Here is a 144,179-nt window from a genome sequence, read left to right as displayed (position 1 = left end):
ATACTGCAGCCTTCCTCTCTTTCTCTCCTTCTAATCCTTGAATGGCTCTGTGTTCACCTGTTTGAAATGGATCTTCAGAGTGTAGCTACAGGTTTGAATAATCTCGCCACGAAGGTACAAAATTTGCAAGATTTTGTTGTTCATGCACCTATGTCTGAACCTAGAATTCCTTTGCCTGAATTTTTTTCAGGGAATAGATCTTGCTTTCAAAATTTTAAAAAAAATTGCAAATTGTTTTTGTCCCTGAAGTCTCGCTCTGCCGGAGATCCTGCACAGCAGGTCAGGATTGTAATTTCCTTGCTCCGGGGCGACCCTCAAGATTGGGCTTTTGCATTGACACCAGGGGATCCTGCGTTGCTCAATGTGGATGCGTTTTTTCTGGCCTTGGGGTTGCTTTATGAGGAACCTCATTTAGAGCTTCAGGCGGAAAAAGCTTTGATGTCCCTATCTCAGGGGCAAGATGAAGCTGAAATATACTGCCAAAAATTCCGTAAATGGTCTGTGCTTACTCAGTGGAATGAGTGCGCCCTGGCGGCGATTTTCAGAGAAGGTCTCTCTGATGCCATTAAGGATGTTATGGTGGGGTTCCCTGTGCCTGCGGGTCTGAATGAGTCCATGACAATGGCTATTCAGATCGATAGGCGTCTGCGGGAGCGCAAACCTGTGCACCATTTGGCGGTGTCTACTGAGAAGACGCCAGAAAATATGCAATGTGATAGAATTCTGTCCAGAAGCGAGCGGCAGAATTTTAGACGAAAAAATGGGTTGTGCTTCTATTGTGGTGATTCAACTCATGTTATATCAGCATGCTCTAAGCGTACTAAGAAGCTTGACAAGTCTGTTTCAATTAGCACTTTACAGTCTAAGTTTATTCTATCTGTGACCCTGATTTGTTCTTTATCATCTATTACCGCGGACGCCTATGTCGACTCTGGCGCCGCTTTGAGTCTTATGGATTGGTCCTTTGCCAAACGCTGTGGGTATGATTTGGAGCCTTTGGAAGCTCCTATACCTCTGAAGGGGATTGACTCCACCCCATTGGCTAGTAATAAACCACAATACTGGACACAAGTAACTATGCGTATTAATCCGGATCACCAGGAGATTATTCGCTTTCTGGTGCTGTATAATCTACATGATGTTTTGGTGCTGGGATTGCCATGGCTGCAATCTCATAACCCAGTCCTCGACTGGAGAGCTATGTCTGTGTTAAGCTGGGGATGTAAAGGAACTCATGGGGACGTACCTTTGGTTTCCATTTCATCATCTATTCCCTCTGAGATTCCTGAATTCTTGTCTGACTATCGTGACGTTTTTGAAGAACCCAAGCTTGGTTCACTACCTCCGCACCGGGAGTGCGATTGTGCCATAGATTTGATCCCGGGTAGTAAATACCCTAAGGGTCGTTTATTTAATCTGTCTGTGCCTGAACACGCTGCTATGCGAGAATATATAAAGGAGTCCTTGGAAAAGGGACATATTCGTCCTTCGTCATCTCCCTTAGGAGCCGGTTTTTTCTTTGTGTCTAAGAAAGATGGCTCTTTGAGGCCGTGTATTGATTATCGGCTTTTGAATAAAATCACGGTTAAATATCAATATCCGTTACCACTGCTGACTGATTTGTTTGCTCGTATAAAGGGGGCCAAGTGGTTCTCTAAGATTGATCTCCGTGGGGCGTATAATTTGGTGCGAATCAAGCAGGGGGATGAGTGGAAAACCGCATTTAATACGCCCGAGGGCCACTTTGAGTATTTGGTGATGCCTTTTGGTCTTTCAAATGCCCCTTCAGTCTTCCAGTCCTTTATGCATGACATTTTCCGCGATTATTTGGATAAATTTATGATTGTGTATCTGGATGATATTCTGATTTTTTCGGATGACTGGGACTCTCATGTCCAGCAGGTCAGGAGGGTTTTTCAGGTTTTGCGGTCTAATTCCTTGTGTGTGAAGGGTTCTAAGTGCGTTTTTGGGGTTCAAAAGATTTCCTTCTTGGGATACATTTTTTCCCCCTCTTCCATCGAGATGGATCCTGTCAAGGTTCAGGCTATTTGTGATTGGACGCAACCCTCTTCTCTTAAGAGTCTTCAGAAATTTTTGGGCTTTGCTAACTTTTATCGTCGATTTATTGCTGGTTTTTCTGATGTTGTTAAACCATTGAGTGATTTGACTAAGAAGGGTGCTGATGTTGCTGATTGGTCCCCTGATGCTGTGGAGGCCTTTCGGGAGCTTAAGCACCGCTTTTCTTCCGCCCCTGTGTTGCGTCAGCCTGATGTTGCTCTTCCTTTTCAGGTTGAGGTCGACGCTTCTGAAATCGGAGCTGGGGCGGTGTTGTCGCAGAGAAGTTCCGACTGCCCCGTGATGAGACCTTGTGCTTTTTTTTCCCGTAAATTTTCGCCCGCCGAGCGGAATTATGATATTGGGAATCGGGAGCTTTTGGCCATGAAGTGGGCTTTTGAGGAGTGGCGTCACTGGCTTGAGGGGGCCAGACATCAGGTGGTGGTATTGACTGACCACAAAAATTTAATTTACCTTGAGTCTGCCAGGCGCCTGAATCCTAGACAGGCGCGCTGGTCGTTGTTTTTCTCTCGGTTTAATTTTGTGGTGTCATACCTACCGGGTTCTAAGAATGTTAAGGCGGATGCCCTTTCTAGGAGTTTTGAGCCTGACTCCCCTGGTAATTCTGAGCCCACAGGTATCCTTAAGGATGGAGTGATATTGTCTGCCGTTTCTCCAGACCTGCGGCGGGCCTTGCAGGAGTTTCAGGCGGATAGACCGGATCGTTGCCCACCTGGTAGACTGTTTGTTCCTGATGATTGGACCAGTAGAGTCATCTCTGAGGTTCATTCTTCTGCGTTGGCAGGTCATCCTGGAATCTTTGGTACCAGGGATTTGGTGGCAAGGTCCTTCTGGTGGCCTTCCCTGTCACGAGATGTGCGAGGCTTTGTGCAGTCTTGTGACGTTTGTGCTCGGGCCAAGCCTTGTTGTTCTCGGGCTAGTGGATTGTTGGTTCCCTTGCCTAAGTTGCCTTCTTCTTCCGAGTTGGTTCCTCTGTTTTTTCAAAATGTTGTTCGTTTGCATGGTATTCCGGAGAATATCGTTTCTGACAGAGGGACCCAATTCGTGTCTAGATTTTGGCGGGCATTCTGTGCTAGGATGGGCATAGATTTGTCTTTTTCGTCTGCTTTCCATCCTCAGACTAATGGCCAGACCGAGCGGACTAATCAGACCTTGGAGACATATTTGAGGTGTTTTGTGTCTGCGGATCAGGATGATTGGGTTGCTTTTTTGCCATTGGCGGAGTTCGCCCTCAATAATCGGGCCAGCTCTGCCACCTTGGTGTCCCCGTTTTTCTGTAATTCGGGGTTTCATCCTCGATTTTCCTCCGGTCAGGTGGAATCTTCGGATTGTCCTGGAGTGGATGCTGTGGTGGAGAGGTTGCATCAGATTTGGGGGCAGGTAGTGGACAATTTGAAGTTGTCCCAGGAGAAGACTCAGCTTTTTGCCAACCGCCGTCGTCGTGTTGGTCCTCGGCTTTGTGTTGGGGACTTGGTGTGGTTGTCTTCTCGTTTTGTCCCTATGAGGGTTTCTTCTCCTAAGTTTAAGCCTCGGTTCATCGGCCCGTACAAGATATTGGAGATTCTTAACCCTGTGTCCTTCCGTTTGGACCTCCCTGCATCTTTTTCTATTCATAATGTTTTTCATCGGTCATTATTGCGCAGGTATGAGGTACCGGTTGTGCCTTCCGTTGAGCCTCCTGCTCCGGTGTTGGTTGAGGGTGAGTTGGAGTACGTTGTGGAAAAGATCTTAGACTCCCGTGTTTCCAGACGGAAACTCCAGTATCTGGTCAAATGGAAGGGATACGGTCAGGAGGATAATTCTTGGGTGACTGCCTCTGATGTTCATGCCTCCGATCTTGTCCGTGCCTTTCATAGGGCTCATCCTGATCGCCCTGGTGGTTCTGGTGAGGGTTCGGTGCCCCCTCCTTGAGGGGGGGGTACTGTTGTGAAATTGGATTCTGGGCTCCCCCGGTGGCCACTGGTGGAATTGAACTTGTGTGCATCATCCTCTCTGTTCACCTGTTCCCATCAGGATGTGGGAGTCTCTATATAACCTTGCTCCTCTGTCAGTTTCATGCCGGTCAACAATGTAATCAGAAGCCTTTCTTTGCATGTTCCTGCTACTAGACAACTCCCAGCTAAGTTGGACTTTCGTCCTTGTTTGTTTTTGCATTTTGTTCCAGTTCACAGCTGCTGTTTCGTTACTGTGTCTGGAAAGCTCTTGTGATCTGAAATTGCCACTCTGGTGTTATGAGTTAATACTAGAGTCTTAAAGTAATTTCTGGATGGTGTTTTGATAGGGTTTTCAGCTGACCATGAAAGTGCCCTTTCTGTCTTCCTGCTATCTAGTAAGCGGACCTCGATTTTGCTAAACCTATTTTCATACTTCGTTTGTCATTTCATCTAAAATCACCGCCAATATATGTGGGGGCCTCTGTCTGCCTTTTGGGGAAATCTCTCTAGAGGTGAGCCAGGACTGTATTTTCCTCTGCTAGGATTAGTTAGTCCTCCGGCTGGCGCTGGGCGTCTAGGGATAAAACGTAGGCACGCTACCCGGCCACTGTTAATTGTGCGGCAGGTTTAGTTCATGGTCAGTTTAGATTCCATCTTCCAAGAGCTAGTTCTTATATATGCTGGGCTATGTTCTCTCGCCATTGAGAATCATGACATATGTCACAGTACAGGGTAATACATAAAGTGATGTCACTGTATAGGGATAATACACACAGTGATGTCACAGTGCAGGGTAATGCACACAGTGATGTCACAGTACAGGGATAATGCACACAGTGATGTCACAGCACAGGGATAATACACACAGTGATGTCACAGTACAGGGTAATGCACACAGTGATGTCACAGTACAGGGATAATGCACACAGTGATGTCACAGCACAGGGATAATACACACAGTGATGTCACAGTACAGGGATAAAACACACAGTAATGTCACAGTACAGGGATAATACACACAGAGATGTCACAGTACAGGGTAATTCACACAGTGATGTCACAGTACAGGGATAATGCAAACAGTGATGTCACAGTATAGGGTAATGCACACAGTGATGTCACAGTACAGGGTAATTCACACAGTGATGTCACAGCACAGAGTAATGCACACAGTGATGTCACAGTACAGGGTAATACATACAGTGATGTCACAGTATAGGCAGGGCCGTATTTAGAGTTTCTGCTGCCCTAGGCACTTTTAGTACTGCCTCCCCCTTTGGTGAGTATGACACTATCGGCAGTGACTTTGGCAAGAATCGCTGATGTGAAAGTCGCCTTTTGCAGCAGATCCGGCAGTTTTTCTGCATGTGCCGCGTAACAGATCTCTTACGGCAACACTGCGTTCGGCCTCATTCATTCCCTATGGGATTTGCGGCACTTGCAGTGATCTGGCAAATACCATACCTCCCAACTTTTGAAGAAGGAAAGGAGGTATAAAGTTTGCAGCGCGGTAAATTTTAGGCCACGCCTCTGACCACACCCATTTCACAACTAGTCACACCCATATCCACGTCCCAACCACAGCCATTTAGCACTGCTGATCACACTGTTTTATATACAATAATTATAAACTAAAAAATATGGCCACAGTGCTCCATACTGTATAATGGCCACATATGATGCTCAATACTGTATAATGGCCACACATGATGCTTCATACTGTATAATGGCCACACATGATGCTCAGTACTGTATAACGGCCACCACACATGATGCTCCATACTGTATAATGGCCACACAGTTCTCCATACTGTATAATGGCCACACATGATACTCAATACTGTATAATGGCCACACATGGTGCTCCATACTGTATAATGGCAACACATGATGCTTCATACTGTATAATGGCCACACATGATGCTCAATACTGTATAATGGCCACACATGATGCTCCATAGTGTATAATGGCCACACATGATGCTCCATCTAATATATAATTGCCTAGAATACTACTTCCTGCAATTTGTGCCAACTTCCGTGGCTTTGTCCGGAGCTAATGTCCGGAGATAATGTCCGGAGCTAATGTCCGGAGCTAATGTCCGGAGCTAATGTCCGGAGATAAGTGACGTCACCAGTGTCCTACACCCAGGCAGAGCACAGGGGCCCCAGGCAGCATATGGGGCCCCAGGCAGAGCACAATGGCCCCAGGCAGAGCACAGGGGCCCCAGGCAGCATATGGGGCCCCAGGCAGAGCACAGTGGTCCCAGGCAGAGCACAGGGGCCCCAGGCAGCCTATGGGGCCCCAGGCAGAGCACAGTGGCCCCAGGCAGAGCACAGGGGCCCCAGGCAGCATATGGGGCCCCAGGCAGATCACAGGGGCCCCAGGCAGCATATGGGGCCCCAGGCAGAGCCCAGTGGCCCCAGGCAGAGCACAGGGGCCCCAGGCAGAACATGGGGCCCCAGGCAGAGCACAGGGGCCCCAGGCAGAGCACAGGGGCCCCAGGCAGCATATGGGGCCCAAGGAAGAGCACAGGGGACCCAGGCAGAGCACAGGGGCCCCAGGCAGCATATGGGGCCCCAGGCAGAGCACAGGGGCCCCAGGCAGCATATGGGGCCCCAGGCAGAGCACAGTGGCCCCAGGCAGAGCACAGGGGCCCCAGGCAGAACATGGGGCCCCAGGCAGAGCACAGGGGCCCCAGGCAGAGCACAGGGGCCCCAGGCAGCATATGGGGCCCCAGGCAGAGCACAGGGGCCCCAGGCAGCATATGGGGCCCCAGGCAGAGCACAGTGGCCCCAGGCAGCATATGGGGCCCCAGGCAGAGCACAGTGGCCCCAGGCAGAGCACAGGGGCCCCAGGCAGCATATGGGGCCCCAGGCAGAGCACAGTGGTCCCAGGCAGAGCACAGGGGCCCCAGGCAGCTTATGGGGCCCCAGGCAGAGCACAGTGGCCCCAGGCAGAACATGGGGCCCCAGGCAGAGCACAGTGGCCCCAGGCAGAGCACAGGGGGCCCAGGCAGAACATGGGGCCCCAGGCAGAGCACAGGGGCCCCAGGCAGAGCACAGGGGCCCCAGGCAGCATATGGGGCCCCAGGCAGAGCACAGGCCGAGGGTCCCCGCCCACCAAATCGGAGGCCGAGGGTCCCCGCCCACCAAATCGGAGGCCGAGGGTCCCTGCCCACCAAATTGGAGGCCGAGGGGCCCCACCAACCAAATCGGAGGCCGAGGAGCCCCGCCCACCAAATCGAAGGTCGAGGGGCCCCGCCCACGAAAGCGGAGGCCGAGGGTCCCCGCACACCAAATCGGAGGCTGAGGGTCCCCGCCCACCAAAGCGGAGGCCGAGGGGCCCCGACCACCACATCGGAGGCCGAGGGGCCCCGCCCACCAAATCAGAGGCCGAGGGTCCCCGCCCACCAAATCGGAGGACGAGGGTCCCCGCCCACCAAATCGGAGGCCGAGGGGCCCCGCCAACCAAATCGGAGGCCGAGAGGCTTCGCCAACCAAATCGGAGGCCGAGCGGCCCCGCCCACCAAATCGAAGGCCGAGCAGCCCCGCCCACCAAAGCGGAGGCCGAGGGGCCTGGCCCCGCCCACCAAAGCGGAGGCCAAGGGGCCCCGCCCACCACATCGGAGGCCGAGGGGCCCCGCCCACCAAATCAGAGGCCGAGGGTCCCCGCCCACCAAATCGGAGGCCGAGGGTCCCGGCCCACCAAATCGGAGGCCGAGGGTCCCCGCCCACCAAATTGGAGGCCGAGGGTCCCCGCCCACCAAATCGGAGGCCGAGGGGCCCCGCCAACCAAATCGGAGGCCGAGAGGCTTCGCCAACCAAATCGGAGGCCGAGCGGCCCCGCCCACCAAATCGAAGGCCGAGCGGCCCCGCCCACCATAGCGGAGGCCGAGGGGCCTGGCCCCGCCCACCAAAGCGGAGGCCGAGGGGCCCCGCCCACCACATCGGAGGCCGAGGGGCCCCGCCCACCAAATCAGAGGCCGAGGGTCCCCGCCCACCAAATCAGAGGCCGAGGGTCCCCGCCCACCAAATCGGAGGCCGAGGGTCCCCGCCCACCAAATCGGAAGCCGAGGGTCCCCGCCCACCAAATCGGAGGCCGAGGGTCCCCGCCCACCAAATTGGAGGCGAGGGTCCCCGCCCACCAAATCGGAGGCCGAGGAGCCCCGCCCACCAAATCGAAGGTCGAGGGGCCCCGCCCACGAAAGCGGAGGCCGAGGGTCCCCGCACACCAAATCAGAGGCAGAGGGACCCCGCCCACCAAATCGGAGGCCGAGGGGCCCCGCCCACCAAAGCGGAGGCCGAGGGTCCCCGACCACCAAATCGGAGGCCGAGGGTCCCTGCCCACCAAATCGGAGGCCGAGGGTCCCCGCCCACCAAAGCGGTGGCCGAGGGGCCCCGACCACCACATCGGAGGCCGAGGGGCTTCGCCAACCAAATCGATTTGGTGGGCGGGGACCCCACGAAAGCGGAGGCCGAGGGTCCCCGCACACCAAATCGGAGGCAGAGGGACCCCGCCCACCAAATCGGAGGCCGAGGGGCCCCGCCCACCAAAGCGGAGGCCGAGGGTCCCCGACCACCAAATCGGAGGCCGAGGGTCCCCGACCACCAAATCGGAGGCCGAGGGTCCCCGCCCACCAAATCGGAGGCCGAGGATCCCCGCCCACCAAATCGGAGGCCGAGGGGCCCCGCCCACCAAATCGGAGGCCGAGGGTCCCCGCCCACCAAATCGGAGGCCGAGAGTCCCCGCCCACCAAATCGGAGGCCGAGGGTCCCCGCCCACCAAATCAGAGGCCGAGGGTCCCCGCCCACCAAATCGGAGGCCGAGGGTCCCCGCCCACCAAATTGGAGGCCGAGGGTCCCCGCCCACCAAATCGGAGGCCGAGGGTCCCCGCCCACCAAATCGGAGGCCGAGGGGCCCCACCAACCAAATCGGAGGCCGAGGGGCCCCGCCCACCAAATCGGAGGCCGAGGATCCCCGCCCACCAAATCGGAGGCCGAGGGGCCCCGCCCACCAAATCGGAGGCCGAGGGTCCCCGCCCACCAAATCGGAGGCCGAGGGGCCCCGCCCACCAAATCGGAGGCCGAGGGTCCCCGCCCACCAAATCGGAGGCCGAGAGTCCCCGCCCACCAAATCGGAAGATAAGGGGCCCCGCCAACCAAATCGGAGGCCGAGGGGCCCCGCCAACCAAATCGGAGGCCGAGGAGCCCTGCCCAACAAATCGAAGGCCGAGCGGCCCCGCCCACCAAAGCGGAGGCCGAGGGGCCCGGCCCCGCCCACCAAAGCGGAGGCCGAGGGGCCCCGACTGCCAAATCGGAGGCCGAGGGGCCCCGCCCACCAAATCGGAAGCCGAGGGTCCCCGCCCACCAAATCGGAGGCCGAGGGTCCCCGCCCACCAAATTGGAGGCGAGGGTCCCCGCCCACCAAATCGGAGGCCGAGGAGCCCCGCCCACCAAATCGAAGGTCGAGGGGCCCCGCCCACGAAAGCGGAGGCCGAGGGTCCCCGCACACCAAATCAGAGGCAGAGGGACCCCGCCCACCAAATCGGAGGCCGAGGGGCCCCGCCCACCAAAGCGGAGGCCGAGGGTCCCCGACCACCAAATCGGAGGCCGAGGGTCCCTGCCCACCAAATCGGAGGCCGAGGGTCCCCGCCCACCAAAGCGGTGGCCGAGGGGCCCCGACCACCACATCGGAGGCCGAGGGGCTTCGCCAACCAAATCGATTTGGTGGGCGGGGACCCCACGAAAGCGGAGGCCGAGGGTCCCCGCACACCAAATCGGAGGCAGAGGGACCCCGCCCACCAAATCGGAGGCCGAGGGGCCCCGCCCACCAAAGCGGAGGCCGAGGGTCCCCGACCACCAAATCGGAGGCCGAGGGTCCCTGCCCACCAAATCGGAGGCCGAGGGTCCCCGCCCACCAAATCGGAGGCCGAGGGGCCCCGCCAACCAAATCGGAGGCCGAGGGGCTTCTCCAACCAAATCGGAGGCCGAGCGGCCCCGCCCACCAAATTGAAGGCCGAGCGGCCCCGCCCACCAAAGCGGAGGCCGAGGGGCCTGGCCCCGCCCACCAAAGCGGAGGCCGAGGGGCCCCGCCCACCACATCGGAGGCCGAGGGGCCCCGCCCACCAAATCAGAGGCCGAGGGTCCCCGCCCACCAAATCGGAGGCCGAGGGTCCCCGCCCACCAAATCGGAGGCCGAGGGGCCCCGCCCACCAAATTGGAGGCCGAGGGTCCCCGCCCACCAAATCGGAGGCCGAGGGTCCCCGCCCACCAAATCGGAGGCTGAGGGGCCCCACCAACCAAATCGGAGGCCGAGGGGCCCCGCCCACCAAATCGGAGGCCGAGGGTCCCCGCCCACCAAATCGGAGGCCGAGGGTCCCCGCCAACCAAATCGGAGGCCGAGGGGCCCCGCCCACCAAATCGGAGGCCGAGGGTCCCCGCCCACCAAATCGGAGGCCGAGAGTCCCCGCCCACCAAATTGGAAGATAAGGGGCCCCGCCAACCAAATCGGAGGCCGAGGGGCCCCGCCAACCAAATCGGAGGCCGAGGAGCCCCGCCCAACAAATCGAAGGCCGAGCGGCCCCGCCCACCAAAGCGGAGGCCGAAGGGCCCGGCCCCGCCCACCAAAGCGGAGGCCGAGGGGCCCCGACCACCACATTGGAGGCCGAGGGGCCCCGCCCACCAAATCGGAGGCCGAGGGGCCCCGCCCACCAAATCGGAGGCCGAGGGTCCCCGCCCACCAAATCGGAGGCCGAGGGTCCCCGCCCACCAAATTGGAGGCCGAGGGTCCCCGCCCACCAAATCGGAGGCCGAGGGGCCCCGCCTACCAAATCGGAGGCCGAGGGTCCCCGCCCACCAAATCGGAGGCCGAGGGGCCCCGCCCACCAAATCGGAGGCCGGGGCTCCCCACCCACCAAATTGGAGGCCGAGGGGCCCCGCCCACCACATCGGAGGCCGAGGGTCCCCGCCCACCAAATCGGAGGCCGAGGGTCCCCGCCCACCAAATCGGAGGCCGAGGGTCCCCGCCCACCAAATCGGAGGCCGAGGGTCCACACCAACCAAATCGGAGGCCAAGGGGCCCCGCCCACCAAATCGAAGGCCGAGGGGCCCCGCCCACCAAATCGAAGGCCGAGGGGCCCCGCCCACCAAAGCGGAGGCCGAGGGTCCCCGCACACCAAATCGGAGGCAGAGGGACCCCGACCACCAAAGCGGAGGCCGAGGGTCCCCGACCACCAAATCGGAGGCCGAGGGTCCCTGCCCACCAAATCGGAGGCCGAGGGTCCCCGCCCAAAAAATCAGAGGCCAAGGGTCCCCGCCCACCAAATCGGAGGCCGAGAGTCCCTGCCCACCAAATCGGAGGCCGAGGGGCCCCGCCAACCAAATCGGAGGCCGAGGGGCCCTGCCAACCAAATCGGAGGCCGAGGAGCCCCGCCCACCAAATCGAAGGCCGAGCGGCCCCGCCCACCAAAGCGGAGGCCGAGGGGCCCGGCCCCGCCCACCAAAGCGGAGGCCGAGGGGCCCCGCCCACCACATCGGAGGCTGAGGGGCCCCGCCCACCAAATCGGAGGCCGAGGGTCCCCACACACCAAATCGAAGTCCGAGGGTCCCCGCCCACCAAATCGGAGGCCGAGGGTCCCCGCCCACCAAATTGGAGGCCGAGGGGCCCCACCAACCAAATCGGAGGCCGAGGAGCCCCGCCCACCAAATCGAAGGTCGAGGGGCCCCGCCCACGAAAGCGGAGGCCGAGGGTCCCCGCACACCAAATCGGAGGCAGAGGGACCCCGCCCACCAAATCGGAGGCCGAGGGGCCCCGCCCACCAAAGCGGAGGCCAAGGGTCCCCGACCACCAAAGCGGAGGCAGAGGGACCCCGCCCACCAAATAGGAGGCCGTGGGGCCCCGCCAACCAAATCGGAGGCCGAGGGTCCCCGCCCACCAAATTATTCTTACATTTGAATAAATAAAGTATATATGGATTCTAGACTCCCGATTCTTTAGAATCGGCCTGCCATCTAGTAATGTATAATGGCCACACAGTGCTCCATACTGTATATTGGCCACACATAGTGCTCCATACTGTATAACGGCCACACACAGTTCTCCATACTGTATAATGATCCCACATGATGCTCAATACTGTATAATGGCCACACATGATGCTCCATACTGTATAGCGGCCACACATGATGCTCCATACTGTATAATGGCCATTGGCCACACATGATGCTCCATACTGTATAATGGCCACACATGATGCTCCATACTGTATAATGGCCATTGGCCACACATGATGCTCCATACTGTATAATGGCCACACAGTTCTCCATACTGTATAATGATCCCACATGATGCTCAATACTGTATAATGACCCCCCCTCCTGTATGCATGGCTCATATTCCCCCCCCTGTATGCATGGCTAATATTCCCCCCCTGTATGCATGGCTCATATTCCCTCCCTGAATGCATGGCTCATATTTTCCCCCCCCTGTATGCATGGCTCATATTCCCCCTCCTGTATGCATGGCTCATATTCCCCCTCCTGTATGCATGGCTCATATTCCCCCTCCTGTATGCATGGCTCATATTCCCCCTCCTGTATGCATGGCTCATATTTCCCCTCAGTGATGTCACAGTACAGGGTAATGCACACAGCGATGTCACAGTACAGGGATAATACACACAGTGATGTCACAGTACAGGGATAATACACAGTGATGTCACAATAGAGGGATAATACACAGTGATGTCACAGTACAGGGATAATACACACAGTGATGTCACAGTATAGGGTAATGCACACAGTGATGTCACAGTACAGGGATAATGCACACAGAGATTTCACAGTACAGGGTAATGTACACAGTGATGTCACAGTACAGGGTAATACATACAGTGATGTCACTGTATAGGCAGGGCCGTATTTAGGGTTTCTGCTGCCCTAGGCACTTTTAGTACTGCCTCCCCCTTTGGTGAGAATGACACTATCGGCAGTGACTTTGGCAAGAACCGCTGATGTGAAAGTCGCCTTTTGCAGCAGATCCGGCAGTTTTTCTGCATGTGCCGCGTAACGGATCTCTTACGGCAACACTGCGTTCGGCCTTATTCATTCCCTATGGAATTTGCGGCACTTGCCATGATCTGGCAAATGCGGTACCATACCTCCCAAATTTTGAAGAAAGGAAGGAGGTATAAAGTTTGTGGCGCAGCAAATTTTAGGCCACGCCTCTGACCACACCCGTTTCACAACTAGTCACACCCATATCCACGTCCCAACCACAGCCATTTAGCACTGCTGATCACACTGTTTTATATACAATAATTCTAAATGAAAAAATATGGCCACAGTGCTCCATACTGTATAATGGCCACACATGATGCTCAATACTGTATAATGGCCACACATGATGCTTCATACTGTATAATGGCCACACATGATGCTCAATACTGTATAACGGCCACCACACATGATGCTCCATACTGTATAATGGCCACACAGTTCTCCATACAGTATAATGGCCACACATGATGCTCAATACTGTATAATGGTCACACATGATGCTCCATAGTGTATAATGGCCACACATGATGCTCCATAATGTATAATGGCCACACAGTGCTCCATACTGCATATTGGCCACACATAGTGCTCCATACTGTATAATGGCCACACATAGTGCTCCATACTGTATAACGGCCACACACAGCTCTCCATACTGTATAATGATCCCACATGATGCTCAATACTGTATAATGGCCACACATGATGCTCCATACTGTATAACGGCCACACATGATGCTCCATACTGTATAATGGCCATTGGCCACACATGATGCTCCATACTGTATAATGGCCACACATGATGCTCCATACTGTATAATGGCCATTGGCCACACATGATGCTCCATACTGTATTTTGGCCACACAGTTCTCCATACTGTATAATGATCCCACATGATGCTCAATACTGTATAATGATCCCCCCTCCTGTATGCATGGCTCATATTCCCCCCCCTCCTGTATGCATGGCTCATATTCCCCCCCCCCCCGTATGCATGGCTCATATTCCCCCTCCTGTATGCATGGCTAATATTCCCCCCCTGTATGCATGGCTCATATTCCCCCCCTGTATGCATGGCTCATATTCCCCCTCCTGTATGCATGGCTCATATTCCCCCTCCTGTATGCATGGCTCATATTCCCCCTCCTGTATGCATGGCTCATATTTCCCCTCCTGTATGCATGGCTCATATTCCCCCCCTGTATGCATGGCTCATATCCCCCCCCCCCGGTATGCATGGCTCATATTCACCCCCCCTCCTGTATGCATGGCTCATATTCATCCCACTGTATGCATGGCTGATATTCCCCCCCCCCCTGTATGCATGGCTCATATTTCCCCCCCCCTGTATGCATGGCTCATATTTCCCCTCCCTGCATGTATGGCTCATACTCACCCCCCCTCCTGTATGCATGGCTCCTATTCCCCCTCCTGAATGTATGGCTCATATTCCCCCCCCCTGTATGCATGGCTCATATTCCCCCCCCCGTATGCATGGCTTATATTCACCCCCCCTCCTGTATGCATGGCTCATATTCCCTCCCCCCATGCATGGCTCATATTCCCCCCTGTATGCATGGCTCATATCTCCACCCCACCCTCCACTCCCATCTTGAATGGCACGGCTTACCAACCTCCTTCATCCCCCTCCCCTGTCCCCCCGTCCCTCATACTCACCTGTCCCTCACCGCACGGCCGCAACGTCCCTCTGGCTCTGTCCCGCCTCTCGGCGCAGCACCTTCTTCCTGCGTAAGCGGTCATGTGATACCGCTCATTAAGGTCATGAATATGCGCATATTCATGACCTTAATGAGCGGTACCACTTGGCTGCTCATTCAGGAGCGCTGCAGAAGCCGAGACCAGGCATCGCTGGAGCAGGGTGATTATCGTCTTCAAGGAGGGTGGGTGGGAGGCGGGCGACCAGGGGGAGGGAGGTGGTTTGGGGTGCGGTGTCAGTCGGGAGTGACCCAGCTTTTATAAAAAAAATTTAAAAAACACAACAAACCTTGCTCAGGTGCCGCCCCCTGCATTGTCCCCGCCCTAGGCACGTGCCCTCACATGCCTAGTGGCAAATACGGCCTTGAGTATAGGGATAATACACACACTGATGTCACAGTGCAGGGAAATGCACACAGTGATGTCACAGTACAGGGTAGTACGCACAGTGATGTCACAGTACAGGGATAATGCACACAGTGGTGTCACAGTACAGGGTAATGCACACAGTGATGTCACAGTACAGGGTAATGCACACAGTGATGTAACAGTACAGGGATAATACACTCAGAGATGTCACAGTACACTGTAATGCACACAGTGATGTCACAGTACGGGGTAATACACACAGTGATGTCACAGTACAGGGATAATACACACAGTGATGTCACAGTACAGGGAAAATACACACAGTGATGTCACAGTACAGGGATAATACACACAGAGATCTCACAGTACAGGGCAATTAACACAGTGATGTCACAGTACAGGGATAATACACTCAGATATGTCACAGTACAGGGTAATGCACACAGTGATGTCACAGTACAGGGTAATACACACAGTGATGTCACAGTACAGGGATAATACACACAGTGATGTAACAGTACAGGGATAATACACACAGAGATGTGACAGGACAGGGTAATGCACACAGTGATGTCACAGGATAGGGATAATACACAGTGATGTCACAGTATAGGGATAATACACACAGTGATTTCACAGTACAGGGATAATACACACAGAGATGTCACAGTACACGGTGATGCTCACAGTGATGTCTCAGTACAGGGTAATACACACAGTGATGTCACAGTACAGGGATAACACACACAGTGATGTCACAGTACAGGGTAATGCACACAGTAATTTCACAGTACAGGGTAATGCACACAGTGATGTCACAGTACAGGGTAATACACACAGTGATGTCACAGTACAGGGAAAATACACACAGTGATGTCACAGTACAGGGATAACACACACAGTGATGTCACAGTACAGGGTAATGCACACAGTAATTTCACAGTACAGGGTAATGCACACAGTGATGTCACAGTACAGGGTAATACACACAGTGATGTCACAGTACAGGGAAAATACACACAGTGATGTCACAGTACAGGGATAATACACACATTGATGTTACAGTACAGGGATAATACACAAACTGATGTCACAGTACAGGGATAATACACACAGAGATGTCACAGTACAGGGTAATCACACAGTGATGTCACAGTACAGGGTAATACACACAGTGATGTCACAGTATAGGGATAATACACAGTTATGTCACAGTACAGAGATAATACACACAGTGATGTCACAGTACAGGGATAATACACACAGTAATTTCACAGTACAGGGATAATACACACAGATATGTCACAGTACAGGGTAATGCACACAGTGATGCCACAGTACAGGGTAATACACACAGTGATGTCACAGTACAGGGATAATACACACAGAGATGTAACAGTGCAGGGTAATGCACACAGTGATGTCACAGTACAGGCATAATACACACAGTGATGTCACTGTACAGGGATAATACACACAGTGATGTCACAGTACTGGGATAATACCCACAGTGATGTCAAAGTATAGGGATAATACACACAGTGATGTCACAGTACTGGGATAATACACACAGAGATCTCACAGTACAGGGATAATACACACAGTGATGTCACAGTACAGGGTAATACACACAGTGATGTCACAGTGCAGGGTAATATACACAGTGATGTCACAGTACAGGGATAATACACACAGTGATGTCACAGTACAGAGATAATACACACAGAGATGTCACAGTACAGGGTAATACACACAGTGATGTCACAGTACAGGGATAACACACACAGTGATGTCACAGTACAGGGTAATGCACACAGTGATTTCACAGTACAGGGTAATGCACACAGTGATGTCACAGCAGTACAGGGTAATACACACAGTGATGTCACAGTACAGGGATAATACACACAGTGATGTCACAGTACAGAGATAATACACACAGAGATGTCACAGTACAGGGATAATACTCAAAGTGATGTCACAGTACAGGGATAATACACACAGAGATGTCACAGTACAGGGTAATGCACACAGTGATGTCACAGTACAGGGTAATGCACACAGTGATGTTACAGTATAGGGATAATACACAGTTATGTCACAGTTTAGAGATAATACACACAGTGATGTCACAGTACAGGGATAACACACACAGTGATGTCACAGTACAGGGTAAAACACACAGAGATGTCACAGTACAGGGATAAAACACACAGCGATGTCACAGTACAGGGATAATTCACACAGTGATGTCACAGTATAGGGATTATACACACAGTGATGTCACAGTACAGGGATAATACACACAGTGATGTCACAGTACAGGGATAATACACACAGTGATGTCAGAGTACAGGGATAATACACAAGGTGATGTCACAGTACAGGGATAATGCACACAGTGATGTCACAGTATAGGGATAATACACACAGTGATGTCACAGTACAGGGATAATACACACAGAGATGTCACAGTACAGGGATAATACACACAGTCATGTCACAGTACAGGGATAATACACACAATGATGTCACAGTACAGGGATAATACACACAGTGATGTCACAGTACAGGGATAATACACACAGTGATGTCACAGTACAGGGATAATACACACAGAGATCTCACAGTACAGGGATAATACACACAGTGATGTCGCAGTACAGGGATAATACACACGGTGATGTCAGAGTACAGGGATAATACACACGGTGATGTCACAGTACAGGGATAATGCACACAGTGATGTCAAAGTATAGGGATAATACACACAGTGATGTCACAGTACTGGGATAATACACACAGAGATCTCACAGTACAGGGATAATACACACAGTGATGTCAGAGTACAGGGATAATACACACGGTGATGTCACAGTACAGGGATAATGCACACAGTGATGTCACAGTATAGGGATAATACACACAGTGATGTCACAGTACAGGGATAATACACACAGAGATGTCACAGTACAGGGATAATACACACAGTCATGTCACAGTACAGGGATAATACACACAATGATGTCACAGCACAGGAATAATACACGCAGTGATGTCACAGTACAGGGATAATACACACAGTGATGTCACAGTACAGGGATAATACACACAGTGATGTCAAAGTATAGGGATAATACACACAGTGATGTCACAGTACTGGGATAATACACACAGAGATCTCACAGTACAGGGATAATACACACAGTGATGTCAGAGTACAGGGATAATACACACGGTGATGTCACAGTACAGGGATAATGCACACAGTGATGTCACAGTATAGGGATAATACACACAGTGATGTCACAGTACAGGGATAATACACACAGAGATGTCACAGTACAGGGATAATACACACAGTCATGTCACAGTACAGGGATAATACACACAATGATGTCACAGCACAGGAATAATACACGCAGTGATGTCACAGTACAGGGATAATACACACAGTGATGTCACAGTACAGGGATAATACACACAGAGATGTCACAGTACAGGGATAATACACACAGTCATGTCACAGTACAGGGATAATACACACAATGATGTCACAGCACAGGAATAATACACGCAGTGATGTCACAGTACAGGGATAATACACACAGTGATGTCACAGTACAGGGATAATACACACAGTGATGTCAAAGTATAGGGATAATACACACAGTGATGTCACAGTACTGGGATAATACACACAGAGATCTCACAGTACAGGGATAATACACACAGTGATGTCAGAGTACAGGGATAATACACACGGTGATGTCACAGTACAGGGATAATGCACACAGTGATGTCACAGTATAGGGATAATACACACAGTGATGTCACAGTACAGGGATAATACACACAGAGATGTCACAGTACAGGGATAATACACACAGTCATGTCACAGTACAGGGATAATACACACAATGATGTCACAGCACAGGAATAATACACGCAGTGATGTCACAGTACAGGGATAATACACACAGTGATGTCAGAGTACAGGGATAATACACACGGTGATGTCACAGTACAGGGATAATGCACACAGTGATGTCACAGTATAGGGATAATACACACAGTGATGTCACAGTACAGGGATAATACACACAGAGATGTCACAGTACAGGGATAATACACACAGTCATGTCACAGTACAGGGATAATACACACAATGATGTCACAGCACAGGAATAATACACGCAGTGATGTCACAGTACAGGGATAATACACACAGTGATGTCACAGTACAGGGATAATACACACAGTGATGTCGCAGTACAGGGATAATACACACGGTGATGTCAGAGTACAGGGATAATACACACGGTGATGTCACAGTACAGGGATAATGCACACAGTGATGTCAAAGTATAGGGATAATACACACAGTGATGTCACAGTACTGGGATAATACACACAGAGATCTCACAGTACAGGGATAATACACACAGTGATGTCAGAGTACAGGGATAATACACACAGTGATGTCACAGTACAGGGATAATGCACACAGTGAGGTCACAGTACAGGGTAATGCACACAGTGATGTCACAGTACAGGGTAATGCACACAGTGATGTCACAGTACAGGGTAATGCACACAGTGATGTCATTCTGTGGTGCTTATTATGAATTGACCTGTCATTGTGTCGGCTTAGCTACATAAGATGGACTGAGACAATAATGGAAACTGAAGGTTTCTGGCCATATGAATGTTTTCAATGCTGCCACTTGGGGTCCCTGGTTGCCCCTCCTATAATACGGATGCACCATGCACTGGGGGCCACATACTCTGTGCAGTATTATACGGTGCCCATGCAGATAAATGCAGGTCCGTGTAATACCAGAACCCTTCCGGCGTGGGAGGCTTTGCAGTGGTTTTCTGCAGCGACGCTCATTGTATAAAGCTTCTTAACCAAACAGTCCAGCCGCGCTCCACAACAGAGGTGACATTTCTCCGTAATTACTGATTGTGGCATCAGAAAGAATGAAATCAATGACCTAATTATTGCATTGTGATTTCTGCTCTTACTTCCCGTGTTACCCCTGTAATTACCCGCTGACATGAGTGCGGGGCCTGCCGCTCGGCCGTACTGCACAACTTGGAGCCGGCTGCTAGTGCCCCCATTGTGCTATACAGTAACTGCATTTTCTCCGGCCTCCTTCCTACAGCAAAGGAAATCGGATTTTTCGTAGGATCGGAAATTGCATTTTGCTTTTCCCCATCCCTGCTGTGCATGAAGCAGCGCGTCTGCTCCGGAGCCCTCCCTTATGCTGCACTCGCTCCCCTCCCCGTCCATCCCCATCCCATCAGGGCTCTGGGATTCTCTTTCAGGAGATCTGCAAGTTCAGCATTTCCTTCCTAGTACTAAAGCTAGAGAACCACAATGAAGCCTGTGAGGCCATTAGAAAATAGAGAGGTCGATGGAAAAAATCCTGAAAATACAGGAGGAACTACAACTCCCATCATGGCCGACCACTGGACGTGACCATAGCACAATCCTATTACAGTCAGTGGCAGCTCATGGGTAAAAGGAGCCGCAGAGTCTCATAAATGGAGGCGCATTGACCTAACATAGATAGGATGTGGGTAGATGACTTTGGGTAATCACTCCCTAATTCCACAGAGTAAATACCACCATCATCTCTAATATCATCAGTGACGTGAACAGAAGAAAAAAATCCTCACTGCAGCTACTCAACCTCCAGAAGGGGGCCGGAGTAGGGCGCAGTTATATGGAGGCCCCCTATGACTGCTTTTGGCCGGGAGGTTTTTGAATGATGCTGCGGGGTTGTGATAGGTGGATGGTGGAGAGGGAGGAGCTTCAAGGAGGGAGGATTTGTGGGGAAAGTGCGGGAAAACCGCCATTCTTTTCTGCATGCCAGAGGAGCCAGACCTGCCCACCCTCCCCTTTGTTTTTTGTCTGAGGGGGTTTTTTTTACAGGGGGGCTGTCATGTGTTTATGTATGTATGTATATACATATTTTGTGTGAGTTTTGTAAAAAAAAAAAAAAAAGGGGGGATATGTGGATTAATGTATATTTTATAGTTATGATGGTAGAATGTTAGGTATAATTTTGCGGATCTTTAGTTGTTTTATTGTCACAGTGGCAGTGCGGTGGGGGGTGGGGGTTCTTGGAGTTGACGCTGATTGGTAAGGGGAAGGAATTGGAGCATAATTACTGGCAATTGAAAATGGTGTGGGGTTTGACCTGGCATTTTGGTATGGGCTCTGGACAGGGTTTTACCCTGGGAGCTGTTGGTGGTTTTTCTCTTCCCGGATCGGGAAGTACGGTGCCCTCGAGCTGGTGATGTACGGCTGAGGGTAACATGGTGGTTTATCATCATTTTTTGGGGGTTTTGCCAGATCTTTTAGCTCCAAGAACCCTCCCCTCGAATTTGTATACTGATTGTATTACTGTTTATGTTATTTTGTTAATAAAAGTTGGCCATTGTGGCCAAAATATCCAAATGATATAAATGGTTGTGTGTTTATTAATGGAAGGAGGGGGATGAGACGGTATGGCAGTGGTTTGGCGGTATTTAGGATTATGGCCGAAGATAAAACCGTACTCGGCGTACGCGGTCATGATCTACCCCAGATGTTACAGAGAGCACCAGCCCATCTACCTTCTGACACTACATGTAGACCAACCAGAAGATGGCACTGGTTGAGGACCATGAACCAGGACCATCAATACTAAGTACGAAGAGTCAATTGTTGCCCAGAGACCACTCAAATCTCAGGAAACCTCAGATGAACCACTTAGCTGGACTATGGGTCCAATGGTCTACTGGTCACCTGTCCATCCACCTTCTGAAACTATATGTAGACCAACCCGAATATGGCACTGGTGGAGGACCATGAGCCAGGACCACCACTACTAAGTACAAAGGGTCAATTGTGGCCCAGAGATCACCCAAATCTCAGGAAATCTCAGAGGAACCACCTAGCTTGACCATGGGTCCAATGGTCTACTGGACACCTGTTCATCCACCTGCTGACACTATATGTAGACCAACCAGAAGATGGCACTGATGGAGGACCATGAGCCAGAACCACTACTAATAAGTACAAAGGGTCAATTGTGGCCCAACAACCACCCAAGTCTCAGGAAATCTCAGATGAACCACTTAGCTGGACTATGAGTAGTACCAAGGGGGTCCAATGGTCTACTGGGAATGGGCACCTGTCCATCCACCTTCCATCAAAACATGTAGACCAACCAGAAGATGGCACTGGTGGAGGACCATGAGCCAGGACCATCACTACTAAGTACAAAGGGTCAATTGTGGCCCAGAGATGACCCAAATCTCAGGAAATCTCAGGTGCAACACTTAGCTGGATCATGAGTAGTACTAAGGGGATTCAATGGTCTACTGGGCAAGGGCACCTGTCCATCCACCTACCAACACTACATGTAGATGAACTGGAAGATGGCACTGTTGGAGGACCATGAGCCAGGACTATCACTATTAAGTCCAAAGGGCAAATTGTGGCCCAGAGACCACCCAAAACTCAGGAAATCTCAGATGAACCACTTAGATTGACAATGAGTAGTACCAAGGGGTTCCGATGGCCTACTGGTTACCAGTACATCCACCTTCCAAAACTACACGTATGCCAACCAGAAGATGGCACTGGTGGAGGACCATGAGCCAGGACCATCACTACTAAGTACAAAGGGTCAATTGTGGCCCAGGGATCACCAAAATCTCAGGTGCAAAACTTAGCTGGACAATGAGTAGTACTAAGGGGATTCAATGGTCTACTGGGCTTGGGCACCTGACCATCCGCCTTCTGACACTATATGTAGACCAACCAGAAGATGGTAATGTTGGAGGACCATGAGCCAGGACCATTACTACTAAGTACAAAGGGTCAATGGTGGCCCAGAGACCACCCAAATCTCAGGAAATCTCAGATGAACCACAGCTTGACAATGAGTAGTACCAAGGGGGTCCGATGGCCTACTGGGCACCAGTCCATCCACCTTCCCAAACTACATGTATGCCAACCAGAAGATGGCACTGGTGGAGGACCATGAGCCAGAACATCACTACTAAGTACAAAGGGTCAATTGTGGCCAAGAGACCACCCAACTCTCAGGAAATCTCAGATGAACCACTCAGCTGGACCACAAGTAGTACCAATGAGGTCCAATGGTCTACTGGGTACCAGTCCATCCATCTTCTGACACTATGTGCATCTCATCCAGAAGATGGCACTGGTGGAGGCCAAGTCAGGGGGCCAATGGTCTACTGGACATAAGGGCAGCTTGGATGTGTTCATGGTCCCATAGACCTGTAATTAGCAACACCAGTGGAAATTCACCTGTTTTGGAGGTAGAAGTGGTCCCTTTACCTCTTGGGTCCCTGTGTGGTTGCAGAGGTTGCATCAATGATGTGTCCATCCCTGAATAGATCCCTTTGCTCCAAAGGTTGAAGATCACCTTAAAATAAGCATCACTGAGAGTCCGAGCAATTCCAAACCTGCCAGTCACTGTCATATCTGACCTGCTTCTTTAATGGAGCAGAGGATATTAGTCTTTGCCAGCTCTCAGTTTACTTTTCTCTGGATTTCATCCAATCATCATAAAATACACAAAAACGCTCGCACGCGATGAGTAAGCGAAGATTGCGGAGCGCAACACTTCAGTCTGACTTCTTAGCAGGGCTCCTTATATAATATACCTCAAACAATGAAAAGTCTTCACATTCAATGCTACTCGCAGCTGAGATTCTGTTGCAATGTATAAATCAAGACAATCCTCTATGAGGAAAACACATAATTAGCATATCCTGAGAAATTTCTGTAATGTATCAGTCCAGACAAACCTCTGTGAGCAAAAAATATTGGCGGCACAAATCTCTCTCTATACTAATCGTTTGTTAAAATGTATCAATGTAGACAATCCTCTGTGAGCTAAATACAATGTATCGCTGTAGACAATCCTGTGAGCTAAATACAATGTATCACTGTAGACAATCCTCTGTAAGCTAAATACAATGTATCAATGTAGACAATCCTCTGTTAGCTAAATACAATGTATCGCTGTAGACAATTCAGTGAGCTAAATACAATGTATCACTGTAGACAATCCTCTGTAAGCTAAATACAATGTATCAATGTAGAAAATCCTCTGTAAGCTAAATACAATGTATCAATGTAGACAATCCTCTGTGAGCTAAATACAATGTATCACTGTAGGCAATCCTCTGTTATCTAAATACAATGTATCACTGTAGACAATCCTCTGTGATCTAAATACAATGTATCACTGTAGACAATCCTCTGTGAGCTAAATACAATGTATCACTGTAGACAATCCTCTGTGAGCTAAATACAATGTATCACTGTAGACAATCCTCTGTGAGCTAAATACAATGTATCACTGTAGACAATCCTCTGTGAGCTAAATACAATGTATCACTGTAGACAATCCTCTGTGATCTAAATACAATGTATCACTGTAGACAATCCTCTATGAGCAATATACAATGTATCACTGTAGACAATCCTCTGTGAGCTAAATACCATATATCACTGTAGACAATCCTCTGTGAGCTAAACACAATGTATCACTGTAGACAATCCTCTGTGAGCTAAATACAATGTATCACTGTAGACAATACTCTATGAGCAATATACAATGTATCACTGTAGACAATCCACTGTGAGCTAAATACAATATATCACTGTAGACAATCCTCTGTGAGCTAAATACAATGTATCACAGTAGACAATCCTCTGTGAGCTAAATACAATGTATCACTGTAGACAATCCTCTGTGAGCTAAATACAATGTATCACTGTAGACAATCCTCTATGAGCAAAATACAATGTATCACTGTAGAAAAACCTCTGTGAGCTAAATACAATGCATAAATGTGGACAATCTTCTATGAGCTAAATACAATGTATCACTGTAGACAATCCTCTGTGACCTAATACAATGTATCACTGTAGACAATCCTCTGTTATCTAAATACAATGTATCACTGTAGACAATCCTCTGTGAGCTAAATACAATGTATCAATGTAGAAAATCCTCTGTGAGCGAAATACAATGTATCACTGTAGACAATCCTCTGTGAGCTAAATACAATGCATAAATGTAGACAATCCTCTGTGAGCTAAATACAATGTATCAATGTAGAAAATCCTCTGTGAGCGAAATACAATGTATCACTGTAGACAATCCTCTGTGAGCTAAATACAATGCATAAATGTAGACAATCTTCTATGAGCTAAACACAATGTATCACTGTAGACAATCCTCTGTGAGCTAAATACAATGTATCACTGTAGACAATCCTCTGTGAGCTAAATACAATATATCACTGTAGACAATCCTCTATGAGCAAAATACAATGTATCAATGTAGACAATCCTCTATGAGCAAAATACAATGTATCACTGTAGAAAACCCACTGTGAGCTAAATACAATGTATCAATGTAGACAATCCACTGTGAGCGAAATACAATGTATCACTGTAGACAATCCTCTGTGAGCTAAATACAATGTATCACTGTAGACAATCCTCTGTTATCTAAATACAATGTATCACTGTAGACAATCCTCTGTTATCTAAATACAATGTATCACTGTAGACAATCCACTGTGAGCTAAATACAATGTATCACTGTAGACAATCCTCTGTGAGCTAAATACAATGTATCACTGTAGACAATCCTCTGTGAGCTAAATACAATGTATCACTGTAGAAAACCCTCTGTGAGCTAAATACAATGCATAAATGTAAACAATCTTGTATGAACTAAATACAATGTATCAATGTAGGCAATGCTCTGTGAGCTAAATACAATGTATCAACGTAGACAATCCTCTGTGACCTAATACAATGTATCCTGTAGACAATACTCTGTTATCTAAATACAATGTATCACTGTAGACAATCCACTGTGAGCTAAATACAATGTATCACTGTAGACAATCCTCTGTGAGCTAAATACAATGTATCACTGTAGACAATCCTCTGTGAGCTAAATACAATGTATCACTGTAGACAATCCTCTGTGAGCTAAATACAATGTATCACTGTAGACAATCCTCTATGAGCAAAATACAATGTATCACTGTAGAAAATCCTCTGTGAGCTAAATACAATGCATAAATGTAGACAATCTTCTATGAGCTAAATACAATGTATCAATGTAAGTAATGCTCTGTGAGCTAAATACAATGTATCAACGTAGACAATACTCTGTGCCCTAATACAATGTATCCCTGTAGACAATCCTCTGTGAGCTAAATGCAATGTATCACTGTAGACAATCCTCTGTGAGCTAAATACAATGTATCACTGTAGACAATCCACTGTGAGCTAAATACAATGTATCAATGTAGACAATCCTCTGTGAGCTAAATACAATGTATCACTGTAGACAATCCTCTGTGAGCTAAATACAATGTATCACTGTAGACAATCCTCTGAGAGCAAAATACAATGTATCAATATAGACAATCCTCTGTGGGCTAAATACAATGTATCAATATAGACAATCCTCTGTGGGCTAAATACAATGTATCAATGTAGACAATTCACTGTGAGCTAAATACAATGTATCAATGTAGACAATCCTCTGACAGTAAAATACAATGTATCAATGTAGACAATTCTCTGAGATCTAAACACAATGTATCGAGGTAGACAATCCTCTGCGAGATTAATACAATATATCAATGTGGACAATCATCTGTGAGCAAAATACAGTGTATCAATGTAGACAATCTTCTGTGAGCTAAATGCTATGTATCAATGTAGAAAATTCTCTGTGAGCTAAATACAATGATTCACTGTAGACAATCCTCTGTGAGCTAAATACAATGTAAAATGTAGCCAGTTCTCTGAGATCTAAACACAATGTATCAAGGTGGACAATCCTTTGTGAGCTAAATATAGTGTATCAAGGTAAATAATCATCTGAGATTAATACAATGTATCAATGTAGAAAATCCTCCGTGATTAAAATGCAATGTATCACTGCAGACAATCCTCTGTGAGCTAAATACAATGTATCAATGTAGACAATCCTCTATGAGTTAAACACTTCATCAGCACGTATCTCTCTCCTGACTATAAAGCTTGTTACAATGTATCAGTCTAGACACTCCTCAGTGAGCAAAATGCATCACAAGCCTCTATCCTTTCCAAATAGCTTTTTACAATGTATCAGTACAATCCTCTGTGAGATAAATATCCTGTAACAAAGTATCAGGGCAGAAGAGTGATTGAGTTTAGCTCAAAGAGGATTGTCTGCATTAATACATTGTAACAAGTTAGAGCATAGGAAATATACTTTATCCTGCTGTCTGCCACTGAATGGGGATCTTCTTGTTTATACAGAGGTGATGAAAAACTCAACCAGGTAACAGGGCAGGAGAGAGATTTTGTCTGATGTATTTATTTCATAGAGGATTGTCTAGACTGGATACAACTGTAACAAACCCTCAGCTTTTCTGCTTGCGTCCTCTTTATACACCCGAAACCCAAAAGGCCCCATTATAAGTCGTTTGGGGCATCATCTGTGAAGTGTCGCATCCACTGACAGTCTGCAGAGATAAATTAATAAATGATAGAATTAGACAGTTGTCAAAGTTACTGCAGAACACTGGCACGTCCTGGCTTTATGGTAAGCAGGACCCCCAATGATCCCTCCAAGTTCAATTACCTCATAAAATACATTGTGAGGTCATAAATATTAGCAGAAGGCGATGATGTCACTGCGCCACATTCCCCACAGCTATGTATAACATTATTTGCATTCTCCAATGCTGCAAAATGTCAGAGCGGTCACCGATCACAAGCCGCTCAGTGTATTATTATAACCTAATATTCCCCCCCCCCCCCACCCAACCACAACCCCCAGTCAGCAAAAACGAGTCCTCCAGATGGCCAGAAAGAAATAAAACCTTCCCCAACGTCCTATTACACAACCTAAAACCCGCACAAGCGTGTCCTATACACCGCACCCTGGCTCTTGTATACCCATGTGCAGGGAACTGTTACATTGTTTATTGTTTACTGTAAATATTGTTAAATTCATCATCAGTTTAATTGATTTAAAGGGGAACTCCACCAAAAGTTGTTTATTCGACCACGTCATAGAGATCTGTTGGAAAATTTGGAACCCAATGCAAAAACAATATATGGGTCCTTGCAGTCCAATAGCTTTATTAATAATAATAATAAAAATAATATTATTTATATAGCGCCAACATATTCCGCAGCACTTTACAAATTATAGAGGGGACTTGTACAGACAATAGACATTACAGCATAACAGAAATCACAGTTCAAAACAAATACCAGGAGGAATGAGGGCCCTGCTCGCAAGCTTACAAACTATGAGGAAATGGGGAGACACGAGAGGTGGATGGTAACAATTGCTTTAGTTATTTGGACCAGCCATAGTGTAAGGCTCGGGTGTTCATGTAAAGCTGCATGAACCAGTTAACAGCCTAAGTATGTAGCAGTACAGACACAGAGGGCTATTAACTGCATAAAGTGTATGAGAACATGATGCGAGGAACCTGATTATGTGTTGTTTTTTTTTCGCTTTTTTTTGAATGGGTCACACAGGGATAGTTAGGTTAATGCGTTGAGGCGGTAGGCCAGTCTGAACAAATGCGTTTTTAGGGCGCGCTTAAAACTGTGGGGATAGGGGATTAATCGTATTAACCTGGGTAGTGCGTTCCAAAGAATCGGCGCAGCACGTGTAAAGTCTTGGAGACGGGAGTGGGAGGTTCTGATTATTGAGGATGCTAACCTGAGGTCATTAGCGGAGCGGAGGGCACGGGTAGGTTGGTAGACTGAGACCAGAGAGGAGATGTAGGGTGGTGCTGAGCCATGGAGTGCTTTGTGGATGAGGGTAGTAGTTTTGGATTCTGGAGTGGATGGGTAGCCAGTGTAATGACTGGCACAAGGTAGAGGCATTGGTGTAACGGTTGGTGAGGAATACGATCCTGGCAGCAGCATTCAGGACAGATTGGAGCGGGGAGTTTGGTAAGAGGGAGGCCGATTAGTAGGGAGTTACAATAGTCCAGACGAGAATGAATAAGTGAAACAGTAAGAGTTTTTGCAGAGTCGAAAGTAAGAAAAGGGCGAATTCTAGAAATGTTTTTGAGATGCAGATAGGAAGAGCGAGCCAGTGATCGGATGTGGGGGGTGAATGAAAGCTCGGAATCAAGGATGACCCCAAGGCAGCGGGCATGTTGCTTTGGAGTAATGGTGGAACCGCACACGGAGATGGCAATGTCAGGCAAAGGTAGGATAATAGAGGGAGAGAACACGAGGAGTTCAGTTTTTGACAGGTTCAGTTTCAGATAGAGGTTTGAAGGTAGACGTGACCTTCTTACCTCTTGGGCCCCTGTGAGGTTGTACAGGTTGCACAGGTTGCACCAATGGTATGTCCAACCCTGGTGCTATGGGATAAAAGTAGAATTACCCTTTAAATAGAGAATTGACCAAAAGTAGAAGGAGGTCACCCACCTGCCGTGAGGCAAATAAGCATAGTCATCCAGTAGTCCATGGCTTGTCCTGGGTGTTCAGGAAGTCTTCTCCTTCTTAAGACGCGGTATATTCCTTCTCCCCTTCTCCGCTGTCTTCTTACATTTCCAGCCTCCTTATAACACTACTTTATAAGATTTCTCCTCCCGTCCTCACTTCTTTCACGCTTCTCTTCGTCTTGTTACTTTCCACCCTGTAAAGTCTCGGACTCCTCCGACCCCCCACTTCTCTGATTCCTTTTCTAGAAGATGACACTTGATCTCCCCCCAAGCTGATCATTCCAAGGGGGGCTAATTTTAGATTAGGATGGAGGCTGCAGCCAGTCCCGCCACCCCTGCCTGCAATGTTGGGAAGACGCCACCACCAGGCACTTCTTAAAGGGATGAGTACGTCTTGGAATCTGGAGACGTTTTCTTCAAGATTGAAGAATATCTGGAGAGAAGAAGACATTAGTTTTACTAAAATGTAACAGGAAGAAGAACAGCTGGCACTGAGACAACTTCTAATGCTCCACGTTCATGGCTGCGGATAATTATCCGGCTACGGAAATGACCTTCTGATTGGAGAAGATTCTGTCTGAATATGCTCAGAACTCATTTATCGATTTATCAAAATTATCTGAAATATACCTCCTGTCTCAGATGCTCATTTCCTCCATACTTTACACTGCAGCACTGCTTGTTCACAAGCTCAAGTGAAAATCAGCGCATGTACATCAGAGCGTCATTACAGCAAGTACATGATCAAGTATTTGCTATCACTAACACAAACACTTATTGAGTTCTAGATAGTCTAGAACACACCTTCTGTCTCATCTGCTCCCCATACTTTATCCAGCAGCATTGCTTGTTCACAAGCTCAAGTGAAAATCAGCGCATGTACATCAGAGCTTCATTACAGCAAGTACATGATCAAGTATTTGCTATCACTAACACAAATACTTATTGAGTTCTAGAAAGTCTAGAACTCATCTTCTGACTCATCTGCTCCCCATACTTTGCACTGCAGCACTGCTTGTACACAAGTTCAACTGAAAATCAGTGCATGTACATCAGACTTTCATTACAGCAAGAACATGATCAAGTATTTGCTGTCACTAACACAGGTACTTATGGAGTTCTAGGTAGTCTAGAACTCACCTTCTGTCTCATCTGCTGCCCATACTTTACACTGCAGCACTGCTTGTTCACTAGTTCAACTGAAAATCAGCGCATGTACATCAGAGTTTCATTACATCAAGTACATGATCCGGTAATTTCTATCACTAACACAAATACTTATTGAGTTCTATATAGTCTCGAACTCACCTTCTGTCTCATCTGCCCCCCCATACTTTATCCAGCAGCATTGCTTGTTCACAAGTTCAACTCAAAATCAGTGCATGTACATCAGCGTTTCATTACAGCAAGTACATGTTCAAGTATTTGCTATCAGTAACACAAATACTTATTGAGTTCTAGATAGTCTAGAACTCACTGTCTGTTTCATCTGCTCCCCATACTTTACACTGCAGCACTGCTTGTTCACAAGCTCAATTGAAAATTAGCGTATGTACATCAGAGTTTCATTACAGCAAGAACATGATCAAGTATTTGCTATCACTAACACAAATACTTATTGAGTTCTAGATAGTCTAGAACTCACCTTCTGTCTCATCTGCTCCCCATACTTTATCCAGCATCATTGCTCGCAGTGCATGTTGAGCAGAATTTTATTACATTAAGGATAAATTATGAATAAAATATCACGAGGTAACTACCATAGCTAAACCAAATGGCTCCGGAGTTTCCCTTTAAGCAATTTCATTAAAAGGGGTGTTGCCATCTTTTTAGTGGGGGTCTAATCTCTGGGACTTCTATGAAGGGGCTGTAGGCATATTTGCCAAATGTCCCAGGTCTTGCTCAGGTTCTTCCCCAAAACCATCACATCCTTTCTGGTAATGCCTCTGACCCCATTCTGAAAAACTGCATTTGGGTGGGTTTTACATAAAACGTGACCCCCTTTCTTGTTTGGTGTCCGTGGAAAACTGGGGACAGTTGGCAAGTTTGGCTGCAGATCTGGTGTAAGCACTGTGCCGACTGTGTGACAGAACATTTTACACGTCTAAAGTATTTATATACAGTATCTGTACAATATACTGAATGCATGCCTGCGGTGTTACTTCTGACCACTAGAGGCCACAGCAGGGCCAGGACAGGATGAGATTATTACAGGAAGGGGCCAGGACGGGGGAAGGACATTATTATAGGAAGTGGCTAGGACGGGGGACATTATAACAGGAAGAGGCCAGGATGGGGGGACATTATTACAGGAAGGAGCCGGGATGGGGGACATTATTACAGTGAAGGGGCATTATTACAGGAAGGTGCCAGGATGGGGGACATTATTACAGGAAGGGGCCAGGATGGGGCCATTATTACAGGAAGGGGCCAGATTGGGAGGACATTATTACAGGAAGGGGTTAGGACGGAGGGACATTATAACAGAAAGGGGCCAGGTTGAGCGGACATTATTACAGGAAGGGGCCAGGGGGACATTATTATAGCAAGTGGCTAGGACAGGGACATTATTACAGGGAGGGGCCAGGATGGGGGACATTATTATAGGAAGGGGCCAGGACAATGACATTATTACAGGAAGGTGCCAGGATGGGACCATTATTACAGGAAGGGGCCAGGTTTGGAGGACATTATTACAGGAAGGAGTCAGGATGGAGGGACATTATTACAGAAAGGGGCCAGGTTGGAAGGACATTTTTACAGGAAGGGGCCAGGACAGGAGGACATTATTACAGGAAGGGGCCAGCCAGGATGGAGGAACATTATTTCAGGAAAGGGCCAGGACAAGGGGACATTATTACAGGGAAGGACAAGGATGGGGGACATTATTACAGGAATGGATGAGGACGGGAGGACATTATTACAAGAAAGGGTCAGGACAGGGACATTGTTACAAGAAGGGGCAAGGATGGGGCCATTATTACAGGAAGGGGTTAGGACGGGCGACATTATTACCTGGAGGGTGAATATGCATGATTTTATAAGTTCCTATAAAGCTATAAGTGCCCATACATCTGACCCACATTCAGCAGAGGACCCAGGTCCAAATTTTGCCCCAGGACCCATCGGAGTCTAATTAAAGCACTGGTGCCCAATAACTTCATATAATGCCTTAGTGCATTCATCCTCTTTTTTCCTTTCGAGCATGACTTTCGCGCCCATCTGGTGCTGCCACTCAGTGCCTGGTGATGAGCATTTTGCTGTAGTAGCGCAGCACTTTCATTCATCCGCCCCCTTGCTTTGAGCTTTGCACACCAGGTCTGCTCACTATAACTGTAGTAAATGGAGGGATTCCTCGCTGCCGGGTTTTCTGCATTCACACTTCACGTCTGCCTACATAGAGTTCTCCTTGGAATCGGGGGGCACATAGCTGGCACTTAGGGGGCTCAATAAGTGCACTAGAAATAACATATAGGCTTATATGTATATAATGTATGTCACTCATGCTCCGTTCAGGGCATATATATATATGGGAATAAGCCTCAATGCAACAGTCAATTATTGCATCTCAAGGGGACCATCCCCCGGACAGGACCATCATCCTGGAAACACAAAATAATCTAGTGTTCAAAGGAGGTTGTTGTCATAAATGAATATATTTAAAAACAATTTAGCAAGTTATTCCTTATCACAATCCTTATCTATTTATTTTTTTTATTGAGATCTTGGTGTTATCACATTGAACACTGGGGCTTTTTAAACTCTAATTTCTTGTTTCAGGAAATGCACTCGCACATTAGCAGCAATAGATATCACATGCTATTGTATAGAAGCATCTAATGAGCATGTGCAAGGGAAATTGTGAATGAAGAAAAGCTGTGACATCACCTGTTGTGAATGCTGGATCCTGTGTTATCTACTGTATATAGAGGCGTTATCAGTCATTGTACAGGAGGAGGAGGCGAGCTGTGACATCACCTATTGTGAATGGTGGATCCTGTGTTATCTACTGTATATAGAGGTGTTATCAGTCATTGTACAGGAGGAAGAGGTGAGCTGTGACATCATCTATTGTGAATGGTGGATCCTGTGTTATCTGCTGTATATAAAGGTGTTATCAGTCATTGTACAGGAGGAGGAGGAGGTGAGCTGTGATATCACCTATTGTAAATGGTGGATCCTGTGTTATCTACTGTATATAGAGGTGTTATCAGTCATTGTACAGGAGGAGGAGGTGAGCTGTGACATCACCTATTATGAATGGTGGATCCTGTGTTATCTACTGTATATAGAGGTGTTATCAGTCATTGTACAGGAGGAGGCGGTGAGCTGTGACATCACTTATTGTGAATGGTGGATCCTGTGTTATCTACTGTGTATAGAGGTGTTATCAGTCATTGTACAGGAGGAGGAGGTGAGCTGTGACATCACCTATTGTGAATGGTGGATCCTGTGTTATCTACTGTATATAGAGATGTTATCAGTCATTGTACAGGAGGAGGAGGTGAGCTGTGACATCACCTATTGTGAATGGTGGACCCTGTGTTATCTGCTGTATATAGAGATGTTATCAGTCATTGTACAGGAAGAGGAGGTGAGCTGTGACATCACCTATTGTGAATGACATCATGTGATTAAGCAGTGATGAACTGAATCCTGTGCAGCATGTCCTCCATGGCTGCCCTACCAGTAAGGTTGTCCTCCCATGGGGCATTGGGATATAACCTCCAGCAGGGTCCGCATGTTCCTCCATCTTTCGCCCCTCCTCACTCTATAACTATGACCCTGTAGAGATCTCCTTTAATCACCAGAGCAATTGGATCACCCTTCCCTTCCTGGCACCCTCTCCCTCCGTTGATCTCCGTTCTTCGTCTTCCTCTTTCTGACTCCCTCCCGGGGGACGGTTCATGTAATTATGACACAATCCTTAATCATCTTTCCCATAATGAAGCTGAATATTAATTAATTGCCATTTTCTGTATCACTCTCTCCTGACATTTCCCTGGATTTGTAGTGATCTCTTCTCCATCTGTAATTTGCTTTTATTTAGTGTTTGGTTTTTTTGAGTCACGTTTTGTCTTTTACTCCAATCACATCCAGAGCTGCATTCAGAACTCTTCAGGTTGCTCTTTCAATAGGATTGCCTACATCATGTTGTCTGCTCCAGTTGCATCCAGAGCTGCATTCAATATACTGCAGCTCAAATGCATTGCTTCCCTATTTGCAACAGACATTGAATGTGCAGGGATAGCGAAGGACATATAATTATAGAAACCAATGGATAAAGTTTTTTACTCACTGATCCACCCTTCAGTTTAATATGGCTGTGGTTTCCACTATGTGACTCTCCGGTTGTCAAGCTCACAGCATGCATAGGAATTGTATTTTCCATCCACGGGATACAGAACATCACTGTTTAGTTCTCACTAACCCACATTCCTATACTTTTAGTCACTGATTCAACTTTCCAGCCTGTACAGTATGAGCTGCTTCCTTATTTATATTTTACACACTGACAGTATTGATTGGCTGAGCATCTCATATAAAGTGACATCACCACTCTGGGCAGAGTGATGTCACTAATCATAACCCATCGGCATTAGACCTCATTATACTGCCCCGACACTCACCCCAGGTCCCAGGAAAGATTTAATGGTACTGATTAAGTCTTACTCCAATCAACATTACGTAACAAAGCAAAACACTAATGAGTATGTTCCAAAAGTAAAATAGAAAAATATAACATACAATAAAATCTTACTCACTGATCCACTTTCCAACCAGTATAGTTTATCCATCAACTTCAACAGGAAGCTGATGGAAACCAATGCACAATCTGCACCAAAACTTGGAAAACATTCATGTACACTTGATACGACTGCTGTCCTAACTGCCGGTAGCTGGTGCTATAATACATCTTACTCACTGATGCACCTTTTTCCAGTATAGTTTTTCCACCAGTCTCTGACTACAGATATGAAAAGAAGCTTATGGACCCAAAATGCTACTGAAACATTCATGTACTACCGGTAAGATTGATGTCACCCAGATAACAATCGCTAGTGACTAAAGTACATCTTGTTCACTGATCCACCTTCCCCCAGTATATTTAATCTATCAATTCCTGACTATAGACATGAGAGAAAGAATTTGGACTACAATGCAAATTCTGCACCTTAAAACCATCCCATACTATCGATAGGACTAATGTCTAGCATCAAAAGTACATCTTACCCACTGATCCACTTTACACTCAGTACAGTTTATCTGTCCTGACTAAAGTCGTGACAAAAACCTTTTGGACCAGAATGCAAATTCCGCACCCTGAAATGTTCTCGTAATATCAATAGCACTGGTGTCTCCCAGATATTCATCAAAAGTAGATCTTACTCACTGATCCACTTTCCAACCAATATTTATATGAGACATGAGAGAAAGCTTTTGGACTGCAATGCAAATTCTGCACCCTGAAACACTCACGATAGCACTAATGTCTCCCAAACACCCATAGCTGGAATCAAAAATAAACCTTACCCACTGATCCACTTTCTACCCAATACAATATATCCATCAGTCTCAAACTGGAAACATAACAAGAAGCTTTTGTACCAGAGCTCCAATTATTATATATTATAGATAGTACTGGTGTCCTATTTGGACTGCAGGACATGGGCACATTTACGTCCATGACTGGTATCGGCACCGGCAAATCTTGGCAGAAGCGAGTGCCCACTGGGCGTCCATGTGATATGCTGGGGTACACAGGGCACCCACTCCAATTAAGGGTGTAGCTTGCGCTCAGTTCTCACCCCTTTGTAATGGTGCAATCTACACCAATGTCCTAAACTCCTCAGCGCCCCCTGTAATACGTATGTGCGGTGCACAGTTCCTGGACTCCCATCATCTCCATTACCCCATGATCTGTAGTCCACCCTGAAAATGTACCCAAATCGGCACACTAGGGGAATACAGTGCGACTCCATGGAGCCCCGCTTGTCCTGGCTGTGCCGCTGCTCTACTGCGCCGAGGCCCGGGGTTGTTTTTCTACAGATTGAGTCTGGACAATAATAGATATCGAACACAAAGCAAATCTAATAATTGTGCTCTGTCACGTCTGAGGGCAGATCCGATGGCTAAAACTAAAAAGACAGGTCAGCCGCAGGGTTTGACGGACAATCAGTGCTGCACAGCACCACCGACAAGCCTTTAAAGGGACATTATCACTAAAGTGTATCCATTCACTGTGCAAACCATTGCTTTCTGTTATCAGCCATCTCAGCAGCCTTGTTTAATAAACCCTAGAAAGTTCCAGAGGTAAAGCAGTATGGGGGTGTGGAGGTGGCAGCTGTACTTGAGCCCTGATTCTTAATAGGGCCTAAAGGTCTCCCAATAGTCCTCCGTACAGTATAATGCACTCTCTATAGGCCTCCATATAGTTTAATACACCCCATAGTCCTCCATACAGTATGGAGTATATACTATATACAGTGTATACTATATAGAGGACTGTGGGGAGTGTATCATATTAAATGCACTCCCCATACTTCTTCATATAGTATAATGCATTCCCCATATTTCTCCATGAATCCATATAGTATAATGAAGCCCGTTGTCCTCCATACAGTATAATTCACTCCTCATAGTCCTCTATATAGTATAATGCACTCCCCATAGTCCTCCATACAGTATAATGCACTCCCCACAGTCCTCCATACAGTATAATGCACTCCCCATAGTCCTCCATATAGTATAATGCATTCCACATAGTCCTCCATATAGTATAATGCACCCCCATGGTCCTTCATATAGTATAATGCACTTACTATAGTCTTACATATAGTATAATACACCCCCATAGTCCTATATATAGTATAATGCACTCTCCATAGTCCTCCATATAGTATAATGCACTCACTATAATCTTACATATAGTATAATGCACCCCTATAGTCCTATATATAGTATAATGCACTCTCCATAGTCCTCCATATAGTATAATGCACACACTATAGTCTGACATATAGTATAATGCACTCACCATATTCATCCATATAGTATAATGCACTCCCCATAGTCCACTATATAGTATAATGCGCTCGCCATAGTCCTCCACACGTTATAATGCACTCATAGTCCTGTGTATAGTAATGTATAATGCCATGGCACAGATTTTGCAATGAGGCCCATGAGCTCTAAGTTACATCATGCTTCCATCTACCCAGCAACCAAAGACGTCTTCCAAGGACTAAACAACAGGAAGTTGTTGATGCAGCAGCTAAATGCTTCCTCCATAAGCTGTAGTCTGAAATCCCTTCTCTTCCACTTTCTCCTGCTGTTTGGAATACCATCGCCTCTTATCTTAGGCCCTGAGTGGATGTGATAATAAGTATCATCGTCTACACCCATGTACATAATATTCTGTATAGTAATGCCATCCCTCCATAAGTGTTACCTATGTATCATCACTATTATATTCTGCATCATTACTAGCAGTCAGTATGTGGTTAGTATTCTACAGTATGTATCATTAGTATTACACTGTGTATAATTATACGATTTATCATGACTTCTATACACTGCGTGGTTACATCATGTATTGTTATTAGTATATAATATGCCATTATATTATTATTCTGTAACACTTATTATACTGTATATAATTATGTATAATTACTATTACCCTATGTGATTATATTATTATCTATCATTGTTAATAAACTGTGATTATATTACTTCTCTTTATTAGTATGGAATATGTGATCATATTGTTATTATTTTATTATCATTCTGAATGTTCTTGTAATAAGTAACACTTATACTGTATATAATTATTATTATTATTACTATGTGATTATATCATTACTCTGTATGTATCATTATTATACAGTGTGTGATTATTATTACTATGTAATGTGTATCACTATTATTAAGTAGCATTATACAGTTTATTACTCTGTATATCAGTGTATTACATATCATGACTGCTATACGCTGTGGTTGCATACAATATTTTTTACTTTGTATCATTGTATTGTATCATTACTATTATGTATTGTTATACAGTATTTGTTACTTTGTATCACTGTATTATATCATTACTACTATGTATTGTTATACAGTATTTGTTACTTTGTATTATTGTATTACATCATTACTATTATGTCGTTATACAGTATTTGTTACTTTGTATCACTACATTATATATCATTACTATTACGTATTGTTATACAGTATTTGTTACTTTGTATCATTGTATATCAGTACTATTATGTATTGTTATACAGTATTGGTTACTTTGTATCACTGTATTACATATCATTACTATTATGTATTGTTATACAGTATTGGTTACTTTGTATCACTGTATATCATTACTATTATGTATTGTTATACAGTATTGGTTACTTTGTATCACTGTATATCAGTACTATTATGTATTGTTATACAGTATTTTTTACTTTATATCACTGTATATCAGTACTATTATGTATTGTTATACAGTATTGGTTACTTTGTATCACTGTATATCAGTACTATTATGTATTGTTATACAGTATTGGTTACTTTGTATCACTGTATATCAGTACTATTATGTATTGTTATACAGTATTGGTTACTTTGTATCACTGTATATCATTACTATTATGTACTGTTATACAGTATTGGTTACTTTGTATCACTGTATATCATTACTATTATGTACTGTTATACAGTATTGGTTACTTTGTATCACTGTATATCAGTACTATTATGTATTGTTATACAGTATTGGTTACTTTATATCACTGTATATCATTACTATTATGTATTGTTATACAGTATTGGTTACTTTGTATCACTGTATATCATTACTATTATGTACTGTTATACAGTATTGGTTACTTTGTATCACTGTATATCAGTACTATTATGTATTGTTATACAGTATTGGTTACTTTATATCACTGTATATCATTACTATTATGTATTGTTATACAGTATTGGTTACTTTGTATCACTGTATATCATTACTATTATGTATTGTTATACAGTATTGGTTACTTTGTATCACTGTATATCATTACTATTATGTATTGTTATACAGTATTGGTTACTTTGTATCACTATATTATATATCATTACTATTATGTATTGTTATACAGTACTGGTTACTTTGTATCACTGTATATCAGTACTATTATGCACTGTGGTTACATTATGTATTGTTATACAATGATACAAAGTAATAAATCCTGTACAGTAATGATATATAATACAATGTCTTATTACAAATCATTGCTACATAATTATAATAATTTTATTTCCATAGCGCCAACATATTCCGCAGCCCTTCACAGTTCAGTGTGTGTGACCCCTCCCGTGACGTGGGCAGCGGTGAGACCCCCGATACACTTGCAGTCCCTCCTCGGAGTTGGGTTTGGTGCAGACACTGCAGATAGTTGTGTGCACACCGCAGTGCAGCCACGACACCCGGACCCGGTGCCCACGTCAAGCCCCGTTCCGTGACCTTGTCGCTCCCTGACCTGTGACCTCCCCACAGGAGCCTTGCCCCTCCGCCCCGCCATGACTTCCCCGGTCCTCACATCTGGCCATTGTGGCCTGTGTCTGCCCATCCCCGGTGCATGCTGCAGGGTGGCCATTGCATGTGATACTTGCCTGCTGCTCTGCTCCGTGGCCGGCCTCTGTGGGCTGCTGATGGAGTGCTGGCGGCCGGTCCCAGGTGCAGACGGTTTGCAGCCAGGTAACCGTCTCCCGGTAAGGGATTTCCTATAATTGCCGTAATGTTGTCCAAGCAACGCAATGCGGAGTAATTCCTCGCTGTTTCCCTGGGAGACAAGTCTAGTATGTGTCTCCCTCCCTATATGTATCCCCCCCTAGCTGTCCTGTCCTCTTCCTCCCATCCCCCACCCGCCAGTCTTGCATCTTCTCCCACCCTGCACTGTCTTCTCCTTTTTCCTCCGCCTGTCACTTTCTCTCTCTTCTTGCTGCCTCTGTCATATCTCCCATTCTCTGCCTCCTCCCTCCTCTTCCTCTTACTCTCACTGCTGCATTGATGAGGGAGACTGATTGAGAGAGAGGACTAGTGGAGACCTCACATTGGGGGCTGGCTTGGGGGTTGGAGCCTGTGCACATTAGTATGCAGGGCAGGTGCTGTCCATGGTGCTGATGATCATTCTGCAGCCAGAAATGTGCAGGGAAATGGGGACAAACTTGGGCTGATGGGGGCGCTGGCGTCCCTGCTGCCCGGATCATGGGGGTTGTAGTATAGCGCCACTATACAATGCAGTGATCCGCGCTGTGTCAGTCTTCACTGCACTGCTATTCTTTATATAGAGCATAGTGAGGGCTATCTGCACGGATTACTATATATTTAATACATATTATTAACTCGCTACAATGTAGCAAACCGCATAGAACCCAGGTGCCAGCGATGTGATCCTCTCCCCATAGATGTCGTCAGCACCGGATCCATATGTCACCAGTGTGCGCGTGCAGTGCAGCGTGAAATCAACGGCCGCAGCTTTAATTCGGGCGAGCATAGCTATAGAGGGTAACTGAATCTAGGGGCAGTGACAAACATAACAGCTTCACTTCTGGTCGCCACATATTTATATTGAGCCTGAAGATTTGTGTTTATGAAGAAAAACCCATTAAAAGATTGTTTTTTTTATTTTTACATAAAATTCTGTGCAGATTAATTTCTGGTTATATTGTGAAAGCTCTTGGATAGATATATAGATATATTTTTTTAATTTATTTATTTATGTATTTATTTATTTACTATTTCTGATTCAGAGCGTCAAATTCTACACATAGATTGAAAAGCTGCAAATGGCCACCACTAGATGGAGCTAAGGAGCCTACTGCATACAGTTTGTAAATTGAACCTAATACTAAATCTGCCTTTGGTAAGCTCCCCCTAGTGGCGACTGCATGTTACTTTTAAATTGATGTCTATGTAGTGGATTTGGAGCTTTGTATGTGTACTAAATAAAAAGTAACAATTCTTTGAAGCCCCAGTGTGTAATGTAATGTATGTACACAGTGACTGCACCAGCAGAATAGTGAGCGCAGCTCTGGGGTATAATACAGGATGTAACTCAGGATCAGTAATGTATGTACACAGTTACTGCACCAGCAGAATAGTGAGTGCAGCTCTGGAGTATAATACAGGAGGTAACTCAGGATCAGTATTGTATGTACACAGTTACTGCACCAGCAGAATAGTGAGTGCAGCTCTGGAGTATAATACAGGAGGTAACTCAGGATCAGTAATGTATGTACACAGTGACTGCACCAGCAGAATAGTGAGTGCAGCTCTGGAGTATAATACAGGATGTAACTCAGGATCAGTAATGTAATGTATGTACACAGTGACTGCACCAGCAGAATAGTGAGCGCAGCTCTGGGGTATAATACAGGAGGTAACTCAGGATCAGTAATGTGATGTATGTACACAGTGACTGCACCAGCAGAATAGTGAGTGCAGCTCTGGAGTATAATACAGGATGTAACTCAGGATCAGTGATGTAATGTATGTACACAGTGACTGCACCAGCAGAATAGTGAGTGCAGCTCTGGAGTATAATACAGGATGTAACTCAGGATCAGTAATGTAATGTATGTACACAGTGACTCCACCAGCAGAATAGTGAGTGCAGCTCTGGAGTGTAATACAGCATGTAACTCAGGATCAGTTATGTAATGTATGTACACAGTGACTACACCAGCAGAATAGTGAGTGCAGCTCTGGAGTGTAATACAGCATGTAACTCAGGATCAGTTATGTAATAAATGTACACAGTGACTGCACCAGCAGAATAGTGAGTGCAGCTCTGGAGTATAATACAGGATGTATCTCAGGATCAGTAATGTAATGTATGTACACAGTGACTGCACCAGCAGAATAGTGAGTGCAGCTCTGGAGTATAATACAGGAGGTAACTCAGGATCAGTAATGTAATGTATGTACACAGTGACTGCACCAGCAGAATAGTGAGTGCAGCTCCTGAGTGTAATACAGCATGTAACTCAGGATCAGTTATGTAATGTATGTACACAGTGACTGCACCAGCAGAATAGTGAGTGCAGCTCTGGAGTGTAATACAGCATGTAACTCAGGATCAGTAATGTAATGTATGTACACAGTGACTGTACCAGCAGAATAGTGAGTGCAGCTCTGGAGTATAATACAGGATGTATCTCAGGATCAGTAATGTAATGTACACTCACTGGCCACTTTATTAGGTACACCTGTCCAACTTCTTGTTAACACTTAATTTCTAATCAGCCAATCACACGGCGGCAACTCAGTGCATTTAGGCATGTAGACATGGTCAAGACAATCTCCTGCAGTTCAAACCGAGCATCAGTATGGGGAAGAAAGGTGATTTGAGTGCCTTTGAACGTGGCATGGTTGTTGGTGCCAGAAGGGCTGGTCTGAGTATTTCAGAAACTGCTGATCTACTGGGATTTTCACGCACAACCATCTCTAGGGTTTACAGAGAATGGTCCGAAAAAGAAAAAAAATCCAGTGAGCGGCAGTTCTGTGGGCGGAAATGCCTTGTTGATGCCAGAGGTCAGAGGAGAATGGGCAGACTGGTTCGAGCTGATAGAAAGGCAACAGTGACTCAAATCGCCACCTGTTACAACCAAGGTAGGCCTAAGAGCATCTCTGAACGCACAGTGCGTCGAACTTTGAGGCAGATGGGCTACAGCAGCAGAAGACCACACCGGGTACCACTCCTTTCAGCTAAGAACAGGAAACTGAGGCTACAATTTGTACAAGCTCATCGAAATTGGACAGTAGAAGATTGGAAAAACGTTGCTTGGTCTGATGAGTCTCGATTTCTGCTGCGACATTCGGATGGTAGGGTCAGAATTTGGCGTAAACAACATGAAAGCATGGATCCATCCTGCCTTGTATGGAGCATCTTTGGGATGTGCAGCCGACAAATCTGCGGCAACTGTGTGATGCCATCATGTCAATATGGACCAAAATCTCTGAGGAATGCTTCCAGCACCTTGTTGAATCTATGCCACGAAGAATTGAGGCAGTTCTGAAGGCAAAAGGGGGTCCAACCCGTTACTAGCATGGTGTACCTAATAAAGTGGCCGGTGAGTGTATGTACACAGTGACTGCACCAGCAGAATAGTGAGTGCAGCTCTGGGGTATAATACAGGAGGTAACTCAGGATCAGTAATGTATGTTCACAGTGACTGCACCAGCAGACTAGTGAGTGCAGCTCCTGAGTGTAATACAGCATGTAACTCAGGATCAGTAATGTAATGTATGTACACAGTGACTGTACCAGCAGAATAGTGAGTGCAGCTTTGGAGTATAATACAGGATGTAACTCAGGATCAGTAATGTAATGTATGTTCACAGTGACTGCACCAGCAGAATAGTGAGTGCAGCTCCTGAGTGTAATAGAGCATGTAACTCAGGATCAGTAATGTAATGTATGTACACAGTGACTGCACCAGCAGAATAGTGAGTGCAGCTTTGGAGTATAATACAGGATGTAACTCAGGATCAGTAATGTAATGTATGTTCACAGTGACTGCACCAGCAGACTAGTGAGTGCAGCTCCTGAGTGTAATACAGCATGTAACTCAGGATCAGTAATGTAATGTATGTACACAGTGACTGCACCAGCAGAATTGTGAGTGCAGCTATGGAGTATAATAAAGATTGTAAGGCTATGTGCACACGTATTCTTGTCCACTGCGGATTTTTCCACAGCAGATTTGATAAATCTGTGAGGCAAAAACGCTGTGTTTTTGCTGCAGATTTATCGCGGATTTACCGCGGTTTTTCTGTGGTTTTCACTGCGGTTTTACAACTGCGGTTTTCCATAGGGGCAGCTGTAAAACCGCTGCGGAATCCGCAGAAAGAATTGACATGCTGCGTAATGTAAACCGTTGCGTTTCTGCGCATTTTTTTCTGCAGCATGTGCACAGCGTTTTTTGTTTCCCATAGGTTTACATTGTAATGTAAACTCATGGGAAACTGCTGCGGACCCGTAGCTGTGGAAACGCTGTTAATCCGCAGCGTTTTCCGCATCGTGTGCATATACCCTTAGACATGATTAGTACAGGATTAGAAATGTTTTTTGCAAAAAAATTAAGACATTTATCAAGTGGATAATAATTTGATAATAATTTGGGTATGGCTATATGATGTACAGAGATCTCCCATCTCTGGCTTTGATTTTTATGCCATTGGGCGCTTTACATTTTTCCCGTTCCTTCCTGTTGTGAAGATAACACACAGCAGACTTCCTTCGTCATCCTCGGGAGTAAGGATGCATGCAGATGCAAATCATGTTAGGAACAGATTAAACCAATTTAGGTCTATTTTAAAGCCAGCAGCTGTCTTAAAGGGACGGGAGAGATTGAATATGATGTCATTGTCAGGGTTAGGATTCTATGAGTTCTTCTAAGAGGGTGGATCTAAAGGATCTAAGTCTTATTCCTTTGTATGTAAACAGCTCCTTACATCTCAGCTTCATAGACCACACTACAGTCAAGTGAATTAAGAATTCCATTAGTCTATTAGCTGAAATGATTTGCCTTAATTTAATTTCATATTACATGATAATCCACAGCTTTCAGAGCTGAAATCTCCCAGCATTCCCTGCTTGTTCAGTGTCTGTACACATCTATGCCATTGATACACCAATAGGTAGTTAACAGTGCAAGGGGCCGTACATAATGTAACTTTCATTAGGCGCTGATACTTTTTGTCAATACAATTGCTATTTGATGTACACAGTGTATCTAAGGCTACGTTCACATTTGCGGTGTGCGCCGCAGCGGCGTCGCCGCAACGCACAACGCAAACAAAAACGCAGCAAAACGCATGCACAACGCAGCGTTTTGCGCCGCATGCGTTCAACGCATGCGGCGCAAAACGCAGCGTTTTTTGAAAACGCAGTTGCGTTTTCAACAAAAAACGCAGCGTTTTGCGCCGCATGCGTTTTTTGTACAGTGAGTCATTCTTCAACCCACCCCCTCAAAAAAAGGGTCTACACAATAGATAAGGACCACCAATGGCTAGAAGAGGGTTGGTGTTTATGCAATTGTGTATATATACCTTGGCAGACATGAATTCCTCCCATTTTGCTGGTATTCATGATGGAGCGTCCCATGGACAGTATCTACATGGATATGGAGATGGAATTAGCCTTTGCTCATGCCTATGCTGTTGCCTGTTGTCATCAAAGGGAAAGGGAAAAACGGAGATGGAGTCGTCGCCGTTTTTGGATACACCCTATCTTGGAAGTCCGGGAGAGCCGTGGAGCATACCATAGCTTGTTTGGCGAACTGAATGAGAACCTGGAAAAATATTTTGAGTACACCAGGATGTCTCAGGACAGCTTCCGGTATCTGCTGCGTCGGGTGGAAGGATCCATTGGCAGGCGGGACACACAGCTCCGGAGAGCTATATCCGCAGAGGAGCGGCTTCTGGTGACTCTACGGTACGTAGCTGAATGACTGTGATATGTTCTTCCCCTTTTTTTTAATTTTTTTTTTTGGGGGGGGGGGTTGGTATGGTCAATGTACTTTTATAAATTACAATGTACTTTAATGTAATTTATTTATCTTCTTTGCAGTTTCCTGGCTACCGGAGAGACATTGAGATCCCTTCATTTTCAGTTCCGGATTGGAGTCTCCACCCTTTCCGGAATTATTGCTGAGACATGCCGCGCTTTGTGGGATAATCTCCGGGAGGAATTTTTACCCGTCCCTACAAGAGAAATCTGGGAGGAAAACGCTCAGAAATTTGAGCAGTTGTGTTCTTTTCCAAACTGCATTGGCGCGGTGGATGGAAAGCATGTTCGGATTACCAAGCCAGGGAAAAGTGGATCCATGTTCTACAACTACAAAAAATATTTTTCCACTGTGCTAATGGCAATTGCTGGTGCCGACTGCCGTTTTCTCGCAGTGGACATTGGGGCATTTGGCCGTTCAAATGACTCACGGACATTTAAGGAGTCGGATATGGGCCAAAAATTATATAACAACAATTTTAATTTCCCCCAGCCACGACCTCTTCCCCACACCGAAGGCCCTGCGATGCCATTTGTTGTGGTTGGGGATGAGGCATTCCAAATGTCTGGCAACCTATTGAAACCCTACTCCAGTCGGGGCCTGGACCATACCAAAAGGGTGTTCAATTACAGACTATCCAGGGCCAGAAGGACTGTGGAGTGCGCCTTTGGCATCCTTGTCTCCAAATGGCGGATATTAGGATCCGCCATTAATCTGAAAACTGAGACAGTGGATGAGGTGGTGAAGGCGTGTGTGGTTCTCCACAATTATATTCTGACCAAAGAGAGACTGAACATTGAACTGGATGAACCCATAGCCAACACATTGCCCGATTACCAGGATCATCCTCTGAGGACAAGTGTTGAAATTGCACAGATGAGGGATCGTTTTGCGGCCTATTTTGTGTCAGATGTTGGCCGTGTGTCCTGGCAAGATACAATGGTGTAGTTTTTATGTTTGGACTTTATTCTGGATTTAAATACACCAATAAATCCCTGTATTGTGATTGTAGTAATAAAATAATTCTACATGCTGTGCAATAAATCCGTTTTGGTTGGTTTGTTTATGTCAAATTTGGCACCTACCTATAGTTCACTAATGTGATAACCCTCTTTTGAAAATGTTGTTTAATAAAAAATATTTCTAATTTTTCTACCCTTTTTCAATTAAATTTATGCCATAGCATATAACATATTTATTTGTTTATAAGATCGCCGTGTATCGTTGTGTTTGACAGCAAAAACAACGATACCAGCGATGTTTTACACTGGTAACCAGGGTACACAACGGTTACCAAGCGCATGGTCGCGCTTAGTAACCCGATGTTTACCCTGGTTAGCAGTGTTAAATGTAAACATAAAAATAAATATACTCATCTTCGCGTCCCCTGGCGTCCGCTTCCTTCACTGACTGAGCGCCGGCCGTAAAGTAAATTCACAGCACAGCGTTGATTTTACCGCTTTGCTGTGAGGGACGTCACTCAGTCAGTGCAGGGAAGCTGACGCCGGGCGATGCGATTGTGAAATTTTTTTTTTTTTTCATTTTACACTGGTAACCATGGTAAACATCAGAAGTGCGCCCTGCACTTCAACCCGATGTTTACCATGGTTACCCGGGGACCTCGGCATCGTTGGTCGCTGGAGAGCTGTCACACAGACAGCTCTCCAGCGACCAAATACCGATGCTGCAGTGAATTGCATCATTGTCTGTTTTGCTGCAGCAATGTTAAGTGTGAAGGTACCTTTACGGTATGTGTCCACGGTGAGGATTGCATCCGGATTTGCTCATGTTTTTTCATCAGTATTTGTAAGCCAAAACCAGGAGTGGACCAATTAGAGGAAAAGTAGAATAGAAAAATATGCTCCACTTCTGTATTTATCACCCACGCCTGGTTTTGGCTACAAATATTGAATTACAATCCTGACCAAATCCGGATGCAATCCTGAGCGTGGACACATACCCTTTTTCTTTGAAAACAACTCATACACTTTAGTGTTTGGAAACACTTGGAAACACCTCATACAGCAATGTGAGACACCCAAAGAAACGTTAAAAATAAAAAATCCAAAAATACTGTCTGACATTGCATATATGAGGTGTTTGAAGCACAAATAAACGGCGCACGGAGTGAATTGCCGAGAAGTGTACGTTAAAAGAAGACCAAATATTTTATTCAATAAAATAATTTTTTATTTGGGGGAAACAGAAAAAAAAGGGAAAAGAAAATTAGGGGGTATCATAAACAGCCGAGGGGGGATCAACTTCCGCTACCACCGGTGACCGGTAGCTTTGAGTCCTGGAACGTGGACTGGGAGTGGAATAGGAGGAGGAGGAGGAGGAGCCATAGTCAAGGAGGCTTGACGGCAGGTCCAAACCCCCCGCAGGGTACACTAGGGAGACCGCATCATCACTATGGGAGAGAGGAGGCAACACAAGCCGCCTGCGTTTTTGGCTTGGTTGGCCCTGGCTGCTCCTGCTGTGGCTAGAGCCACGATGAGATGGTGTCTGTACTGGAGCAGCCAGAACCTGTGCCTCTGTGTGTGTGTCTGTGTGCCTCCTCTTATGTTTTTTTTTTTTTTTTTTCCTGGCTTCTGCGGCATCTCCCCCAGAAGCACTCCTACGGGAGGATGAGGGCCTGGCAGGAGCAGGAGTGGGCCGCACACTAGTATGGTGCCTGTGGTGGCGTCGCTCGGCACTTGGACCAGGGTGGGGTGGCTGGAGTGACTCTGCAGCAGGAGTCGGAGTCATGCTAGCCAGCGACGGTACTACTGGCAGTGTCGCTGACTGCACGACCCGAGCCTGCTGCAGAGCCCTCACGTAAGAATTGTTGCAGTCCTGCATCACCGAAATCTGGAGTTCCGGCGTAAGGTTTTCCACCATGCCTTTAGCAATTGTGCTAAAGAAATGTTTTGCCGGATTTGAGAGCTCGGCTTCCAGGATTTCAAGGCGCCGTCCCATACTGGACATTTCATCTCTCAACGCCTTGAAACCGTTCTGGAACACCGTGCCCAAGTGCAAAAATTCAGGCATGACTGACCTGTCCGAGGCCCGCTGGCGCTGTCGGGAATACCCGAACGAAGGTGCGCCAGAGGCCTCGGGCAGGGGAAAACCTGACGTACCGGCAGCCGGTTCTCCAGATGATGGTGGTGCAGGCCTGCTGTCGCTGTGGGATGGCTGTGACGGCTCAGATGGCGATCCATGAAGTTCCGCTTCACAGGGGGGAGCTCGCTGGAGGGTGCTGCTGTGTGTCCTGTGAAAAGATAATGAAAAAATTAGTCTTCAATTAATAACCTATCACATACGCCAACTCCTGTCAAAAAAATTACATGACACATCAAAACATTACAATCCCCTGTCTCTCAGTCTGTGTGGCCTATAATAAATTGCTGATTGTTATCGCCAGCTGACCATTAGGGCTCACGATAACAATCATGGACATACCGACGGCAGAAAATGACTGTACATTCCCTCTGCCAAAGGCAATGCATACCCCTGTCATATTTTTAAAAAATTATTGTGTGAAAAACTAATTTCAAGATGCCGGCTATGTTGCAAAAATAATATAAAATTTAAGGTCTATAAAAGAATTAAAAAAAAAAAAAAAACAGACTTTGCTGATCTGATCGCAGGAATGTCCATGACGTTAGGATCATGTGATCGAGACGTCATCATTATTCCTGCGATCAGAACTACACTGACTCAGAACGTAACCTGTCATGGACTACAAGGACTCTCGCTTAACCTAAAAAAATTACCGTGGATGGCCAATATGCTACGCTGACTACATTGATGGCCAATACACTATGTGCCTGGGAAATATACTATGTGGATACGTGGCTAGAACGTGTACTATGTGGCTGCGATATAGTGGCCTGTAAATATACTATGTGTGTGGATGCATAATGTACGTGGCTGGCCAATGTACTATGTGGCTGTGCAATATGCTATGTGGCTGGGCAATGAACTATGTGGCTGTGCAATATGTTATGTGTCTGGGCAATGTACAATGTGCAATATGGTATGTGGACAAAATACTTACTGTCGGCGGCCAAGTATTGGTCTTAGGAACTGTAGTGCCCTGTTGTACTTGTAGGGCACCGACTTGCTCGCCGCAGCACCACTCCTCGATTGCTCCTCCTCAGCACGCAGCCCCTTATTGAAACGGTCCTTTATGGATCGCCATCTGGTCCTCAACTTTTTCACTGTGAATGCAAAGAAAAAAAAAGGTTACATATGTAGCATTTTAAAAGGATAAAACAACCGTGTGTGATGCAAAGTTTAGGCGTTGATAGCATCACACACGGTTGTGTTTATCCGGGCAAGATGGGTCATAGCAGCGTATCAGCAATACTCACTAAAGGTGCCTTTGTCCTTCGCTGAGGCACTGTCAAAGCCATCCCACAGCGACTTTGCCACCTCTGCCCACAAACGCCTCGACACCACCTGGTCCATGTGCCGGGGGTCACGGCTGTCCCACAACGGGCCACGCTCCTGGATGCTGGAGATCAGGAGCTCCACATCTATACTCTCCCTGTGGTCCCGTTGTGAAACCTAGAAAAAATAGAAAACAAAAAGGTTACAAATAGGCAAATATAAACAACCATCATCAGCACCTGGCATGATTTGTACCTTTGCCCTATCCTTTGCCATTTGATGTATGTATATTGATGGTTTCTACACCTGTATTTTTGAATGTTTTTGTGCGGGGAGTTCAACTGTATGTTACCTTCCCCCAAATACTTGCTGCCCTGAAAAGCTATATGTAATTAAGCTTAGTAAACATCCCTAGTGAAACCAGGTTGCTCCTAAAGGCCCCGTCTCACTAAGCGATTTACCAACGATCACGACCAGCGATATGACCTGGCCGTGATCGTTGGTAAGTCGCTGTGTGGTCGCTGGGGAGCTGTCACACAGACCGCTCTCCCCAGCGACCAACGATCAGGGGAACGACTTCGGCATCGTTGAAACTGTCTTCAACGATGCCGAAGTCCCCCTGCAGCACCCGGGTAACCAGGGTAAACATCGGGTTACTAAGCGCAGGGCCGAGCTTAGTAACCCGATGTTTACCCTGGTTACCAAAAAAAACAAACACTACATACTCGCCTTTCGGTGTCCAGGTCCCTTGCCGTCTGCTTCCTGCTCTGACTGAGCCGCCGTACACTGAGAGCAGAGCGCAGCGGTGACGTCACTGCTGTGCTCTCACTTCTCACTGTACGGCCGGCAGTCAGTGAGAGCAGGAAGCAGACGGCAAGGGACCTGGACACCGAAAGGCGAGTATGTACTGTTTGTTTTTTTTTACATTTACGCTGGTAACCAGGGTAAACATCGGGTTACTAAGCGCGGCCCTGCGCTTAGTAACCCGATGTTTACCCTGGTTACCAGTGAAGACATCGCTGGATCGGTGTCACACACACCGATTCAGCGATGTCAGCGGGGCCTCAACGACCAAAAAAAGGTCCAGGCCATTCCGACACGACCAGCGATCTCACAGCAGGGGCCTGATCGCTGGTACGTGTCACACATAGCGAGATCGCTATGGAGGTCGCTGTTGCGTCACAAAACTTGTGACTCAGCAGCGATCTCGCTAGCGATCTCGCTATGTGAGACGGGGCCTTTAATGTTCCTCCCAGCAGGATGCTACTCAAAAAAAAAGATAAAAAAAAAAAACAAATACTCACTTGCCGGCCTGACGACACATCTTGGCACCGATCTCCCTGCTCCCGCTGTGTGCCTTCCCCCTCACTTGAAGAAGCCTGTAAAAAAATGTATACAAAAATTAGTGACAATGCTACAAATGGCAGCGAATAGTAAGCAACTGGACATAATTACTCACCGCACTCCCCCTCGCCGATTGGCTATGCTCAGAGTCACTCGCCATTATTGGAAGTTTGCTCTGCAATGAAAAAATGAGCAAAAAATCACATCCAAAGCTAACAATGCCACATACAAAAAAACATTAAAACAACCACAATTGACTGTTGACTGATAGGACAATGCAAACTCAAAAAGCGACACCACAACGCCATACATTGCAAGAGAATACAATAGAAGAAACAATACAAGAATAGACCCAAACAAAATTAAGCAAAAATAGACACCTATGTCCAAATTTTAAAAAATAAAAAATTAAAAAATAAAGAGGAAAAAAAAAGGCACAATGAAATAGCAAACTGCACGCCATACTTTACAATAGCAACAAGACATGATCCAAAACAACACCATCTGGTGACATCTACCACAGAAATACATCTGAAAAAGGCGATAAATACCATTCTAGATAATAAGCAATAAACATTACGGGACAACCGCTGTTACAATATACAGCAACCAAAAGAAAAACCATAGTCAAATAGAAAAGAGAACACAAGAAATTTTTAAAAAAGGGCCCAAACAAAAAAAAATAAAAATTTAACTACACACTTGGCTATGGAAACATTCAATACAGGAGATATATATATGGAAGCCATACAGAAAACGACGTAACCATAATACAATTTAACATATAATGGCATATAGCAGCACGGAACAATAATATACAAATTAAACATCATAAATGTAGCCCCCCACCAGCAAGAAAAGACACTCAAGGAAAGAAAAAAAAATGCCAACAGCATAACCATGAGCCTAGAAAACGCCATACGGTTACCCCAACTATAGAAGCCAGAAAAAGACATGCACCACAAATTTTACAATAAAAAATCTTACAAAAAAAAGGCATTGAACATCCGCATGACACAAGAACAACCAAAAATAAATCCAAAACCAATCCAAACCCAGCAAGGCCGCACACAAGAAACGCCAGCATATATCAGAAACACATTAAAAAAAAATGTTAGTATTCAATAACAACCTACAGTGCCATAACCGTACAATATCACAGAGCAAACATTGCACAAATTAAATCAAAAACAAGAAATAAAACACAGAAAAAAAATTATGCTAAGAGAAATATATACTTACAGGTTTGGAAAGCAGGTTGCTCCTCTCTTCTCTCTGCTCTGTGTGCTCTGTGAAAGACAATGGCAAACCCCCCCCCCCCTTTTTTTATATATATAGTGCTTTTTTTAAGTGTCTAGACAAAGTCTAGACAATGTTTTGCATTTTTGAAAGAAAAACGCATGCGTCGTACAACGCATCACGACGCAAGTACTTGCGTCGTCTGCGTTGTCAATGCAAGTCAATGGGAAAAAAGGCGCATCGACGACGCAAACATGACGCAAACACGACGCATGCGTTTTTTAAAAAGTCTGCGCCGCCAAAAAAATGCAACATGTTGCGTTTGCCGCGCCCTGGCAGGTGCGCCCTAACGCCGCATGCGGCGTACGACGCACCAAAACGCATGACAACGCATGTACATGCGGCGCCATGCGGCCCCAATGTTAAAGATAGGGCCGCACGACGCATGCGTTGCGATGCGGCGACGCCGCTGCGGCGCACACCGCAAATGTGAACGTAGCCTATGAGGACAGCCTGCAGTTTTTATGCTAGACACTTTTTATTTTCAACACTTTACAATTATTATTCAGCTTGGTTTCATTACTCTTTCTGAACAGTAATCTTGGTTTTTGTACCATATCTGTATTGTAAGTTTGGTTCTGCTCATGTATCTGTATGCTAAGCTTTCTGCTGTTACCATATACATGTACTGCACTTAGTTGGGGTATCCTATCTGTGAAGATTAGCTTTGGTACAACATCTTTGTAGTAAAGTTGGTTCTGGTGCTGTATTTATGTAGCATTTTTTTTTCTATCCCCTTATCTAAAAGGAAGTTTGGTTCTGTTACTGTAGCTATGTAGAAAGTTTGATTCTGGTACTTTATTTATCTAGCAAGTTTGGCTCTGGTATTATCTATGTAGAAAGCTTTTAATTATTTAATAATCTTGATTCTAATATATTTGTGAAATAAGCTTGATTTCGGTACCTTATCGTATAGCTTGGTTGTCGTACCATATCTAGTTAGTAAACTTGGTTCTGATGCTGTATCTATGCAACGTGCTTTGTTCTGTTACCTTATTTGGGAATTTAGGCTAGGTTTTGGTACTGTATTCATGAAGTAAGTGTGTTTCAGGTACTATAACTACTAAATGAGTTTGGTTCTGTTATTGTACCTAAATAGAAAGCTAAGTTCTGGTACTGTATCTATGTAGTAAGCTTTGTTTTGTTACCATATTTATCTTCAAACCTTTTTTTCTAGCTTATAATCTATCTAGCAAACTTGGATTTGGTACCGTAGCTCTGTAATAAGCTTGTTTCTGGCATATAAATGGTAAGCTTGGTTCTATTACTGTTTCTTTGTAGAAAGCTTTTCTCTGGTACCATATTCATGTGGTAAGTTTGGTTCTGGTATCGTGTATATGTAGTAAGCTTGGTTCTCAAATTCTCGCTATGTATTAAGCTTGGTTCTGGTACTATTTAGTCATGTTGGTTCTATTACCATATCTATGTAGTATGCTTGCTTCTTATACCAAGTATGTCTAGTAATATTGATTCTCATGCCATATTTATGTGTTAGAATTGGTTCTGGTATCTATTTAGTAAGTTTGGTTTTAGTTAAGTGTCACGGGAGTCCTTCTCCGGTACCACACAATCAACAGAGCAAGAGAATAGTGAACAATTCCACGACCTTTATTTAGGCAAAGATACGAAAGGTCCATATATACAATCCACCACACTGAGGATACAGTAGTCCAGAACACGAATGCTCTTCACATCATGGCTCCACACAGGACTGAACTGTGTCTCACCTCCCTGATATTTTCAAGTCTCCCTCCTCATTCACAGGTCAGGAGGGGGAAGGTTTCAGGGGCTCAGTGTTTCAACAAGCTAGGTCAACATGTCATTAGCGTATTAGCAAACAACATTATTCACTGACCCTGTGGAGAGATAACAATACAGAACTGTGGGGAGAATATCAGATGGCAAATAACAACTCATCCTACAAGAGAACACCATGAAAATAAGTAAAATATAAATATACACAAAAATGATACCCACATAGCATATCACACCAAGTATCTGTGTAGGTATATTAGCTCTGGTACTGTATCTATGTAGTAAGCTTGCATTTGTTACTGTACCTACAGTATGTAGTAACATTGGTTTCAATACTGCAGTTATGTAGTAACCTTTGATTCCATTAATGTATCTGTGTAATAAGGTTGATTCAGGTGCCTAAAAGTAAGCTTTCTTCTGGTGCTATATCTATGTAGTAAAATTGGTTATGTAACTGAATTTATTTAGAAAGCTTTGTTCTACTACATTATCTATGTATTAAGCTTGGTTCTGGTTTTTATGTGTTAAGCTTGCTCAAAAAACCATATAGTTATAGTAAGATTGACTCTTTCAACATTTTCTCCGTAAGCTTCGTTGTATTACTGCATGTATGTGGATCGCCCCCCCTCCGCGCAAGGGCAATGGGGTACTCGGCACCGGGTCCTTTGGTTCGGCCTTTGAGGGGCGTCCAATAAAGAGAAGAGTTTTTATGGTTTTGGGAAAGGTCTTTAAAGGGGAAGTTCGTGACGCCACCTGTGGTATTCGGTCAGGGTGACCGACGCTGCTGTGAGGGGTCCACTGGGGTGATGTTATGGCAGCAAGATGGTATACCTTCCCACAGGTGAAGTGTATCCTCAGGGCTTCCCAGAAGTGTAGGTAGTGATGGTGGATGATGTAGGACGCAGCAAATAACGAGGACACAAGGTTGCAGTCTCTTTACCTTTATTGGAGGCTTCGGCATCCACAGTCCAGGGTACAGACCACAGGGTAGGCAGAGTCTGGCCGGTCCGAAGGCAAATCCAGAGTCCCCTTATCCAGGTGGAAATCAGTAGCCTTCCTCTAGCACCTGTGTGTTGTAGTACCTCCCTGCTGAGCTTCTCGGTAAGGTCCTCACAACTGTTGTTGATGTTCTAGATGTTATGTCTTCCTCTCTGTCCCCCAGATGGTATGGATAGGACAAACCCGTATGACTGATGGCCTGAGGCTTTTTACAGGGACCCTAGAGACGCCCCGACCCCCACAAGTTGCCACCGTGTCTCCTAGGTATTAAGGTCGGGCAGCCAACTTGGAATTGACTGTCCTGATGGTCTTTGGAGCAAGGCTTGGAGACGGTTGCTCCCTCAGTGTTCCAGCCACCGGCTACGCGCCTCAGAAGGAGGCAGCCTATTTCAGGGCAGAACTCCTGGTGTTATCTCCTTGTGCTATGACTTAGTTTCTCACCCTCTACAATACAATTCTCTTCGTGTCCTTTCTTAGGATGCTGCCGCACGTGGAGCAGGCACAGCTCCGTGTCTTTCTGTCTCGCTAGGCCTCTGACAGGATCCCACCCCTGTCAGGGACCCTCTGTCTGCAGCTCCGATGTTCCTCCTTTCCCCCTGTCTGCCTGACAGGTGTTGCCTGGGCAAAGCCCAGTCAGCATCTCTACTTTCTATCCAGCCCACCAGTTTTACCCTTCTGTGAGGAGTGCCCTAGTAGATAGGAGCAAGGCTCCCCCTGGTGGTCTGGAGTGTGAAGTGTCGTGTACGGTTTGTGATACCTGGTAGGAAGATCTCCTTTATTGCCATCAGACGTGATATCACTCCCCCTGGTGGAAGAATGACATCACTGCAACGACCAAGACTCTGGGGCGCTGCATATGTCATAACCTTGATTCTGTTGCCCTACCTATGTATTAAGCTTGACTCTAGTACCATATCTAAGTAATAAGCTCTGCTCTGGTAATATAACTATGTATTAACCTTTGTTCTCTTAGACATACAGTATAGTAACATAATTCTAATACTGCATCTGTGTAGAAAGCATGAATGTTACTGCATCTGTCATACGCTTCATTCCTGTACCATATCTATCTAGTCAGTTGGATCTTGTACTATTCTATGTAGTATGCTTGGTTTTACTACTGTATCTATGTAGTAAGCTGGTGTTGGTACTGTATTTGTGTTGTAAACATGGTATTTGTACTGTATATATCTAGCAAGCTTGATTTTGGTACTGTATTGTACAGTAAGCTTGGTTCTAATACTGTACGCAGTAAGCCTTGTTCTGGCACCGTATCTATGTAGTGGTCTTTGTTCTTGTACCTTGTATATGTAGTAAACTTTGTTCCATCTATGTAGTAAGCATGATCCTAGTATTGTATCTGTGATATAATATTTGTTATGGAACTATATCCATTTAGCAAGCTTGGTCCTGATATCATATGTATGTAGTAAGGCTTGAGTTTGTTTCAGAAGCTATTTAGTAAGCTTGGTTCTGGTACTTTGCCTATGTACTAAGCTTGATTCTGTTATCGTATCTATGTATTAAGTTTGTTTTTTATGACCATATCTATATAGTAGGCTTTATTCAGTTACTCTATCTTTTGAATAAGCTCAGTTCTGGTATCATCTATATAGTAAGCTTTTTTCTGTTACTTTGTTACTTTATCTAGGTAGTATTCTTTGGTTCTGGTACAGCATCTATACAGTAAGCTTAGGTCTGGTACAGTTCAGTTACATTATCTATTTTTCTATTTACGCTTAATTCTTGCAATATCATATCCATGTAGTAAGCTTGATTCTGGCACCATATTTATGCGGTAAACATAGTTCTGGTTCTGTAGCTATGTAATATTGTTGTATCTTATACCACATTTATGTAGTAACCTTAAATCTTGTACCATACATATGTGGTAAATTTGGTGTTGATATTGTTTCTATGTAGTAGGCTAGTTTGGGATACAGTACGTATGTGAAAAAAAGTCTTGTTTTGGTACCATTTCTATGTAGTATGTTTGGTTTTGTATAAGCTTGGCTATAATGTGTATGTGTGTGTGTGTGTGTGTACGCATGAATGCATAAATACAGATGCTTCTCAAAAAATTAGAATATCATCAAAAAGTTAATTTGTTTCAGTACTTCAATACGAAAAACGTGAAAACTCCTATATTATATAGAGTCATTACAGAGGGATCTATTTCAAATGTTTATTTCTGTAAATGTTGAAGATCATGGCTTACAGCCAATGAAAACCCAAAAGTCATCATCTTAGTAAATTAGAATAATCCACAAAAAATACCTGCAAAGGTTTCCTAAGCATTTACAAAGGTCCCTTAGTCTGTTTCAGTAGCTCCACAATCAAGGGGAAAACTGCTGACTTGACAGATGTCCAGAAGGCGTCATTGACACACTCCACAAGGAGGGGAAGCCACAAAAGATCATTGCTAAAGAAGCTGGATGTTCACACAGTGCTGTATCCAAGCATATTAATGGGAAGTGGAGTGGAAGGAAAAAGTGTGGTAGAAAAAGGTGCACAAGCAACCTGGATAACCGCAGCCTTGAAAGGATTGTTAAGAAAAGGTCATTCAAAAATTTTGGGGAGTTTCACAAGGAAAGGACTGCCGCTGGAGTCATTGCTTCAAGAGCCACCACACACAGACATATCCAGGACATGGGCTACAAGTGTCACATTCCTTGTGTCAAGCCACTCATGATCAATAGACCACACCAGAAGCGTCTTACCTGGGCCAAGGAGAAGAAGAACTGGACTGTTGTCAGTGGTCCAAGGCGTTGTTTTCAGATGAAAGTAAATTTTGCATTTCATTTGGAAATCAAGGTCCAGTGTCTGGAAGAAGAGTGGAGAGGCCACAATCCAAGCTGCTGGAGGTCTAGTGTGAAGTTTCTACACTCAGTGATGGTTTGGAGAGCCATTTCATCTGCTGGTGTAGGTCCACTGTGTTTTATCAAGACAAAGTGCAGCCATCTATCATAACAATGTAGAGCACTTCATGCTTCTTTCTGCCGACAAGCTTTTTGGAGATGGAAATGTCATTCTCCAGCAGGACTTGGCACATGTCCACACTGAGTATCACTGAGCTTGATTGGCAGCAAACTCGCCTGACCTTAACCCCATAGAGAATCTATGGAGTCAGGGCCGTATTTAGAGTTTCTGCTGCCCTAGGCACTTTTAGTGCTGCCTCCCCCATTGGTGAGTATGACACTATCGCCAGTGACTTTGGCAAGAATCGCTGTTGTGAAAATAGCCTTTTGCAGCAGATCGGGCAGTTTTTTCGCATCTGCCACGTAACAGATCACTTACGGCAACACTGCGTTTGGCTTCATTCATTCCCTATGGGATTTGCGGCACTTGCTGTGATCTGGCAAATGCGGTACCATACCTCCCAACTTTTGAAGAAGGGAAGGAGTTTGCAGTAAAGTTTGCAGCGCGGCAAATTTTAGGCCACGCCTCTGACCACACCCATTTCACAGCTAGTCACACCCATATCCAACTCCCAACCACACCCATTTAGCACTGCTGATCACACTGTTTCATATACAATAATTATAACCAAAAAAATATGGCCACACAATGCTCCATACTGTATAATGGCCCCACATGATGCTCCATACTGTATAATGGCCCCACATGATGCTCAATACTGTATAATTGCCACACATGATGCTCAATACTGTATAATGGCCACACACGATGCTCCATACTTTATAATGGCCACACATGATGCTACATACTGTATAATGGCCACACAGTGCTCCATATTGTATAATGGCCACACATGATGCTCCATACTGTATAATGACCCCACATGATGTTCAATACTGTATAATGGCCCCACATGATGCTCAATACTGTATATGACCGCACATGATGCTCCATACTGTATAATGACCACACAGTGCTCCATACTGTATAATGACCCCACATGATGTTCAATACTGTATAATGGCCCCACATGATGCTCAATACTGTATAATGGCCACACATGATGCTCCATACTGTATAATGGCCACACAGTGCTCCATACTGTATAATGACCACACATGATGCTCCATACTGTATAATGGCCACACATGATGCTCCATACTGTATAATGGCCACACAGTGCTCCATACTGTATAATAGCCACACATGATGCTCCATACTGTATAATGGCCACACATGATGCTCCATACTGTATAATGACCCCACATGATGTTCAATACTGTATAATGACCCCATATGATGCTCAATAGTGTATAATGCCCCCCTCCCATCTTGTATGCATGGCTCATCTTCCTCCCATCCCATATGCATGGCTCATGTCCCCCCGCGTATGCATGGCTCATAATTCCCCCCCCCTGTATGCATGGCTCATATCCCCCTATGCATGGCTCATAATTCCCCCCACCTCCTGTATGCATGGCTCATAATTCCCCCCCCTGTATGCATGGCTCATATCCACCCCCCCAGCCCTCCTGTATACATGGCTCATATCCCCCCCACCTCTTGTATGCATGACTCATATTCCCCCTATGCATGGCTCATCTCTCCACCACCCCCCTGTATGCATGGCTCATATCCCCCTATGCATGGCTCATAATTCCCCCCACCTCCTGTATGCATGGCTCATAATTCCCCCCCTGTATGCATGGCTCATATCCACACACCCCCCGCCGCCCCTGTATGCATGGCTCATATCCTCCCCCCTGCCCCCCTGTATGCATGGCTCATATCCCCCTATGCATGGCTCATAATTCCCCCCACCTCCTGTATGCATGGCTCATAATTCCCCCCCTGTATGCATGGCTCATATCCACCCCCCCAGCCCTCCTGTATACATGGCTCATATCCCCCCCACCTCTTGTATGCATGACTCATATTCCCCCCTATACATGGCTCATCTCTCCACCCCCCATGTATGCATGGCTCATATCCCCCTATGCATGGCTCATAATTCCCCCCCACCTCCTGTATGCATGGCTCATAATTCCCCCCCTGTATGCATGGCTCATATCCACCCCCCCGCCCCCCTGTATGCATGGCTCATGTCCCCCTATGCATGGCTCATAATTCACCCCCACCTCCTGTATGCATGGCTCATAATTCCCCCCGTGTGCATGGCTCATATCCACCCCCCCAGCCCTCCTGTATACATGGCTCATATCCCCCCCACCTCTTGTATGCATGACTCATATTCCCCCCTATACATGGCTCATCTCTCCACCCCCCCATGTATGCATGGCTCATATCCCCCTATGCATGGCTCATAATTCCCCCCCACCTCCTGTATGCATGGCTCATAATTCCCCCCCTGTATGCATGGCTCATATCCACACCACCCCCTCGCCCCCCTGTATGCATGGCTCATGTCCCCCTATGCATGGCTCATAATTCCCCCCCACCTCCTGTATGCATGGCTCATAATTCCCCCCCTGTTGCATGGCTCATATCCCCCCCGCCCCCCTGTATGCATGGCTCATGTCCCCCTATGCATGGCTCATAATTCACCCCCACCTCCTGTATGCATGGCTCATAATTCCCCCCGTGTGCATGGCTCATATCCACCCCCCCGCGCCCCCCTGTATGCATGGCTCATAACCCCCCCCCACCTCCTGTATGCATGACTCATATTCCCCCCTATGCATTGCTCATCTCTCCACCCCCCCCCCCCCGTATGCATGGCTCATCACTCCACCCCCCCCATGCATGGCTGATCACTCAACCACCCCCCTCCGCTCTCCGCTCCTTCTCCCATGGCGCGGGCGGCTTACCGTCCTCCTACATCCCCCCTGTCCCTCATACTCACCTGTCAGCTGTCTCACACCGAGCGGGAGCGCCGACATCCCTCCGGCTCTGTCCAGACTCCCGGCGCACAGGCGCAGGCTCGCAGCACCTTCTTCCTGCGTGAGCGGTCACGTGATACCGCTCATTAAGGCTCATGAATATGCGCATATGGGGCGGTCGGGAGGTGAAAAAGAAAAAAAAAACCTTGCTCACTTGCTCAGGTGCCGCCCCCCGCATCGTCCCCGCCCTAGGCACGTGCCCTCGAGTGCCTAGTGGCAAATACAGCCCTGTATGGAGTATTGTCAAGAGGAAGATGAGAGACACCAGACCCAACAATGCAGACGAGCTGAAGGCTGCTATCAAAGCAACCTGTGCTTCCATAACCCCTCAGCAGTGCCGCAGGCTGATCTCCTCCATGCCATTCCGCATTGATGCAGTATTTGATGCAAAAGGAGCCCCGACCAAGTATTGAGTGCATTTACTGAACATACATTTCAGTAGGCCAACATTTCAGATTTTAAAATAATTTCTCAAGCTGGTGTTATAAAGTATTCTAATTTACTGAGATAATGACTTTTGGGTTTTCATTGGCTGTAAGCCATAGTCATCAACATTAACAGAAATAAACACATGGAATAGATCACTCTGTGTGTAATGACTCTATAGAATATATGAGTTTCACTTTTTGTATTGAATCATTCCTTCTTCATCATTCTGCTGCTTCTGGATTGCCTGACATTTCTGCCAGGGTTTGCTGGTAGTAGTAGTGACTGTGGCTGAAGAACGGCTCTGCCCACTGTGAGTGTATTGAGGCCGTTCATCCATGCCAAGTCTTGTAGATCGCCACCCAATTGTGATAAACCTCTCGGACCAATGCATTTAATGTCAGGCGGCTGCTGGGCTCCAGGTGCAGAGCTGCAAATAATTCAATCCAGCTCCTAATGGAAAGCGCATTTAATAGGCTGGTGAGTAATACTCCCCGCAGGGCTCAATATAGAAAAAAAATCCTGACACGTAAGTGTTGTGGGAGGTGGGGGGGGGGGGGGGTGCAGAGACCAAAACCGAACAAGGAGGAATCTGAATATCATCCTTACTAAATCAGAAGAGGTTTATGGTTAAATTACAGCATTCACCATGAGCTGGGGCGGGCCGAGCTGGCGGGTCACCAGGAAGTGCCCACTATCAGCGGGACCAGGATGGTGCCGGAGACCAGTTCCATCACCCTTCATTGTCAATGACGCATCTGGACTGAACCAGGCTCTGCTTTATAGACCTGGATCTTATACTCAGTGATGTAATCACAGGAGGTGTGTCTTATATTAAGTGATGTCATCGCAGGAGGTGTGTCCTATATTCAGTGATGTCATCGCAGGAGGTGTTTATTACACTCAGTGATGTTATCGCAAAAGGTGTGTTAGGGTTGGCGGAGTGCACTAAATAAAATAAATAATAAAGTGCAATCTCAACCCTGGGTCCACTGTGCAGAGATGATAAACTGCTGCTAGAGAGCAATGACGGAACAGTGAGGGTATGTGCACACGTCAGGATTTCTTCAGGATTTTTTGCATTTTTTTGCGGATTTCCCCAATAAAAAATCTATAATTCTGCATAAAAAATGCATACATTATGCATCCTATCATTTAGAATGCATTCCGCATTTTTTGTGCAAATGTTGCGTTTTTTTCCGCAAAAAAAACGCAATTCGGAAAAAGAAGCAACATGTTCACTATTTTTGCGGATTTTTTGCAGATTTCCCATGAAATTGGAGTGTCAGGAAAAAAACGCAAAAATTCCGCACAAAAACCGCCAAAAAAAAAAACGCATGCGGATTTCTGGCAGAAATGTCCGTATTTTGTCAGGAAAATTTCTGCAAGAAATCTTGACGTGTGCACATACCCTGAGCGAGCGATTGCCTGGACACACTGTGCTAACACTACACAGTGTATCAAAAAAAGGGAGAAAAAGTCAATGCATGAACATAGCGCACTCCTGGATGAGAAAAAATATCAAAATACTTTATTAAGGACAGACAAAAAACACCCAAAATGATTAAAAACATTTGAAAACAATATGAAACAACTCAATCACATCCCTGGAATAAATGGAGTCCATATATGAATCAGTATGAACCGCGACACAGAGGAACAAACTCATGAACCATAGGGGTCTCGTATTGGTTGTTTCCTTTGTCTCAGTCGTCCCAAGCAGGAAAGGTCCCATTTATATACAACTCTGTATATAGACCCCTATGGTATGTTCAGGAGTTTGTTCATCTGTGTCACGGTTCATACTGATTCATATATGGACTCCATTTATTCCAGGGACGAGAATGTGTTCTTTTAAAATGTTTTTAATCATCTGGGGTATTTTTTGTCTGTCCTTAATAAAGTATTTTGTTATTTTTTCTCATCCAGGACTGCGCTATATTCATGCATTGACTTTCTCTCCCCTTTTGTGATACATTTCCTTCCTGTGCATGTTGCAGCACCCACACTTATGCCATTAATGCCCATTTATGTAGTGCACCCTATTTCCTAATTGCAACACCACACAGTGTGAACGGAACACTAAGCACCAAACATGGATACTCCACCGAGAGGTACTGAACCAATGTATACGGAGTGCTATACCCTGTTAAACATCACAGGGAAAACACGAGGAAAAGCTGGCTCTGCAGCTGAGCTGTGTCACTAGCACACAGAAATTAAAGATGCTCTGCAGCTGAGCTGTGTCACTCGCACACAGAAATGAAAGATGTTCTGCAACTGAGCTGTGTCACTTGTACACAGAAATGAAAGAGATGCTCTGCAGCTGAGCTGTGTCACTCGCACACAGAAACAAAAGAGATGTTCTGCAACTGAGCTGTCACTCATACACAGAAATGAAAGAGATGCTCTGCAACTGAGCTGTGTCACTCACACACAGAAACTAGAGATGTTCTGCAACTGAGCTGTGTCACTCATACACAGAAACAGAACAGCTGCTGAGCATAATACCCTGACTAGGGTTGAACTTGCTCTGAGACTCTACTGTGCTAACCGCACACATGTAGGTAACAGATGCTAAGCCAACGGCTAATTGCCCCCACTGACACTAGCTGCCTGCCTACATGTACAGTCCCAAAGCTAGACTAACATACAACACATGCAGACAGCGTGGTAGAGTCTCCACACACAAATGATACTACCGTGCCCGCGGGCGCCATTGGAAGTCTTTTATACAACAGGCTCCACCCCCAAACACTCATGCCCAGCTGGCTGAGACATCGCCTGGGGGCCAATCCAGAGCTGCCACATCACCAGAGCAGCTGACGTCCGTCCACCAATAGGAAGACACCACATCACGAGCATGCTCAGTAAGGTGATTTCTGGACTTAGACTCCAGAGTGTCAGGTCGCCGCTGCCTATCGCTGGTTACTAGTGATGAGCGAATATACTTGTTGCTCGAGATTTCTCGAGCATGCTTGGGTGTCCTCCGAGTATTTTTTAGAGCTCGGAGATTTAGTTTTCATCACCACAACTGAATGATTTACATCTGTTAGCCAGCTTGATTACATGTGGGGATTCGCTAGCAACCAGGCAAGCCCCACATGTACTTATGTTGGCTAACAGATGTAAATCATGCAGCTGCATCAACAAAAACTAAATCTCGAGCACTAAAAAATACTCGGATACCCCCCAAGCATGCTCGGGAAATCTCGAGCATCGAGTATATTCGCTCATCACTACTGGTTATGATAGACTTGGCTGGAGAGCAAGCAGTAACCAAGCAAACACCATGAGCCTGAGCAAGACACTGGGACCGACGTCTATGCTCAACAGCAACCGAAGCTGAATGGGAGACCGCAGAGGTAGATAAGGCTTGGGATTTACCCTGTGCAGCGGGAGAATCCTGACGCCTAACAGTATGTCTTACAATCAGTGATGTCATCGCAGGAGGTGTGTCCTATATTCAGTTATGTAATCGCAGGAGGTGTGTCTTACATTCAGTAATGTCATTGCAGGAGGTGTGTCCTATATTCAGTAATGTCATCGCAGGAGGTGTGTCTTACATTCAGTAATGTCATCGCAGGAGGTGTGTCTTACATTCAATGATGTCATCGCAGGAGGTGTGTCCTATATTAAGTTATGTCATCGCAGGAGGTGTGTCTTACATTCAATAATATAATCGCAGGAGGTGTCTTACATTCAATGATGTCATCGCAGGAGGTGTGTCTTATATTCAGTGATGTAATGGCAAGAGGTGTGTCTTACATTCACTGTCATCAGCCCTGCTTGGTTTTGCCATTAACCTTCACTACTTTGCCCATTGGAGCGGGGGTAAGGCTCCTGTCTTCTATACTGGTCTGGTGTTTCTGCTCCTGTCTTCTAGACTGGGCTGGTGTTTCTGCTCCTGTCTTCTATACTGGGCTGGTATTTCCGCCAATTTTGCAATTTCAGTTACCATAGAATTCTGGATGATGTAAGGGATCATTGAGGACACAAAGACTCCCTTCTATCCTTCCTAAATGGCGGTGGTCATACTATGATCTCCATTTATCAGCATGGTGATGTCACCAGTCTTCACCACAGGACTCCGAGACAAACGAATTACAAAACTTCTCACCTGCAATGATTGGCACCTATAGAGATGTCAAAAAATAGAACAGCGCTCAGACAGCAAGTCCCCAATCTTCACCCTAAATAAATGGCGATGGCTACATTGTGCGTCTGCAAATGCGTCTGCAAATCTGTCACCGACCTTGATTTTGGCCATGACTGGACATCTTCTAGTCTAGCATTAGCTTTCCACATTAAGGATGTACATTGGTGACATAAAAGATCCACTTATTTATTTTAAATATATTCATTTTGGAGAATTAAGAATGAGATACAAAGTGACAAACAGAAAGCAGATAACAATTGAAGCTCCTGGAGATTTGCCATGGGGTAGTGTCTCAGCTGGTCGATTTCTGGTGTGGAGTCATGATACTGCCAGGGGTGTCACGAGGTTCTCAGATGTCCCTCAAACCACATGTAGTTTGGAATTATAAGTCCATGTGACACTAATACCTTCTGACATCGGCTGCAGTAAGCATTTCCAGGAGGAAAGCTTTTTTTTTTTAGAAATAGACAAGACTACAAGAAAGCTGCTAGACTTCCATCATTGTGATCTCCAGCATTGGCATTGTAAGAAAGGAACAAGTTGCACAATTTCAACAACTGTACACTTATTGGGGAGTATAATACCAGGAACGTGAGGTGTGGATATATGTCAGCTCCTGACCCTGGAGAGCATCCCAGGACATTACATGTAAGAGCAACTTTTGATGTGCAAATGTATCACCAACGTAGACAATTGCCATTGGACAGTTGGGCTTTTATGATCACCTTTGGTCTTGAGTCTTGCATGGCCACATATCCTCATTGGGCCACTGACTTTATAAAATCACATCAACTGACTGGGCCATTGGTCTTGTATAGCCATCTAATTCTAACTATTGGTCTTTTTGTATGACCACGTAACCCCACCAGAACATTGGTCTTCAACGATCATCTATCCCCATTGTTCTAATATTATCTAATCGTGATGGGCCATATATCTTGTATGATCACCTTAACTCATTGACCATTGTTAGTTTTATGATCATAAAACTCCACAAGAATTAATGACCTAAGCCCGTTATGATATTGTACGGATACGTAAGAGAATCATTTGCAAGAATGTAAGAGAAGAGAGCAAGGGTTGCAATGTCAGTCAACTGGAAAGCATCCTACACACCATGAAGTAAGAATACTTGTTTGAGATACAACTGGACCTTGGAGATGGACAAAGGAAGGTCTGACGGAAAACTATGGAATTGACCACTCAATGGTTGGCTTACGTTACTGTCATTTGGATAAACCATGGACAATTTAAGAGTATGGGTTGAGCTAAATTAAAGATCACCTCTTCTATTGGAAGCTGGAAATCTCTCTGAACATTGGATGATGTTCAAGAGCAATTCTGTACGTCGGCATTTTGCATGCCAAGAGTAATCCTGGTACTGGAAGCAAATTTGTCTTTTAGCTTTCTCATAACTGTAACTTTCTGGTTGGAGATGGACATCATAAGATGTTACACCCACTAGTCACAAGATGATTGTCAGAGTCGATTTATTTTCTCTCCTTCCATCCCTTTTCATACATGGATGTTAATCTGAGCAAGCATCTTGACGGACAGATTCTTAGTAATTGGAATGACTGTAAGCACCTATGATTAGCATCTCAAAAGTATCTTTAAGAGTTGTAGAGACATCTCAACATGTAATACTGGTGGAAAGGTGACCATCAACAATAAATAGGTTCTGAGGATCTAAACACTGTTGGGATCTGCTAGTGTAAAGGCATCTGTAATCCCGTTATTTTGGGGTTCATTGTAGGTATTAGCAAATGGGATCCCCACACAAGAAATGTTTTGTACGAGATGTCCAAAAGAACATCAATATGGAAACCTCTTGCAGTGAAAGGAGCCCTGTGAGTCTCCACCTGGAAATACAGCACGGATGTGTAGAATTCAAAAGAGCCCAGAGGAGACACAAATGTATCTTCATCTCTTTGGCTGCCCCGTCTTATTCCTTGATGTGGAGCTCAGCAAGGATTGTCTTTTACACAGAGTACTCATGACAGGGCTTGGTCTTAGCGTAGCAGTCAGCAGTTTTTGGTTAGCGGGGGTTAAATTAAAGCTCAAAGCTCATTAATAATGCAAACTTGCTGAATCAGTTCTTTCTGGCTCAGCGGAAATAAGGCTAAAGGGTGATAACAAAAAACAAATTAACCCCTTCAAACCAAGTGCTGGTGGAGGCTAATTTGGAGCAGTAATTAGGTTTTACGACTGTCAGGCATGTGCCACACGAGAGGCATTGGTAGACAAATCATCGTTCCCAAGGGCTCAGTCCATCATAGGATTCCTAATTTTACTCTTATACCATACTTCCCATTAATGTTCTAGGTGGCTTGCTATGGTGGTGATAATGGTGGTCTTATGATTCTGCTGAGCCAAGCATAGATCACCATGGGCTTTTATGGAGATAACACCAGACAATTCTCAGAAAGGTCAAAACAGCCCATCAAGCTGTTTGGAGCCATTTGAGGTCCCATCTGAGGTGGGTTCCATGTTCCCTTCCAACTGGACAGGACGCTTTCTTCCATCAGCAATGCAATGTGGAGAACAAGTCAACGAGAAAGTGGTGGCAAGAAAGTACTAGTCCCACCTACTTTGGGTGTCAGCTTAAAAAGAGGCAGCTTTTTCAATATGGAGGCCACTCCATGTACAGGCTGCAGAAGTAGTACATTGTGGATCATCAGTGCCATACTAAAGGGTTTCTAGAAGTGAAGCCACTCGCCAAACCAACAGGGTTTGCCACCATTCAAATATGCAGGTTACTATTGACCTCTATTGCCAAGATTAGGTTAGCAATGCCCACCCCAAGGGATTCCAAAATGGTCAGTATGTGACACCATTGTAATCTGGACCCACTACACCATCTTGGGCAAGAGTGCAAGAGTTAGGTTTATCCCAGAAGAGCTTTTTCACTGTTTGCCACATCGTAGACTGGCAGGGTCTTGTTACAAAATCCTCATGGGCAGTACCTCCTCGGTAGGTGGAGTCACATCCTTATGCGGAGGTGGGCACTACAAGTGTAGAGGCAAAGAACCATACAAACCAAAGAGAAAAAAGTTTGCAATGATTTTTAATAAATATTAGCAGGTTGACAAAATATTTCACACACAGTGTATTCAAGTCTATCTAAACCTGCATCGCCCGGGACTAGAAGAACTGCAGGAGACAAAACGGGCAAAGGGCGGGGCAAAACTTCAATGTAGCCTTACATCATGAAAGAGACTACTGAAATTAGTACTGAAATTCCCATATTGTACCCCAAACTGATCCTTGGGGTCCTGGGGCTATTGACGGACTTCTATGACACCTTTGAGGTTGACAGTAGTGTCCAACACCCTCATCTGTGCCTGAAAACTACTGAACTCACCTAAAATCATCATAAACTAGATCCAGCCCCTCTGTATACAGCCACACCCCAAAACTAATATATTCAGAGTAACACCCTTAAAGTGACAGTACATGGATTTGTGCAAAATACATTAATACAGTGTGAAAAAGGGGCTGGGAACTTGGATATTGAAGACCATGAATACTACATGACTGGTACCCATTTTGCTTTACTGTCCTATAGAAAGAATGTCTAGAGGTACAACTAATATATTAAGATTTCTTCATCACACAATAGTGGTGCCGTCATATCATAGGGAGTCACTAATAATTTAGCTCAGATGGTTTGCTGGTCAGGGTCACTATGAGGAACCATTTGACCAACACAAAAGTCAAATCGGAGACCCGATAGTGCTGTAAAACAAACCCAAAACATGAAATGTTTAGCTTACTGCAGCTCAAACCAAAGACATGACAGCACCCAGCAGCAAAATGGTTAAGGGTAAATCATTACATTGTAATATTTTCTCTTGATTATGGTTATTCTTAAAGGGGAACTCCATTCAGCATCAGTTTCATTGTGTAGTATTCCATATCAAGTGGTGGATTCATGTACGTTGCCGATGTCTCTGTGTGGACTCTCAATTCAGTTTCCCCAATAACTGACATTCACATGCCAGGGCCAACTGGTTAGAAAAATCAGTCCACCCAAGTAGGTTTGTACGGTCAGTAAGGAAACGGAAGCTGAAGGTGTGATCATGGGCAGATTGCTATTGGTTTGGCATAGCAATGCAAATACAAAAGGTGAGTGCTGCCAATCGTATTACCAAAAGTAGTCATCAACAAGTGATTCCTTCCCATTTTTTAAGGGAAATATGGTTAACAATATGACAATCCTGAAGCTGAATGAAGTTTTGATTTCAGTTTGACTGCAATACCTTAGGATGGGACTTAACTTTTGTGTGACATTTTTTTTTGTTATGCCAAACCTAAAGGAGTGCCAGGAATACAAATACATGTACATTTTACATTCATATGCCAAATACTAATGAAAAATGTAGACCTAAACTCCTAGACCAAACGCTTGAAGACCAAAGACTATATAGAGTGAAGATTGTAAACCTTGGCTAAGTGACCAAGGTAAGAAGACAATGCCTTGGACGTCAAGTTATGATCTTTAAGCTTTCGTGTTTGAACCTTAGTCAACTAGCCAAGAACTGCAAGCTTTGGTCTAAAAGATGTGGTCTACAAGCAATGGTTGTCAAAGCTCGACAGTCAAATACTGAAGCTCGTAGGCATTGGCTAATTGACCAAGAAAAGGAAGCTAAAGTTATAAGATCAAGGCATGGTCAACCATTCAAAGTCAACAAGCCAATGTCAACCAGTCAAGGTCAACAAGTCATAGTCAAATAGCCATGGTCAACCAGTCAAGGTCAACAAGCCATGGTCAACCAATCAAGGTCAATGAGCCATGGTCTACGTGTCATGGTCTTTAAGCCTTGGACAACCAGTCAAGGTCAATAAGCCTTGGTCAGCCAGTCAATGTCAACAAGTCTTGGTGTTTTAGTCTTGATCGTCAAGCCTTGATGAACAAGGAGCAGTTGACCAAGGCTTGTACACCATCAAGCCCATCTTCTTTTTAATATGTTAGAACAAGGAAAAGTTGTAATCTCTGTCTCATGTGCCAACATAAAAAGGTCCCAGCTTCCGCCAAACTTTACGTAAATACAGTCTGGTGAGGTATTTAACACACACACACACACACATGGGTCCGGCCCATCATTGTATCTCTTCCTACCTCTGTCATACATTCAAGCACAAACATGACTTGGGATCTGGCAGTGACTTAGGGTTCTGCAGCGAGGACCCCAGCGCGAATATGCAGCAGTGATGAAGTTAATTGTAAATACTTTGCAGGCATTTGACAGGAATAATAAATTAAACACATAAAGGTCATTTCCATTCCAGCAAAATAAATTAACATTGGTCGAAAAAATACAAGAGGACATAAATGAACCAATATTAAGGGGTTACAATAGAGACTCCCTTGTCAAATTTAAAGTGTCTCTGCCACGTACAGTTGAAGCAGCTATTTTGTTGGGGGGGATATCTTCATGTGAGGTCTTAAACGTGCTCTTGATAGGCAACTATTAATGATGGTGGAAGTGGAGTCCTTACATTATTCCCCCAAAACAAAGAACTGCATCCAGCACAATTCTCACAGATGGAAACTTGCAGGAGTGATCACTGTAAACAAATGGTGACATGAGCAACTATCGACTGCGATGGCATTTATCATATGTTTCATCTACCCAGTGCAGGATGCATGAGCAAAAATGTTACAGCATTCACCCCTTAAAAAAAAAACTGAAATAGGTTCCCACCAGCAAGAACCCCAATAACCAGCTTTTTGGTGAAGACCCCAAGAAGGAGTGGTCTCGTTTTTATGGTGTAAATGATTCTTCAGCTGCATGTGAGCTTAAACTATAGGGTTAGGCATCAATGCAAAATCCTTTAATCAATGGGAATTCCCCAAGTCTCACAATGGATGCAGCCCAATGTTTTTATGATATAAGATTGTTGGAGAGACTCCTTTGAAAGCGAAGCCAATTGAATGTATGAAAAGTCACCGTGCATGTGCCTATCCTTGCTGCCAAAAAAATATTTATAGGAACAGTCTCTTAACTGAACACTTAAAATACTTGTTACAATTGACTTCAGTGATTTCACCCATGTGTACTAAAGGAGCTAAGTTCACATCCCTGCCACTTCTGACCGGTAGGTAAAAGTTACACTTTAAAAATGTTGCAAGAGAAATCAGTATCAGAAAACACGACTAATAAAGAGGCATCTATTCTTCTAGAGAAGAGGCCATACCATTACAATAAAATAAATAAATACCTAAATATTCTAGAATGAAATTGGCTTGCTATGGAAAATATGAAATACGAGAGGTTTAAACTGCAACCGAGGCACTCGAAGCTCAACTTTCAGCACTAACACACAGAATGCTTTCTACACTCAATACCTCAATATAACTCTACATTCTCTTAAATGGGGGTAGGGGATCTTTTGATTTGTTAGTAGGAATGTGTTCATGGTCAAGGGTTAGAATCACAGTGCTGATTTGGTGTTGTTAAGATGCCCAGACTGTAAGAATCTACTCTAGAACTAGAAAGATCCTCAAACATAATGCCAACGCATACGGCATTATGCATTGGTGCCTCATACACCCAATTTTAAAGGGCAATCCCTTAAGACCACAATGAAAGTTTGCTCGGAGTGTTATACTGTGGAGAAAACCAAAAAAAAGGCAAGTTTCAGGTAGTCATGAAGGTCCATGTGGAAGGAATGCCAAATCTGCATCATGGGAAACCTGCCCCACTGCAATGATGGCGCTCCATATCGTCCAAGACATTTCATATCAAAAGGTTACCTTTCTAAATAGATCACATCAGTCTTGACCTACAACCACGGTGGTTAGATCAACCACAACTTGATAAAGTTCTTATTCTCGGTCCCAAAACAAAAACATTCAAAATTCTTAGACAAAAAACAAAAAGTTCCCTTTGATACTCTAGATCTTTAAATAGCGGCAAGAAATTGATGTACTCTCATCTAGAAAGTAACCACTGTCCCCAGACTGCAGCTTATCGTACATCTCATCATCAAGTAGCCTTATACCCCAGTAACTGTTCTTGAAGGGAAATAGTATCCAGCCCTCCATTCCCTGGAGCAAGGTGCTGGCTTGGATGCGAGGTCACCAAACTCATCTTCGAGAGCAAATCGTCTTCCAGGATCTGCTCGGTGGATGGCCGTCTCTTCGACAAAAATGTCCAATAGGAATTATGTAAGGAGATGATAATGGGTCAGGACAGTGCGTCTTCTTCTTGAGTTGGCGTGTTGGTGTCATCATTCACTAACACCCCCTGTTGTAGTCTCTGCAAGGAAGACCTCATCTGGAAAAGAAGAAGCTTCTTAGGTTGGGTTAATATCAAACTTTTTACATCAAAAAACAAAAATAGATTCTAAGCCTACATCATTTACAATCCATTCTCACCACCATTTATGGTCCATGTTAATATCCTCAATTGGACTGTACCATAAACGATAATGAATCCAACCTTTTACACAAATTTGAAAGCATAAAAAGGGATGAGAAACCCTTCCGGAGATCAACTTATCGCCATGTATGGCAATATATGCCCATGGTGTTACAAGACAGCCAGTCATGTAATAACAAATTGGCTTAGTCCATTGGGTTGAGAGGCATTTTTCATTAGTGATGGACCACGTTTCTGGTGTCCACCTTTCCAATTGGCCATCCTTGGTCCATCCGGTTGAGAGGCATTTTTCATTAGTCCATCGGGTCGAGAGGCATTTTTCCATTTTGTGATGGACCACGTCTCTAGTGTCCACCTTCCCAATTGGCCATCCTTGGTCCATCCGGTTGAGAGGCATTTTTCATTAGTGATGGACCACGTCTCTAGTGTTCACCTTCCCAATTAGCCATCCTTGGTCCATCCGGTTGAGAGGCATTTTTCATTAGTCCATCTGGTTGAGAGGCATTTTTCATTAGTGATGGACCAAGTCTCTGGTGTCCACCTTCCCAATTGGGCATACGTTGATGGGTTACAGAGTCAAGACAGATTCTTTAACTATCCATCATTGTGTCATCTTGTCCCATCAAGTTTCTTCTGCTCTTCTCAAAAATGATGACGAAAAAAAATATAGTTGGTGTCTGGATTTTCCAGTTTAGTAATACTTTTGGGGTGAGAAGCTGTAATGGTGGCCATTAGGTGAATATTATTTACTTATAAAACAACCTGAGTGGCGCCCAGTATTAAAGGGTTACTATTCCTGCTGCGAATAAAACAGTCACGACCATTGACTGTATAGTGAAGAAAAAACAACCTAGAAGATGGATATAAAATATCCGTACTCGCGCTGGTAAAACCCTAATGATAAAATATAAATGAATGAATAAATGCCAGAAGGTGCTGCCTAAGATGATCCTGAATCCTGAGGAAGGAGACAGACGTCTCCGAAACGCGTTTACTTTTTTGGTCCCTACCGCCATCCGTAGCGCACTCTCAGTCACGTGGGCGGATACGTCACACCGGCACGCAGGTCCTTTCTCGGCGCCGCTTTCACTTTGCGCACCTGAAAGGACACCGGCCTGCACGCAAGAGTATACGCCGCTGCAAGTGCGAGCTCCCCTCAACGTCACGCTGCTATCGGCCGAGGCAGCTGGCGCATGTGAGCAAGAATCAGCTACTATTATCTTCAGTGTCACGCCAATAGCCGCCGCTGGAGAACACAGCACCTTATCCATCGCGGGGAAATACATCCTGCAATCAAGCACCTTGCCTGTGATCATGAACGCTTCTTCTAGGTAAGATTGCTGGTGTCATTCAGAACATTTTATTTATTACCGGGCCATTCTTTTCACTTTTAATGGAGAGGTGTGACCTCTGGGCATGAACTTATCTTAGGCGGCACCTTCTGGCATTTATTCATTCATTTATATTTTATCATTAGGGTTTTACCAGCGCGAGTACGGATATTTTATATCCATCTTCTAGAATATTATTTACTATTTGGTTGGGGCAGTAAATGAGGAGGACCTGCTCTATGATAAAAGTAATGATCCACCATGGTCTCCCACGACTTCTTTCTCCATCTGTCACTCTTTTTTATGTGTCTCTGAACAATTGTTTTTTTTTCTCGAGTTTGTGAGAAAATTGACATTTTGTAAATGACTCACGAGATGCGATTATTCTGGAATCAAAATGTAACAAAACAATAATTAAAAACAAACTTCTCAGGTGATTGACATTTATGACTGCTTTTCCTCCTATGCTTAGCAGAATATTTAAAATCTGATGTATTTTAATGATGTGAAGTTTGGAAAAGTTAAATTAAAATTTCTCTTGATTCTTATCCAATTTTTCATGATTGTCAACTAAAAGGAGTGGTCTAATCAAAGATTAAAGTCCGATCTGTCTCCCTCGACGAGCGCTCACCTCGTCCAGTAGTTGTACAGAAGTCCGCAACGTTTGCTTCCATTTCTGGACCTCCGCGTTGTGGAAACGCTTCTGAAGCTCAAGTATTTCGGCCCAATCAGCCGACGTCTGCGGAAACCTCCTACGAATAGAGGAAGTCAATATACTTTAGGACACCATCATAAAGGTGCTACTACCACACAAATGACATGGGCTGGAGGGGCCCTAAGCAGTTTATGGGGGTCCTTGCTCCTCAGCTGCCAATCCATATCCTTTCACCAAGGTCCAAAAAAAAAAAAAATAAAAGGCCGAGATCTCAAAAACATGGATCATTTTGGTACGTTTGTAAAGTGATACATTTATGCAAATTATATAAATTGATACAATGTAACATTTATACAAATGTAGATCCTGAAATGTTCCATAGTAGAAAATACTTCTATAAAATCATAATTGACTTATGAGGATTTTACGCTTTCATTGAAAAAATGAAAAATAAAATAAAAGACGAGCAACTCGGAATGGAAGTATCTGGAACTAACCAGGGTCAAGAACATAGGATATTTCTATATGTCTGGGAAAAAACTTAAAAAAAAACAAAAAAAAAAACTCTAAAGCAAAGAGCTTGCTAGCGCGTGTTCCTTGCCTAGGAGACAGACATCTTCTAACATTATCAACAACCAGTAAACTATAGACTTAGAAATCCCTCAGTTCCTGAGCGCAGAGAAAAGTTCTAATAAGATGTAAATTACAAAAAAGTTCCTTGTTTTTACAAAGACTTTGCCATTTTTACCCATTTAATAAAAAGGACACAACCCTATTAACGGTCTCCCAAATTGGCATTTTGGGAAGCCATACTAGTACAGATTTGACAGATCTAATTAAAAGTCCATCTAGCTAGTTACATAAAACAATGCACTGACAAATATTCTGGCTAATACACAGTTATGGGGGCAAATTCTGGGACCCCCCCCATGAGGAATATTTACCCTTGGGATACAGCATAACTCTGCCACGTCTGGAAGGTCCGAGCAGTGTGTTCCAAAGACCACAAGCGGTAGAAGAGCATCATGTTGAGAACCACCAAGACCAACAAACTGTGAGAAGAAGATCGGGATCAACAAGAAGTTGAGGCCAATGCAATAAAAACAAGACCCAAAGGCCTTCCTGTTCTTAGTTAACGACAAGGGTTGACCAAGTGTAAGTAGATGAATATAGGGGTTATGTTAACAGCATTGGTCCAGGAGACATGTGTCCACCTATGTCCCGCGAGCCAGGACTATTCTCTCCACTACTGTTCAAGAAGAGAACATTTGGAGAAGGTCTACAGTAAAGACTGGAAGTCGGAAAGACTTTACGTCTATGGTCAGCTTTTGTTATAATGGCAGATCAATTAATTGCAATGGGTTAACCCACAGTATGGAGGATTCATCAAGGATTCTCAGATATGAAGCTACGGCTCTGTAGATAATAATGGACTTTTATCACATAAGCCAAGATACAGTCATAGGAATAGATATAAGCCCACACATGATGTCACTACCACCACCAAGACTGTAGCACACAGTGGTGTCACCATGGTGAGGACTGGACTAAAGATGTTTTCCCGGAAAACGCCCGGCCTTGCAGAATAGAGATGGTACACCGCCAACGCACACAAACGACCTCGATTCTATGATAATTCCCACGGTGTGTAGGGAACAGGTAGGTGGATGTGTTACTCACACAATGGTGATGATAAAGAGAGCTGTGGGGATGTTCTGCGAGGCTCCTCTGTCAGAAAGGTGGGAGAGCTGAGAGGAGATGCTGCCTGTGGTGGGAAAGATGGAGACAGGAGGTGAGAAGGAGAGTGCAAATATCAAGTGGGACAATTGGTGGAGAAAGGTTGAACTTGACAGACCTAGGTCTGTTTCATTGCATTACATTCTGGAAAGAAACACCCACCGGGAAAGGTTCACCATTAGGATGTGTTCATGAGTTTTTAGAGAAGAAACTCTTCAATCAAAACTCCAAATGAACTCCTCGTTATAAACAGTTTGATGGTCCTTAGATGGACAGTAGGCCTCTGAGGTGTCAATATCCTCACTCCGTAATGATCACCTGGATACAATAACTATTAACAGTAATTGTATCGGTCACCTCCTATGGATTATCTGCCATCATAAACCTAACTCAGGGATAGTTAGATACATCATCGCCTTCACTATGATCAAGGTGAAGATAGAAAGTGATTTTCAGATGACATCTAGAACCAATGCCATCATACCTGGTTCTAACAAATGAGGTGCTTCACATAGGAAGTCTTCATTAAGGAGAACCTAAAACAAATGTTGGATTTTCAATTCTTTGAACCATCAGAAAGTTCTGAAAAGCTCAACCTATAAAAGAAAAGCCTAGGGATCCTATGTTGCTTTTACATGGGTCTTCACTCATACTTATGCTTCTTTAATCATGGGTTCATCATTATGCTAGAACCTGTCCCCATTAGGAGATCCTCTGGTGGTTCATCAGTACAACTTTTATTGACCCTGAAGATGTAGGTGGGGGCACAGTCTTTTTGCTCTAGTGTTTTTATGCTCTACATTACCTTTACGACGATATGAGAGCAGCTGGATCACAGACAGATGTAAACTGGACACAAAGAAGGAGACATTCCCCTTTTGAAGGGTCTTCAAATTAGGAGAGATACATGAAGTATCCGTTGGATACATGGTTTCCATTCTTATTTTGATACCTGATGTTCTGGAGTGACGATTCACCCGCACATTGTCCAGTGGTGGATTGATCGCGCTCAGCGAATCCACATGATGGTTCTTCCAGCTCAGCGTCCGCTTCCTACGCCGTAAGGTCGGCTTTTCCCTGACTCCCAGCTCATCCACGCAGGATTGCTCTAACTTGACCATGGCATCCGCTGATATAGGGCGAAAAAGAAGAGAAGTCAGTGAAGAAGATATATCAACAAGGATCATGGTGGTCATGAACAATGTTATCGGTACATCATATTTGTCTATTTGCCCCTCATCGATTGCATTTTGAGGGGGATGTAAGTGGTACAGTTTGGCGGTATCTTTGGCCCAACGGTAGAGTTGTGCAGACAAGGAAGGGAGGATGAACCAACAATTGGGTTTAGACCATCACATCTACTCCTGGAAAGAAGGGTCAAGGATTGTCATGGCCTTCAAACTAGTTTATCCAAAGACTTGTAGATGTTCCCACAGCCAAAAGCCAAGGGGAATAAGGCCAATCTGAGAAGCACCTCTCCAAAAGTCCAACAGCAATTAATGTGGTACCTGGTACTATTGTTATAGGTAAATGTCCAAGCTAAGATAAGGTTCCTTTACGTGGCACCAATATGAATGATGGTTATGACATGATGGGTTGTCCTAAAGTTGCTACTGTCTACAAGGTAGGATGTATCCACCTCACCGGAATCGTAACGTACCAAGCTGTCTAAAGTGCTCTTCCATCCCGCTCCAGGAGTTCTTTTCGATAATGCCTCGTACCAAACTCCATGGCTGCTTCCGGTAACAGATCTCGGAGGACACCCTACAATACAACGGTCAGAAGGTCATCAATGCGGCCACTCATGCCACATGCTGTATGGATAGTCAATGGATCCTAAGGTTGGATACAAAAGCTGGGTTCAGATCTACTTGAATGATTTTGGGAAACACAAGTTCTTCCTAAAAACACACAAGGAGTCTGTCAGACTTCTCATACCGTCTCCTCAAGTGAGCGCAGAGTTGTCAGTCATATTGTAAGTGAGCAGAGTGAGGGGGCACAAAAGAGAAGAAATAGAGGGTGGGAGTGTTGAGTGGGCACACGAGGAGCTGTCAGGAGCCTCTTGAAGTGACGGGGGACAAGAAGCTGCTAGTTTAATTAAGGGGGGAAAAAAAAGCGCTACAGCTCGGTACCTGAGGCGCGCTTTACTCTTAGTCACACTGGTGATACAGTATCGATGAGCGGTGTAAAAATAATCCTGGTAGGGAATGCCTTGTGTGACCACGTGCGAGTCCAGGATGTACAGAGACCCCTTCAAAGAGTAAGTCAAAGTCTACAAAGAAACAAAGATATGTTATGTACAAAGTAAAAAGAGCACTATTATAGTAGTTATATTCTTGTACATAGGGAGCAGTATTATAGTAGTTATATTCTTGTACATAGGGGGCAGTATTATAGTAGTTATATTCTTGTACATAGGAGGAAGTATTATAGTAGTTATATTCTTGTATATAGGGGCAGTATTATAGTAGTTATATTCTTGTACATAGGAGCAGTATTATAGTAGTTATATTCTTGTACATAGGAGCAGTATTATAGCAGTTATAATCTTTTACATAGGGGCAGTATTATAGTAGTTATATTCTTGTACATAGGGGCAGTATTATAGTAGTTATATTCTTGTACATAGGGGCAGTATTATAGTAGTTATATTCTTGTACATAGGGGCAGTATTATAGTAGTTATATTCTTGTATATAGGGGCAGTATTATAGTAGTTATATTCTTGTATATAGGGGCAGTATTATAGTAGTTATATTCTTGTACATAGGGGCAGTATTATAGTAGTTATATTCTTGTACATAGGGGCAGTATTATAGTAGTTATATTCTTGTACATAGGGGCAGTATTATAGTAGTTATATTCTTGTACATAGGGGCAGTATTATAGTAGTTATATTCTTGTACATAGGGGCAGTATTATAGTAGTTATATTCTTGTACATAGGGGCAGTATTATAGTAGTTATATTCTTGTATATAGGGGGCAGTATTATAGTAGTTATATTCTTGTACATAGGAGCAGTATTATAGTAGTTATATTCTTGTACATAGGGGCAGTATTATAGTAGTTATATTCTTGTATATAGGGGGCAGTATTATAGTAGTTATATTCTTGTACATAGGGGGCAGTATTGTTATAGTAATTCCTGGAGATAGGGTGCAGCATTATCATAATTATATTATGTGAAGGTAATAGTACATAGAATCCGTCTGTAGGATTACACCTTTGTCTCACCTGTGTCTCCACGGCAGGTGCAGTTTTTGGCCCCAGTGGATTATTGATGGGAATGGTGTAGTTGATAACACGAGACTGTTTACCATTGCTGTCGGGGGCCCAGGGGTTCACCACCACATCTGTAGGGAGCATATAACAGGGGGTGATCATCTGATAACTTTACCTGGTTATTTCATCTATTTGGAATATTTACTCCTACTTTAGTAATCACATGAAACCACAATCCATTCGAAAGCTGTACCATAGACTGATGCAGACACCCACCATCATGGCATCACAAAGTTGATCAGTAAATCCTCCAAGGAATTCATGGCATCATAGGCCAAGTCCTACAGACTCAAGATTGCTCACATATATGCCAAGAGCGATTACAGGAAAACATTACTAGGATGTAGAGTCTTACATCATACAGGTCTCGCATGACGTTTCGCCAGGACACGCTTCATCTCAGGCTGAAGCACTTTATACACCCCAGTTACTATAGATACAATTAAATTTGCTAAATCGTATCAAAAATGCTCCTAAACAACAATATTTACACTTCCAGCAATACGAAGAGAGATCATAACAATATTATGGATTTGCAGAGCTCAGGATTTTAGGTACTCACCGTAAATTCTTTTTTTCATACAATTCATTGGGGGATAAGATACAGAAACCATGTGTGAAGTCTGCTGCCACTTGGAGATTGACACCAATAATACATCTAAAAAAAATCTGAGGTTGCAGTGTCCTCCCAATGAAGGATGCTAGAAAGATTTTACTGTGAGTACCAAAAATCCCAATTTCTTAGGTGCTGCATTGGGTGATACAGAAACCATGATTGAAGTCTGGCGCCACCTGGAGGCTGACACTAATAATACATCTAAAATTATATATATTTATTATAATATATATATATATATATATATATATATATATATATATATATATATATATATATATATTATTATTAAAAAAATGTAAAGACATGAGCACAAGAGGAATAAGAAAGAAGCAAGGGAGGAGCAACTACTTATTTTGTAATCAATATGTCCACTATAGGCAATTTATACCACAATAATGGGAAGTCATGAAGACATTAAGTGTTCTTATTTCATCAGAATTTTAATACAGTAAATAAGATAATAAATAATGAGTTTTAAGTGTCAATACTGATGAGATATGTTTAGTAAGGAAACTATATTAAAAGGTAAATAAGTCAAAAAATAAATGTAACTTTTTTATTTTAAATTCTCAATAAACATTTAAATATTATCTGTAGTCGTGTTTCATATTTATAGGTTATATACTGAATACTAAGGGAAGCGGAGTAGCTCACTGGTGTAGTAGGCGGTGATTGAGCCAATTTTTTTTTTTTGTTTGTTGTTTTTGTGTTTTTTTTAAAGGTGTATTACTCTAGTCAGCCCCCAGGTGGCAGCAGACGTCTGCCTCAATGAGGCGCCCAGGAAATTACCGCAGCACTAGGTTTATTAGATCGGTGAACTGTGCACCCGAAAGGGTTTTAAAGAGTGTTGCAGTTTCTAGGTCTTTCTATGATTTCTCTTTGTTGCTGGGAAGTGTAAATATTATTTAGTTATGGTATTTTTGATACAATGTTGCAAATTCGATATTTATTGTACCTATAGTAACTGGTGTCTATAAAGTGGATGGGTCCATGGTCAAACACATGAGAGAGGGGTCTTTTCCTCCCAAAATGTTGCGCCTTGCGAGACCAGCATCATGTAAGAGTCGGCATCCTAGAGGTTGTTTCCCGGCACCATTCTTGGCATAGTCAACGAAGAACGAGGACCGTGGGGCCGTTAAAGACCATGATGAGTCTTTATAGAGACCAGTGGGATTTTGCCTAATACCCTTAATTTAATGGAGGACAACTTCAATGGAGCCCCCAATATTCCTGTGCCGGAAAGGTGTGGAAAACGTATGACGGACGCCGCCGACCTGTGAACTTTCTCAGCTCCATGAATTCGCTCATAAAGCGGGTGTCGGAGGTCAGCGCCTGCTGCAGGCGGTCCGCGCTGATGTGATACACCGCGTTGATGTGCAGGCGGCCCGGCAGGTCGGAGGTCAGAGCGTCTTTACCGAGGCCGATGGCTTCTGAAATACAAGAGGAGGAGCCGCCGGTTACAGGACGGGCGACGTTCTGTGTACACACATTATACACCTACAGATTCCCAGGGGGAATGGAACTACAAGTCCCAGAATACTCTGCAGAGCCCGGGGCTATAGATAGGTCAGATGGACTGACCATCCTCACAGCCGGTGACCGGCCAGAACACGGCGGGAGACCAACACCGGAGAAGTACGGAGAGGAGGGGGCCCTGCCCTGAGGACCACTGATAATAGTGCATGGTAAGGTCAGGGGGCAGTACTAGGGCGGCACTATTACCAGTGGGCACCACAGGGGGGCAGTATTACCAGTGGGCACCACAGGGGAGCAGTATTACCAGTGGGCACCACAGGGGGGCAGTATTACCAGTGGGCACCACAGGGGGGCACTATTACTAGAGGGTTCACTGGCATCAACCACAGAAATAAATTAAATGGAGGCTGTGAATCATTCATATTGATTTTCACAAATCAGAAAAAGATCCTCCCAACATCTCCATCTACCCAAGATAACAATTTACTACAACATCATAAATAAGGATTCTTTACTGTCCGAGCAGTGAGATGACGGCGTTCTCCGCCGGGTGGAACTGTCATATTGAATTTATTAGGAATCTTCCCGTAACGTTGGCGGCTGAGCATCCCGTCCTCAGAGCGGCAGACGCTCCTGTATCCCCGGTACAGTCCCTGCCGGCTGTGACACCATCACAATGATGGGCACCAGGGGCTGAAGCCGTCTTCTCCGATCGGCCTCGTTATCCAGCGCCAGATGCTCAACATGAGAGCAATTAGTGTGTAATACCGGCGCTTCCGCCCCGCCACCTCCAGGTGTGTGACCGTCTCCCTGCACCACGCTGTACCAGGCCGTTATGAAGACTTACACGGTGATATGAGGGGGTGAGATGCCACGCTGTCTGTACAACACCACCATCAGGCGCCACAGAGATTCTACTCACCAGAGGGAAGCAGCACATGGCCGAGTGCAGCTCTGGATGTGAGTAGAGAACCGATCCAGTATTACACCCCCCACACACACATCAGACCACATTCTCACCCTCGTCTTGGGTGGAGCTCGGCGTGGAGTTGTTACTTGGGTCCGTGGGAAATTCTTCTCCAGGAAGAAGGTCCAGGGCGGGCAGAGAGTCCAGCAGCCCCGATCCGGCCATCTCCGAAAGCGGGGTCACAGTCTGACTGGAGGAAACGTCCAACTGTGAGTCCGAGAGGATGTCCGACTGCTGTCCGGGCATGTCTTCTACTGGCTGAAAGAGACCATGATATAGGGGCTGTCACCCAGCTTTTCTGAGACCCTGAATGGCAGATAGAGAGGTGCTGAATGAACAGCTGCAGAAGTATTAACACCCCACCAAATCTGTCCTTGCAAAGGTGGTATGCAGCCCCTGGAGTACTCACAGACTGGAGGGTCTTACCGGCAGCAAACCGTCCACACTGCTGGCGAGGGAGGTGAACGAGTCGGTGGCCGGCAGCCTGGGACTGGTGCTCAGCTTGCTGTCACTGCGGGAAGACGCGTCACTCAAATCGGGACCCTCGGGAAACTCCTCACTTACCCTAAATCACAGCAAAGGAAGGATGAAGAAAAAGCAAAGAAGAAAAAAAAAAAAAAAAAAAAAAAGACGCAGCATCAACGAGAGCAGAGAAAGTGAGAAGCGGCCTAGGGCGCCCTCTGGTGTCTGATGGGAAAATAGCAGCTTCTCATCCATTTCTGCGAAACCTTGTTCTCACCATTTTTAAAGATCTCCGTTTACTTTCAATGAATGGTAACAACCTATCACCTCTAACAGCTGAGGGTTTGTTGCAATTGCATCCAGTTTTGACAATGTCCTGAACACTAGAGTCCGGACTGACACATTGTAACAAACTATCAGAGAGATTTGTTCCGACATTATTTTAATTGTATCCACCCTTCTAAGCCAAGGAAGAGACTAGAATATATATTGGAAGCCCCCGTTAATTATACCCATTAGGCGCCCACTCTTCCCGCAATATCCCATGTACCCCGGAGACGGCAGCGAGGGGCGCCGCACTCACCCCAGGCCATTGAGCAGGTCTCGCGGACACACGTAGTCGTCGTCCTCGCTGGTCAGGCCGAGCTCCGTGCCGTAGCACTGGTGGACCGTGTGCCACAACTCCTGGGGGGACAGAGTCTGCCGGGAAAGAAGACCGCAACAGTCAGAAATCGCTTCCACAAGTCTTAGATGGCTGATAACAGTGGACAACAGCATTCACCAAAGCAAAATAACAGAATATAGGGGCAGCATCCCTTTAAATGCTTATCTCCACCATGCAGGGTTCCCCTTCTATAAGCCTAATCAGAGGAAAGTGACAGAGTCCAGAGAAGGAGGGGAGAGGTCGCCTTAAAGGGACATGGACTTCTGGAAATCTGTCTAATGCAATTATCTTATCAAAAGCGGCCAAAGTCCCTTTATCAGCGCTGTTCTTTGGAAGGGAGATCAGTCTGGTCGCTAGGAAATCACATCTGGGGTGCAGACCTGAGCCATGCAGACGGGCAAACGCGTGCTCCCCAACGCCCCCCAGTGTCATAGAGGAGGAGGTGCATTCACTCCATCTCCAAAGAATTAACGGGAGCTTTGGGAACAGTCAGTAAGCTGCTCGTATTGGTGCAAATGTTCACATTGACTGTGTGCACTATAGAGGCAGGCTCATGAGAAAAGGGGGTGCAGGAAAGAAGAAAGGCAGGCGGGGCGCAGGAAAGAAGGGGCGCAGGAAAGAAGGGGCGCAGGAAAGAAGAAAGGCAGGCGGGGCGCAGGAAAGAAGGGGCGCAGGAAAGAAGGGGCGCAGGAAAGAAGGGGCACAGGAAAGAAGAAAGGCAGGCGGGGCGCAGGAAAGAAGAGGCGCAGGAAAGAAGGGGCGCAGGAAAGAAGAGGCGCAGGAAAGAAGAGGCGCAGGCAGGAAGAGGCGCAGGAAAGAAGGGGCGCAGGAAAGAAGAGGCGCAGGAAAGAAGGGGCGCAGGAAAGAAGAGGCGCAGGAAAGAAGGGGCTCAGGCAGGAAGAGGCGCAGGAAAGAAGGGGCGCAGGAAAGAAGGGGCGCAGGAAAGAAGAGGCGCAGGAAAGAAGAGGCGCAGGAAAGAAGAGGCGCAGGAAAGAAGAAAGGCAGGCGGGGCGCAGGAAAGAAGGGGCGCAGGAAAGAAGGGGCGCAGGAAAGAAGGGGCGCAGGAAAGAAGGGGCGCAGGAAAGAAGAAAGGCAGGCGGGGCGCAGGAAAGAAGAGGCGCAGGAAAGAAGGGGCGCAGGAAAGAAGAGGCGCAGGAAAGAAGAGGGGCAGGAAAGAAGGGGCGCAGGCAGGAATGAAGGGGCGCAGGAATGAAGGGTCTATAGGAATCGGGCTCCTTTGGGAAGTGTTGCGACTACATCTGGTAGACAGCGAAAGGACCTGGGCTGGGGGGCGCTTGGAAATCATATTAATGGGGATTTTCCAAGTTCAGAAAGCTATTGACTCCAATATAAAAAGTGCTTTACTCACCCTCCCCTGGTCCTGAGTTTCTGTCGCTGCTCCCAATGTTATTGTCTGAAGCCTATCAGCGAGCTCAGTGTGACGGTACTAGCTGCTCAAAGCTACTGAGCTCACCGATTAGCTGCAGCGCTTTTAACATCACGTCAGCGCTGCAAACAATCAGACACCAAGGGCGGCATTTGCACCCAGGGAAAGAGAATAAAGGATGAAAACAGAAAACCTCTCGATACATGATTAGCCGAGAGCCTACACAGGCTGATGCAGACAGATGCAGCAGAGCCGTGTGTGGACCCGTTCAGGCTCTGGGCATTTAGCGCATATGCAGGTGGATTACGTGAGTGCAGTGACTGGGTAAAGGGTCTGATCACAGCCCTGGTCCATATGTCTGGGGGGTCCTAAAGACCACCGGTATTACACAGAATATGGCAGTATACACCCAGCCTCTATATCACAGATCTTTGGGCGATGCCCAATATTCACCATCCGCCCCTTCCCATCTCCCAGACTCTTCTTACCTTATCCAAAAGGGCGTTTTGCCAGAGGCGGAATATCAGCAGGAAAGAGCGGTCCCTGGCTCCGAAGGAGGTGAAGAAGTGCTAGAAGGAGAGAGACAACCAAAGTGGATACAAACAGGAAACAGGCAGACTTGTATCTTATTTCTACAGTTTGTCCAGATGGGACAGAGACAAATATCGCATCATATGCGCTTGTGATTTGCATAGGACTGCAGGTAAATCCAGCTCTGCTACATTTACAGCTCGTTGTCTCCTGTATGAAGGCATAACTTACAGAAAACTCCACTGCTTCACAAGAGGAAGCGCAGGAAGAAACTGAAGACTTATAGTAGAGATAACGCTTCTCCTCATCATTACACCGAGGCTGAAGGTCAAGAGAGTGATAAGGAAAATCAATGGTGTCACTGCACCGATAACGCTACAGATGATACTCACGTGAGCAGGATGGCGGCCAACAGCTATGCCCAGATTTCTTATTAAATTCAGCTATACCTGTATTATGTCCCAGAGCTGCACTCACTATTCTGCTGGTGCAGTCACTGTGTACATACATTACTGATCCTGAGTTACATCCTGTATTATTCTCCAGAGCTGCACTCACTATTCTGCTGGTGCAGTCACTGTGTACATACATTACTGATCCTGAGTTACATGCTGTATTATACTCCAGAGCTGCGCTCACTATTCTGCTGGTGCAGTCACTGTGTACATACATTACATTACTGATCCTGAGTTACATCCTGTATTATTCTCCAGAGCTGCACTCACTCTTCTGCTGGTGCAGTCACTGTGTACATACATTACATTACTGATCCTGAGTTACATCCTGTATTATACTCCAGAGCTGCACTCACTATTCTGCTGGTGCAGTCACTGTGTACATTACATTACTGATCCTGAGTTATATCCTGTATTATACCCCAGAGCTGCACTCACTATTCTGCTGGTGCCGTCACTGTGTATATACATTACTACAATACATTACTGATCCTGAGTTGCATCCTGTATTATACTCCAGAGCTGCACTCACTATTCTGCTGGTGCAGTCACTGTGTACATATATTACATTACTGATCCTGAGTTACATCCTGTATTATACTCCAGAGCTGCACTCACTATTCTGCTGGTGCAGTCACTGTGTACATATATTACATTACTGATCCTGAGTTACATCCTGTATTATACTCCAGAGCTGCACTCACTATTCTGCTGGTGCAGTCACTGTGTACATACATTACTGATCCTGAGTTACATCCTGTATTATTCTCCAGAGCTGCACTCACTATTCTGCTGGTGCAGTCACTGTGTACATACATTACATTACTGATCCTGAGTTACATCCTGTATTATACCCCAGAGCTGCACTCACTATTCTGCTGGTGCAGTCACTGTGTACATACATTACATTACTGATCCTGAGTTACATCCTGTATTATACTCCAGAGCTGCACTCACTATTCTGCTGGTGCAGTCACTGTGTACATACATTACTGATCCTGAGTTACATCCTGTATTATTCTCCAGAGCTGCACTCACTATTCTGCTGGTGCAGTCACTGTGTACATTACATTACTGATCCTGAGTTATATCCTGTATTATACCCCAGAGCTGCACTCACTATTCTGCTGGTGCCGTCACTGTGTATATACATTACTACAATACATTACTGATCCTGAGTTGCATCCTGTATTATACTCCAGAGCTGCACTCACTATTCTGCTGGTGCAGTCACTGTGTACATACATTACTGATCCTGAGTTACATCCTGTATTATTCTCCAGAGCTGCACTCACTATTCTGCTGGTGCAGTCACTGTGTACATACATTACATTACTGATCCTGAGTTACATCCTGTATTATACCCCAGAGCTGCACTCACTATTCTGCTGGTGCAGTCACTGTGTACATACATTACATTACTGATCCTGAGTTACATCCTGTATTATACCCCAGAGCTGCACTCACTCTTCTGCTGGTGCAGTCACTGTGTACATACATTACATTACTGATCCTGAGTTACATCCTGTATTATACTCCAGAGCTGCACTCACTATTCTGCTGGTGCAGTCACTGTGTACATTACATTACTGATCCTGAGTTATATCCTGTATTATACCCAGGCTGCACTCACTATTCTGCTGGTGCCGTCACTGTGTATATACATTACTACAATACATTACTGATCCTGAGTTGCATCCTGTATTATACTCCAGAGCTGCACTCACTATTCTGCTGGTGCAGTCACTGTGTACATACATTACATTACTGATCCTGAGTTACATCCTGTATTATACCCCAGAGCTGCACTCACTATTCTGCTGGTGCAGTCACTGTGTACATACATTACATTACTGATCCTAAGTTACATCCTGTATTATACCCCAGAGCTGCGCTCACTATTCTGCTGGTGCAGTCACTGTGTACATTACATTACTGATCCTAAGTTACATCCTGTATTATACTCCAGAGCTGCGCTCACTATTCTGCTGGTGCAGTCACTGTGTACATACATTACTGTTACCTCCTGTATTATACTCCAGAGCAGCGATCAGTATTTCTCACCTTCTCCGTTTCAGTGCAGACCTGGATGGCGTTGGGAATCACTTTTGCCGTCTTCTCCTTCTTAATGCAGCGAATGTCTTTGAGCTGGATCGTGATCTTATCAGCAGAAGAGGAAATCATGAACATCCTGTATGTGGCCTCTAAGCCGTCATCACTCATTTATCAGCTCCTTTCTAGAGTTGAGCTCATTGTTACAATTATGTTTTTTCTCTGAGATCAGAAAAGTATTTAAATATTAAAATAAAAAGAGAATCTTTATTATAAGTGACCAGAGAGAGTGTGCAGTACTGTGCTTCACCATCGGGGGAGCTGTCCCACTGCTGTGAGTGGCGGATTCTCCCGGAATGTGCAGTACTGTGCTTCACCTCCGGGGGAGCTGTCCCACTGCTGTGAATGGCTGATTCTCCCCTATAGATATTTAGTGAGACCTCTTCTAGGTAATGAGCACTTGGGGGTCCGGCCTGACTGGTGACACATTGTTTGGAATTTCCTATGTAAATTCTCAGTGTGGTGTTAAATGCTCCCTATAAAGGAGTCAAACTCATTTGCATCACTCACCGTGGTTTCCCAGCGGAATATGTTGCTATGGAAACAGATCCAGTTCTCAGATAAGTAGAGTCTTCCCTGAAGGAGGATATCTCTCTGCAAAGCACAGGAGTAATCTGATGGGGGGGGGGGGAGGGTAGAGAAGAGGGGCGCAAAGTCAGAAACTAGGGGGAAATGTATGAGCACTGCCCCGATAATCCTAATGTCACACTCACCCACAATGAGTCTCTCCGAATCGGGCAGTTTCTTAAAGATTTTGCGGAAATCTTCATTGCGTTGCTTATAATTGGGGCTCAGCATCTGGAAGAATCACCCCAGGGTGAGAAATAGCAAACAGCACATAAACCTTGTAGCGAGGTAAGGATACAGACCATTCTCACATAGGATATCTTTTATTTTGTCCATAGCTGGGGATAATCACTGAACAGGATCAGTCTCCTTCCCCATCTGGCAGCTGACAATAGAATTCCTTATAACTCGCCCAGTAAAACCACTAATCTCTGCTATACTGCACCATTCTGCTCCTTTCCTGTTACACAGGACAGAAAGCGTTTCCCATTGACAACCCTGGACTCATACGGTCTTCTTCCTCCTCTGAAAGCTACACTATAATCCTTTCTTAATTCCTCCATAAAAGACCTCTTCTTTGTTACGCTGCAGAGGCTCCATTCCTTTCTTGACCAGAAGACCCTTGGACTGAACGCTTGCCCTTCCCCCTCTGGCATTGAACATTATAATCCCTTCTTATTTCCCCTGTACAAGTACTCTTCTCTACTATACTGCATAGCTATGCTCCTTTCCTGACAAGCAGGACAGTCTCCTATTTTTGTTAGTTGCTCTAGGGGATGTGCTGGGGATCAAATCTGTCTCCTTCACCCTCTGGCAGCTGACACTATAATCCCTTCTTACATCCCCTGTAGAAGCAGTCTGCTTTGCTATACTGTACTGTTGAGGCTCTGTTCCTTTCCTGACATGCAGGACAGAAAGCTTTTCCCACTGATAGCCCTGGGGATGGACTCTGAACTGAAACAGTCTCCTTCCACCTCTGGAATCTAACACTATAAACCCTTTCTAGTTTCCACTTAAAACAACGCTTTCTTTCCTATACTGCAGAGGCTCTGCTCCTTTCCTGACAAGAAGACCTCTGGACTGAAACCTTGTCCTTCCCCCTCTGGTATCTGAAATTATAATCTCTTCTTATTTCCCCTGTAGAAGTACTCTTCTCTACTATACTGCACAGCTTTGCTCTTTTCCTGACAAGCAGAACACTTTCTTATTTCTAGGTGCTGCTCTGGACTAAATCAATCTCCTCCCCCCTCTGGCAGCTGCCACTATTATTTCTTCTTGCTTCCCCTGTAGAAGCACTCTTCTTTGCTCCCCTGCAGAGCTATGCTCCTTTCCTGACAAGCAGGACAGTCTCCTATTTCAAGTAGCTGCCCTAGGGGTGGACTCTGGATGAATTCAGTATCCTCCCCCTCTAACAGCTAACACTATTATCCCTTTTTACTTCCCCTGTAGAGGCACTCTGCTCTGCTGCCAAGGCTGAGCCTCTTATCTGATACCCCAGTCTAAAGCCTTTTCCCACTGCCTGTCTTTAGGTTGGATTTGGCATTGAATCAATCTCCTACCCCCTCTGGCAGCTGTCACTTACTTTTTCTGTTAATTGCTATACTGTAGAGGCTATGCCCTTTCCATGAAAGCAGGCCAAACAGCTAATGGCTGCTTTGAATGTGGGGGACAATTACGGAGCAAGTGTGACCACCAGTCATACGGTGGACTTGCACATTGCTATACACTCTGAACACCAGGTGGCGCCATACTATGTAAGCAAATGTCAGAATACTGCAAGTGAATGGCGACTGTATGACCGTTCTAATGGTGGGCATCACATATTAGGTATTGGGGGGACAGCCAGTGAAGAGATGCAGATACTTACACTGTAGAAGCTCTGGATCTTCTAGGAGAAAAAAAGAAAACATGCAGTCACTAGAAGACAGAGTAAGGTCTGCAGTCATGTGCTTCATACGGATGGCGGCAGAGATTCGACCACAGCCATATCGCAGCCAGTCTCCTGCCGTCTACCTTATAAAACTTTTGTAAAGTTTTAGAGATGAGCAAATTCCCCCCGTAACTAATCAAGTTCATTTTGAATTTTGACTCACTACCTCCGGTGGTCCCATTAATGGAGCAGATGTGCGATAATCAACCTACAATTCTCAGGATTTGGGGGGCGGGGGGTCCTGTAGTAGCACCCCCAGCAGTAGGGGATAACTTCCAAACTTGACCCTTTTAAGTGAAGCAGCTGTCAAAGACCAAACTTTCCCAGAGCTCTGAGCATCCTGTTAACACTTGGACCTAAAGACGTTTCTTTTCCAAACATCACCCATGGGTTGGGATGTTGAAGATAAGTCTCCTCTTAGGACCCCTTTAAGGGCTTGTGGTTACTTTGTTTTTATCTACCCACCTTGCTGTTCCATATGGACGCCCTCCCGCTGAGCTGCGGGGGCAGCGGCGTCCCCGGCTGGGAGTTGGGCAGCTGGGCATTGCTCTGGAAGGCGGTGGGCACTGCTCCTGGAGGTGGCGACGTGGGGGTCTGGGCACTGGGCGTCTTCTCAAAGGAGTTTTCAGATCCTTTCTCCACCATATTCTCCGGCTCGATACCCGACAAACGTTTCCGCGTAGCGGGGGAGTTGCTGGGCGTGCTGTGAGGGGTGATGCTGCCCGAGCTGGTGAAAGACGCCCGAAAAGATTGTTAGAAATGAGACCAGATGCAGGAGGCCTTATACTCCAGTCACATCCGGAGCTGCAATCACTGTTCTGCTGACAGCTCATCTACGCTACAGAGGGAAAACACGCTTTGCAGTTTTGGATGTGAATGGAGAAAGATACAATTAACAATGTCCCAGCCTCTGCGGTAGCACAGTGCCCATCTGAGAGGTGCAGCACCCGCCTCATCTGCTCAGGGGGCGCGAACAGTAGAGACCCAGCACCGACCCCTCGTTATGTCATCTCCATATCTCAGGATGTTATCTGCTCCATCTATTCACAGCTGAGGGGATGATGAGAGCTCATTTCCTTGTGGGTTGAGGTTTTTTTTGTTTGTGTGAAGTCGTCACTGAGTAAATAACTTAATTTGCATTAAATGCAGAATGGGTGGTGGGGAGCAAACTGGGGGGCTGCATGTCACAAATTAGCAACTGTGAAGTCAGACATCACAGCTACATAAGAGTTTCACAGGGGGCAGCCAGTCTGACCCCGATGCCTGAGGGGCAAAAAGGTCTCTAAAAGACATCAGTATAAGGGACACTTGGCAGATTACACATTGGGGCCCAGAATCTCCACGTTACAGGTTTAACCTCACCCCTATAATAACCCCGTCATGGTACACCCTCTTCTGGAAGCCAATTGTGACACATTCTTCTGTATTCCCCCCCTCTCATCTCCATGTTGTGATGTATCCTGCCCACTCCTCCATGTTGCGGTATATCCTGCCCTCTCACCTCCATGTTGCGGTGTATTCTGCCCTCACCCTCTAACCTCCATGTGGCAGTGTATCCTGCCCTCTCCCCTCCATGTTGTGATGTATCCTGCCCTCTCCCCTCCATGTTGTGATGTATCCTGCCCTCTCCCCTCCATGTTGTGATGTATCCTGCCCTCACACCTCCATGTTGTGATGCATCCTGCCCTCTCCCCCTCATGTTGTGATGCATCCTGCCCTCCCCCCCTCTCCCCTCCATGTTGTGATGCATCCTGCCCTCTCCCCCTCTCCCCTCCATGTTGTGATGCATCCTGCCCTCTCCCCTCCATGTTGTCATGCATCCTGCCCTCTCCCCCTCTCCCCTCCATGTTGTCATGCATCCTGCCCTCTCCCCCTCTCCCCTCCATGTTGTCATGCATCCTGCCCTCTCCCTCTCATTTTGTGATGTATCCTGCCCTCTCCCCCTCTTACCTCGATTGTTGCAGTGTATCCTGCCCTCTCACCTCCATGTTGTGATGTATCCTGCCCTCTCTCCTCCATGTTGCGGTGTATCCTGCCCTCTCCCCCTCTCACCTCCATGTTGCAGTGTATCCTGCCCTCTCACCTCCATGTTGCGGTGTATTCTGCCCTCTACCCCTCTCACCTTCATTGTGTGATGTATCCTGCCCTCTCACCTCCATGTTGTGATGTATCCTGCATTCTCCCCCTCTCACCTCCATGTTGTGATGTATCCTGTCCTCTCCCCCTCTTACCTCCATGTGGCAGTGTATCCTGCCCTCTCCCCCTCATGTTGCGATATATCCTGCCCCCTCCCACCTCCTTATTGCGGTGTATCCTGCCCTCTCCACCTCTCACCTCCATGTTGCGGTGTATCCTGCCCTCTCCACCTCTCACCTCCATGTTGCGGTGTATCCTGCCCTCTCCACCTCTCACATCCATGTTGCGGTGTATCCTGCCCTCTCCACCTCTCACCTCCATGTTGCGGTGTATCCTGCCCTCTCCACCTCTCCCCTCCATGTTGCGGTGTATCCTGCCATCTCCCCTCCATGTTGCGGTGTATCCTGCCATCTCCCCTCCATGTTGTCATGTATCCTGCCCTCTCCCCTCCATGTTGTCATGTATCCTGCCCTCTCCCCCTCTCCCCTCCATGTTGCAGTGTATCCTGCCCTCTCCCCCTCTCATCTCCATGTTGCAGTGTATCCTGCCCTCCTTGCTGCTACTGAAGATAACTAATAATGGCGAGCTTTTTACTCTCACATCCGGGACTGTTGATCTTCAGCTATGAAGAAAGATAAAAGCTTGGAGGGTTTGCACTTTTGTGTACACATCCCCCCAGGTACAATGGCTGCCTGTTTACAGAATCGCCTGTCATGCCAACTTCTAAAACAAATTGGCACATTAAAGAGCGGAGCGGGTGCCAACAGCGGCCCTGCTGGCGGGGAATGTTTGGTTTATAACAAAGGGCTGTCATAGGGTGAAGAGAAGGAAGGAAGCCAGCCAACATCACAGCGAACAGGAACACTCCATCCTCTGCGGCCGCCTCACACCAAGCCTTCAAAAGGGAACTCCGGCTAATACACTGTGCATGGGGGTCAGTGAAAGGGGAACTCCACCTAATAAACCCTTCGATACACTGTGCATGGGGGTCAGTGCAAAGGGGAACTCCACCTAATACACCCTCAGATACATCGTGCATGGGGGTCAGTGCAAAGGGGAACTCCACCTAATATACCCTCCGATATATATCGTGCATGGGGGTCAGTGCAAAGGGAAACTCCGCCTAATATACCCTCTGATATATATCGTGCATGGGGGTCAGTGCAAAGGGGAACTCCACCTAATATACCCTCCGATATATCGTGATGGGGGTCAGTGCAAAGGGAAACTCCACCTAATATACCCTCCGATATATATCGTGCATGGGGGTCAGTGCAAAGGGGAACTCCGCCTAATATAATCTCCGATACATCATGCATGGGGGTCAGTGCAAAGGGGAACTCCACCTAATATACCCTCCGATATATCGTGATGGGGGTCAGTGCAAAGGGGAACTCCACCTAATATACCCTCAGATATATGTGGGGGTCAGTACAAAGGGGCTTTAGTAACTCACAGATCCTATTAGTACTATTATCAGAAATGTATAGCACATCAGGGTGGTGTTACCCTTTAAGGATTGGTCCGTAGTGTTGGGTCCCAGGTTTAGTTCCAAACAGGGGGTGAATACGGATCGTCCGGCCTCCTTTATGTATCACTCCACATTAAAGGAGCTTTACCCAGATCAAACCGTATCGATTGCCCAATTAGATCAGTCACATAACATAGGAACTATACGAGCCATCGCTCTGCTGAAGAGCTTACAATCTAATGTTACCATGCAGAAGACTGGGATAGTTCCAAAGCCACCAAAATATAAAGTATATACAGAATGTAAAAGCACAAGATGTATACAGACTGTATCAATTCTATATTCCCTAGGGCCAAGCTGAAGCGCTGACAATCCAGACCCCGAGACCAGAGCGTGCAGTCTGCGCCAGACAGCCATCACCGGCGCATAGTAAGTATGATCCAGAGCCAAAGAGCTCACAATCTAGTTTCTAAGGGGATTAGACTCGGCCAAGGAGCTGACAATTTACTGCTTTTAGCATAATAAATATACAGAATATGTTGGTGCTAGAGCCCTAAGAACAGGAGCAGAAATTAAAAGTGGAACTTACAAAATCCTATTTGTGCATCCCCCTCCACCTGCCCCTATGGAGGCCACTGTTCTTCAGATGCTACAAGCTAATATCCCTGCATACAAGGCCAGAGCAGGTGTCCGCAGCAGCTGGCGCCCCCCATCCCCTCCTCTCATAGACAGATGCTGCAAGTGAACAGGGGGACAGATGTCATCAGGGCTCAAACATTGCTGCACAGTGCTGCCCCCAGTGTTGGCAGCAGGGCAATGCACAGAGGTCATTGCATGGAGCCCTGTGGCAATTACAAGGATCAGAAGGAAAAGCAAAACAAAACTTTATCTCTATGTAATGAAAAGTTCTGAAAGTTTCTAATTTACTTTTTGCTTCAATCTCCGCTTGATTCTTGAGAATGCAAAAACCTGTACAGACCTAAGGGCTCATTCAGACTTCTGTGGGTTTTTTTTTTGCGTACTAGTGATCCTCATTCTTCTTCAGAGAATGTGACAGTTCGCCATCTTTCAAAAAAAATCGGGGAGACATGTCTGATTTTGTTGTTAGAACAAAATTGGCAATGCAAGTCTATGGGTATGTAAAATAATAAATAAATGCAAAATTGGAAAAAAAAAAAAAAAATATGAGTGTGGTCAATTTAAACTGATGGTTTGTTACAATAGGATGCACCACTCCATACTACATTTTTCCTGCACTGACACATTGTAACAAGCTTCCAGGACAAGAGAAACATTTGTGATTGATGTATTTTGCCCACAGATAAGTATCTAGACTGGAAGCTATAACAAATCCAGTGGTAAAATTTATACAGGGATTTCATAATTTAAAAAAATATAAAAATAATATAGAGAAGGTAAGCGGAGATCTTGAAAATGGTGAACAAGTGAAAAACAAAAAGGCCCCAATACATTATTTGCAGGTTTTGTTTACAATGGCACATAAAAAAAATTACTCTTTTTAATTCATGTATATATGTATATATATATATATATATATATATATATATATATATATATATATATATATATATATATATATATATAATCTCTTTCGTATTGGAAAACATTTGCAAGAAAAAAAAAACAACCAAAAAATTGTGACTTTTTACACAGTTGTAAATAATGAATTACTCCTAAACTCAGGAATATAAACCCACATTCACAATGGTAAAAGGAGAAGGAAAAAAAAAAAATCAAAAACAGATGATTAAACTGGAAAAACAGACACAAATTAAAAGAGGAATTTAGTGCAAGGCAAAAAAAGGAAAGTTTAGACAAAGAGTAGCAAATAAAGTAATGAATGAGGGCTCAAAATATATTGGAGAGATGCTGAGCTTTTCATTCTAGAACCTGAGATAGATGTTTGCAGGAAACTGTTCTGTGTTCTATTTGTTTACAACAATGTATCAGTTTCTGCTGCAGTTACAGAATGATCAGATGAAGAATGATTCCAATGCACCAACATACAAAATATCACAGAAAACAGAAGTAAATGATGATACATCACCTTCAGGAGAAATCCTGAGCATCCTTCACAGATAGTAGAGCCTGTGTGTATACATGTATATGGCCCCATCCCCCACCCCTCATTGTGTCTGTATAGAGAACAGCTGAGGAAGCAGAGGTCCTGGCTGCTCCAACTGCAGACACATGTCTCTGCCAGGGTCAGAGGATTGCACCCCAATGGGCACCCCCTAATCTGTGCTGAGAGATCTGCAGATTTGCCAGTTTAGCAAGGTAGTGTTATGTCCAAACAAATCCTATCAACTAAAAGCCCAATTCATTATTATAGTTGTTCCTTTGTTTTTCTAGTTTGCACCAAATTCTTCTTATGAGTCACTCCAAATTTTATTTTATTTTTTTTAATTCTCTGCTTGCCATTATGGGGCATTGTCAACCAGATTTTAACAGTCAATTCACTTTTTGCAACTTTTAATTTTTTTTTTGAAGTAGCAACATTTTTTGCTCAAATGAGCGCCCTTTTTTCATTTTGTTTATATATAAAATATATATTTATATTTTATTATTATATATTAATATATTATATATATTTTAATTATATATTGATGTTATTATATTAATATATATTACATTAATATAATTATATTTTAATATATTTATATTATTATATACTAATGTTATATTTATATTATATTAATAATATATTATATTAGTATATATATTTATATTTCAATATTATATTATGTTATGGTCTTTTTAACACATCATGAGACTTTTTGCTTTAAAAAAGCTAAAAGAAAGGAATAAAGTGCTTTTTTTCTATTTTGAAGAATTTGGAGTAGCAAAAATAGCAAAAGACAAAAAAAAAAAAATGCAAATGATTAATTGGACCCTGAAATTGCTCACTATATTCAGGTCTTGTTGCGCCACTGCCAGACAGTGCCATCCACATCATGGCTCCCAGGCCCTTGTACAGAGAAGCAGAGGCTGTGTCAGAGCTTCGCTTGATAGACATTCAGGAGTCTGGGAAAGCTGAATGACAACCCTATTGGCCATCAAGACTGCTCAGTATTTTAGAGGAAGTCCAGGAGATGAGGTTTTCTGTTCAGTTCCCTCCTGCGTCTCCGGGGAGGTCACAGCGACCTTGAGAAAAGGACATCCACCCATCAGCAAAGAAGTGTAAAAATAAACTTGCACTTGGAAAAAGTAAATATTCTCCCCAAAATAACCAGTGAGGTCACAACTAGTTTTCCTTGGAGTGCCCCTTTAAGAACTATCCCAAGGAATACATAGCTATCCGAATAGTCGAGCTCCACCATAAATGCACGTAAGGGGTTACTATCGCTTCTCCGCTGTACTATAAGTCCCAGCATGCATAGACTTGAGTTTTCAGACCATTAATTTGGCATGGGGGGTACCCCTTTAAATTCATCTACTACTAAAGCTGCGGCACTTTGGCAGCCGACCGAGCGCACATCCATCTTTGCATATCCATCAGCAATGTAAACACTCCGGTGAATAAATAGATCTTCTCAAATATTTAATCAGCTCCGCCGTGCACATAAGACGTCCTATTTACCATGGCGGGGCGACGGCGGATTGTGCACAACCATAAGAGACATCTGCGTCCTATGGTCAAGATTAATCCAGTATTAATGGCCAGCAGCTGTGGAATATATAGGGAGCGCCTATTGCAAAAATGATTCCGAAATATAGCGCCACCCCTGTTTACAGGTTGTGTCTGGTATTGCAGCTCCGCTCCATTGACGTGAATGGTGAAGAGCTGCAATGCCATGCACGACCTGTAGGCAATGGGTGGCGCTAGACATCAGTGGGACCCTATATATGGCTTGCCCAAATCTTCCCGCCTGTGGATCCTCACAACCTGCAGAAGTGACATTTGCCGGAGGTGCAGAACTAATTAGGACACTGAGTAAACTTTGATTCTTGGCGCCAGTTGTTGCTTCCATCGCTGCGCTGTACGCCCGGAGGTGTTACGTGTCTTCCCTACATACGGCAGCTTCTGCTTACAACATTTGCCAAGGTGGTGTCAATCTCCTACCGCGCCAGGCTGTGTCAGTGTCAGTGTAGTATTCTACTCATGCACCAGGAGGCCCAGGATGTATTTTACACTGTTAACGTTACTGGAAAATAGAACGTAGGTGATTGCAGTCAGTGCGGTATATGATGTACGGGGGAATCGCTCTCAAGGAAATTACTATAATGCATATAAATATAAAACGTGCCGCCGCATGTGGCTATTCAGCAGACCCCGCTCCCCTCGCTGCTCCTGACATTATTTATGCCCTCGATTTAAAATATCACTTCCGCACAGGCGACAACATGGATATAAATATCCCCCAGGGGTCTGCACTGCAACTCGCGTCCCAAAAATCATTGTGTTTTATAATACTCCCAAAATGGGAATAACAGCGCTATATAGTGTACGGCAGAGGTGTCAAACTGCATTCCTCGAGGGCCGCCAACAGGTCATGTTTTCAGGATTTCCTTGTATTGCACAGGTGATAATCTAATCACCTGCACAGAATGATTCCAGCACCTTGTGGAATGCTAAGGAAATCCTGAAAACATGACCTGTTGGCGGCCCTCGAGGAATAATGTACGGTACAGTAATATGGAACGGTACTGCCCAGTGCATATATAATACCGCCATATTATAGTCCCAATACTACATACAGTGTATATAATAGTGCACATATAATACCGCCATATCATAGCCCCAATACTAGATACAGTGTATATAATAGTGCATATATAATACCGCCATATCATGGCCCCAATACTACATACAGTATATATATAATAATAATAGTGCATATATAATACCGCCATATCATAGCCCCAATACTACATACAGTGTATATAATAATAATAGTGCATATATAATACCGCCATATCATAGCCCCAATACTACCTACAGTGTATATAATAATAATAGGGCATATATAATACCACCATATCATAGCCCCAATACTAGATACAGTGTATATAATAGTGCACAAATAATACCGCCATATCATAGCCCCAATACTAGATACAGTGTATATAATAGTGCCTATATAATACCGCCATATCATAGCCCCAATACTAGGTACAGTGTATATAATAGTGCACATATAATACCGCCATATTATAGCCCCAATACTAGATACAGTGTATATAATAGTGCATATATAATACCGCCATATCATAGCCCCAATACTAGGTACAGTGTGTATAATAGTGCACATATAATACCGCCATATTATAGCCCCAATACTAGATACAGTGTATATAATAGTGCACATATAATACCGCCATATTATAGCCCCAATAGTAGATACAGTGTATATAATAGTGCACATATAATACCGCCATATCATAGCCCCAATACTAGATACAGTGTATATAATAGTGCATATATAATACCGCCATATCATAGCCCCAATACTAGGTACAGTGTATATAATAGTGCAAATATAATACCGCCATATTATAGCCCCAATACTACATACAGTGTGTATAATAGTGCACATATAATACCGCCATATTATAGCCCCAATACTAGATACAGTGTATATAATAGTGCACATATAATTCCATCATATCATAGCCCCAATACTAGATACAGTGTATATAATAGTGCACCTATAATACCGCCATATTATAGTCCCAATACTACATACAGTGTATATTATAGTGCACATATAATACCACCATATCATAGCCCCAATACTAGATACAGTGTATATAATAGTGCACATATAATACCACCATATCATAGCCCCAATACTAGATACAGTGTGTATAATAGTGCACCTATAATACCGCCATATCATAGTCCTACTACTAGATACAATGTATATAACAGTGCACATATAATACCGCCATATCATAGGCCCAATACTAGATACAGTGTGTATAACAGTGCACATATAATACCGCCATATCATAGGCCCAATACTAGATACAGTGTATATAATAGTGCACATATAATACCGCCATATCATAGCCCCAATACTACATACAGTTTATATAATAGTGCACATATAATACTGCCATATCATAGCCCCAATACTAGATACAGTGTGTATAATAGTGCACATATAATACCGCCATATCATAGCCCCAATACCTGAGCTTTGTACAGTACAATGATATACAAAAAATGTTTTAAAAAATATTTTTTACATTTCCATAGAAATTAGAGACCTCCCCCATTTCACCCATTAAATATAATTTTTTTTTTTTAAATACACATCTGGTATTGGTAAATCCATAAAAACCCGACCTACTAAAACATAATACGAATTAACCTGATCATAAAAACCATAAAGGGAAAGAAAATATCAAAACCTCCATAATTTTTTATTTTTTTTGGTCACCGCAAAAAATAATAAAATGCAATAAGAATCTATCAAAATGGCATCAATAACGGCGTCAGGTCAGCCTGCAAAACAACAAGCGTTGCACAATTTATTTTTTTTACCATTTACAAATTTTTTTATTTTTTTTTAATCTCCGTAATTGTACTGACCCGCAGAATCATGTATAATAAATGGCATAAAAACCAAACCCCCCAAACAAACAAAAGTAAAATGTATTTTTTTATTTTTCGTAATTTCACCTCGTTTGGAATTTTTTTCCCTATTTTTCCAGCACAATATTTGGTCAAATGAATGGTGTCAATCAAAAGTACGACTCGTCCTGCCGAAAACAAGGCATCATATGGCTGTGTGGGGGTAAAAATGAAAAAAATTACTTAAGGTTCTTGGGCAGAGAAGAGGAAAAGAACTAAAGGGCAAAAAGTGAGAAATAGGAGCAAACAAAACAGTTATAAGTAAAGGTGAAGGATGCGCTTGCTCTCACTGATTTTTCGCTGATCACATTTTTGCCTCGGCCCGCTTCATCTTCCTAGGTTTCACACAATATCTGTTTTCTGGAGAACTCTCCCCGCCGGTGGGCAGCACAGAATATGAGAGAATGGGGGTCCGCAGCCAAGAAGGAGCCTGGCAGGGGAATTGTGCCGGGGAAATGAGGCAGAGAAAAGCCCACGGGCTGGGGGCCAGCAAGCATTGGGGGGCATCATCAATAATCATGGACAGGAGAACAGAGGGTGCCAGCGAGCAGCCATGACAGAACCTCCTGCCGGCTTCCTGGGAAAATCCATCACCGCTGAATAAATGCCCCCGCGGCATACTAATGATGGAACCCACCACCAGCTACTGCTGCCATGTAACCGTGCATTACCAGTATTAGAAAATCATAGCTGCATTCCTTTACAAACAGCGCCACCCTGACTAGTGGTTGTGTGCAGTATTGCAACTCGGCCCTATTAAAGTGAATGTGCACGATACTGCAGCTCACTGCCAAGCTACTGTTTCTGAAAGACAGTAGCCATGAAAGAAGGTGAGCTAATGTTCCTCTTACTCAGGGAAAAAGCACGAATTTCAGATTCTGAGCGATTATCTTCCTCATTTGCTCTTTAGTGTAACCTACTCATTTCTTTGTAAGAACCCAGAAAGGTGAGCGACAACTCAAGAGCAAATAGTTGTCCTGGGCATGTGGTTGTCGCCTTCCAGGATGAGTTGCACCATGGAGCTCGGTTCAGTTTCTATTTCTGCAGTTGTGGTCAATCACCGGGTTTGCAGTAGATGGGGAAGTGATATAATCGATGCAGTAATAATGTCGTAATTATAGAAGATGTGTCCACATGTCATGAGAAGATGCAGTTTCCTAAATATCAGGATGTGGTTTTCTCAGAATCTATTAATTATTTTGCTTTACTCAGGGACAGAATTTTGTCACATTTCCCCAGATGACCGTGCATCATCCCCAGAGGACCGTGCATCATCCCCAGAGGACCGTGCATCATCCCCAGAGGACCGTGCATCATCCCCAGAGGACCGTGCATCATCCCCAGAGGACCGTGCATCTTCCCCAGAGGACCGTGCATCTTCCCCAGAGGACCGTGCATCTTCCCCAGAGAACTGCACATCCTCCCCAGGAGACCGTGCATCCTCCCCAGGGGACCGTGCATCCTCCCCAGGGGACCGTGCATCCTCCCCAGAGGACCGTGCATCTTCCCCAGGGGACCATGCATCCTCCCTAGAGGACCGCGCATCCTCCCCAGAGAACTGCACATCCTCCCCAGAGAACTGCACATCCTCCCCAGGGGACCGTGCATCCTCCCCAGGAGACCGTGCATCCTCCCCAGGAGACCGTGCATACTCCCCAGGAGACCGGGCATCCTCCCCAGAGGACCATGCATCTTCCCCAGAGGACCGTGCATCTTCCCCAGAGGACCGGGCATCTTACCCAGGGGATCGTGCATCCTCCCCAGGGGATCGTGCATCCTCCCCAGGGGACCGTGCATCCTCCCTAGAGGACCGTGCATCGTCCCCAATCTCTAAGCAACCAGGGTCAAATCCCAAAATGTGGAAATTCTTTTGCTAAGATCATAACAGAAACAGCGCCACTCCTGTCATCAAGTTGTGTATGGTATTGCAGCTTAGTCTCATTCACTTCAATGGTGCCTAGGTGCAGTACCAGACACCACCTATGGACAGGGGTAGCGCTGTTTCTAGGAGAAAAAAAAAAGCTTATAGGATATAAATGATAAAGCATCCTGGGAGTTGTAGTTTCACATTGTTGCAGCTATATATATCCAGTGTTGCGGATGCGGAGTATACACTGTTTGGCGGGAGTATTTCTGGTTGCTGAGCAGCTGTGGAAGAATGTTAATAGCTGGGAGCAGAGATAAAGCTGCAGGAGCAGAGGAAGCAGATGAGAGAGGGGCGCAGTAAATCTGCGGAGGAGAACAATGCGCTATACAAAGCGTCAGCCCTTGTGCTCTGATCTTGGTGCCTGGAAATTTATAGCAGCAGCAATCCGATCAGTGTAACAAAGCTGCAGCCATGGAGGTGATTTCCAGGCCGCTGACCCTTGTAAAGTGGACCAACCAGTCCAGGGATCCATACCTATACTGGGTCAACTGCTCACAATGCTATTCCTTAATATAACATCCATTGGATTTTGTGTTAAAGTCAACTGCTAACATCCAAACCGAGACCAGCTGATCAATGGGGGCGTCATGTGTGGAACCACAACCGATCAGGTAGTGATGACCGATCCCTAGAATGAGTCATCAATTTAAAATAGTGGAGCAGCCATTTAAAAGAAAAAATTACATTTGCCCACAGCTACCACTAGGGGGCGTAATCTGTGTATGGCTCCAAGAATACCAGTCAAGTATGATCACCACTGATCATACATTGGTTGTCCTTGTTATTGGAATGTGCACATTGTAGATTCGGACTGAAGGCAACAAAACTACGAAGGAAAGAACACATATGGGAAGAAGAGTGAAACCAACCAGCTATATTCTCTCCATCATCTTCTTCAGGTCGTCACCTGGAATGGCCTCCAAAGAGCAGGACACTTCGTTATCAGTTCATTTATGGAATCGCAGGCCTTCAGAAAATCTTTGTGACCATCAGGTATGTTTTGCAGAGGCATTTTTTGGGGGGATACAGTGCTGAGCCCCACAATTGTTCTCAGCCGTAATATGTCGAGAATTACTCAAGTAAGTAAAGAGAAACTACAATCCATCACTAATTAAAACGTGAGGGTCAGTCAAACTTAAAAATTGCTAGAACCTTGATGGCATCCTCAAGTGCAATCATGAAATTCATCAATCACCATGATAAAATTGACTCTTATGAGGAGCATCCCAAGAAAGGAAGACCAAGAATGACCTCTGCTGCAGAGGATAAGTTCATCAGAGTTACCAGCCTCTGAAACCACAAATTGACAGCACCTCAGATAACAGCCCTCATGCTGAGGGGGCGTAAAGGTGTCATCAAGGAGGGGTACATGAGGAATACAAGGTGTAACACGTTTCTTTACTCCTTGTGTTAACATGTATGTTCCGTCATGATTTTTCTGCCTTCAGTCTGACTCTACAAACCAAAAATACTAGTGTAAATGGCGACCAATCTACGTATATATAGATATGTGCGTGGTGCAGTCATCCGGCTGTATATAGGTCAAACGCCTTAGAGGTTGTTGTAAGAATTAAACTTTTATAAGCAAAAGTAACAAGTCTTCCAAACCAAAGCAATAAGACCGTGATAGAACATCTGATGGAGGCAACAGGCAGCGAGATGTTTCTCCTGATGTATGAGGTAAGGAAGCAGTGGTGTGGGCACTAGAGGAATGATGAAAACAGAGGGATCTTAATACTTCTGCTTGATTCTTGGGAGATGCCTTGTGTCTTTAGGTTGACCAGTAAAACCAACCAAAGAGGAGAAATCCCACTTAGTTCTATGTCAGCTGCTGGATATTTAACTAGAAAACCTGAACCTAGACAATCTCCTCACTAATTTAAAGAAGTTTGTGAGATGAACATGACCGAGTTTACACTGTCCGCAGGAGAGCAAGACAAGAACACTGACTCCATGATGGCTGGAAATGCAAAGACCACTGAAGAAGGTATGAAGACCAACTGGGTCAGGCATCCAGCAAGCTCTTGGCCCAACTAAAGGTCCCTCCTAAAAGGCCAATACCTAGCAATCTCCTGCCCAACTTATGGTCTGTCATCCAAGACACATGCACAGCAATATCCTGCCCCAACTTACGGTCCCTCATCAAGGGCAGATGTCTAGCAAGCTCCTTCCTAAAATAAGGGTTCCTCATGACAGACAGATGTCCAGCAAGTTCATGCCCCAACTTACGGTCCCTAATCTACGACAGACGTCCAGCAAGCTCCTGCCCCAACTAAAGGTCCCTCATGTAGGACAGATGTCCAGCAAGCTCCTACCGCAACTAAAGGTCCCTCATATAGGACAGATGTCCAGCAAGTTCCTGCCGCAACTTACGGTCCCTAATCTAGACAGACATCCAGCAAGCTCCTGCCCCAACTAAAGTTTCCTCATCAAGGACAGATGTCAAGCAAGTTCCTGCCCCAACTTACAGTCCATAATCTACAACAGACATCCAGCAAGCTCCTGCCCCAACTAAAGGTCCCTTATGTAGGACAGATGCCCAAAGTTCCTGCCCCAACTTACGGTCCCTAATCTAGACAGACGTCCAGCAAGCTCATGCCCCAACTAAAGGTTCCTCATGACGGACAGATGTCCAGTAAGTTCATACCTAAACTTACGGTCCCTAATCTAGACAGACGTCCAGAAAGCTCCTGCCCCAACTAAAGGTTCCTCATGTAGGGCAGATGTCCAGCAAGAGTCTTCCTCAAATAAAGGTCACTCATCAAAGGTAGAATCCTAGTAAACTCCTGCCCCAACTAAAGGTTCCTCATCAAGGGCAAATGCTGATCAAACTCCTGTCCCACCTAGAGGTTCCTCAACAAGGACAGATGTCTAGCAAGATCATGCCCAAACTACTGGTTTGTCATCCAAGACTTATGAACAGCAAGCTCCTTCCCCAGCTAAAGGTTCCTCACCAAGGACAGATGTCCAACTAGCTACTGCTGTAAACTAAAGGTTCCTCATCAAGGACTATGATCCTTCAGTCACATCTTTCATGGGAAAGTTTGATAACATCATCATAAAGAATAACTCACACCTGAGACTGTAAGACCTTCTCTAACTAAAAGTCAAAGAGATCATTCTGGGGCCACTTGATGAAGTCCTATTTTAGATCATCGCCCTCCCTATGGGGTGAACCTTTAGGCGGACCTGTTTTGACCACAGCCACCCCACCCCTGTGCTACTGATCAAATGGACTGATTGTAATATGATATATCTGAATTGTGCCCTAATCTAGTCTACAAAGTAGAGTCTCAATGTGCTGCTCCTGGTGGCCATAGGTGGTACTGCGGCCTTATAAAAGGTAGGCATATTTGGGCACTTTTTTTCACTATGACTTACAAATTAAGTGTTGAACTCTAAATTTTTTTTTTTCTGGTTGTAATCTCCAGTTCTCGCAGTGAGAAGAGTCTGGAGATTATATCTGGGTACGCCACACGGAAAATATTTATTTCTGTCCCTTTTCGGGTAATCTGCTCAGCAGACCATTAAACTTGTTAATAACTGGACTGGGAATGTGGGCAGAAAGCTGCTGAGGTTTCATTACTAAACTGCTTGCAATGCTCCCCTATCTGTTTCCTTCCTAACCCCCTCCACAAATTTCCATAACTCCTTCAGTGCTGGATATTAAAGACGTATGAACAATCTTGAAAATTTGCATTCGATTCACCCCCCCGATGCTGTATAAAATGGGATTATTTTTGTACATATGTATTTAGGGCTAAAAAAAAAAATTGCAATTAGATTTAATGGAAAATTTGCACTGTTTTGCTTTCACCGGATCCTTTTGTATCCGGCATACCCAATGTCAATGATCTGAGGTCATAAATCGGCTGAGATAAGCACAAAAAAGACAAAGATAAGAGTTAGAAAGTTTCCCATCTGATGGTTAGAATGAGCTCACTGATAGGTTCTCAGTTAACTCAGCGATCCACACAGAGGCTATAGAAGGCAAACGGGGCAAACAATTTAATAAAAGTTCAATTCTAAAAAGTATTTTTAACCTAAAATGTAAGAAAGAGAGAAAAAAACAATTGTTCCTAAAATTGGACACTATTATGGACCCCTTTAAAATGTGGTGTGATCTTAAGTGATTTCTGTGTGACGCTGTGTATCTAAGCCATGTGTGATAGAATCTTTTGGATACAGTATCTGATCATGTGATATTTTATTTGTGAGCTGTGTATTGTATCTAATCAGATGTGATACTGTATCTAATCTTATCATGTGTGATACACTGAGGATCCGATAGCCCACGGTTATGTTTTCTACATGGTAAACCTACAGAATACATATGGGGCGGTTCACCCACAACGAGACGCCGTCCGTGTACAATACTCACCGCGTCACGCCACATATTAACTGTACAGACACATGTACACACATGAATAAATGATGACGAAGGGAACTGGTCGGTTCATGGAGACAGGTCTCATCATGCTGAGCAGTCAGCGCCCCTCTTTACCTTGTACCCAGGGCTGTCTATCCTCCATGAATTTTCTAGAAACCTACACTGTAGCACCAGCCATGGCTGCCTCGTAGTTCTTCTTCTGTCACTTATTGTAGCATCTATTGCAAAATATCCTGAAAATTCACTATCCTTCCTCCATAGCAGATGGACTGATAATAATTTACCAATCGTCACTAAACCGAGAAACCTCTATTATATTGTCACTAATTCACGAGATAAAGCAACAGAAATATCACAAGAAGAAAACTACTATAATACCTTCCCCATGTACAAGACTATAACTACTATAATACTGCTCCTATATACAAGAATATAACTACTATAATACTGCTCCTATGTACAAGAATATAACTACTATAATACAGCCCCTATGTACAAGAATATAACTACTATAATACTGCTCCCTATGTACAAGAATATAACTACTATAATACTGCTCCTATGTATAAGAATATATCTACTATAATACTGCTCCGATGTACAAGAATATAACTAATATAATACTGCCCCTATATATAATATAACTACTATAATACTGCTCCTATGTACAAGAATATAACTACTATAGCACTGCTCCTATGTACAAGACTATAACTATTATAATATTGCCCCCTATGTACAAGAATATAACTACTATAACACTGCTCCTATGTACAAGAATATAACTGCTATAATACTGCTCCTATGTACAATATAACTTCTATAATACTGCTCCTAAGTACAAGAATATAACTTCTATAATACTGCTCCTATGTACAAGAATATAACTACTATAATACTGCCCCATGTACAAGAATATAACTTCTATAATACTGCTCCTAAGTACAAGAATATAACTTCTATAATACTGCTCCTATGTACAAGAATATAACTACTATAATACTGCCCCATGTACAAGAATATAACTACTATAATACTGGCCCTATGTACAAGAATATAACTACCATAATACTGCCTCTATGTACAAGAATATAACTACTATAATACTGCTCCTATGTACAAGAATATAACTGCTATAACACTGCCCCTATGTACAAGAATATAGCTACTATAATACTGCCCCTATGTACAATAATATAACTACTATAACACTGCTCCTATGTACAAGAATATAACTATTATAATACTGCTCCTATGTACAAGAATATAACTACTATAATACTGCTCCTATGTACAAGAATATAGCTACTATAATACTGCTCTTATGTACAAGAATATAACTACTATAATGCAGCCCCATGTACAAGAATATAACTACTATAATACTGCTCCCTATGTACAAGAATATAACTACTATAATACTGCTCCTATGTATAAGAATATATCTACTATAATACTGCTCCGATGTACAAGAATATAACTACTATAATACTGCTCCCTATGTACAAGAATATAACTACTATAATACTGCTCCTATGTATGAGAATATATCTACTATAATACTGCTCCTATGTACAAGAATATAACTGCTATAATACAGCCCCTATGTACAAGAATATAACTACTATAATACTGCCCCTATGTACAAGAATATAACTACTATAATACTGCCCCCTATGTACAAGAATATAACTACTATAATACTGCCCCTATGTACAAGAATATAACTACTATAATACTGCTCCTATGTACAAGAATATAACTACTACAATACTGCCCCTATGTACAAGAATATAACTACCATAATACTGCCCCCTATGTACAAGAATATAACTACTATAATACAGCCCCTATGTACAAGAATATAACTACTATAATACTGCCTCCAATGTACAAGAATATAACTACTACTAGATGGTGGCCCGATTCTAACGCATCGGGTATTCTAGAATATGCATGTCCACGTAGTATATTGCCCAGTGACGTAGTATATTGCCCAGTGACGTACTATATTGCCCAGTGACATAGTATACAGCAGAGCCACGTAGTATATTGCCCAGTGACGTAGTATATTGCCCAGTTACGTAGTATACAGCAGAGCCACGTAGTATATTGCCCAGTGACGTAGTATATTGCCCAGCCACGTAAGTCACAGGTTAAAAAATAAAAAATACACATATACTCACCTTCCGAGGGGCCCCTTGTAGTTCTGTCGCCTGTGTTCGGTTCAGGCGGCAGCTTCCGGTCCGAGGGTGTCATGACGTCGCGGTCACATGACCGTGACGTCACGGCAGGTCCTTCTCGCGCAGGGCCTGTGATGAGGTCACGGTCACATGACCGTGACGTCATGGCAGGTCCTTGTCGCACACCAACCTTAGCACCGGAACCTGCCGCTTGCATGTACCGGTCACCGGAGCGTCGGAAAGGCGGCGGAAGGTGAGTATATAATGATTTGTTGTTTGGTTTTTTTTAATTATTTTTAACATTAGATGTTTTTACTATTGAGGCTGCATAGGCAGCCTCAATAGTAAAAACTTGTAACACAGGGTTAATAGCGGCGGTAACGGAGAGAGTTACCCGCGGCGTAACGCAGTCCATTACCGCTGGCACTAACCCTGTGTGAGCCGTGACTGCGGGGAGTATGGAGCGGGCGCCGGGCAGTGACTGCAGGGGAGTATGGAGGGACTAATCGGACTGTGCCCGTCGCTGATTGGTCACGGCAGCCATGACAGGCAGCTGGCGAGACCAATCAGCGAATGAATATCCATGACGGAAGTTGCCGACAGAAAGACGGAAGTACCCCTTCGACAATTTTATATATATAGGTAATACTGCTCCTATGTACAAGACTATAACTACTATAATACTGCTCCTATGTACAAGAATATAACTACTATAATACTGCCCCCTCTGTACAAGAATATAACTACTATAATACTGCTCCTATGTACAAAAATATAACTACTATAATACTGCTCCTATGTACAAAAATATAACTACTATAATACTGCTCCTATGTACAAGAATATAACTACTATAATACTGCACCTATGTGCAAGAATATAACTACTATAATACTGCCCCTATGTACAAGAATATAACTACTATAATACTGCTCCTATGTACAAGAATATAACTACTATAATACTACTCCTATGCACAAGAATATAACTACTATAATACTGCTCCTATGTACAGGAATATAACTACTATAATACTGCTCCTATGTACAAGAATATAACTACTATAATACTGCTCCTATGCACAAGAATATAACTACTATAATACTGCTCCTATGTACAGGAATATAACTACTATAATACTGCCCCCTATGTACAAGAATATAACTACTATAATACTGCCCCTATATACAAGACTATAACTACTATAATACTGCTCCTATGTACAAGAATATAAATACTATAATACTGCCCCTATGTACAATATGACTACTATAATACTGCCCCTATGTACAATAATATAGCTACTATAATACTGCTCCTATGTACAAGAATATAACTACTATAATACAGCTCCTATGTACAAGAATATAACTACTATAATACTGCTCCTATGTACAAGAATATAACTACCATAATACTGCCCCTATAAACAAGAATATAACTACTATAATACTGCCCCTATGTACAAGAATATAACTACTATAATACTGCTCCTATGTACAAAAATATAGCTACTATAATACTGCTCCTATGTACAAGAATATAACTACTATAATACTACTCCTATGTGCAAGAATATAACTATTATAATACTGCTCCTATGTACAAGAATATAACTACTATAATACTGCCCCCTATGTACAAGAATATAACTATTATAATACTGCTCATATGTATAAGAATATAACTACTATATTACTGCCCCCTATGCACAAGGATATAACTACTATAATACTGCCCCCTATGTACAAGACTATAATTACCATAATACTGCTCCTATGTACAAGACTATAACTACTATAATACTGCCCCTATGTACAAGAATATAACTACTATAATACTGCTCCTATGTACAAAAATATAGCTACTATAATACTGCTCCTATGTACAAGAATATAACTACTATAATACTACTTCTATGTGCAAGAATATAACTACTATAATACTGCTCCTATGTACAAGAATATAACTACTATAATACTGCCCCCTATGTACAAGAATATAACTATTATAATACTGCTCATATGTACAAGAATATAACTACTATATTACTGCCCCCTATGTAGAAGGATATAACTACTATAATACTGCCCCCTATGTACAAGACTATAATTACTATAATACTGCTCCTATGTACAAGACTATAACTACTATAATACTGCCCCTATGTACAAGAATATAACTACTATAATACTGCTCCTATGTACAAAAATATAGCTACTATAATACTGCTCCTATGTACAAGAATATAACTACTATAATACTACTCCTATGTGCAAGAATATAACTACTATAATACTGCTCCTATGTACAAGAATATAACTACTATAATACTGCCCCCTATGTACAAGAATATAACTATTATAATACTGCTCATATGTACAAGAATATAACTACTATATTACTGCCCCCTATGTACAAGGATATAACTACTATAATACTGCCCCCTATGTACAAGACTATAATTACTATAATACTGCTCCTATGTACAAGACTATAACTACTATAATACTGCCCCTATGTACAAGAATATAACTACTATAATACTGCTCCTATGTACAAGAATATAGCTACTATAATACAGCTCCTATGTACAAGAATATAACTACTATAATACTGCTCCTATGTACAAGAATATAACTACTATAATACTGCCCCTATATACAAGAATATAACTACTATAATACTGCCCCCTATGTACAAGAATATAACTACTATAATACTGCTCCTATGTACAAAAATATAGCTACTGTAATACTGCTCCTATGTACAAGAATATAACTACTATAATACTACTCCTATGCGCAAGAATATAACTACTATAATACTGCTCCTATGCACAAGAATATAACTACTATAATACTGCCCCCTATGTACAAGAATATAACTATTATAATACTGCTCCTATGTACAAGAATGTAACTACTATATTACTGCCCCCTATGTACAAGGATATAACTACTATAATACTGCCCCCTATGTACAAGAATATAACTATTATAATACTGCTTCTATGCACTAGAATATAACTACTATAATACTGTCCCCTATGTACAAGAATATAACTATTATAATACTGCTCCTTTGTACAAGAATATAACTACTATGATACTGCTCCTATGTACAAGAATATAACTATTATAATACTGCCCCCTATGTACAAGAATCTAACTACTATAATACTGCTCCTATGTACAAGAATATAACTATTATAATACTGCCCCCTATGTACAATAATATAACTACTATAATACTGCTCCTATGTACAAGAATCTAACTACTATAATACTGCTCCTATGTACAAGAATATAACTATTATAATACTGCCCTCTATGTACAAGAATATAACTACTATAATACTGCTCCTATGTACAAGAATATAACTACTATAATACTGCTCCTATGTACAAGAATATAACTACTATAATACTGCTCCCATGTACAAGAATATAACTACTATAATACTGCCCCTATGTACAAGAATATAACTGCTATAATACTGCTCCCTATGTACAAGAATATAACTACTATAATACTGCCCCTATGTACAAGAATATACCTATTATAATACTGCGCCTATGTACAAGAATATAACTACTATAATACTGCCCCTATGTACAGGAATATAACTACTATAATACTGCTCCTATGTACAAGAATATAACTACTATAATACTGCCCCCTATGTACAATAATATAACTACTATAATACTGCTCCTATGTACAAGAATATAACTACTATAATACTGCCAATATGTACAAGAATTTAACTACTATAATACTGCTCTCTTTTGATAAGAATATAATAGAGGCCGGTGTTGCCCTTTTAGCGCCCATCTTTTATGTCCTATGCTGTAGGTTTAGTACAGACCCCTGCAGATCTGTTGGGTGGGTTACAGGGCAGGCGGTATTCTGCGGAGTGCACAGGTACTACATGTCTACCTGTGTGACCTTGGCAGTGACCTCTGGAGATTAATGTGCTGTTTATCAGTCTTGCAGAGTTTTTATTGACACACGTGGGACTCAGGACACTTACGAGAGCAGAATGTGGAGGTTGATACAGAAGATCACAGATTGCAGAGATGCGACTTCACACTGTAAATCCCGCTATTAGTTTTCATTTATGTCCAATGAGGGCGATATTGTGTTCTCAATACCTGATCCTAAACAGCTACCGTTTATATTATATTTGTCTAATACTCCGCTCTTTGCAGTTTTCAGGATCTCTGCTTGCTTTGAGTAACCAGAAACATTCATGAGCTATTTAATAAACAGCCCGACTCTATTTATGTTCAACATCAACATCAATCTGTTACAATGTATCACTGCGGTCCACCATGCACCGCTGCAAACCGCGTGTCCTGCACTGCTACATTGTTACAATTTGTATTTGTGTAAATAAGACAAGGCCAGAATGGTTTCAGCTTTGCTTCTATTTATGGGCAGCAAGCAGAGATCTTGAAAAGGATGAATATTTAAAATACAAAAAAAAGGCAGAACAATTCTGCTTTAGGTTCATCCATCAGGACCAAGGAGCTTGCACTCTAATCCGTACACAGATTCCATGATTAATTCCATAGAACGGCTTCTCCCCCATCTGCTGTAGGATGAAACCCCCGCACGCAAGAGTGAAAATCTGCACGTCGATGGAATGAAAACGCACGAAGGCGGCGCTGATCTTCTAAACCTGCGCCGCTGATACCTTTATGTATGTGCAAGACCCTCATCATGATAGATGGTGGGACCCTCGACTTGTAAAGGTGGGCGCCATAAGTGATGTCATAGTGGCGGGATAATGTCGCACTCATGCTAATAAACAGAAGACACCTTGGGGTAGGTGCACACGTTGAGTACTTGCAGATTTTTCTAGAATGTTGGCAGAATTTTTTTTTTTGAATAACGCACGCGATTTTGATGTGTTTTTTTTATCCAACGCTGAAAGAATTGACATTCTGCAGATTAAAAGAAAAATCAAAAAACGCTTTGGTTAAAAAAAAAAATCCGCACTTTGATCCTTTAAAGTGCAGTTTTTTTTCCCGCTTTTGAACAATGAAGCGTGTGAACAAGTCCTTATGCTCTGTCATCATTATAGATGAGGGAAAACTCAACATTTCTAACCCCAAAATGAATTCTCGCTGGTTGCGCACGCGCGGCTCTATCCATTCGTGATTGTGCGCGCTGTTGTCACGCACCAGAACTGAGCATCTAATCGTCAGATTTCCTTGATTTCCATCAGGTCATTGGTGCACTTGCTGTTCGAAACCTATGCAAGAACCGCCACATTCTCTTACAAGGTTGCTCATTTCTCCGGCGGTTGGACATGCCGTGGACTTGCCATAAATGGGTCCATGACTATAGAAAATTACTCTCTAGAGGAGTTTTATTTTGGAGAAGGCCTCCCCTGTAATGACAGGTGTGTGTGTATTTCCTTACTGGTGCCACGTTTCATCCCCAAACAATTGCAATATTGTATCCCAAAACACGGACCACGTGTGCAGCGCGCAGCCACTATTAACCCCCCGTCCCCCTGGCTACTCGTCGCCATTCGCTCCTTGGATCAGGGCTGCCCATTCATCGTCGCTGTGGCTCGGCGAGGGTTAAACTTACGCATTCGCCTTCCTGTTCTATGTATCACACATCCACCCGGCTTACTGAATCTGTTTGCGAAACATTAAGAGCCAAATTCTCCCCCCGCCCGCCACCGCCGTTCACGTACAAGCCCCGGGCACATGATCGGCAACATACAAAAAATAAAAAGGGGGTGCTCGGACTCACTCGATCATAGTGGGGGGCTCCACGTGTCCCTCGTTTCCTCGGCTCCTTCAGTCTGACAGATGTGTCATGGCCCTGTTCTGTTGAGGATGTTGCGTTGCCTGTTATGTTGCCGCTTTGTTACTTTGTATCATGTTGAGGCCGGTTGCGGGTTTTTTGGAGGGGGTCTTGGTTTCCGTCTGGATGGCGGTCACTGTGTGCTGTGCGCGGTCTCGTTTATTTCCATGCTGTCTCCTTTGTGCGTACATTGGGGGGGGGAGTGTAATGTGGCTCCTACATCTGCTGGGCCCTATGTATGATCCCCTCTTTGTGATCCCATCTCAGCCGGCCATGGTTCCTGGCCTCGTCCCCTTCTCTTCCTCTCTCTCTTTCTCTCTCTTCTCCGGCATCTAAGGATTCAGAAATGTGACACCGAGCCTGAGCCTCCCCCACTACCACTGTGTCTCCTCTGCCCTCCCCTTTCTACAAGAGATGGGAAATGAGGCAAAAAGCATCACAGAATGTGACACAGCCCCCAGGGCTGCAGCTACCGGGGGTCCTACGTAGTCCGTGGGCGGCATTCTGGGGTCGGAAAATAAATAAAAAATAAAAATGCACCAAACGGAAAAAGGAAAGTGTCACATAGAGAACATCAGCTGCGAGGAACATTACTAGAAAAATGGCAACGTTGTATCTTCATAGTTTTAAGGTTGAAAGAAGACACACAAGTCCAGAGTTTTATGGTCGTAGGAGATCGACCATCTGTTTTATCATCCGGATTGTAATAGTATCCACAATATTGTATTATCTATCTCGGTGAGGAGATACAAGAACAATCGTGTGGATTGACTTGAATGGGTGGTGAAAAAACGCAGGTATCAAGTTTTAGGCTATGTGCACACGTTCAGAATTTCTTGCAGAAATTTCCTGAGTAAAACCGGACAGTTTCTGCAAGAAATCCGCATACGTTTTTTTTCACGTTTTTTGCGCGGTTTTTTTTTTTCTCGTTTTTTTCCAGAGATTTCCCAATGCAATGATATAGTGGGAAATCCGTAAAAATCTGCAAAATTAATGAACATGCTGCGTTTTTTAACCCAATGCGTTTTTTTTCGCGGAAAAAAAACTCATCATGTGCACAAAAATTGCGGAATGCATTCTTAATGATGCATAATGTATGCATTTTTATAGCGAAAAATAAATGCAACGTGTGCACACAGCCTTACTGCGTTTTTTTTTTTTGTGTGCCAAAACCAGATTCTATAGAATAGGACTTACCGTATTTTTTTTCAACACTAAACTTTATCAGCATCCGCAAGAGACAAATCTAGCATGCCAAAACCGCTGCAAAAATGCATCAAAAAGCTGTGAAAAATGCAAGAAAACAAAAACAAAACATGATTGCAAAAAAGCCTAGTGTGAACATAGCCTATGTAGTAGTAGTAGAATCATCATAATTATTATTAGAATCATCATTATTATTAGTAGTAGAATCATCATCATTATTATTAGTATTATTATTTATTTATATAGTAGAATCTTCATCATTATTAGTAGTAGTAGAATCATCATCATTATTATTAGTAGTAGAATCATTATCATTATTAGTAGTAGCAGAATCATAATCATTAGTAGTAGAATCATCATCATTAGTAGTAGTAGTAGTAGAATCATCATCATCATTAGTAGTAGTAGTAGTAGAATCATTATCATTAGTAGTAGTAGTAGAATCATCATTAGTAGTAGTAGTAGAATCATTATCATTAGTAGTAGTAGTAGAACCATCATTATTATTAGTAGTAGAATCATCATTATTATTAGTAGTAGAATCATAATCATTAGTAGTAGTAGAATCATCATTATTAGTAGTGGAATCATCATCAGTAGTAGTAGAATCATCATCATTAGTAGTAGTAGAATCATCATCATTATTATTAGTAGTAGAATCATCATCATCATTATTAGTAGTAGTAGAATCATCATTATTAGTAGTAGTAGAATCATCATCATTATTAGTAGTAGAATCATCATCATTATTATTAGTAGTAGAATCATCATCATAATTAGTAGTAGAATCATTAGTAATGTAATCAGCCATTTAACCTTCTGTCAGTTGCGCCAAAATACTTAACTATTAGTCGCGTCCCCAGTTTTCAGATAGAAAAATAACATATATTAATGTAAAAAAGAGGCATCTGAGCTAGCAAACTATAGAAACAGATGATTACTTACCTTCCATACCTGCAAAAATATAACGAAAACAAACGTGCTTGGGGGTCCATTAGACCCTATGTGACTGACTAAAGGTTAATATTCGTAGCAGAATCATCAATAACTATTAAAGAAGATCTATCAATGTTTTATCCTCTTAATACATTGTAGTCATCATATTATACAGCACTGTGTACTTACAATTGCTCTTTTTACATTTCTACCCAGATAATTATTCTCTTTTCTCTGCTCTATGTACAAACAGGAAGTCTCTTCACTGCATGAGTCATCCCTTTCTTCACCTCCTGTCCCAGCTTCTCCCTCCTCCCCCCACCATTGACTTTTGCAGTGACTGATGACTCATACAGGGAAAATTGACCTCCTTTTTCTACATAGAGCTTAGAAGAATTCAGCTAGTCAGTGTTTAATCACAGAACTAATGGAAAAGAGAAGAATTATCTGGGTAGAAAGGAGAAATGAGCAATTGTAAGTGCACAGTGTCATACTTATCCTACCATTATATACATTGTTGGTGAGGTGCCCCCTAGTCTGAGAGGCACCGTTTGCACGGCAATAATTATATTTGCACAGTATTTTGCTGCAGCAATCTCAGGCTTAGCAACAAACTGGACTCTGTACTTAGTGCAATCAAGTTAAGGAGATAAAAGGTAAATTTGAGAGATTTTTAATTTTTAACATTTAGAGGGGCCCTGTCATCACTCTGTCTGAGCCACAGCAATGAGTATTGACATTTACTTATAGTATGGCACCTGGTGTTCAGAGTGTATAGCAATGTGCACGTCCTCCTGATGGGCTGAGTACTGGTGGTCGCAAATGCTCAGTCACACTCCCCACAGCTAGGTCTCTGCACAGTGATCTCCTATTAAATACAAGGCAGCCAATGGAAACGTCAGCTGTCAGAGGGGAAAGAAGAATAATCCACCCCCGAGCCCACCCGCAGCAGATCAGCAGCACCAATAAGGGCACAAGAAAAAGTACATTTGAAAATAAGAAATGTATATATCAGCGCAATATGCTACTTTCTGAACTTATGAACCATTTCTCTTCCCCCATCTACTGAACCGATCACTCACTGAAGAAAAAGCTAAAAATCCTTTTTGGTCAAACTAAGGTGGCCTGTCTGCTCACTGAGGAATCAGATTACAGCTTGAATTCTAGAGATGGGAGGGCTAGGAGGAGAGTAAAAGTGAGAGAGGCAGACATGCACAAATGGTGTTGCTGCTTTCTACTAAGTGTTTTGTCACCGAAATGTTGGAGTCACAGCTACACTGCTCAGTACTACAGCTTTCTAGTGTTTAATCTCATCCCAGTGCTGCATTCGCAGCTACACTGCTCAGTACTGCAGATTTCTAGTGTTTAATCTCATCCCAATGCTGGATTCTCAGCTACACTGCTCAGTACTGCAGATTTCTAGGGTTTAATCTCACCCCAGTGCTGGATTCTCAGCTACACTGCTCAGTACTGCAGCTTTCTAGTGCTTAATCTCACTCCAGTGCTGCATTCACATTTACACTGCTGCATGCTGCAGCTTTCTAGTGTTTAATCTCACCACAGTGCTGGATTCACAGCTACACAGCTCAGTACTGCAGATTTCTAGTGTATTAATCTCACCCCAGTGCTGTATTCATGTTTACACAGCCTTATGCTGCAGCTTTCTAGTGTTTAATCTAAACCCAGTGGTGCATTCACAACTACACTGCTCTATGCTGCTGGTTTCTAGAGTTTTATCTCTCACTCCAGTACTAGACTCATATCTTCATTGCCCAGTATTTCAGCACAATGTCTTCTATACTGTAGTTTTCTAGTGTTTTATCTCATTCAAGTACTGTATTCACAGCTACACTGCTGAGCATTGCTCAATAATGTCCTCCATGCTGCTTCTTCTGAATATGTGCTACATAGGAGACAGGAAAGGAGGAAGCAGTCATGTCTATGTGTAAGGTATGTTGGATATCATCTCAGTTGTCTCTGAGCTAGTGGATAGAAATGTGCTGCGATAGAGCTTGAAGAGGGGGTCACTGGTGAATAGTGCAGGTTGCAGACCACATAATAGGCAGAAATGGCAGTATTCTTCATGTACACCCAACCCCGCTTATTACTGAAATAACAGGTGCATTTTAGTAGCACCTTTACTGTTCCTTTTTAACAGAAAGGAAGTCAGATGTTCCCTTTTATCACATAACGGTCACACTGAAAAGTATTTGTTTTCCGCATCAAAAGTGATATTAGAGAGAACTGAGAAACCACATAATACAGTGAACAAAACGTGCTATATCTTTGCCCCATGCTTTACACTGCAGCTTGACTCTTTCCAGATTGGCTGAGATCTATCAATCCATTAAAGCAAGGACAGAATGATTGATTGTAAACTATAAATATTTAGCGTGAACTCCAGGAAAGTGCTGACTGTAGAGTGAGGGGCTTCAATAATGGCGAGGGGCCTCCTGCTGGACTTTGTCATGTCTCCTCAGTAAGACTTCATTCCCCTATGCAATAAATAGGATTACCCATCAACATGGACATCCCATAGTGTATACAATGTAAAAATACAGCGCGTGCGTCACCATCTCCATGGTGTCTGAGATGCTGGAGAAGAAACGTTTCTTCCTTGGAATAATAAGTCTCATCATTCATGTTCTTATCTAACAACACAGAATGTAAACAATTGATACAATATACAAAGAGAATTCCTGCAAGAGGAGCGAAGGCTACACCAGGTTCCTCCAGATAGGCTGCATGGCAATGCTCATCCTGAGCCTCCTGCTTCATGAATATAATACTAGAGATGGAGAAGAACAGAACCAGCGCTCGACTGGGATCCCTCACAACCTATTAAGCAGACTTCTAAGCCTTCAGGGTCTTGGAAAAGTGAGAACTTCTATGAAATGATAGACACATCTCTACTGTGACTCTATAGCGCCGCTCTGATTGACATAGGTTAAATTACAAGCTAGGAATTAACTAAGAGGTGGGACTGGTTGTAGCAGCGGAATCCCACCTGTTACAACTCACCCTCTGCACTGCTCGACACCACAGTGATCATGAGATTGAAAGGGTTACAGGGCTGGGCAACCTGGCTGTTGAATGGGGCAGCGCTGCATTCTGGCGCCCAGGCTGGTGACCATGGACCACTGGATGCCTCAACTAGTCAAGAAGCCCCCTTCATTTACAGAGGTCATATACCACCAGTTATAAAATGAAGGGCTATTATAGCAATCTGCTATGACTTAATCTCAACCAATGCTGCATTCACAGCTACACTGCTTAGTACTGGCTGTATTATGTTCTCTATGCTCCTGCTTTATACTGTGTGTTGTCTTACCACAGTGCAGGAAACACAGCTACACTGCTAAGCACTTCTATATAATAAACCACTCTGCTGCAGCTTTCTCGTATTTTTTCTCACACAAGTGCTGGAATAACAGCTACACTGCTGAGTACTTCTGTAGAATAACCTTCTAGAATGCAGCTCTCGTGTTTTCTCTTATGCCAGTGCTGGATTCACAGCTAAAACCCCTTGAAAAGTTTCAGGTTGCCATCCCAGTATAAAACCCCAGTAATCATTACCCCAAGTCTCATGAGTTCTCCTCAACAAAGTTTTCACAGCTACACTGCTTGATACAGCTTTATAATGTTCTACATGCTCCTGCTATGCTATTTCTCTACAGTGCTGGATTCAAAGCTACACTAAGTACTGTTATATAATAAACCTCTATGCTACAGCTTTCTAGTGTTTACTCTACACCAGTGCTGGATTCACAGCTACAATGCCTTAAATAGATTTTTGTTGCCCTCTCAGTACATGACTCCAGTAGTTTTTCCCCCAAGCCTGATGACTTTTCATCAACTATTGGATGCACTGAAAATGCCCATCGAAGGGAAGATTCCCAATTTTGGCACAGGTGCTTGGTTGAAGGACATCTTGGCCTTACTGCTTACCACACTGCTTCTATCCTTAGATCTCCAGGTTGATGGACACTACACGATACCCAAGGGTTTAGGGGATGTCGTGGTCCAAGGTTACATACGGTGGCAATGAATGAGGAGCATCTTCATCCCATACGATCTGTTATTTTGTAGGATTTCTCTAGTTTTTTGTTTGGCTGTGTCTTGCCGACATTGGCGCTGATACCGTACACCCAGACGTCCGGGGGCCGGGTTACATGTACAGCAGTCCTGTCTATATTTAGTGAGCCGCCGCGCGCTCTATTGTGCCTGCTGGTGGTACCACAAACCATACGATCTCTGTGACCCCCTCTAGTACAGAGACACTGAATGTGCTCTCCAGTTACCCTGCGAGAGGTTAGATATCAGGGTCCTGGAGAGTGCAGACGTCAAACTCCTCTCTCACAGTCCACTCCTATGTAATGAGCCCTTCACCCAGTCTGCGCAGATCTGCTCCTGGTGCGCCGGCAAGTGTTTACATACGGAGGTGCCCAGGACGGCGAAGTGTCCCAGCAGACCGCAGTCTAAGAAAGTATTCCCCCGTTACTGGGGCCAATCAGCAGGTGTACACAACTCCACATACACAGCTGGTATAACCTGGGCATCTGTATATAATTATTTATGTACAGCCGGTATAACCTTGGGATCTCCTGTATATAATTATATATGTACAGCCGGTATAACCTGGGCATCTCCTGTATATAATTATATATGTACAGCTGGTATAACCTGGGCATCTGCATATAATTATATATGTACAGCCAGTATAACCTGGGTATCCCCTGTATATAATTATATATGTACAGCCGGTATAACCTGGGCATCTCCTGTATATAATTATATACTGTATGTACAGCCGGTATAACCTGGGCATCTCCTGTATATAATGATATACAGTATGTACAGCTGGTATAACCTGGGCATCGCCTGTATATAATTATATATGTACAGCTGGTATAACCTGGGCATCTCCTGTATATAATGATATACAGTATGTACAGCTGGTATAACCTGGGCATCTCCTGTATATAATTATATATGTACAGCTGGCATAACCCGGGCATCTCCTGTGTATAATTATATATGTACAGCCGGTATAACCTGGGCATCTCCTGTATATAATTATATATGTACAGCTGGTATAACCTGGGCATCTGTATATAATTATATATGTACAGCCGGTATAACCTGGACATCTCCTGTATATAATTATATACTGTATGTACAGCCGGTATAACCTGGGCATCTCCTGTATATAATGATATATGTACAGCCGGTATAACCTGGGCATCTCCTGTATATAATTATATATGTACAGCCGGTATAACCTGGACATCTCCTGTATATAATTATATATGTACAGCTGGTATATCCTGGGCATCTCCTGTATATAATTATATATGTACAGCCGGTATAACATGGGCATCTCCTGTATATAATTATATATGTACAGCCGGTATAACCTGGGTATCCCCTGTATATAATGATATATGTACAGCCGGTATAACATGGGCATCGCCTGTATATAATTATATATGTATAGCTGGCATAACTCGGGCATCTCCTGTATATAATTATATATGTACAGCTGGTATAACCTGGGCATCTCCTTTATATAATGATATATGGACAGCCGGTATAACCTGGGCATCTCCTGTATATAATTATATATGTACAGCTGCTATAACCTGGACATCTCCTATATATAATTATATATGTACAGCTGGTATAACCTGGGCATCTTCTATATATATAATGATATATGTACAGCCGGTATAACCTGGGCATCTCCTATATATAATGATATATATACAGCCGGTATAACCTGGATATCTCCTGTATATAATGATATATGTACAGTTGATAGACACCACCGCTAGTAAAGCTCTTATCTCAGCAGAGCGCCTGCGGTCGGTCCTACATAGATTACCGCCGCTGTCCCCCATCCGTTGCGGTTATGGCACTTATCTTCTACGGTGCACAAGGGTTTCCTATCAGACAAAGAAAACCGCAGGGTGACGGGCGAGATCTCGGGGCAGGAGAGCAGGTGACCCCGGGAAGGAAGGGGGGAACGTTTAGGACCCTGTATGGCCACAGAGGACCCGGTGGTCTCCAACCTGAGGCTGTGCAGCGGGTGCAGTACTACTACCCCCAGCATGATGGCTGCAGCAGCGGGTGCAGTACTACTACCCCCAGCATGATGGCTGCAGCAGCGGGTGCAGTACTACTACCCCCAGCATGATGGCTGCAGCAGCTGGTGCAGTACTACTACCCCCAGCATGATGGCTGCAGCAGCTGATGCAGTACTACTACCCCCAGCATGATGGCTGCAGCAGCTGATGCAGTACTACTACCCCCAGCATGATGGCTGCAGCAGCTGGTGCAGTACTACTACCCCCAGCATGATGGCTGCAGCAGCTGATGCAGTACTACTACCCCCAGCATGATGGCTGCAGCAGCGGGTGCAGTACTACTACCCCCAGCATGATGGCTGCAGCAGCGGGTGCGGTACTACTACCCCCAGCATGATGGCTGCAGCAGCTAATGCAGTACTACTACCCCCAGCATGATGGCTGCAGCAGCTGGTGCAGTACTACTACCCCCAGCATGATGGCTGCAGCAGCTAATGCAGTACTACTACCCCCAGCATGATGGCTGCAGCAGCTGGTGCAGTACTACTACCCCCAGCATGATGGCTGCAGCAGCGGGTGCAGTACTACTACCCCCAGCATGATGGCTGCAGCAGCGGGTGCGGTACTACTACCCCCAGCATGATGGCTGCAGCAGCTAATGCAGTACTACTACCCCCAGCATGATGGCTGCAGCAGCTGGTGCAGTACTACTACCCCCAGCATGATGGCTGCAGCAGCTAATGCAGTACTACTACCCCCAGCATGATGGCTGCAGCAGCTGGTGCAGTACTACTACCCCCAGCATGATGGCTGCAGCAGCTGGTGCAGTACTACTACCCCCAGCATGATGGCTGCAGCAGCTGGTGCAGTACTACTACCCCCAGCATGATGGCTGCAGCAGCTGGTGCAGTACTACTACCCCCAGCATGATGGCTGCAGCAGCAGGTGCAGTACTACTACCCCCAGCATGATGGCTGCAGCAGCTGGTGCAGTACTACTACCCCCAGCATGATGGCTGCAGCAGCGGGTGCAGTACTACTACCCCCAGCATGATGGCTGCAGCAGCTGGTGCAGTACTACTACCCCCAGCATGATGGCTGCAGCAGCTGGTGCAGTACTACTACCCCCAGCATGATGGCTGCAGCAGCTGATGCAGTACTACTACCCCCAGCATGATGGCTGCAGCAGCTGGTGCAGTACTACTACCCCCAGCATGATGGCTGCAGCAGCGGGTGCAGTACTACTACCCCCAGCATGATGGCTGCAGCAGCGGGTGCAGTACTACTACCCCCAGCATGATGGCTGCAGCAGCGGGTGCAGTACTACTACCCCCAGCATGATGGCTGCAGCAGCGGGTGCAGTACTACTACCCCCAGCATGATGGCTGCAGCAGCTGGTGCAGTACTACTACCCCCAGCATGATGGCTGCAGCAGCGGGTGCAGTACTACTACCCCCAGCATGATGGCTGCAGCAGCGGGTGCAGTACTACTACCCCCAGCATGATGGCTGCAGCAGCGGGTGCAGTACTACTACCCCCAGCATGATGGCTGCAGCAGCTGGTGCAGTACTACTACCCCCAGCATGATGGCTGCAGCAGCGGGTGCAGTACTACTACCCCCAGCATGATGGCTGCAGCAGCGGGTGCAGTACTACTACCCCCAGCATGATGGCTGCAGCAGCTGGTGCAGTACTACTACCCCCAGCATGATGGCTGCAGCAGATCCCCCACTGAGAGCTGGGTATTGTAGAGGGATCAGCTGTGGGAAGAAAAGAAGGCGATTATGGAGAGACGGAGGGATTAATGGGAGATCACACAATGGGAAGCGCGGCCAATAAAATGAAAAAAGGGCTCGGCCGCCTGTAAAGTGAGGGAGGGGTGGGCGAGAAGAGCATGCGAGGAAGTACTGCCACTGACACAGCCCAGGGGTCTCCTGATCCATGGCGACAGTGATCCTCCTCTTACCTCCCCAATATAAGTGTCTCTCACCCGCACATCCTATAAGGACTCGGCTCCCATTCACAAAATATTTTTTTTTCTTTTAAGTGACTCCATTTTTTTTTATTTTTGTTTTCTTCATTTCCATTTTTTGTGCCAATTTTTTCAAAATGACCCACGAGTTAGGTGCCCAAACGCCCCTCGTCCTCTTCTCTGCGGATCCGCGGGGATTGACCTAATTTCCTCCAGGACAATTGCGCCAGATGCCGACAGTTCTGCCATAAAACGAGATTATACGCCAATTACGGCCCCCGGGAATAGTCAGGAAAACTGGTAAAGTAAGTACACCCCTGAAAGGGATTATATGGATTCATGGATAAACCTACAATGGGGAGTACCCAGAATGGACCCCGGAGAGCGCCCCCTAGTGTAATCCAATAAAAATGAATGCATCTATCAAAATCGCCAGTAAGCAAAGATTTTATTTACCTGCTGGGGTATATTTTTTTTAATATTTCTGAATGGCGAGTTTCATAATTAAATGTTGTATAATTGCATCCAGTCAAAAGTATCCTGATACATTGTAACAAACTATCAGGACAGGAGAGGGATTGATGCTGTGGATGCATTTAGCACACAGAGCATTGTCTGGACTGATACATTGTAACAAACTGTCAGAAAAGGAGAGGGATTGATGCTATGGATACATTTAGCACACAGAGCAGTGTCTAAACTGATACATTGTAACAAACTATCAGGACAGGAGAGGGATTGATGCTGCCAATGCATTTACAACACAGAGGATTGTCTAAACTGATACATTGTAACAAACTCCACACAATAATATCTCCTCCTGATACATTGCTGCAGATAAGAGTAAAAATGGATGTACGATACTTCTGCTTGCTGTCCTGGAATGATATCAGGCATTTCTAATGCTTCCAATCCCCAAACAAGAATGGTTCTGTTCACTGACAGCAAGCAGAGGTTTTGGAAATGACAAAAAACAATGTAATTTTTCAGCCAAGACTGCATCCGCTATAGTCTTGGAAGTCGGTGGAACTTTAGGATGTCCGCAGTTAACCCTTGTTTGCCCCAGAGCTGCACCTGTCCCTTTTTCGACTTATGACTGGTTCCCTTTAATTTGCTGCGCAGCATTTTTCAGGAGCATTATCCACCAGGAGAATGTAGGCCGGCTGCCCGGATAATCCTCCTCCGGGCATTGGTCTGTGGAAACAATGCTGGAAGGTGTGCCAATAATGGGGGCACCGAGCATGGAGGGGCACCAGGAATGTAACAGCCGGTGGATGTTTATAAATAAACACAAGACTTGGTGTAAGTGTAGGAAACCATCAGCAGGGGAAGTAATAGGGTTTCCATTCAAAGAGGAAAGCGGAGCACCTAAGTGCAGCCCTGGAGGATGAGGATGAGGCGGAGGGTGGGGGATGTGAGGCTGGCACACACTTGGGGCACAGACTTCTTCTTTAGTAGCTGCAGGCACTTTGCCAGGATCCAGATAAACAAGTTAGGCAGAAGAAGGGGTGAAACATTAAAGGGACAGTGGGGGTAAAATAATAAAAAATGTCTAATACTTTTAGGAGCTTTTCAGGCGCCTGATAGGTGCTGTAGTCCAAACAGAAAAAAATCTGGTAATGACTTGCTCTACTTTTGCCCTCAGCAGCATTTATACCTTTGGTGGGCAAAAGTGGCACAATAATAGAAAGGTGCTATAATGGGCACGTGAATAGACCTTAAATCTCCAAAATAGATGGCACAGATGTGGAAAACACTGAGGTCTTAGTGCCAACTACATCGGAACCCGCAGGTGGGCCCACACCATGGAACTGCAGCATTTCGTGGGTTAAATTTAACTTTGCTACCAAGTAACTTAGCCAACACTTGGCTTTTACTGATCGGCATCTACAGTGACTTTGTATCTTTCTCCAGTACTTTGTTGCAACGTGCAGCTTTGTTTTACATTGTTCACTTTGTCTTGACCTTGACAGTTGTGACCCAGAAGAACTTTATTTATGGACAATTCTGGACCTCATGTTCCTGGCAGCTCGTAGCCGCTCTTATTGTTCCAGAGCATTGTTCCTATTGTGGGCACTGAGGCCACGAACTCCATGATACATTTCTGGCCTGTGCCCCTCTGATACTTCTGACTGTCCCCTGCCTTATATATTGTGGGTACAGGGTGTGTGGGCATAATACAGAATCACAGCGCCACCCAGTGGTAATTGTAGACATACAGGTTCTAAACACAGACGCAAAACAATTTACTGCTCTATAGTGTGCTCGTCCTCTTTCTTTTCCTTCTTCTCTTCATCCTAGTTCTTTTCCTTCTTCTTCGTCCCCATTCTTCTCCTTCTCTGGCCCTGGTTTGTCGCCTTCTCCTTTTAGCCCTCATTCGCCCCCTTCTGCTTCTTCTCTTGGCCCTCGTTCATCTCATTCTCCTTCTCTTGGCCCTCGTTTGTCTCCTTCTCCTTCTTCTTCTCTTGGCCCTCGTTTGTCTCCTTCTCCTTCTCTTGTCCCTCATTCATCTCTTTCTTCTCTTGGGCCTAGTTCATCTCATTCTCCTTCTCTTGGCCCTCGTTCGTCTCATTCTCCTTCTTCTCCTCTTGGCCCTCGTTCGTCTCCTTCCTCTTCTCTTGGCCCTTGTTCGTCTCCTTCTCCTTCTTTTCTTGGCCCTTGTTTGTCTCCTTCTCCTTCTCTTGGCTGTCGTTCATCTCTTTTTTCTCTTGGCCGTCGTTCATCTCATTCTCCTTCTCTTGGCCCTCATTCGTCTCCTTCCTCTTCTTCATCTCTTTGCCCTCATTCGTCTCCTTCTCTTGGCCCTCGTTTGTCTCCTCCTGGCCCTCGTTCATCTCCTTCTCTTTCTTCTTCTCCTGGCCCTCGTTCATCTCCTCCTTCTTTTTCTCTTGGCGCTCGTTCATCTCCTTCTTCTTCTCTTGGCCCTCGTTTGTCTCCTTCTCCTTCTTCTCTTGGCCCTCGTTCGTCTCTTTCTTCTTTTGGCCCTCGTTTATCTCCTTCTTCTCTTGGCCCTCGTTTGTCTCATTCTCCTTCTCTTGGCCCTTATTTGTCTCCTTCTCCTCCTTCTTCTCTTGGCCCTCGTTCGTCTCCTTTTCCTTCCTCTTCTCTTGGCCCTTGTTTGTCTCCTTCTCCTTCTTCTCTTGGCCCTCGTTTGACTCCTTCTCCTTTCTCTTGGCCCTCGTTTCTCTCCTTCTCTTGGCCCTTGTTTGTCTCCTTCTCATTCTTCTCCTGGCCTTCGTTCATCTCCTTCTTCTTCTTCTTCTTCTTCTTCTCCTGGCCCTCGTTCATCTCCTTCTTCTTCTCCTGGCCCTCGTTCATCTCCTTCTTCTTTTTCACTTGGCCCTCGTTCATCTCCTTCTCCTTCTTCTCTTGGCGCTCAGTCATCTCCTTCTTCTCTTGGCCCTCGATTGTCTCCTTCTTCTTCTCTTGACCCTCATTAGTCTCCTTCTTCTCTTGGTCCTCGTTTGTCTCCTCCCTCTCCTGGCCCTCATTCATCTCCTTTTCTTGGCCTTCGTTCGCCTCCTTCTCCTTCTTCTCTTGGCCCTCATCTGTCTCCTTCTCCTTATCTTGCCCTCGTTTGTCTCCTTCTCTTCTCCTGGCCCTCGTTCATCTCCTTCTTTTTCACTTGGCCCTTGTTCATCTCCTTTTTCTGTTGGCCCTTGTTCATCTTTTTCTCCTTCTTCTTCTCTTGGCCCTCGTTTGTCTCCTTCTCCTTCTTCTCTTGGCCCCCATTAGTCTCCCTCTTCTCTTGGCCCTCATTTGTCTCATTCTCCTGGCCCTTGTTCATCTCCTTCTCTTAGCCCTCGTTCATCTCCTTCTCTTGGCCCTCGTTTCTCTCCTTCTCCTTCTTCTCTTGGCCCTCGTTTATCTTCTTCTTATTATTATTATTCTCTTGGCCCTCGTTCGTCTCCTTCTCTTGGCCCTCGTTTCTCTCCTTCTTCTCTTGGCCCTCGTTTGTCTTCTTCTTCTCCTGGCCCTCGTTCATCTCCTTCTTCTTCTCTTGGCCCACTTTCATCTCCTTCTCCTTCTCTTGGCCCTCGTTTGTCTCCTTCTCCTTCTTCTTCTCCTGGCCCTCATTCGTCTCCTTCTCCTTCTTCTCTTGACCCTCAATTGTCTCCTTTTCTCTTGGTCCTCGGTTGTCTCCTTCTTCTCTTGGTCCTCGTTCATCTCCTTGTTCTCTTGGTCCTCGGTCATCTCCTTCTCCTTCTTCTCTTGGCCGTCTCGTTCCCCTTCTTCTTTTGGTCCTCGGTCAGCTCCTTCTTCTTGTCTTGGTCCTCGGTCGTCTCCTTCTCCGTCTTATCTTGGCCGTCTCCTTCTCCTTCTTCTCTTGGTCCTCGGTCAGCTCCTTCTTCTTGTCTTGGTCCTCGGTCTTCTCCTTCTCCTTCTGTTGGCCGTCTCCTTCTCCTTCTTCTCTTGGTCCTTAGTCAGCTTCTTCTTCTTCTCTTGGTCCTCGGTCGTCTTGTTTTCCTTCTTCTCTTGGTCTTCGGTCATCTCCTTCTCCTTCTTCTCTCGGTCCTCAGTAGTCTCCTTCTTCTTCTTAGTCCTCGGTAGTCTCCCTTTTCTTCTCTTGGTCCTCGGTCGTCTCCTTCTCCCTTTTGTTTTCTCTTTTAGATTCCAAGCTTGCTGATCCTACCTAGTACACTGGAACAAAACCTCAACTATGTGAAGTTGAAGTCAGACATGGATTCTAGGATTTGATTGTGAATCTGAATGCTTAAAATTATTCCATCTACAATAAATGATATTAAACTTTTTTTAGGGGGGATAAATGAGTTAAATCCACATAAGGGGTCAGTACACAACTGTCCTCAATAACACAAAACAAAAACAAGACATTAAAAGTTGTGAGATGATTTGCAGAAATATAAGTTTATAACTAACTTTTTAACCTAAGTGCTGAGGAATAAGTTACAAGTCCCCGAGATCCGGACACATAGAATATTCACCTAAATTAATCATTAACCTATTGAGTACAGACTGGAGAAAATAATTTGTGAATAAATCGCTTTACGAACTGGAGCTAGTGAGGGTCACTGAACGTTTTGCACAATCCGGCTGCAGTATCAATATCTGACCATCAGGGGGCAGCACAACTACACTAATGACAGCACCAGTGTTACAGCCCTATAGTACCGGGTCATGGACCATAAAGGGGACAATAATTTGTGTTGAAATTTTTGGAAAACGTTTCCTATGTGTTTGTAACGTTCTCAGATTTCTAATAATATAAAAAAGTAATGTAAAGCTTCCCTGCTGGTCTAGAGTAGTGCCGAGATTGACTTTACATCCGCTGCTGGTCTAGAGCAAGTTTAATTTTATATTTTCTGCTATTCTAGGTGAGTGAACAGGGTAATTTTACATTTCCCGCTGCTCTAGGGAAGTGAAGTGTATATAACTTTTATCCTATGGGTACTAGAAAATTCGGACCCTGGACCACTGCCCAGTTAGCCATCGCCTAGAACTAGCCCTGTCTTGTGAGTGACCTCCTCTTTATCAGTCCATCCTGCCCTGATCCACAGTAGTAAGACCGTATCTTGGCCGTATGGTACCGCGGGGACATCTCTGAAATCACTTTTCACCTCTTTTTATACTTATTGTTGGCTGTCAAGAGTTCTGCAGGATATTCTCGGTGAGGATGCCGTATATTACCAAGCACAATGAAACTTACCAAGCACAATCAGTCACATATCATGTACAGACTTGAGACGGACTTATAAAAGGGGCACAGATATCGAGGCAAAGCCAAAAAATTTATATAAAGGGATAGCGACTAAACCTTCCCACCCCATGACTCTACTACCCGCTGTTCTTGTCCTCCCTCCAGGATAGTCCTTGCTGTTAATCCCTGGAAATGTCATTGTTTTTTTGCACAGATACAATTTGGCACAAAATGTACATTTCCCCTTCCACATTCCTCCATGCTACAGGTGGCGCTGTGCTTACAAGGTTTATCTGCCCAGTTATACCGGATATTGACTCTCGCTCTAGCACACCTACAGGACGGGAGGAGGAACTGTAAGCACCAAACTAAATGTGGCGAGAAACAGGTAGAAAGTGATCACTCACCATCCTCCTCCGCCTTCTTTCCGGCTCAGCCATTTTTTCAGCAGACCTCGGCGCCTCTTTGGTGAAGCGCTTGGCGTGGAGCAGTTGGACCACGCTTCGTCCTCGCTGGATGGAGTCACCTCTATGGTTGGGGGCTTTAAATCTTTCCCTCGGACCTTTGTCCCCTCAGTCTCGCTGCCACCACATGGCTCTGGAGACCATTTACCTTTCTTCAGCTTCAGGCGCCGCCGTCTGGCGCTTGGCGTGGAGGAACATGACCACAACTCTGGAGGCTTCAGCTGCCTAAAGGTTTCCATGGCCATTAATCTTCAGGGATGAAGGTTGGAAGCTCCTTTGACCATTATGGCCCAAGTGTTTTTGGTAATTCCACCGATTGTGTAGACCTAAAAAAATGGCGATTCCGATAATCCGGCACAGAAGGCTTCACCTCGGCTTCAAATATGAAAATTTCCTTCCCACACTAAAAATGTCAACGCCATTGCCGTCCATTAATGAAGCTTAATTGTGCACGTCGCGGTGCAGTCGCTGGATCTGGAGTGCCGGAGATAAGGAAGGAGATCCAAACCAATTATTTTAAAACCTCTTGATTAACGTAAGTGCAAAATATCCCTTTGGATGAAAGCTCCTCACCATCCGGTGACGCGGATTCTACAGAGGAGCAAAGTCCAGAAGTAATGCACCATGATGAAGGTGCAACCATGAGAGAACACAGAAGGTCCTCTGCCCTCCTACGAATAGTCCCGAGGTTGGACAATCTGACTCATTTTCATACCTTGCACAATATCCACATTTCTGGGTAATCGGACGCCTTTGCCAGCAGCTTCCTGACGCTGAGATGACGGCCTTGTATAATGGAAGGAGATTTATTGAGGTCTTCAGAAAAGTTTGACCACTCGTCCTTCGGTGTTGTCACGCTCCGGATAATGTTCTCCTTTTATCTGCAGGGCGACAAAAACAGAAATGATGAAAGGGGAACGTTAATATGAAGGGGGTGTGATGATAATAATCAGCAGTGACATGGAGGGTAAGGGCCGGGACATAAAAAATTGCAAATCGATCAGAAAACAAGACCAGGGGACATTATAATGACTTGAGGTCAGTAAGCTGCAGCATAAGCCTCGACTTGTACAACTTAGGCTACTTTCACACGTACGTGAACCGAGGTACCGATGCAAACTGTGAAGAAAATGCCCGACGTTGCCAGCGGATGTGCGGTCGAAAATGGTGGTCCCGACGCACAAAAAATGTTACATGTAACTTTTTTTGTGGCGGCCGTGCGCCAAAACACGACGCAACCGTCGCACGACGGTTGCAACGTGTGACACTGCGTCGTAATGCTTCGGTAATGTTAGTCTATGGGGAAAAAAAACGCATCCTGCAGACAACATTGCAGGATGCGGTTTTTCTCCACATCGACGCATTGCGACGTGCAGTGCACAACGCTAGTGTGACTGAGGCCTTAAAGTGGCTGAGATTGGGATGCAGTACCAGATACAACCAGGGCACAGGGGTGGCGCTATTTTGGGGGAAAAGGCAGCCATGTTTTGCCAAACCTGATCGTAGGACAAGATCAGTGGTAAAGTCGTGGTGGCCGGTAATTTATAGGAAGCCGTCGATTTCACTTCTCTGCAATGTCTTCTCCCCAAGACCGAAATGAATGAGAACTGAAACCAACCGCAACGATGGAGACTGTGACTAACAGCCACAAACATTCGCTACGTATGCTGCAGAACGGGCGGTGCTGATATTGGCGCCATATTACAGGCGACGAATCCGACTCATTAATCCCAGCGCTCATAGATTATACTGCACGATGGTGGCGATAGCGGTACTGTGCAGTGTATATATACAGGAGGAGTGGTACTGTGCAGTGTATATATACAGGAGGAGCGGTACTGTGCAGTGTATATATACAGGACAGGAGGAGCGGTACTGTGCAGTGTATATATACAGGACAGGAGGAGTGGTACTGTGCAGTGTATATATACAGGAGGAGTGGTACTGTGCAGTGTATATATACAGGACAGGAGGAGTGGTACTGTGCAGTGTATATATACAGGAGGAGTGGTACTGTGCAGTGTATATATACAGGAGGAGCGGTACTGTGCAGTGTATATATACAGGACAGGAGGAGTGGTACTGTGCAGTGTATATATACAGGAGGAGTGGTACTGTGCAGTATATATACAGGAGGAGTGGTACTGTGCAGTGTATATATACAGGACAGGAGGAGTGGTACTGTGCAGTGTATATATACAGGAGGAGTGGTACTGTGCAGTGTATATATACAGGACAGGAGGAGTGGTACTGTGCAGTGTATATATACAGGAGGAGTGGTACTGTGCAGTGTATATATACAGGAGGAGTGGTACTGTGCAGTGTGTATATACAGGACAGGAGGAGTGGTACTGTGCAGTGTATATATACAGGAGGAGTGGTACTGTGCAGTGTATATATACAGGAGGAGTGGTACTGTGCAGTGTGTATATACAGGACAGGAGGAGTGGTACTGTGCAGTGTATATACAGGACAGGAGGAGTGGTACTGTGCAGTGTATGTATACAGGAGGAGTGGTACTGTGCAGTGTGTATATACAGGACAGGAGGAGTGGTACTGTGCAGTGTATATATACAGGACAGGAGTAGTGGTACTGTGCAGTGTATATATACAGGAGGAGCGGTACTGTGCAGTGTATATATACAGGACAGGAGGAGTGGTACTGTGCAGTGTATATATACAGGAGGAGTGGTACTGTGCAGTGTATATATACAGGAGGAGTGGTACTGTGCAGTGTGTATATACAGGACAGGAGGAGTGGTACTGTGCAGTGTATATACAGGACAGGAGGAGAGGTACTGTGCAGTGTATATATACAGGAGGAGTGGTACTGTGCAGTGTATATATACAGGACAGGAGGAGTGGTACTGTGCAGTATATATATACAGGACAGGAGGAGAGGTACTGTGCAGTGTATATATACAGGACAGGAGGAGCGGTACTGTGCAGTATATATATACAGGACAGGAGGAGTGGTACTGTGCAGTGTATATATACAGGACAGGAGGAGCGGTACTGTGCAGTGTATATACAGTATACAGGACAGGAGTAGTGGTACTGTGCAGTGTATATATACAGGAGGAGCGGTACTGTGCAGTGTATATATACAGGACAGGAGGAGTGGTACTGTGCAGTGTATATATACAGGAGGAGCGGTACTGTGCAGTGTATATATACAGGACAGGAGGAGTGGTACTGTGCAGTGTATATATACAGGAGGAGTGGTACTGTGCAGTGTATATATACAGGAGGAGTGGTACTGTGCAGTGTGTATATACAGGACAGGAGGAGTGGTACTGTGCAGTGTATATACAGGACAGGAGGAGAGGTACTGTGCAGTGTATATATACAGGAGGAGTGGTACTGTGCAGTGTATATATACAGGAGGAGTGGTACTGTGCAGTGTATATATACAGGACAGGAGGAGTGGTACTGTGCAGTGTATATATACAGGACAGGAGGAGCGGTACTGTGCAGTGTATATATACAGGACAGGAGGAGTGGTACTGTGCAGTGTATATATACAGGAGGAGCGGTACTGTGCAGTGTATATATACAGGACAGGAGGAGTGGTACTGTGCAGTGTATATATACAGGAGGAGTGGTACTGTGCAGTGTATATATACAGGAGGAGTGGTACTGTGCAGTGTGTATATACAGGACAGGAGGAGTGGTACTGTGCAGTGTATATACAGGACAGGAGGAGAGGTACTGTGCAGTGTATATATACAGGAGGAGTGGTACTGTGCAGTGTATATATACAGGAGGAGTGTACTGTGCAGTGTATATATACAGGACAGGAGGAGTGGTACTGTGCAGTATATATATACAGGACAGGAGGAGCGGTACTGTGCAGTGTATATATACAGGACAGGAGGAGCGGTACTGTGCAGTATATATATACAGGACAGGAGGAGTGGTACTGAGCAGTGTATATATACAGGACAGGAGGAGCGGTACTGTGCAGTGTATATATACAGGAGGAGTGGTACTGTGCAGTGTATATATACAGGACAGGAGGAGTGGTACTGTGCAGTGTATATATACAGGACAGGAGGAGCGGTACTGTGCAGTGTATATATACAGGAGGAGCGGTACTGTGCAGTGTATATATACAGGACAAGAGGAGCGGTACTGTGCAGTGTATCTATACAGGAGGAGTGGTACTGTGCAGTGTATGTATACAGGACAGGAGGAGTGGTACTGTGCAGTGTATATACACAGGATAGGAGGAGCGGTACTGTGCAGTGTATATATACAGGAGGAGTGGTACTGTGCAGTGTATATATACAGGACAGGAGAAGTGGTACTGTGCAGTGTATATATACAGGACAGGAGGAGTGGTACTGTGCAGTGTATATATACAGGAGGAGTGGTACTGTGCAGTGTATATATACAGGACAGGAGGAGTGGTACTGTGCAGTGTATATATACAGGACAGGAGGAGTGGTACTGTGCAGTGTATATATACAGGACAGGAGGAGTGGTACTGTGCAGTGTGTATATACAGGAGGAGTGGTACTGTGCAGTGTATATATACAGGACAGGAGGAGTAGTACTGTGCAGTGTATATATACAGGACAGGAGGAGCGGTACTGTGCAGTGTATATATACAGGACAGGAGGAGCGGTGCTGTGCAGTGTATATATACAGGACAGGAGGAGCGGTACTGTGCAGTGTATATATACAGGACAGGAGGAGTGGTACTGTGCAGTGTATATATACAGGACAGGAGGAGCGGTACTGTGCAGTGTATATATACAGGACAGGAGGAGCGGTGCTGTGCAGTGTATATATACAGGACAGGAGGAGTGGTACTGTGCAGTGTATATACAGGAGGAGTGGTACTGTGCAGTGTATATATACAGGACAGGAGGAGGGGTACTGTGCAGTGTATTTATACAAGACAGGAGGAGTGGTACTGTGCAGTGTATATATACAGGAGGAGTGGTACTGTGCAGTGTATATATACAGGACAGGAGGAGTGGTGCTGTGCAGTGTATATATACAGGACAGGAGGAGGGGTACTGTGCAGTGTATATATACAGGACAGGAGGAGTGGTACTGTGCAGTGTATATATACAGGAGGAGTGGTCCTGTGCAGTGTATATATACAGGACAGGAGTAGTAGTACTGTGCAGTGTATATATACAGGACAGGAGGAGGGGTACTGTGCAGTGTATATATACAGGAGGAGTGGTCCTGTGCAGTGTATATATACAGGACAGGAGGAGTAGTACTGTGCAGTGTATATATACAGGACAGGAGGAGGGGTACTGTGCAGTGTATATATACAGGACAGGAGGAGCGGTACTGTGCAGTGTATATATACAGGACAGGAGGAGTGGTACTGTGCAGGGTATATATACAGGACAGGAGGTGTGGTACAGTGCAGTGTATATATACAGGACAGGAGGAGGGGTACTGTGCAGTGTATATATACAGGACAGGAGGAGTGGTACTGTGCAGTGTATATATACAGGAGGAGTGGTCCTGTGCAGTGTATATATACAGGACAGGAGGAGTGGAACTGTGCAGTGTATATATACAGGACAGGAGGAGTAGTACTGTGCAGTGTATATATACAGGACAGGAGGAGCGGTACTGTGCAGTGTATATATACAGGACATGAGTGGTACTGAGCAGTGTATATATACAGGACATGAGGAGTGGTACTGTGCAGTGTATATATACAGGACAGGAGGAGTGGTCCTGTGCAGTGTATATATACAGGACAGGAGGAGTGGTCCTGTGCAGTGTATATATACAGGACAGGAGGAGTGGTACTGTGCAGTGTATATATACAGGACATGAGGAGTGGTACTGGGCAGTGTATATACTGTACGTGGTCACGCTTGACCACGCTCGGGTTAGGCGAAAGGCCTCTCACGTCAATATGATAAAGGCTCATTGCGAACGTGAACCTTACGTCCTACCGGTCTGCAGCCTGCCCGAAGATGGGGAGGAAGACCCCTTCCTGGACATGCTGGCCCAAGCCAAGGCCGGTGGGTCCTTCGAGGATGTGGAGGTAAGCACCTTGTTAACTGAACCTCAGCTGTTGCGGACCAAGCTGGAACCCTTCCGGGCCGTGTTCTCCAACCGACCTGGAAGGACAGAGTTAGCGGTCCACGAGGTGGACACCGAGAATCATGCCCCAGTACAGTGAACACCCTATCGGATCTCTGACGAGGTGCAGCAGGTTATGCGCCAGGAGATCGATGAGATGTTGCAGCTGGGGGTTATTCAACTGTCAAAGAGCGCATGGGCGTCACCTGTAGCTCTCGTGCCAAAGAAAGATCGGACCACCCAGTTCTGCATGGACTACAAGGAGCTCAACGCCATCACAGCCTCCGACGCACACCCAATGCCGCGCATCGAGGAGTTGCTTGAGCGGTTAGCTGGCGCAACATACCTGACCATAATGGATCTGAGTCGGAGACTGGCAGATTCCCCTGAGCCCTGAGGAGCAGGAAAAGTCTGCCTTTTTCACACCCTTCGGACTGTACGAGTCCACGGTCATGCCCTTCGGAAGGAAGAATGCCCCTGCCACTTTCCAGCGGATGGTCAACCACCTGCTTCAGGGACTGGAACGCTCCCGTGTTAAAATAAGTCGACAGCAGTTGACCATTCCTGATACAGACTGACGCCAGCAAGTTTGGCCTCAGTGCTGTGCTCAGTCAGGTCGACCCGGGGAACCAAGAGCACCCCGTGTTGTACCTGAGCTGCAAGCTTCTGCCGAGGGAAGTGGCCTACTCCACCATCGAGAAGTAGTGCCTGGCCATGGTCTGGGCTCTGCAACGTTTGCAGTCCTATCTGTACGGTCGCACTTTCGTTGTGTGACTGACCACAACCCTCTGCGCTTTCTACAAGCCATGTGTGGAACCAACGGAAGGTTGCTACGCTGGAGCCTTGCCCTCCAGCTGTACAACTTTACAGTCCAACACAAAATGGGCATGGTGCATGGCAATGCAGATGGGTTGTCTCGCCGGGCGAACCTGCCGAGATGCGCATGTAGGAGTACTGAGAGGTTCTGCCTCTGTAGCACCATCCAAAAGGGGAGGGGTCACGATAATGTAAGAATACCATGGTCTGAGGGATTTTTTCAGAAGGTACCATGGTTCCCGACACACTTTCTGGAAAGCTTTTCTTCTCTGTCTTTGCCTGTAGGCAACTCCCTCCCCCCTGAATACAGCTGTAACTTGAAACTCCAGTGTGGGACTCTGTCCCCCCCCCTCCCTCTCGAATGCAGGAGTGTGTAGAAATCTTTTGTCTGAAAGCCATGTGCTCTCATGCTCATGTACAACCTTAATAGTAAGGCATAGCTTGACCCCAATTAGTGACAGAGATATGGAAGTTATATATTTGGTATGTGCATTAGCTGGGCCATCCCACAGTTCATTTTCTAGGCGCAGCACCTAGTGGATATGGAGAAACGGATTGCTGCTTAACAGGGGCTCATAACTACCTTGTGTTTTGGATCAAATTAACGCCAAGCTCATGCCCGGAAGAAGGGTAGTCCCGTGATCGCTATACAAGGTTGCATCCTGGAGCTACGGGAGATATGAATGTTCCATAACTCTGAGTCCCTCTGAGAAAGTAGGAGTGCATTCCATAGCTCTGCCCACTCAGTGATGTCACGACTAATACCCTGAGAGCTCAGTTTTCACTAGCCTTTGACCAGGAAACTAGCTGAGAAACACTGAAATGCATCTTGATGTATTGCCCCTCCCCTGAGCCACATGGTCTGCCAGGAGCTGAAATGATATAAGGAACTGTAAGTGTTTTTCTTCTGTTAATCCCTTTTTATTTGTAAATGTCTGTACATGTGATATTTGTCTTCCTTTCATACTTCTGTAAACACTGCCTACATTTTTGGGAGTAAAATATATAAAATTACTAGCTTGTCTCTCCTTGCTCTATAACGAACTGTCACGTCCTCTGAGGTTTATTACACTACTAATTTGGGTTGGCTCCGGACCCGTTACTATATAGGAAATCGGAGCTGGTGGCAGTGGATTTGTTCTGTCCGTTTGGGAGGCTTTGTTGCGATGGCGGCATTGATAATTATTGTTCCCGCCTGAGTGGGAGTAGTTATATCGCCCTCGCTGCACTGTGCCCCTTAGCCAGTACAAAGTAAGGCAGCCTTTCTGGCAACTAATTATCCTAGGTGCAGTACCCTGGTTGACCTAAGGGTAAGGGGGGGCGCCAGAGAGCTGCATGTTCCAAACCAGAACTGGGAAGTGGGATATAGATAAATCCCCTTCAGACAGAACCAGGGACAACCAAACAACCCCGGTTCACGACAAATTGGTGTGAGTGGTGGGGATGATAAAGGTATCCTCCCCGTGAACCTTGACATATTGGTGGCATACGGTGGGATTCCTGACAAGAATGTTATAGATACTGTATTATATTACCAGGCTGCGGGGGTCTTCTGTGCTAGGACAAGTGTCATCAACCCTGTCCCCCGGGGGCTTCTCTACCTATAGCCCTTCCTTTCTGGCTTCTCAGGACATGGTGTTTGGCTTTAGACTCATTACATGAGTTCTTCTTCCTCCTCGGGATATTTGTGCAGTGAAACTTTCCATCTTTTTGCACAACTGAATAATAGAACAAGGGGAAGGATAAAGAGGTCGCACCAGCTGCCTGTCAATGTGGTCAGAGGGGTTTTGTCTTCCCTTCCCCCTTTTTTGCCAGTGACAGGACACCTATGAAATAAAGGCAGATGCTTTGTAGGAAACCTGAATGTGTAGTCCGCTGCAAAACAGCGACGTCCAGATGTGTTTTTATATATATATACTTATTCAGTGCTGACGGCGATGGATTCTCGTCTGTTACATGGAAACGCCCTGATCCTGACATGTTGTCACAGGTTTACAATGAGCTGGAGGATCCCAGGATTGTGCAACGACCAAAACAGACGGTTGTGGATTTCCTAATATTGAGGCAGTAACTTTGTTACACAATCATATTCGGCAGCCGTAATGCCATGTTCACACTGCCTGCTGTCAGATAATAGATACATGTCTATATAAAAGGCCCAACCAATCAATGGGCCTGCCTTACAGCTGAGGGTCTGTTACAATTGCATCCATTCTACTAAATACTAAAATAGATAGGCAGCACAAAGATGTCTTGTCCTGATTTGCATCAATGTATCAGTGCCGGAAAATGTATCTAATTTGGACTAAAAATAAGTTTTTCATGTATGCTTTTTAGTATATAGTATACGGCAAATGCACAAAAAATATTTAGATTCTGGACTCTATTGGGCAATCGGGAATATAACTTGTTAAAAAATGGGAATACGACGTTTCCAAAAGTCGCATACGATAAAACAGGCGAAAACGACTCGATACAAAATATCGATATAAAAAACACAAAAAACGGTAACGTTAACTTAAAAAGAAAGAGTGGAATTTAAATAATGAATAAGGCAAAAACATAAAAGACTTTATTAGAACCGTTTTACTAAAGATAAAAGAAGAAAAGCAAAATCCGTGATGAACTGTGGCCAAAGTGTATTAGAAAGTGGAAAAACTTTACACAGTAAAGTGACTTCTGGGAAATACTAAGAAGATGGATAGATAGATAGATAGATAGATAGATAGATAGATAGATAGATAGATAGATAGATAGAAAGAAAAGCAGGGAACACTCCAAAATATAAATGTGGAAAAAGTGCACTTTATTAGCCCATCAGATGGGGCAACATTTCGGTTCTAAAACAAGATTTCTCATAAACGTTTGGCGAAAGGTTGTTTTACAACTGAAGCATTGCTGCACCGGACGGGCTAATAAACTCCTCTTTTTCCACCTTTATATTTTGGAGTGTTCCCTGATTTTCTTTACTTTTACCTTTGCTACAGCAGGATAATTGTTTGGGAGGCTTTGCACCTAATGTAATTTTTAAGCTGCTGTTCCAACATCTTTTTTTCTAGAAAGATTGATATGATAAAGTGATGGATGCATTGATAGATAGATATATGAATAAATACAGAGATATAGATACAGAGTGGCTATCCTCTTATTCATATACTTATCTCATATCTATCCATATTTCTATCCCTTCGCTATCTAGCTCATATATGTATGTATCCATTATCTATTTATTTATCATCCATCTATTTTTGATCTATCAATATCTATGTATGTCTCCATATACCAATCATCCCTCACACCCCCCTATTGCCATGTGTGACCCCAGGACTTCTCTCCTGTCTCCCAGGCTCACTCCACCTCTGCACTTTCATCACTTCCTCTCTTTATCACCTTCTGTTCCTTTTTGCACAAGTGTAACTGTAAAATGTTGCAGATTATGTGGAAAGTTTACAACAGTAAATAAGGATTGGCAGAGGGGATTTCAAAACAAGACTTACCCTAGGGTGAATGATTAGGGGGTGCAATAGAAGGGGGTGCGATATAGAAGGTGTCCTACCCTGCACTGCACCTTCCAGCCACCGATCACTTCTTTGTCAAAGGACCTCATCACTGTGGAACCGTGCAGCTTCCAACCCTCCTGGGATGGAGCCTGGTCCCCTCCCCAGCATGCAGCCAGCCCCCTCCTGGGATGAAGCCTGGTCCCCTCCCCACTATGCAGACAGCCCCCTCCTGGGATGAAGCCTGGTCCCCTCCCCAGTATGCAGCCAGCCCCCTCCTGGGGTGTAGACTGATCCCATTTCTAGCATGCAGCCAGCCCCCTCCTGGGGTGTAGACTGATCCCATTTCTAGCATGCAGACAGCCCCTTCTTGGGGTGCAGCCAGCCCCCTCCTGGGGTGTAGACTGATTCCATTACTGCCATGCAGACAGCCCCCTCCTGGGGTGCAGCCTGACCCCCCTGCCCTAGCATGCAGCCCCTTCCTGTGTGCCCTGTATCACCTACCTCTCCCTCTCTGCAGAGCTGTTAATTATCCTCTGGAGGGATGAGCTAACTGTCTGGGGCCTTTGTTTCCAAGGCTGGAAGTTTTGCTCTGACCTTGTAGCTGATAAAATATAAGACAGCAAGAAACAAAACCTTCCCATGGTCAAAGCTACAAGGAGGGAGTATGGGGGGCACAGCAGGACCTGTGCTTCCCAGCCTGCTGCAGCATCACAGGGGTTAATAAGCCCCACCAGTCCCCCCAGACCAAGGGGGCAGTGAGTGCCCAGACTGAGCTCCCAGGCAGATCCCTGCTCCATCAGCTGCTGCTCTGCAGGATAGAGCTGCAGTGTCTGCACATTAGCACCACAGTCTGCAGATGAGGAGCTTCCCTGCCAGGCTCCAGGCTGAGATTAATAGTCCCTGCGTGGGCACACATTCTCCAGGACGGTCACTATCATTTATTTTTAACAATTAGA

At 44.8% G+C, this 144,179-nt stretch overlaps 2 protein-coding genes across 7 annotated transcripts in view; both read right to left on the bottom strand.

Moving 5' to 3' along the window:
* Positions 1-40,740, bottom strand: part of SCN1B (sodium voltage-gated channel beta subunit 1) — a 64,897-nt gene extending 24,157 nt beyond the window's left edge. Inside the window, exons 1-2 of the mRNA XM_077260183.1 lie at positions 40,345-40,740; positions 29,672-30,121 (exon numbers count right to left, since the gene is read on the bottom strand). Coding sequence (XP_077116298.1) covers positions 29,672-29,711 — 40 coding nt within the window. The 5' untranslated portion in view covers positions 29,712-30,121; positions 40,345-40,740. The remainder of the gene's footprint in view (positions 1-29,671; positions 30,122-40,344) is intronic.
* Positions 40,741-69,468: 28,728 nt separating this feature from the next.
* GRAMD1A (GRAM domain containing 1A) lies at positions 69,469-133,226 on the bottom strand. Of its 6 annotated transcripts, none has more exons than XM_077260176.1 (19): positions 132,785-133,226; positions 92,449-92,710; positions 91,921-91,941; positions 90,200-90,284; positions 89,997-90,100; positions 89,439-89,534; positions 86,877-86,957; positions 84,921-85,036; positions 84,302-84,440; positions 83,929-84,133; positions 82,707-82,862; positions 80,766-80,884; positions 79,664-79,803; positions 79,192-79,295; positions 78,484-78,660; positions 77,475-77,559; positions 76,739-76,846; positions 75,771-75,891; positions 69,469-73,703 (listed from the first exon to the last, which is right to left on the bottom strand). In XM_077260176.1, the coding sequence occupies exons 1-19, from the start codon at positions 133,084-133,086 to the stop codon at positions 73,614-73,616; spliced, it is 2,511 nt and encodes an 836-aa protein (XP_077116291.1). In that variant the 5' UTR covers positions 133,087-133,226; the 3' UTR covers positions 69,469-73,613. The 6 variants fall into 6 exon arrangements, with proteins under 6 accessions (XP_077116291.1, XP_077116292.1, XP_077116294.1 ...); XM_077260177.1 differs by having other exon boundaries at positions 91,921-91,938; XM_077260179.1 differs by lacking the exon at positions 132,785-133,226 and adding an exon at positions 116,467-116,899 and having other exon boundaries at positions 91,921-91,938.
* Between the last annotated feature and the right edge of the window lie 10,953 nt (positions 133,227-144,179).

This window comes from Ranitomeya variabilis, chromosome 4, assembly GCF_051348905.1.
Source record: "Ranitomeya variabilis isolate aRanVar5 chromosome 4, aRanVar5.hap1, whole genome shotgun sequence".
Classification (NCBI taxonomy): Eukaryota; Metazoa; Chordata; class Amphibia; order Anura; family Dendrobatidae; genus Ranitomeya; species Ranitomeya variabilis.
This window is presented reverse-complemented; position numbering and strand designations above follow the sequence as displayed.

Coding starts and splice junctions, on each gene's coding strand:
- GRAMD1A (XM_077260176.1), bottom strand. CDS start 133,086: ATGGCCATGGAAACCTTTAGGCAGCTGAAGCCTCCAGAGTTGTGGTCA. Junction 90,285..91,920: donor AGATCCAGAGCTTCTACAGT/GTAAGTATCTGC, acceptor TGATTCTTCCAG/ATGCTGAGCCCCAATTATAA. Junction 84,134..84,301: donor GTGTGGACGGTTTGCTGCCG/GTAAGACCCTCC, acceptor GGTCTCTTTCAG/CCAGTAGAAGACATGCCCGG.